General features: G+C 45.5%; 1 protein-coding gene and 1 long non-coding RNA gene across 3 annotated transcripts; one reads left to right on the top strand and one right to left on the bottom strand.

Moving 5' to 3' along the window:
- The first annotated feature begins 55,060 nt into the window (after positions 1–55,060).
- On the top strand, positions 55,061–136,484 carry LOC142467810 (putative carboxypeptidase X1). Of its 2 annotated transcripts, XM_075573680.1 has the most exons (14): positions 55,061–55,436; positions 71,733–71,834; positions 95,142–95,251; positions 95,910–96,049; positions 96,467–96,551; positions 115,848–115,998; positions 117,925–118,013; positions 122,382–122,505; positions 125,366–125,562; positions 126,078–126,257; positions 130,179–130,476; positions 130,771–130,910; positions 132,573–132,675; positions 133,596–136,484. In XM_075573680.1, the coding sequence occupies exons 1-14, from the start codon at positions 55,181–55,183 to the stop codon at positions 133,853–133,855; spliced, it is 2,235 nt and encodes a 744-aa protein (XP_075429795.1). In that variant the 5' UTR covers positions 55,061–55,180; the 3' UTR covers positions 133,856–136,484. The 2 variants fall into 2 exon arrangements, with proteins under 2 accessions (XP_075429795.1, XP_075429805.1); XM_075573690.1 differs by lacking the exon at positions 71,733–71,834.
- Positions 82,049–83,595, bottom strand: LOC142467827 (uncharacterized). The gene is made up of 3 exons (XR_012788506.1): positions 83,413–83,595; positions 83,184–83,255; positions 82,049–82,607 (listed from the first exon to the last, which is right to left on the bottom strand). It is a non-coding gene; the product is annotated as an uncharacterized LOC142467827 (long non-coding RNA).
- Positions 136,485–144,179: the final 7,695 nt, after the last annotated feature.

The raw sequence follows: 144,179 nt of genomic DNA, 5'->3' as shown, positions 1-144,179 counted from the left end.
CATGCTCAGGATGTGTATGTGCGCTGATACTGCCCAGCATGTGTATGTGCAAAACACGCTCAGGATGTGTATGTGCAAAACACCCTCAGGATGTGTATGTGCGCTGATACTGCCCAGCATGTGTATGTGCAAAACACGCTCAGGATGTGTATGTGCAAAACACCCTCAGGATGTGTATGTGCGCTGATACTGCCCAGCATGTGTATGTGCAAAACACGCTCAGGATGTGTATGTGCGCTGATACTACCCAGCATGTGTATGTGCAAAACACCCTCAGGATGTGTATATGCGCTGATACTGCCCAGCATGTGTATGTGCAAAACACGCTCAGGATGTGTATGTGCGCTGATACTACCCAGCATGTGTATGTGCAAAACACCCTCAGGATGTGTATATGCGCTGATACTGCCCAGCATGTGTATGTGCAAAACACGCTCAGGATGTGTATGTGCGCTGATACTGCCCAGCATGTGTATGTGCAAAACACGCTCAGGATGTGTATGTGCGCTGATACTGCCCAGCATGTGTATGTGCAAAACACGCTCAGGATGTGTATGTGCGCTGATACTGCCCAGCATGTGTATGTGCAAAACACCCTCAGGATGTGTATGTGCGCTGATACTGCCCAGCATGTGTATGTGCAAAACACGCTCAGGATATGTATGTGCGCTGTATGTACCCAGCATGTGTATGTGCAAAACACGCTCAGGATGTGTATATGCGCTGATACTACCCAGCATGTGTATGTGCAAAACACCCTCACGATGTGTATGTGCGCTGATACTACCCAGCATGTGTATGTGCAAAACACGCTCAGGATGTGTATATGCGCTGATACTACCCAGCATGTGTATGTGCAAAACACGCTCAGGATGTGTATATGCGCTGATACTACCCAGCATATGTATGTGCAAAACACGCTCAGGATGTGTATATGCGCTGATACTACCCAGCATGTGTATGTGCAAAACACGCTCAGGATGTGTATATGCGCTGATACTACCCAGCATATGTATGTGCAAAACACGCTCAGGATGTGTATGTGCGCTGATACTGCCCAGGATGTGTATGTGCAAAACACCCTCAGGATGTGTATGTGCAAAACACGCTCAGGATGTGTATGTGCGCTGATACTGCCCAGCATGTGTATGTGCAAAACACGCTCAGGATGTGTATGTGCGCTGATACTACCCAGCATGTGTATGTGCAAAACACGCTCAGGATGTGTATGTGCGCTGATACTGCCCAGCATGTGCATGTGCAAAACACCCTCAGGATGTGTATGTGCGCTGATACTACCCAGCATGTGTATGTGCAAAACACGCTCAGGATGTGTATGTGCGCTGATACTGCCCAGCATGTGTATGTGCAAAACACCCTCAGGATGTGTATGTGCGCTGATACTACCCAGCATGTGTGTGTGCAAAACACGCTCAGGATGTGTATGTGCGCTGATACTGCCCAGCATGTGTATGTGCAAAACACGCTCAGGATGTGTATGTGCGCTGATACTACCCAGCATGTGTATGTGCAAAACACGCTCAGGGTGTGTATGTGCGCTGATACTACCCAGCATGTGTATGTGCAAAACACGCTCAGCATGTGTATGTGCGCTGATACTGCCCAGCATGTGTATGTGCAAAACACGCTCAGGATGTGTATGTGCGCTGATACTGCCCAGCATGTGTATGTGCAAAACACGCTCAGGATGTGTATATGCGCTGATACTGCCCAGCATGTGTATGTGCAAAACACGCTCAGGATGTGTATATGCGCTGATACTACCCAGCATGTGTATGTGCAAAACACCCTCACGATGTGTATGTGCGCTGATACTACCCAGCATGTGTATGTGCAAAACACGCTCAGGATGTGTATATGCGCTGATACTACCCAGCATGTGTATGTGCAAAACACGCTCAGGATGTGTATATGCGCTGATACTACCCAGCATATGTATGTGCAAAACACGCTCAGGATGTGTATATGCGCTGATACTACCCAGCATGTGTATGTGCAAAACACGCTCAGGATGTGTATATGCGCTGATACTACCCAGCATATGTATGTGCAAAACACGCTCAGGATGTGTATGTGCGCTGATACTGCCCAGGATGTGTATGTGCAAAACACCCTCAGGATGTGTATGTGCAAAACACGCTCAGGATGTGTATGTGCGCTGATACTGCCCAGCATGTGTATGTGCAAAACACGCTCAGGATGTGTATGTGCGCTGATACTACCCAGCATGTGTATGTGCAAAACACGCTCAGGATGTGTATGTGCGCTGATACTGCCCAGCATGTGCATGTGCAAAACACCCTCAGGATGTGTATGTGCGCTGATACTACCCAGCATGTGTATGTGCAAAACACGCTCAGGATGTGTATGTGCGCTGATACTGCCCAGCATGTGTATGTGCAAAACACCCTCAGGATGTGTATGTGCGCTGATACTACCCAGCATGTGTGTGTGCAAAACACGCTCAGGATGTGTATGTGCGCTGATACTGCCCAGCATGTGTATGTGCAAAACACGCTCAGGATGTGTATGTGCGCTGATACTACCCAGCATGTGTATGTGCAAAACACGCTCAGGGTGTGTATGTGCGCTGATACTACCCAGCATGTGTATGTGCAAAACACGCTCAGGATGTGTATGTGCGCTGATACTGCCCAGCATGTGTATGTGCAAAACACGCTCAGGGTGTGTATGTGCGCTGATACTGCCCAGCATGTGTATGTGCAAAACACGCTCAGGATGTGTATGTGCGCTGATACTGCCCAGCATGTGTATGTGCAAAACACGCTCAGCATGTGTATGTGCGCTGATACTGCCCAGCATGTGTATGTGCAAAACACGCTCAGGATGTGTATGTGCGCTGATACTACCCAGCATGTGTATGTGCAAAACCCGCTCAGGATGTGTATGTGCGCTGATACTGCCCAGCATGTGTATGTGCAAAACACGCTCAGGATGTATATGTGCGCTGATACTGCCCAGCATGTGTATGTGCAAAACACGCTCAGGATGTGTATATGCGCTGATACTACCCAGCATATGTATGTGCAAAACACGCTCAGGATGTGTATGTGCAAAACACGCTCAGGATGTGTATGTGCGCTGATACTGCCCAGCATGTGTATGTGCAAAACACGCGCAGGATGTGTATGTGCGCTGATACTGCCCAGCATGTGTATGTGCAAAACACGCTCAGGATGTGTATATGCGCTGATACTACCCAGCATATGTATGTGCAAAACACGCTCAGGATGTGTATGTGCAAAACACGCTCAGGATGTGTATGTGCGCTGATACTGCCCAGGATGTGTATGTGCAAAACACGCTCAGCATGTGTATGTGCAAAACATGCTCAGGATGTGTATGTGCGCTGATACTGCCCAGCATGTGTATGTGCAAAACACGCTCAGGATGTGTATGTGCGCTGATAGTGCCCAGCATGTGTATGTGCAAAACACGCTCAGGATGTGTATGTGCGCTGATACTACCCAGCATGTGTATGTGCAAAACACGCTCAGGATGTGTATGTGCGCTGATACTGCCCAGCATGTGTATGTGCAAAACACCCTCAGGATGTGTATGTGCGCTGATACTGCCCAGCATGTGTATGTGCAAAACACGCTCAGGATGTGTATGTGCGCTGATACTGCCCAGCATGTGTATGTGCAAAACACCCTCAGGATGTGTATGTGCGCTGAAACTGCCCAGCATGTGTATGTGCAAAACACGCTCAGGATGTGTATGTGCGCTGATACTGCCCAGCATGTGTATGTGCAAAACACGCTCAGGATGTGTATGTGCGCTGATACTGCCCAGCATGTGTATGTGCAAAACCCGCTCAGGATGTGTATGTGCGCTGATACTGCCCAGCATGTGTATGTGCAAAACACGCTCAGGATGTGTATGTGCGCTGATACTGCCCAGCATGTGTATGTGCAAAACACGCTCAGGATGTGTATGTGCGCTGATACTACCCAGCATGTGTATGTGCAAAACACGCTCAGGATGTGTATGTGCGCTGATACTGCCCAGCATGTGTATGTGCAAAACACGCTCAGGATGTGTATGTGCGCTGATACTGCCCAGCATGTGTATGTGCAAAACACGCTCAGGATGTGTATGTGCGCTGATACTACCCAGCATGTGTATGTGCAAAACACGCTCAGGATGTGTATGTGCGCTGATACTACCCAGCATGTGTATGTGCAAAACACGCTCAGCATGTGTATGTGCGCTGATACTGCCCAGCATGTGTATGTGCAAAACACGCTCAGGATGTGTATGTGCACTGATACTACCCAGCATGTGTATGTGCAAAACACGCTCAGGATGTGTATGTGCGCTGATACCGCCCAGCATGTGTATGTGCAAAACCCGCTCAGGATGTGTATGTGCGCTGATACTGCCCAGCATGTGTATGTGCAAAACATGCTCAGGATGTGTATGTGCGCTGATACTGCCCAGCATGTGTATGTGCAAAACACGCTCAGGATGTGTATGTGCGCTGATACTGCCCAGCATGTGTATGTGCAAAACACGCTCAGGATGTGTATGTGCGCTGATACTGCCCAGCATGTGTATGTGCAAAACACGCTCAGGATGTGTATGTGCGCTGATACTACCCAGCATGTGTATGTGCAAAACACGCTCAGGATGTGTATGTGCAAAACACGCTCAGGATGTGTATGTGCAAAACACGCTCAGGATGTGTATGTGCGCTGATACTGCCCAGCATGTGTATGTGCAAAACACGCTCAGGATGTGTATATGCGCTGATACTACCCAGCATATGTATGTGCAAAACACGCTCAGGATGTGTATGTGCGCTGATACTGCCCAGGATGTGTATGTGCAAAACACCCTCAGGATGTGTATGTGCAAAACACGCTCAGGATGTGTATGTGCGCTGATACTGCCCAGCATGTGTATGTGCAAAACACGCTCAGGATGTGTATGTGCGCTGATACTGCCCAGCATGTGTATGTGCAAAACACGCTCAGGATGTGTATGTGCGCTGATACTACCCAGCATGTGTATGTGCAAAACACGCTCAGGATGTGTATGTGCGCTGATACTGCCCAGCATGTGTATGTGCAAAACATGCTCAGGATGTGTATGTGCTCTGATACTGCCCAGCATGTGTATGTGCAAAACACGCTCAGGATGTGTATGTGCGCTGATACTGCCCAGCATGTGTATGTGCAAAACATGCTCAGGATGTGTATGTGCGCTGATACTGCCCAGCATGTGTATGTGCAAAACACGCTCAGGATGTGTATGTGCGCTGATACTACCCAGCATATGTATGTGCAAAACACGCTCAGGATGTGTATGTGCGCTGATACTGCCCAGGATGTGTATGTGCAAAACACCCTCAGGATGTGTATGTGCAAAACACGCTCAGGATGTGTATGTGCGCTGATACTGCCCAGCATGTGTATGTGCAAAACACGCTCAGGATGTGTATGTGCGCTGATACTGCCCAGCATGTGTATGTGCAAAACACGCTCAGGATGTGTATGTGCGCTGATACTGCCCAGCATGTGTATGTGCAAAACACGCTCAGGGTGTGTATGTGCGCTGATACTGCCCAGCATGTGTATGTGCAAAACACGCTCAGGATGTGTATGTGCGCTGATACTGCCCAGCATGTGTATGTGCAAAACACGCTCAGGATGTGTATGTGCGCTGATACTGCCCAGCATGTGTATGTGCAAAACACGCTCAGGATGTGTATGTGCGCTGATACTACCCAGCATGTGTATGTGCAAAACACGCTCAGGATGTGTATGTGCGCTGATACTACCCAGCATGTGTATGTGCAAAACACGCTCAGGATGTGTATGTGCGCTGATACTGCCCAGCATGAGTATGTGCAAAACACGCTCAGGATGTGTATGTGCGCTGATACTGCCCAGCATGTGTATGTGCAAAACACGCTCAGGATGTGTATGTGCGCTGATACTGCCCAGCATGTGTATGTGCAAAACACGCTCAGGATGTGTATGTGCGCTGATACTACCCAGCATGTGTATGTGCAAAACACGCTCAGGATGTGTATGTGCGCTGATACTGCCCAGCATGTGTATGTGCAAAACACGCTCAGGGTGTGTATGTGCGCTGATACTGCCCAGCATGTGTATGTGCAAAACACGCTCAGGATGTGTATGTGCGCTGATACTGCCCAGCATGTGTATGTGCAAAACACGCTCAGGATGTGTATGTGCGCTGATACTGCCCAGCATGTGTATGTGCAAAACACGCTCAGAATGTGTATGTGCGCTGATACTGCCCAGCATGTGTATGTGCAAAACACGCTCAGGATGTGTATGTGCAAAACACGCTCAGGATGTGTATATGCGCTGATACTACCCAGCATGTGTATGTGCAAAACACACTCAGGGTGTGTATGTGCGCTGATACTGCCCAGCATGTGTATGTGCAAAACACGCTCAGGATGTGTATGTGCGCTGATACTACCCAGCATGTGTATGTGCAAAACACGCTCAGGATGTGTATGTGCGCTGATACTGCCCAGCATGTGTATGTGCAAAACACGCGCAGGATGTGTATGTGCGCTGATACTGCCCAGCATGTGTATGTGCAAAACACGCTCAGGATGTGTATGTGCGCTGATACTGCCCAGCATGTGTATGTGCAAAACACGCTCAGGATGTGTATGTGCGCTGATACTGCCCAGCATGTGTATGTGCAAAACACGCCCAGGATGTGTATGTGCGCTGATACTACCCAGCATGTGTATGTGCAAAACACACTCAGGGTGTGTATGTGCGCTGATACTGCCCAGCATGTGTATGTGCAAAACACGCTCAGGATGTGTATGTGCGCTGATACTGCCCAGCATGTGTATGTGCAAAACACGCTCAGGATATGTATGTGCGCTGATACTGCCCAGCATGTGTATGTGCAAAACACGCTCAGGATGTGTATGTGCGCTGATACTGCCCAGCATGTGTATGTGCAAAACACGCTCAGGATGTGTATGTGCGCTGATACTGCCCAGCATGTGTATGTGCAAAACACGCTCAGGATGTGTATATGCGCTGATACTACCCAGCATGTGTATGTGCAAAACACGCTCAGGATGTGTATGTGCGCTGATACTACCCAGCATGTGTATGTGCAAAACACGCTCAGGATGTGTATGTGCGCTGATACTGCCCAGCATGTGTATGTGCAAAACACGCTCAGGATATGTATGTGCGCTGATACTGCCCAGCATGTGTATGTGCAAAACACGCTCAGGATGTGTATGTGCGCTGATACTGCCCAGCATGTGTATGTGCAAAACACGCTCAGGATGTGTATGTGCGCTGATACTGCCCAGCATGTGTATGTGCAAAACACGCTCAGGATGTGTATGTGCGCTGATACTGCCCAGCATGTGTATGTGCAAAACACGCTCAGGATGTGTATATGCGCTGATACTACCCAGCATGTGTATGTGCAAAACACGCTCAGGATGTGTATGTGCGCTGATACTGCCCAGCATGTGTATGTGCAAAACACGCTCAGAATGTGTATGTGCGCTGATACTACCCAGCATGTGTATGTGCAAAACACGCTCAGGATGTGTATGTGCGCTGATACTACCCAGCATGTGTATGTGCAAAACACGCCCAGCATGTGTATGTGCGCTGATACTACCCAGCATGTGTATGTGCAAAACACGCTCAGGATGTGTATATGCGCTGATACTGCCCAGCATGTGTATGTGCAAAACACGCTCAGGATGTGTATGTGCGCTGATACTGCCCAGCATGTGTATGTGCAAAACACGATCAGGATGTGTATGTGCAAAACACCCTCAGGATGTGTATGTGCAAAACACGCTCAGGATGTGTATGTGCGCTGATACTGCCCAGCATGTGTATGTGCAAAACACGCTCAGGATGTGTATGTGCGCTGATACTGCCCAGCATGTGTATGTGCAAAACACCCTCAGGATGTGTATGTGCGCTGATACTGCCCAGCATGTGTATGTGCAAAACACGCTCAGGATGTGTATGTGCACTGATACTACCCAGCATGTGTATGTGCAAAACACGCTCAGGATGTGTATGTGCGCTGATACTGCCCAGCATGTGTATGTGCAAAACACGCTCAGGGTGTGTATGTGCTCTGATACTGGCCAGCATGTGTATGTGCAAAACATGCTCAGGATGTGTATGTGCAAAACACGTCAGGATGTGTATGTGCAAAACACCCTCAGGATGTGTATGTGCAAAACACGCTCAGGATGTGTATGTGCGCTGATACTGCCCAGCATGTGTATGTGCAAAACACGCTCAGGATGTGTATGTGCGCTGATACTGCCCAGCATGTGTATGTGCAAAACACGCTCAGGATGTGTATGTGCGCTGATACTGCCCAGCATGTGTATGTGCAAAACACGCTCAGGGTGTGTATGTGCGCTGATACTGCCCAGCATGTGTATGTGCAAAACACGCTCAGGATGTGTATGTGCGCTGATACTGCCCAGCATGTGTATGTGCAAAACACGCTCAGGGTGTGTATGTGCGCTGATACTGCCCAGCATGTGTATGTGCAAAACATGCTCAGGATGTGTATGTGCGCTGATACTGCCCAGCATGTGTATGTGCAAAACACGCTCAGGGTGTGTATGTGCAAAACACGCTCAGGGTGTGTATGTGCAAAACACGCTCAGGATGTGTATGTGCAAAACACGCTCAGGATGTGTATGTGCGCTGATACTGCCCAGCATGTGTATGTGAAAACACGCTCAGGATGTATATGTGCGCTGATACTGCCCAGCATGTGTATGTGCAAAACACACTCAGGATGTGTATGTGCGCTGATACTGCCCAGCATGTGTATGTGAAAACACGCTCAGGATGTGTATGTGCGCTGATACTACCCAGCATGTGTATGTGCAAAACACACTCAGGATGTGTATGTGCGCTGATACTACCCAGCATGTGTATGTGCAAAACACGCTCAGGATGTGTATGTGCGCTGATACTGCCCAGCATGTGTATGTGCAAAACACGCTCAGGATGTGTATGTGCGCTGATACTGCCCAGCATGTGTATGTGCAAAACACGCTCAGGATGTGTATGTGCGCTGATACTACCCAGCATGTGTATGTGCAAAACACACTCAGGATGTGTATGTGCGCTGATACTACCCAGCATGTGTATGTGCAAAACACGCTCAGGATGTGTATGTGCGCTGATACTACCCAGCATGTGTATGTGCAAAACACACTCAGGATGTGTATGTGCGCTGATACTGCTCAGCATGTGTATGTGCAAAACATGCTCAGAATGTGTATGTGCGCTGATACTGCCCAGCATGTGTATGTGCAAAAGACGCTCAGGATGTGTATATGCGCTGATACTGCCCAGCATGTGTATGTGCAAAACACGCCCAGCATGTGTATGTGCAAAACACGCTCAGGATGTGTATGTGCGCTGATACTGCCCAGCATGTGTATGTGCAAAACATGCTCAGGATGTGTATGTGCAAAACACGCTCAGGATGTGTATGTGCGCTGATACTACCCAGCATGTGTATGTGCAAAACACGCCCAGCATGTGTATGTGCGCTGATACTACCCAGCATGTGTATGTGCAAAACACGCTCAGGATGTGTATGTGCGCTGATACTGCCCAGCATGTGTATGTGCAAAACACGCTCAGGATATGTATGTGCGCTGATACTGCCCAGCATGTGTATGTGCAAAACACGCTCAGGATGTGTATGTGCGCTGATACTGCCCAGCATGTGTATGTGCAAAACACGCTCAGGGTGTGTATGTGCGCTGATACTGCCCAGCATGTGTATGTGCAAAACACGCTCAGGATGTGTATGTGCGCTGATACTGCCCAGCATGTGTATGTGCAAAACACGCTCAGGATGTGTATGTGCGCTGATACTGCCCAGCATGTGTATGTGCAAAACACGCTCAGGATGTGTATGTGCGCTGATACTGCCCAGCATGTGTATGTGCAAAACACGCCCAGCATGTGTATGTGCGCTGATACTACCCAGCATGTGTATGTGCAAAACACGCTCAGGATGTGTATGTGCGCTGATACTGCCCAGGATGTGTATGTGCAAAACACCCTCAGGATGTGTATGTGCAAAACATGCTCAGGATGTGTATGTGCAAAACACGCTCAGGATGTGTATGTGCGCTGATACTACCCAGCATGTGTATGTGCAAAACACGCCCAGCATCTGTATGTGCGCTGATACTACCCAGCATGTGTATGTGCAAAACACGCTCAGGATGTGTATGTGCGCTGATACTGCCCAGGATGTGTATGTGCAAAACACCCTCAGGATGTGTATGTGCAAAACACGCTCAGGATGTGTATGTGCGCTGATACTGCCCAGCATGTGTATGTGCAAAACTCCCTCAAGATGTGTATGTGCGCTGATACTGCCCAGCATGTGTATGTGCAAAACACGCTCAGGGTGTGTATGTGCGCTGATACTGCCCAGCATGTGTATGTGCAAAACACGCTCAGGATGTGTATGTGCGCTGATATTACCCAGCATGTGTATGTTCAAAACACGCTCAGGATGTGTATGTGCGCTGATACTGCCCAGCATGTGTATGTTCAAAACACGCTCAGCATGTGTATGTGCGCTGATACTGCCCAGCATGTGTATGTGCAAAACATGCTCAGGATGTGTATGTGCGCTGATACTACCCAGCATGTGTATGTGCAAAACACGCTCAGGATGTGTAGGTGCGCTGATACTGCCCAGCATGTGTATGTGCAAAACACGCTCAGGATGTGTATGTGCGCTGATACTGCCCAGCATGTGTATGTGCAAAACACGCTCAGGATGTGTATGTGCGCTGATACTGCCCAGCATGTGTATGTGCAAAACACGCTCAGGATGTGTATGTGCGCTGATAGTGCCCAGCATGTGTATGTGCAAAACACGCTCAGGATGTGTATGTGCGCTGATACTGCCCAGCATGTGTATGTGCAAAACACGCTCAGGATGTGTATATGCGCTGATACTGCCCAGCATGTGTGTGTGCAAAACACGCTCAGGATGTGTATGTGCGCTGATACTGCCCAGCATGTGTATGTGCAAAACACGCTCAGGATGTGTATGTGCGCTGATACTGCCCAGCATGTGTATGTGCAAAACACGCTCAGGATGTGAATGTGCGCTGATACTGCCCAGCATATGTATGTGCAAAACACGCGCAGGATGTGTATGTGCGCTGATACTACCCAGCATGTGTATGTGCAAAACACGCTCAGGATGTGTATGTGCGCTGATACTGCCCAGGATGTGTATGTGCAAAACACGCTCAGGATGTGTATGTGCGCTGATACTGCCCAGCATATGTATGTGCAAAACACGCTCAGGATGTGTATGTGCGCTGATACTGCCCAGCATGTGTATGTGCAAAACACCCTCAGGATGTGTATATGCGCTGATACTACCCAGCATATGTATGTGCAAAACACGCTCAGGATGTGTATGTGCAAAACACGCTCAGGATGTGTATGTGCGCTGATACTGCCCAGGATGTGTATGTGCAAAACACGCTCAGGATGTGTATATGCGCTGATACTGCCCAGCATGTGTATGTGCAAAACACGCGCAGGATGTGTATGTGCGCTGATACTACCCAGCATATGTATGTGCAAAACACGCTCAGGATGTGTATGTGCGCTGATACTGCCCAGCATGTGTATGTGCAAAACACACTCAGGATGTGTATATGCGCTGATACTACCCAGCATATGTATGTGCAAAACACGCTCAGGATGTGTATGTGCAAAACACGCTCAGGATGTGTATGTGCGCTGATACTGCCCAGGATGTGTATGTGCAAAACACGCTCAGCATGTGTATGTGCAAAACATGCTCAGGATGTGTATGTGCGCTGATACTGCCCAGCATGTGTATGTGCAAAACACGCTCAGGATGTGTATGTGCGCTGATACTGCCCAGCATGTGTATGTGCAAAACATGCTCAGGATGTGTATGTGCGCTGATAGTGCCCAGCATGTGTATGTGCAAAACACGCTCAGGATGTGTATGTGCGCTGATACTGCCCAGCATGTGTATGTGCAAAACACGCTCAGGATGTGTATGTGCGCTGATACTGCCCAGCATGTGTATGTGCAAAACACGCTCAGGATGTGTATGTGCGCTGATACTGCCCAGCATGTGTATGTGCAAAACACGCTCAGGATGTGTATGTGCGCTGATACTGCCCAGCATGTGTATGTGCAAAACACGCTCAGGGTGTGTATGTGCGCTGATACTGCCCAGCATGTGTATGTGCAAAACACGCTCAGGATGTGTATGTGCGCTGATACTGCCCAGCATGTGTATGTGCAAAACACGCTCAGGATGTGTATGTGCGCTGATACTGCCCAGCATGTGTATGTGCAAAACACACTCAGGATGTGTATGTGCGCTGATACTGCCAAGCATGTGTATGTGCAAAACACGCTCAGGATGTGTATGTGCGCTGATACTACCCAGCATGTGTATGTGCAAAACACGCTCAGGATGTGTATGTGCGCTGATACTACCCAGCATGTGTATGTGCAAAACACGCTCAGGATGTGTATATGCGCTGATACTACCCAGCATGTGTATATGCAAAACACGCTCAGGATGTGTATGTGCGCTGATACTACCCAGCATGTGTATGTGCAATACACGCTCAGGATGTGTATGTGCGCTGATACTGCCCAGCATGTGTATGTGCAAAACACGCTCAGGGTGTGTATGTGCGCTGATACTGCCCAGCATGTGTATGTGCAAAACACGCTCAGGATGTGTATGTGCGCTGATACTGCCCAGCATGTGTATATGCAAAACACGCTCAGGATGTGTATGTGCGCTGATACTACCCAGCATGTGTATGTGCAAAACACGCTCAGGATGTGTATGTGCGCTGATACTACCCAGCATGTGTATGTGCAAAACACGCTCAGGATGTGTATATGCGCTGATACTACCCAGCATGTGTATATGCAAAACACGCTCAGGATGTGTATGTGCGCTGATACTACCCAGCATGTGTATGTGCAATACACGCTCAGGATGTGTATGTGCGCTGATACTGCCCAGCATGTGTATGTGCAAAACACGCTCAGGATGTGTATGTGCGCTGATACTACCCAGCATGTGTATGTGCAAAACACGCTCAGGGTGTGTATGTGCGCTGATACTGCCCAGCATGTGTGCGTGCAAAACACACTCAGGATGTGTATGTGCGCTAATACTACCCAGCATGTGTATGTGCAAAACACGCTCAGGATGTGTATGTGCGCTGATACTGCCCAGCATGTGTATGTGCAAAACACGCTCAGGATGTGTATGTGCGCTGATACTACCCAGCATGTGTATGTGCAAAACATGCTCAGGATGTGTATGTGCGCTGATACTGCCCAGCATGTGTATGTGCAAAACACGCTCAGGATGTATATGTGCGCTGATACTACCCAGCATGTGTATGTGCAAAACACGCCCAGCATGTGTATGTGCGCTGATACTACCCAGCATGTGTATGTGCAAAACACGCCCAGCATGTGTATGTGCGCTGATACTCCCCAGCATGTGTATGTGCAAAACACGCTCAGGATGTGTATGTGCGCTGATACTACCCAGCATGTGTATGTGCAAAACACGCTCAGGATGTGTATGTGCGCTGATACTGCCCAGCATGTGTATGTGCAAAACATGCTCAGGATGTGTATGTGCGCTGATACTGCCCAGTATGTGTATGTGCAAAACACGCTCAGGATGTGTATGTGCGCTGATACTGCCCAGCATGTGTATGTGCAAAACACGCTCAGGATGTGTATGTGCGCTGATACTGCCCAGCATGTGTATATGCAAAACACACTCAGGATGTGTATGTGCGCTGATACTGCCCAGCATGTGTATGTGCAAAACACGCTCAGGATGTGTATGTGCGCTGATACTGCCCAGCATGTGTGCGTGCAAAACACACTCAGGATGTGTATGTGCGCTGATACTACCCAGCATGTGTATATGCAAAACACACTCAGGATGTGTATGTGCGCTGATACTACCCAGCATGTGTATGTGCAAAACACGCTCAGGATGTGTATATGCGCTGATACTACCCAGCATGTGTATGTGCAAAACACGCTCAGGATGTGTATGTGCGCTGATACTACCCAGCATGTGTATGTGCAAAACACGCTCAGGATGTGTATGTGCGCTGATACTGCCCAGCATGTGTATGTGCAAAACACGCTCAGGATGTGTATGTGCGCTGATACTACCCAGCATGTGTATGTGCAAAACACGCTCAGGATGTGTATGTGCGCTGATACTACCCAGCATGTGTATGTGCAAAACACGCTCAGGATGTGTATGTGCGCTGATACTACCCAGCATGTGTATGTGCAAAACACGCTCAGGATGTGTATGTGCGCTGATACTACCCAGCATGTGTATGTGCAAAACACGCTCAGGATGTGTATGTGCGCTGATACTGCCCAGCATGTGTATATGCAAAACACACTCAGGATGTGTATGTGCGCTGATACTACCCAGCATGTGTATATGCAAAACACACTCAGGATGTGTATGTGCGCTGATACTACCCAGCATGTGTATGTGCAAAACACGCTCAGGATGTGTATATGCGCTGATACTACCCAGCATGTGTATATGCAAAACACGCTCAGGATGTGTATGTGCGCTGATACTACCCAGCATGTGTATGTGCAGAACACGCTCAGGGTGTGTATGTGCGCTGATACTGCCCAGCATGTGTGCGTGCAAAACACACTCAGGATGTGTATGTGCGCTGATACTACCCAGCATGTGTATGTGCAAAACACGCTCAGGGTGTGTATGTGCGCTGATACTGCCCAGCATGTGTGCGTGCAAAACACACTCAGGATGTGTATGTGCGCTAATACTACCCAGCATGTGTATGTGCAAAACACGCTCAGGATGTGTATGTGCGCTGATACTACCCAGCATGTGTATGTGCAAAACATGCTCAGGATGTGTATGTGCGCTGATACTGCCCAGCATGTGTATGTGCAAAACACGCTCAGGATGTATATGTGCGCTGATACTACCCAGCATGTGTATGTGCAAAACACGCTCAGGATGTGTATGTGCGCTGATACTACCCAGCATGTGTATGTGCAAAACACGCTCAGGATGTGTATGTGCGCTGATACTACCCAGCATGTGTATGTGCAAAACACGCTCAGGATGTGTATGTGCGCTGATACTGCCCAGCATGTGTATGTGCAAAACATGCTCAGGATGTGTATGTGCGCTGATACTGCCCAGCATGTGTATGTGCAAAACACGCTCAGGATGTATATGTGCGCTGATACTACCCAGCATGTGTATGTGCAAAACACGCTCAGGATGTGTATGTGCGCTGATACTGCCCAGCATGTGTATGTGCAAAACACGCTCAGGGTGTGTATGTGCGCTGATACTACCCAGCATGTGTATGTGCAAAACACGCTCAGGATGTGTATGTGCGCTGATACTGCCCAGCATGTGTATGTGCAAAACATGCTCAGGATGTGTATGTGCGCTGATACTGCCCAGCATGTGTATGTGCAAAACACGCTCAGGATGTGTATGTGCGCTGATACTGCCCAGCATGTGTATGTGCAAAACACGCTCAGGATGTGTATGTGCGCTGATACTGCCCAGCATGTGTATGTGCAAAACACGCTCAGGATGTGTATGTGCGCTGATACTACCCAGCATGTGTATGTGCAAAACACGCTCAGGATGTGTATGTGTGCTGATACTGCCCAGCATGTGTATGTGCAAAACACGCCCAGGATGTGTATGTGCGCTGATACTGCCCAGCATGTGTATGTGCAAAACACGCCCAGCATGTGTATGTGCGCTGTATGTACCCAGCATGTGTATGTGCAAAACACACTCAGGTAAACCAAGAAAACCTCACGCTTTACTGTTCACTTCTTTCTTTGTATAAATATGACGTTATTTCAGTTTACGCCGGGACAAGGAACTCCAGGAGTCTTAGTAGAGTCTTTTTAACCACCAGTTAGCCATTAAAGGTACCACGTCTACCTCACGTTAGTTTGCCTCTTTACCAGCCTAACGTGGCACTATCCTCTTTCTCTAGCTACGTGTTAGTTAGAGTAACACTTCCTGTGTTGCTGTATTGTTGGGAGGGTTTGGGGTGCTGTATTGTTGGGAGGGTTGGGGATTGGGGTGCTGTATTGTTGGGAGGGATGGGGATTGGGGTGCTGTATTGTTGGGAGGGATGGGGATTGGGGTGCTGTATTGTTGGGATGGATGGGGATTGGGGTGCTGTATTGTTGGGAGGGTTGGGGATTGGGGTGCTGTATTGTTGGGAGGGATGGGGATTGGGGTGCTGTATTGTTGGGATGGATGGGGATTGGGGTGCTGTATTGTTGGGAGGGATGGAGATTGGGGTGCTGTATTGTTGGGAGAGTTTGGGATTGGGGTGCTGTATTGTTGGGAGGGATGGGGATTGGGGTGCTGTATTGTTGGGATGGATGGGGATTGGGGTGCTGTATTGTTGGGATGGATGGGGATTGGGGTGCTGTATTGTTGGGAGGGATGGGGATTGGGGTGCTGTTTTGTTGGGAGGGATGGGGATTGGGGTGCTGTATTGTTGGGAGGGATGGTGATTGGGGTGCTGTATTGTTGGGATGGATGGGGATTGGGGTGCTGTATTGTTGGGATGGATGGGGATTGGGGTGCTGTATTGTTGGGAGGGTTGGGGATTGGGGTGCTGTATTGTTGGGAGGGTTGCGGATTGGGGTGCTGTATTGTTGGGATGGGTGGGGATTGGAGTGCTGTATTGTTGGGATGGATGGGGATTGGGGTGTTGTATTGTTGGGATGGATGGGGATTGGGGTGCTGTATTGTTGGGATGGATGGGGATTGGGGTGCTGTATTGTTGGGAGGGATGGGGATTGGGGTGCTGTATTGTTGGGAGGGATGGGGATTGGGGTGCTGTATTGTTGGGAGGGATGGGGATTGGGGTGCTGTATTGTTGGGAAGGATGGGGATTGGGGTGTTGTATTGTTGGGAGGGATGGGGATTGGGGTGCTGTATTGTTGGGATGGATGGGGATTGGGGTGCTGTATTGTTGGGAGTGTTGGGGATTGGGGTGCTGTATTGTTGGGAGGGTTGCAGATTGGCGTGCTGTATTGTTGGGATGGATGGGGATTGGGGTGCTGTATTGTTGGAATGGATGGGGATTGGGGTGCTGTATTGTTGGGATGGATGGGGATTGGGGTGCTGTATTGTTGGGATGGATGGGGATTGGGGTGCTGTATTGTTGGGAGGGTTGGGGATTGTGGTGCTGTATTTTTGGGAGGGTTGCGGATTGGGGTGCTGTATTGTTGGGATGGATGTGGATTGGGGTGCTGTATTGTTGGGATGGATGGGGATTGGGGTGCTGTATTGTTGGGATGGATGGGGATTGGGGTGCTGTATTGTTGGGAGGGTTTGGGATTGGGGTGCTGTATTGTTGGGAGGGATGGGGATTGGGGTGCTGTATTGTTGGGATGGATGGGGATTGGGGTGCTGTATTGTTGGGATGGATGGGGATTGGAGTGCTGTATTGTTGGGATGGATGGGGATTGGGGTGCTGTATTGTTGGGAGGGATGGGGATTGGGGTGCTGTATTGTTGGGAGGGTTGGGGATTGGGGTGCTGTATTGTTGGGAGGTTTAAGGATTGGGGTGCTGTATTGTTGGGAGGGTTGGGGATTGGGGTGCTGTATTGTTGGGAGGGTTGCGGATTGGGGTGCTGTATTGTTGGGATGGATGGGGATTGGGGTGCTGTATTGTTGGGATGGATGGGGATTGGGGTGCTGTATCGGGTGTGTTTGTGTTTGAATGGTCTACCTTGGGTCGCAGCACTGCCCTTCATTCCCTCTAGACCAGGGGTGGGCAATTCCAGTTCTTGAGACCCCCACAACAGGTCAGATATTCAGGATATCCCTGCTTCAGCACAGGTGTGCATTCTTCAACTGAGCCTCTGATTGAGCCACCTGTGCTGAAGCAGGGATCTCCCTAATACCTGGCCTGTTGGTGGCCCTTGAGGACTGGAGTTGCCCACCCCTGCTCTATACTGTAAGCTCTCAGGAGCAGCGCCTCTGTACCTCTCTGTATCTTTTTGTGCGTCTTTGTATTTGTGTCATTGTGCATATGTAATATACATCACCCGGTTCCCCCATTGTACCGCGCTGCAGCGTATGCTGGCGCTTTACAATTGCACGATGATAAGAATAATATGTGGTTAATGTATAATACAGTGATTTGAAGTAATGATAATAAATAAAGCTTTGTAACTTCCTGAATCTGGGATAATTATTTGGTGACTCCCCTGATTGTTCTTATACCGTACGTCAAATGTACATTAACCGCAGGAAGGGGTTAAATAACATCGCGCGGTTAAACTCTGTTAACTATAGCGTTTCCTAGTGAATCTATAATGAATATGATTGAGTCGCTAATTAGCTCATTTGCATACTGTGAGTTAAAAATAAAGCTTGCTGTACCTCGTTAGAGGAGTAAAAATGGGTTAACACTACGTTATGTGTTTGATGAGTGAAGAGTTAACTCGCGCGCATGTTACGATGGGTTAATAAGTGCTTATGGGTATCTTCAAAGTGCTGTTATCATCCAGAAAGGACATTGCATTGATTATGAGAGTTGTTAGTGCTAATGCTATAGAAAAGATAGGCAATGCAGGAATGGGAGGGAGGGAGAGAGAGGGAGATGGAGAGGGAGGGGGAGAGGGGGGGAGGGAGAGGGAGAGAGAGGGAGAGGGAGGGAGAGGGAGGGGGAAAGGGAGAGAGAGGGAGAGGGACAGAGAGGGAGAGAGAGAGGGAGGGAGAGAGGGAGGGAGGGAGAGAGGGAGGGAGAGAGGGAGAGAGGGAGGGAGAGAGGGAGGGAGAGAGGGAGAGGGAGGGAGAGAGGGAGAGGGAGGGAGAGGGAGAGGGAGAGAGAGAGAGAGAGAGAGAGAGACCAAGGCCGCCCCCGTTCTGCGCATGCGCAGTCATGGCGGCCCCCTTCTTTGTGCCGCCGTATTTTATTGGATCGGCGAGATGCGAAACGCGGGGCCCAGCTGTACTGCTTTTGTTAGGGGCTAGTTACATTCTAACTATGGGGAGAATGCAGTCAGTGCTTGTTGCAAGGCTGCAGCGATCTGGATGGGTTATAAATGAGTTTATCACGACTACTATAAGAGATCCTGCAGTAACATTATCTGTAGGGTTTATTTCTTCTTCCAAAATAGAAAACTAGCGGAGCGTTACACCAGGATATATATATATATATATATATATATATATATATATATATATATATATATATATATATATATATACACACAGTGGTTGACAAATCACCAAAAAATCTACTCGCCACACAAAAAAATCTACTCGCCACCTAGTACCAATATTTACTCGCCCGGGGGTTAAATCCACTCGCCCGGGGCGAGCAAATGTATAGGTTTGTCGAACACTGTATATATATATATATATATACACAGGATGGAAATGGGAAAGGAGCGTTACACTGTGAACGCAGGATGGAAATGGGAAAGGAGCGTTACACTGTGTACACAGGATGGGAATGGGAAAGGAGCATTACACTGTGTACACAGGATGAGAATGGGAAAGGATCGTTACACTGTGTACACAGGATGGAAATGGGAAAGTGGAGGGGAATGGGGCAATATACCTCTTTTCTGAGATTCAGAGGAGCTCAAAATATGACATGTTAAACCGTGGTCATTTAGCACCATCTAGTGGAATAACAAATAATTACCACACGACATGATAAATGTCTACACTTTCAAATCTTGGAACAAAGAGTACAACTCATACAGTGTTGCTTATCTCAAACTGAAGTCAGAATTACACTTGCCAAACCATTAGCCATTATTCCATGTTGTGCTGCATCATTTTGCATCAGCAATCCGTTGATCACTTCTGGAATATTTGAATGGCAACAATTGTCATTTGACCCTTACATACCACATGCATGCAGACACTGACGCGTTCTGAGACCTCAGACTGTGATAAAGGGATTGAGGTACGGTCTAATATTGAAGGCATCCGGTTTTCACCCATGGGCCGCTTTGCTGCAAGCTGGAAATGAACCTAAGCAGATCCTCTTGGAATCTCTGTCATAAAAAGGGGCAAAATAATAATTTTGCAAAGTACTGCAAGTCACGCTCACGGGAGAGCAGGCAATTACACCTTTATACCAGGATCCTTTCACCGAGCAAAACGAGTTCAAGAAATACATTGTACATTTATTCACAGGAATAGGCAAACACACAATATTACACCAAATACAGCAAAAAGACACACTTACTTGGGAATTTGGGGGTACAGGCTGGACTCTCCTAAGTGCAGGGAGTCCTCACTGTGATAACAGTTACAAAACCAGGACAGAAAATATTCCAGGCAGCTTTTCGCTGAAGCAGCCCTTTTCTGCTGGAAACTTGAAACTGGACACTTCGCATCTGAGAATCTTAGAGGACTGGACACACGTGGAGAACACTGCAGAACGTTGCAGAATTTGGAGAACAACTAGCAAACTCCTTTAAAAAAAAACTGAAAATCTGAGCTGCGTAAGGGTTTTTTAAACCTCGCAGTTTCATTCACAGGACCCTTATAGCCCAATCAAAAAGCCTGAGAAATTTCTCAGCAGCTAATCAGAGCAGGGCTGGTAGGACGTACAGGGTTACCTGAAAATCGGAATGAACCCAGGGGCATGGGAGATCCCTCCATGCCACCCACTGTGACAGGCCCCGACCAGTCTGGGGAGCCAAATGGACATTGCACATTGCATCCATTGATCTGAGCATGTGGATAATTGAATCCCACCCTCCTGTCCAAATGTCTGTCACACGTTGGACATCCCCTGGGCTTTTATCCCCAGATGTCCTGCCAGACCTCGTGACACTACCTGGTATCCCAGAGGCCTGTCAGCGCATTCGTTCTGAGAGTCCCAGCACATTTCTGTGAACGAGCATATGTTTTAAAACACACAGTTTATAAAATATACTTTAAACTTTTATGCTGCTAAAATGTCTAAGTCTTTTTGGTGATGAGGGATAGAATGAGAACTTGTACTTTTTAGTCCCACTAACCATATGCCTCACACTCTGCAAAACCTGACTTAGGGCCTCATGCAGTAAGCCCCGATACAAAATTTTCGGTGCGAATTGCGAAAATGTTTTTTTTGGGCGATTTGCCCTCGCAGTATTCAGTAAGGGCCGAATCCTTCCGATCCCTGCTGAAGCACTGCGAAAGCAAAGCTGCCGATGACCTGTGGCGATACAGCCTGGCTCCCGATAAAGCTCCCGATAAGCCTTTGGTGCCGATAGATGTTTGCAGCTGAGAGAGACAAGCCACTCTCTCAGCGCAAACTTCGGCACCAAAAAAAGTTTTTAAAAACAACTTTTATTCATAGTGTACATGTGCAGGGGGTCTTCGGAGCTGAACCGCGTTGGTTTGAGGTCCGGGGACCCCCTGTCCCCCGAGATACAGGCCCCTTTATGAGGTGCCGGTATCCCTCGGCGTTTAAAGGTCCCGATCACGTGACCGCGACCTGTAAACAAACCAGAGGGATACCGGCACCCCATAAAGGGGCCTGTATCTCGGGGGGCAGGGGGTCCCCGGACCTCAAACCAACGCGGTTCTGCTCCGGAGACCCTCTGCACATGTACAGTATAAATAAAACACACACACATCAATAAAGACTCGTTCCTTACCTTGGCGGCTATGTGCAACGGTAATGAAGCAGCATGAATGTCTTTTTAATTATACTGTACAGTGAGCAGGGGGTCCCCTGAGCTGAACCGCATTGCTTTGTGGAGCAGGGACCCTCTGCTTCCCGAGTTACAGGCCCCGGTATGTGTCATCGGGTGGCAGCGTCGCCGCCATGTTTATAGCGTCCCCGCAATAAACATGGCGTCCACACTGTAACCGATGGCCCAAACCGGGGCCTGTAACTCGGGAGGCAGGGGGTCTCTGAGCCACAAATAAATGCGCTTCAGCTCAGGGGGCCTCCTGCTTCCGCACAATATTATTAAAATACATTAATGCTGCTTCATTACCATAGCGGATAGCCGCTAAGGCAATGAAGGGGTTAACGCATAGTAGCATGTTTATTGGGGACAAATGCCCCCAATAAACATAGCAGCAATACACAACATACAGTATAGTAATGGGCAGAATGACTATTATCCACAAATGGATAATAGTGCAGTTGTCCATTTACAATACATACACAACAATAAACAGAAAGTGAATCCCTGCGCTTCTCACATAGGGATAGCAATCAATGGGGAATATATATATATATTCCCCATTGATTGCTATCCCTATGAGAGAAGCGCAGGGATTCACTTTCTGTTTTGCACATTTGTATGGCCATTTCCTTCACTAGCTGCATGCTCTTTACATGGAGAAGCGCAGTGATTATATTTGTTATACACAACAATAAAGACTTTAAATACATATAGCACTCACCCATGTCCCACTGCCACGATGAAGGCCATCCTCATCTTCATCCTGCCCATGCCCCATCCGCTTCTGCAAAACAAACACAAGAATTACAACATCCAAATTAATGTCCCCTAACCCCTTAATCACCATAGCGGTTATTAACCGCTACAGTTATTAAGGGGTTAAGCCACCATCACCCACATACCCTCCCCCACAAAGCCCCCCAACCACCCTCACCCAATACCCACAGGGGAGTCCTACCAAATACCCTTGGGCCTAATACCCCCTCCCCCAGCACATACAGTACAATAATGTGCCAAATAACTATTATCCACATAGGGATAATACATTATTTGGCCATTATTAAACACATTCAATACCGTTAAAATGTAAAGAAAATTGTACTAACCTCATCAATAAGAAGTCTCCGTCGCCAGCATCATCCTTGGGGTCCGTTGCCAACATTAGTAATAGCCACAACATTTGAATATCATTAACATAACACTGAACCCCTTAATCACCTTATCGGGTACTAACCTGAAAGGTAATTAAGGGGTGAAGCCATCCTGCAATGCCTACAACAGTTATGCATAACATCTTCAGTGAAATAAAAACCAATTGCCTAACCAAATTCCATTTAATCATTCAATCTGTAGGCTCACATGCCTTATAAAACATTGCATTTACAGTGTATACATGTAGCATAACATGTAAACTGCATGTACACGCTACAAATCAATGTTAACAATACAATAATGCCACTCAAATCGCCATACATCACAAGAAGTATATTATTTAATCCAATAAACTCACCATCAATGAATTACCACACATCAATTACATCCCTAAACAATTAAAATACCATCCATACCAATTACACAATGAACTAAAGCTATCCTAACAGAGAACAACTTCAAAACATAGTCAAAAGTACACCAACAATTACAATATACTAAAGCAAGGCTTTCCATATCCTACTGTACGGCCTGGAAGCCCAAAACTTACATCTGTCTAAAAATAAAATACATTTAGCACACATCAATGCATAGCCACAATGATTAACAATACAGAATTAGAAGCTTTAACAACACTATCATTTCTTACCCTGTATATATATCTGTACACATACATACAGACATACATACAGTGGGAAGAAATGATATGCATTATAAAAAATGAAAACATGAAAAAGCAACACAAAAAACAGTTACATTAAGTACATTTCTTTATTTAACTTACCATTACTTGCCCCCACCGACTCCCGTTGATCAGCTTACTCACGAACCAATCCACGACACCATCCACGACACCATCCAGGAACAAATCCACGAACCAAACCAGGAACCAATCCAAGAACAAGTGCAGGAACCAATCCAAGAACAAGTGCAGGAACCAATCCAGGAAGCAAGCCACGAAGAAATCCACGAAACAATCCACGACACGATCCAGGAACAGGAACCCATAAAAGAAAAAAACATAACAAATTAAACATTAAAATAATAAAACATGACAATCAAGGGTTGTACTAGTTTTATTCTTAGTGAATCTGTATTAAAATACCTTGTTCCGGGGTCTTCTTGACGTCCGGTGCCACGCCCTGGTCTTCAATCTTCAGGAGGAGGTCCGTCCTCCTCGGCATCTGCCTTCAAAATGAGACGACATAGGCTTTTAAAGGCCTATGACGTCACATTTGTCGTCATATGGTTCCCACGGCCCTGATTGGGCCGTGAAAACCATGTGTTTTGGCCGATGTAAAAAAATTGATGCCAATGGTGGGAGTTCCCACGCTCTGATTGGCTGGCTTACCATGTGAGTCCGGCCATGTGTCATTTCATGATGTTTTCTTAAAGGCAATAGCAGCAAAGCCATTCTGATTGGCTGTGCTGGCATTGCCTTTAAGTGACGTCATCAATTTTTTTATATCGGCCAAAACACATGGTTTTCACGGCCCAATCAGGGCCGTGGGAACCATATGACGACAAATGTGACGTCATAGGCCTTTAAAAGCCTATGTCGTCTCATTTTGAAGGCAGATGCCGAGGAGGACGGACCTCCTCCTGAAGATTGAAGACCAGGGCGTGGCACCGGACGTCAAGAAGACCCCGGAACAAGGTATTTTAATACAGATTCACTAAGAATAAAACTAGTACAACCCTTGATTGTCATGTTTTATTATTTTAATGTTTAATTTGTTATGTTTTTTTCTTTTATGGGTTCCTGTTCCTGGATCGTGTCGTGGATTGTTTCGTGGATTTCTTCGTGGCTTGCTTCCTGGATTGGTTCCTGTACTTGTTCTTGGATTGGTTCCTGCACTTGTTCTTGGATTGGTTCCTGGTTTGGTTCGTGGATTTGTTCCTGGATGGTGTCGTGGATGGTGTCGTGGATTGGTTCGTGAGTAAGCTGATCAACGGGAGTCGGTGGGGGCAAGTAATGGTAAGTTAAATAAAGAAATGTACTTAATGTAACTGTTTTTTGTGTTGCTTTTTCATGTTTTCATTTTTTATAATGCATATCATTTCTTCCCACTGTATGTATGTCTGTATGTATGTGTACAGATATATATATACAGGGTAAGAAATGATAGTGTTGTTAAAGCTTCTAATTCTGTATTGTTAATCATTGTGGCTATGCATTGATGTGTGCTAAATGTATTTTATTTTTAGACAGATGTAAGTTTTGGGCTTCCAGGCCGTACAGTAGGATATGGAAAGCCTTGCTTTAGTATATTGTAATTGTTGGTGTACTTTTGACTATGTTTTGAAGTTGTTCTCTGTTAGGATAGCTTTAGTTCATTGTGTAATTGGTATGGATGGTATTTTAATTGTTTAGGGATGTAATTGATGTGTGGTAATTCATTGATGGTGAGTTTATTGGATTAAATAATATACTTCTTGTGATGTATGGCGATTTGAGTGGGATTATTGTATTGTTAACATTGATTTGCAGCGTGTACATGCAGTTTACATGTTATGCTACATGTATACACTGTAAATGCAATGTTTTATGAGGCATGTGAGCCTACAGATTGAATGATTAAATGGAATTTGGTTAGGCAATTGGTTTTTATTTCACTGAGGATGTTATGCATAACTGTTGTAGGCATTGCAGGATGGCTTCACCCCTTAATTACCTTTCAGGTTAGTACCCGATAAGGTGATTAAGGGGTTCAGTGTTATGTTAATGATATTCAAATGTTGTGGCTATTTAAAATGTTGGCAACGGACCCCAAGGATGATGCTGGCGACGGAGACTTCTTATTGATGAGGTTAGTACAATTTTCTTTACATTTTAACGGTATTGAATGTGTTTAATAATGGCCAAATAATGTATTATCCCTATGTGGATAATAGTTATTTGGCACATTATTGTACTGTATGTGCTGGGGGAGGGGGTATTAGGCCCAAGGGTATTTGGTAGGACTCCCCTGTGGGTATTGGGTGAGGGTGGTTGGGGGGCTTTGTGGGGGAGGGTATGTGGGTGATGGTGGCTTAACCCCTTAATAACTGTAGCGGTTAAAAACCGCTATGGTGATTAAGGGGTTAAGGGACATTAATTTGGATGTTGTAATTCTTGTGTTTGTTTTGCAGAAGCGGATGGGGCATGGGCAGGATGAAGATGAGGATGGCCTTCATCGTGGCAGTGGGACATGGGTGAGTGCTATATGTATTTAAAGTCTTTATTGTTGTGTATGTATTTTAAATGGACAACTGCACTATTATCCATTTGTGGATAATAGTCATTCTGCCCATTACTATACTGTATGTTGTGTATTGCTGCTATGTTTATTGGGGGCATTTGTCCCCAATAAACATGCTACTATGCGTTAACCCCTTCATTGCTTTAGCGGCTATCCGCTATGGTAATGAAGCAGCATTAATGTATTTTAATAATATTGTGCGGAAGCAGGAGGCCCCCTGAGCTGAAGCGCATTTATTTGTGGCTCAGAGACCCCCTGCCTCCCGAGTTACAGGCCCTGGTTTGGGCCATCGGTTACAGTGTGGACGCCATGTTTATTGCGGGGACGCTATAAACATGGCGGCGACACTGCCACCCGATGACACATACCGGGGCCTGTAACTCGGGAAGCAGGGGGTCCCTGCTCCACAAAGCAATGCGGTTCAGCTCAGGGGACCCCCTGCTCACTGTACAGTATAATTAAAAAGACATTCATGCTGCTTCATTACCGTTGCACATAGCCGCCAAGGTAAGGAACGAGTCTTTATTGATGTGTGTGTGTTTTATTTATACTGTACATGTGCAGAGGGTCTCCGGAGCAGAACAGCGTTGGTTTGAGGTCCGGGGACCCCCTGCCCCCCGAGATACAGGCCCCTTTATGGGGTGCCGGTATCCCTCTGGTTTGTTTACAGGTCGCGGTCACGTGATCGGGACCTTTAAACGCCGAGGGATACCGGCACCTCATAAAGGGGCCTGTATCTCGGGGGGCAGGGGGTCCCCGGACCTCAAACCAACGCGGTTCAGCTCCGAAGACCCCCTGCACATGTACACTATGAATAAAAGTTGTTTTTAAATACTTTTTTTGGTGCCGAAGTTTGCGCTGAGAGAGCGGCTTGTCTCTCTCAGCTGCAAACATCTATCGGCACCAAAGGCTTATCGGGAGCCTTATCGGGAGCCAGGCTGTATCGCCACAGCTCATCGGCAGCTTTGCTTTCGCAGTGCTTCAGCAGGGATCGGAAGGATTCGGCCCTTACTGAATACTGCGAGGGCAAATCGCCCAAAAAAAACATTTTCGCAATTCGTGCCGAAAATTTTGTATCGGGGCTTACTGCATGAGGCCCTTAGTCTCTGGCGGGCAGACTTTCCTGGCTTGAAATCGAAGCCGGTTGCTCTGCTATTCACGCAAGAGCATCTTTCAAAAGCCCGCACTTCTACCGCTAGAAATCTCAGATCTGATTGGCTTAGACGATTCTTATAGTCTTATGAGTTTCATTCATGAAACTCAGCAACCAATCAGAGCGTGGGAACTTTCCCAGCAGCCCATCAGAGCCAAGCCGGTATGAAAAGCCAGGTCAGCAGGAAATCTGAGTCTGCCACCTCCGTCCCTGGCTATCTCAATGCGACCCGCTGGGTCAGGCTCCGCTAGGTCTGGTAGAACAAATGGCAGCGCGGACGACTGCCAATTTCCTCCGGACCTGGGTACTTGAGCCTTTTGCTGTTACCCAAATGGCTTTCACACCTCCTGCATCCTCTGGTTACTTTGAACTCTGATGTCCAGAAGACTCACTGGCACCAACTTGGTAGCCCTGACAGTCTGTGTGGGCATTGGTTCCGAAAGTGCCACTACCTTACAGTACACAACAGTACATTACAGTATGTTACAATGCATTAATAAAATAGACTTAATAATACATCCCTAAGCCCTGGGTATGGGGCATAGAATAGAAAGATGCACTTTTATTCCTATCAGCCTTTATTCCCCACACACTATCTATAGGACTTAGACTGGACTCTGAGAGTCCCCCCACAACCTTATCTACGGTTGGGCCACCCACCAACCTAATACAGGTTCTGGGCTACCTTGGCATTAACTGGGGTACCCCCCTTAACCTAGGGATACCCACAGTTACAGGGACACATTTCATCTCTGTGCCCCATTTACCTTCCTGGGCTATGCTGAAGCAGGAAACCCTAGCGGTGAGTCGCGCAAGTGTTTCCAAGGGGAGATATTGCCGGGACAATGTGCCTACATGCATCCGAAATTCAGGCCTGATTCCCGGGGACAACTCCGGACCTCAACTTCCTTGGCATATTCTGACAACAATTCCTCTGCAATATCCCCATTGAAACTCATGCCCTTGCAATCCCTGCTCGCTGGCATGCCCGGAAAGATAAAAACATTAAACATATCTTTATTACATGTAGTATGTAAAAGCAATACACTGTTACTGGGGGTTGTTGAGCAGTGGAGTTAAGAAACACTGATCTAAGTGTTATGAAACAGGTCATCTAACCCTGCAGACCAAGCTGAGTCCACCTGCGGAGATGAATAAAGGAATGGGACCTCCTATATTGGGACCATCCATTATTACTTTACTGGCACAACACGTCTGGATTTTTTGTCGAGAGGCGATGGCTCACAGGCCTGACTGCGCAGGCGGAGTTGTCCTACTTCTGATGATCTGGATCCTCCAGGCACTGTTATGTGCCGCCACCTGCGGAATCCGAGGGGCAGATCCGCAGACGTCCGTCAATTTTTGCTCTACTAACGCGCGTTAACGAAATAAGGAATGGACTTTATTTTCCTTCAGTTTAACATAACATAGTGATAGAAGGATCTAATAGCTGCAACTGTAATAGTCAGTCTAGCATATGTTCTACTAATGGTTACTGGCCTCCATATTCTTTGGCGGCAGGGCGGATAAATATCGGTGACTAACTGCTGTCTAATGCCTTACACTGAGATTGTTTACAACATAGTTATGATGTATTTTGTAAGATCGTTGCACTAGATACATCTCCTGGCATGGTGCTGAGATTTTGCTGTTTGTATTGTCTGGCTATTATAGCAGATCTGACAAATAGAGCACCAATTATATTCAGAGGTTACTGCTGTTATATTAACCCTATAGTAGCTACCCACAGTCACATACATCTCTGAGGAGATTTACTGCAACACTAATACGGTTCCGTGGAACTACTGAAGGGTTACATCTAGACCCTATCTGATTTACACCAACACCCGCATTATAGCTTCTCCACGGGGGGTTTTAAATAACCCTGTAAATATTAAATACACGTAGCGACGACTTGATGTGAAATAAAACGTTATTGTTTTTTACAATCAGTGGGACATATGAGAACAATTATATTATAACAGATATTCTCTATGTGGGAATACTCATATTCTCAGAGATTACTATATCTCCTATATATTATTTTTGTACTTAGAGTGCAAGTCATAGGGACTCTGAGGGAGGATCTTCTCTCACTACGGTGTTCATGTGTTTATATGTTTGTCCCTCTGCACCAAAGTTAAAACTAATACTAATCTTCTTTGGCCCGTGGGATAGAGCAGTCAATCCACATTTTAGTTGCGCCCTTTTCAAAGCACTAGTAAAACCACACCTTGAATATGGAGTACAATTTTGGGCGCCAATCCTAAAAAAAGACATTATGGAACCAGAGAGAGTGCAGAGAAGAGCCACCAAATTAATAAAGGGGATGGAAATTCTAACTTATGAGGAGAGGCTAGCTCAATTAGATTTATTTACATTAGAAAAGAGGCGTCTAAGACGGGATATGATAACTATATACAAATATATTCGGGGACAATACAAGGAGCTTTCACAAGAACTATTCATCCCACGGGCAGTACAAAGGACTCGGGGCCATCCCTTAAGTTTGGAGGAAAGGAGATTTCACCAACAACAAAGGAAAGGGTTCTTTACAGTAAGGGCAGTTACAGTGTGGAATTCATTACCCATGGAGACTGTGATGGCAGATACAATAGATTTGTTCCAAAAAAGGTTGGATTTCTTTTTAGAAAGGAAAGCTATACCGGGATATATTAAATAAGTATACATGGGAAGAATGTTGATCCAGGGATTAATCCGATTGCCAATTCTTGGAATCAGGAAGGAATTTATTTTTACCCTTATGAAATATCATTGGATGATATAACACTGGGTTTTTTGTTTGCTTTCCTCTATATCTGTAAGTACAAATATAGGATAAAGTATCTATGGTCTTTTCTCAATCTCATCTACTATGTAACTATGTAACTATGTAACTATGTAACTCAGGAAGCACTTCTTAAATACAGGGAATTCCTGCATACATTATAGGCATGAACCACAGATCTGGGTGTCCGAATTTCACTCAGGACCAGGGGGAAATTCCTTTTAAGTGTAACAGTGTTTCCCCCACCCAATGCGAGATTCTACCATTACAGCGTGTGTGGTGCATGCTACCTGTTGGTAAGCAGGAGGGCTGAGTCATCCGCCGATGTTTGTGGGGACACAGGATAAGCTTCTGGGGTACATACCCAACATAGATTTCTGGTTTCTAGATTTCCGCGCCTCCATCTGCCACAGGCTTCAGATGTATGGAGGCGATCACCTAAGGTAAAAACAATCCCCTCTCCTTCCCCAGTAAGATCACACACCAGACAGGAGGTATAATAACTGGAAAGGTTTATTCTGTCCAGCACAATGCAGTCACAGCAGTCACAGCAGGCCTCTGCCCTATGCAGTCTCTGGTATTGAATCCAGCTGTAGGATGGTACCTGGACCTGCACTACGGGTCAAGGGCCACTGCAGCAGTCCTTGCTCTTCCCTGACCCTCTATCAGGATCAGGGGAAAGGTGCACACTCGCTCTCCCCCAAGGGGAAGAGTAACAGGGAAGGCCAGTATTCAGGGAATCTGTGTGTGACCTGCTCTCTCAAGTGGGGAGAGGCACTGACTCAATTTGGGTGGCACTCCCCTTAAGTACAGCCAGGAGGAGGGCATCAGGTCTGACCCAGGATTGGGTGAACCCAGGCCTTGTTCCACCTCCTCCCCTGTCACTCAAGGGCACTGCTGGGAGTGGGAAAAAGCCATGGGAAATACTGTCAGGCCTGCTCTTACAAGGGTTTACTGCCAGGGAGGGCAGACAGGTAGCCAAAAACCAGTCCTGGCTACATAAGACACACTTTACATACAGTAAAGTCCCCTCTGCCTTACTAGAGATCTAAAAAAAAAAAAAAGGCCTGGAATTGGTCCAAGGACAAGTTATAACTAGACAGCCTGTTTCGTAACAGCTGAAATCTGGTCCCGATGTTGTTTTTCCTCTTTGATTTTTTTACATGACTTGCAGATAAGTTAGAAGAAATGAAGAACTCCTAAAAGCCAAATGCAGCCATAGACACGTTTGGGCTTATTTCTGTGTTTGTATGTAACCCCCATGATGAGATTAAATGAATGATATACCGGCCATCTTCTTGTTATCTTTGAGAAGTCACCTTGAAGTTGAGCCCCAGAAATGTGATTGCAAGCTCTTTGCAGCAGGTAATACGAGGTGCCTTGATGATCCTCTGTATGCTGAATATGCTGCAGAAAAATATATAGAAAAAAGTGTCAAGTTGTTGGTCTAAGTATGATATTAAAGTCTGTAATGTTTTTGTTATCATTATTTAATATGTTTTTTTTACACAATGCCATTAGAAAAAAGATGGATTTAATAGAACAGCTCAACGTCGCATGAAAAAACACCCCAACCTATTTAAACATATTATCAGTGTGTTGCCCACCCGAGCCATGGCGGACACTGGTCTACCCCACAGGGTGGTCAGTATCTAACCGTCTGACTGGCCCAGGACGTGTCTCAGGGAGATGTTAGGTGGTTCCAGGAATTGTTGGAAGGGTGGAGAGCAGGGGAGAATTTATCAAGCAAAAAGGTCTTTATTGGGAAAAGATCTGCAGTCACAAACCGAGGGCTTTATCCGACACTGGTCTTCCGACTCGTTTCCATCCAAAAAAATCCCTATTGACTTCGTTGTGGATTTTTGGCGAAAAACAGGGACGAACGGTGAAACCGCAGCATTGATTTAAGGATAGATTAAATTTTATAAGATCCAAAAAAATGAATTCTCACCCACCAAGGGCCACCTGGTTTTCCTCAGTGAATGTAGTGCCCGGGTGAGGTGCAGGGGCATGCTACCCAAAGTGGAGTCTTATGCAGAATGTATGCCGTTGGAAACAGAGCCTCTGGACTGTCAGCGATCCTCCTGTTATATAGCTAGCCCATAAGGCTACTGGAAGTAAACAGTTCAGTAAGGCTCCACGTAGCAGCTGCAGTGTCCTTGGAATTGCTGCTTGGGTTTAAGTCCTTTCCTTGTTCTCGCGTCCTCCCTTTGCTTGGTGTATGCTGCACTTCAGTTACTTCCTGTATCATACATCGCTCCTTGGCCATAGCTGTAACAAGGCAAGAATTTCTCTCCTAAATTACAGGAGCCCTACACATTTATACTCTCTTTTATGGCCACTCCCCCTAACTGTAACTCCAGCAAAAGCCCTATTTCAGGGTCGGGATTTAAAAGGCTTGGCAAAACGGAGAATTATCGGCAGAAATGTGTGTTTCTGCCAGATATTGCACATGTTTAAACAATACAAAATGTTTTGACTGGTGACATTTATCAAAACTACATTTTAAAAAATGTGTGAATCAGGTTTGGACACATTTGTCCATCACCCATCTAGAGCCAGTTAGTTACTGGACTGCAGAAAAGGAGAGTGGACATTAGGATGATCAGAAAGAGGATAGGGTGAAACTGAGAATTCCGAGAGAAAAGCTTTTTGGGAAAACCAGGTGTAAGAAGTGGCCGTCTCAGTGGGTGCTGGCAGCAGTCCATTGGTGAAGGCCAGAAGATGAGGTTAGTGAGAGAAAGCGGCAATCCCAAGGGAGAGAGAGGTCATCAATATGGCAGTTGAAGTCCCCATGGAGAGGGGTGTTGGAGGAGAGAAGGGAGAGTCAGGATTCAAAGTCAGAGAGAAAGATAGAAGGGGGATGAATAAGTGGCCTGTAGATGGCAGCCACCTGGAGAGGAGAAAAAGAGTGAGCCTCAAAGGAAAGAGAGGAAAGAGAGGGAGGCATAGGCAGAGTTTTGTAGCGGTAGAGGGAGGAGAGGAGTGTCACGATAGCTTATGACAGGTTGTAATTTACACCAAAAATATATATATAAAAAAATATATATATATATAACTGGGTTGAACTGGTACGAGACTTAGATATGATAAAATAGAATTTATTCCTTGATAAAGGTGAACACAACAGATTATACAAATAACAGCAAAATATGGACACTTACTTAAAGTTGGAAATTATGAAACAGTCACATCTGGACTGGCAGTTCATACAGCAATCTTCATCATCCCAAGACATTGCATAGCATTTCTCTCAGCAATCAAGATGGTATAGAAGAACACAGGATAAAGGGTTAACCACCATTTATATACCTTTTGTAACCCTATCCTTAACATTAAGTACAGGTGATTGGTTTGCAATTACCTCCAGCCACTCTCTAACGTGGGAACACATTTTGATACATGCCCCCCTGCTAGTTGGCACAGGCGCAGTAGAACTCTGGGGTCTCATTTCTGTAGGCCAACATTTGCATCAGGAATGCCAGCCAGTCTACCAAACGGAATTCCTGGCAGGATACCCTTTGTTGTAACGTGTGAAATGGGACACTTAAAGCCTGCTCTGGTTTGAGTCGTCTCCACCCTCAGGTAAACAGTGAGGGTGACAAAATCCTTTGAACAATACTTAAGTCCTAGACATTGGGTCGCCTCTCGGACCATATGCTGCCCTGGTATACAAAGGAATTTCCTCTGGTTCCTGTCCATACCTTGGGACACAGTATTAAAGATAAAACACAAACCTATTAAAATATCCGGTTCCGTTGGGTCCAGCGGGTCCAAACTTCCCAGTTCTCAATGCCGGAACTGGGACACCCTATGCTCCAATTTGCAACTTGCTACGACCTTCAGAACCGGATTTACACAAATACACTTTAAACCGTTTCTCATTTTAATACAAAAACTCCGCTGTAAATTAAATCACGGTTTTTCACTAAATTCCCATTGAAAACAACGGGCTTCGCCGCCATAGACTTTCAATGGCAAACCGCCGCCATTGGCGGCTATGGGAATCCACCGCCATAGACTTTCAACGGGGCAACGCCGCTGTTGAAGTCAATGGGGTTTTTCCGCCATAGCCGGTCAATGGAAATTGGCTGCCATTGAAGTCTATGGGAAAAGTCCCGAACTTTCAAGGGGGTCCATACTCCGTCGGGTTGGTCCAAGAGGGTCAAGGATGGTTCTGCAGCGATGCCGGAGCAATGACTACAGGTACCCCAAACCCTGGCCCTCTGAACCCTCCGGAAAAAGAGATATGGATTCATAAATTTCAGCTTTTCAAACTTAGTCGTTTTCATGAGCTGTTTCTGCCGCCGCCATTGGAACCTATGGCGCGACCCGCTCTTCTCAGTTCGACCCTTCTCGGGGGTCCAGGATTCGGGGACCCAGTTGTGGTCGAGTGGGGGGAGGCCTAGGAACTAGGGGCAAAAAGAATTTTATTTCTAGGTGCTCTAGAACTGTAGATTCCCACGCCACTTAACGTTGAACTTGACTAAAGTGATTTAACTCTTTTAAAGGACATTGTATCTGCTTTGCGGTTTTGCAGTTTGGACAGCAGCCAACTCGTTCCTGGAAAGGGCCGTCAAGGAACCTCCATTGAAGTCAATGGGCCCATTGACTTACAATGGGAAACCGCCGCTCCTCCTCTCGGACGCCATCTGCTGGTCTTCACAGGAAACAGGACCAAAACAGCAAGATTAGCCATTAGAATGCATTGAGCTCTAATGGCGGCCTATGGGACCCTGCAAAATGGTGCCTGAAAAGGCGGGAAAATGACACAAAGGGCTATAATCATTAAAGAACTATTAACCCTTGTACTCCCGGATGGATCCTAGTGTGTGTGATGCAGACACTGATGTAACAAAAAAACATGGGAACAGGGGAATATACATTTTCATGTTATAACAAGGGTTAAATCACATTTCTGGACCTCAGCCCAGTTAACCCCTTGCTTCCCAGGTGAGGGTAGAGGGTGGCCAATTGGGGTGTAACCCCTTTAATCCCGGGCCAAAGCCACTCCATCGTCACAAGGAGCAGGCCCACACTTCCCCCTCCCCTCCTGTCATCATGGGTGTGGGAGAAAGCAAAGCCGTGGAAAGAGAGAGCATCTTCCAGTGTAGAGTCAGACTAAGAGTTATAGCCAAAAGGTACAGAGCGCAAGAGAAGAAAAGATCTTGCACAGAAATGAATGTATTAGGAAGTGATCGTCAATTCCAAAGAGCACAAGAAAAAGGGAGAGGAGGGAGGGAGGTGATTGATTAGAATGAGGTTAGAGGGGCTTACACCAAAGTGGGAGACGAGGGCAGAAATGATGTATAGCCCTGGTAGGTTTGGGCTATTATTCTGTCCTCCTTCTGTGCAATAATCCCTGGTAAGGGCAGGTTTGCCAGGAGTTAAGATGGGTTCTCCCCACTCACTGCAGATCAGTGAGGCAGAGAAAGCAGTGCAGTCACGCCTGTGTCCAATAAGGGACAGGGGCGGGCTCTTGTTGTATCTGTCTTAATGATCTGCATTTCCTGTATTGAGTCGGTTGCTCCTACCCTGAGAGGAGCTGAGTCTGACCTAACCGAGCTGTCAGGGACCTGGCAGGCTTGAGGCCCTCCCCCTGGGAGAGGCTGGTAGACTGTTCCCACTACTCTGATAGGGGGTAGTGGAAGAGCTAGGCCTGCTTCCAGGGCCCTGACTGGGAGTGAAAGGCCAGGGTCATCCTGAAGGAGAACTCCTGAGAAGTACTGCTGTGACTGTGTATGTTGTACAGTGTGCTGCAGAGGAAATAAAGTGTTCCTGATTATAAAGAAGCGGTTGTGAGACTGGAATCTCTCATTCCTGAGTGGGACGTTCTATTCCAGGGATTCCACCCCATATCCTGGGGCCTGCAATAGATGGAGGCACTGTCACCGTGAGTACGTACTGGGTATGTCCCCAGAAGCCTGTCCTGACCTTCCCCATAATATCATCAAGCGGGAGACTCAGGAGTCCTGTAAGCCAGCAGGTGCACCACACTATTATGCCTTGTAACCAGAGTAGCATTTCCCCTAGGAGACCCTATTTGCGATTGGGTGGGGGAATACCCGTTACAGATGTAATGTCCAGGATTGGGAAAGATATCCCCTGATACACAAAGGAGAAGCATGAAATGAAAGAAGCCATGAGGAGGATGTGTAAGTGTATGTTTTTGTGCAGTGTATCTGCAGGTGGGAAATGAGTTCATGAGGACAGAGCAGTGGAGAAGAAAGGAGAGATGAAGATATATAGAAGTGGAGTTATAGGGATAGTGATATCATATGAAGTTATGCAACAAAGTAACGGCTCGTCTGATGAACATTTCAACGTCTGAATATGGAATAGTTTGTGTGTTTCAATCTTAATGCTTTGCTTGTAAATCTGATGCTTGTACTTTGTCAGTGTATGTTGTGTGTACGCTTATATTACACAGTACCGCACAGGAATGTATGTACAGGTCCCAGATTCCTTCCCGAAAGTTACCACAACCATTGGAAGTGATTCACGAAGCAAAACAGAAATTGAAACGGTGACCTAACGCGAAGTCACATTCGGTAGCTGCCTAACCTGGTATCTTCAGAGGACATGAATGTAACGTGGTCCTGTTTTCTCACGTAAAAAGCATAGCGTTCACTATAACGGCTGTTAGTTAGCGCTCCCGCACGGCAACAAACCGCCCCTCCTCCTGCCACACCCCGTGCGCACAAAGAATTTGCGCATGATTTTCCCAGCTTTTTAAAAGCCATAGCTGGTGACAGCATGCCGCGGGGAGGCACAAATTCCCCCACGGACAGCCCACAGAGGGTCCCTGGAGGCAGATACCCCCAAAAGGCTGCGTCTGCACGTAGCTTTAAGGACACAGGTTAACCTCGGAGAACGTAATGTCTGTTCTTGATTTAGGTAGCGTCCCCTAACAAGCCCGACATTTACCGGAGCTGAGAGGATCTGGCTGGGAGTGGGACATTCGCTGGCTTTTAATGAGGGTTCTCGTCTTCGCCACTTGTTCAGCAGCCGCGAATGTTCACAATTTGCAGTGAATGTTTGGCGTATTACTAGCGCGTGGTACATTTATTGTTAGTATAAATGATAACATTTTAGCATTCATTCCGTCTTCATTTTTTATTTTATTTCCAATTGGCTAAAAATGGGGACAGTTCTTCCTTCTTTGCCGTTATGGGCTTTTTCAGTAAACAATGTTTAAACATTTTTTAATACAAATCTTTTTATTTTTATATAAGATCTTTTATCAATTTTTAACATACAAAAAATATTTCTTTAATAACGCAGAACGGGGCAAGATACGAATATTATATTGGTTAAAGTCACATAGGCTTCTGGGCTTTAATACTGACAGATGGATCCCATTTCCTGAAGACAATAAAGGCTGCATTCATTCTACCGTCCCCTATCTGGAAATTGCACAGGAAATCCTCAACTTTCTGGCCAAGTATCTCTGCTTATCAAGAGAGCTCTCTAAAAAATGTATCCACTTTATCCCAGTTAGAAGTTCATTCCCACCAATACACATAAAGTGACTTGACAAGGTCTGAAGGAGCTGACAACAGGGCTTGAACATGGCCCCCCTGCTTCAAACTCAGTGTCATTGCACTCAGAGTCAGTGACGTTACTCACTGAGCCACTCCGTCAGTGGTCAAGCTTCCTGCTGTAATCTGTCACTTTGACTCTGCGTCACTTTGACTCTGCGTCACTTTGACTCTGCGTCACTTTGACTCTGCGTCACTTTGACTCTGCGTCACTATGACTCTGCATCACTTTGCTTCAATGTATCCCAGTGCTTTGCTGCAGTTTAGCAGTGAGCGCATTGGTGAGTGGTTGTAGGAGAAGTTAGCAGGGAAAAGACTATATTCTAATGAGATTTATCAAAATTTGCACCTATATCTGGTACAGAATTCCTTTCTCTGTGTATCAGATACATTGGGGCCGATTCACAAAGCAGTGATACTGTAAGTGGTTTTAAGTGAGATAAATGCCCTTACAGCGTGATATATATATGGCCTGCTGTGGGATTCACAAAGCAGTGATAAAAGTGCAGTATCGCGCTATAATGTTTTTTTATCACCAATAAACAGTCAGTAAAAAAAAAAGTCGCAAGATAGGCCAAAAAAAGGCAAACCCGCTGTTTTTTGCCAATAAGCGCTATTCCCAAAGCAGTGGTAACTGATTCGTACTATAAAAGCTCACCATTTCTTTTCACCAGCTAAAGACTGACCAAAAGAGATGGAGACATGCATAAAAGTATAAACAACATTTTATTCTGCACAGTATTGATACCAGAGGCCGGCGGGGGCTTCCAGGTGGCCCTCATGGGTGTCCGGGTGTCCTCAGGTGATCCCAGTGGGTGTCTGTGTGCCCTTGGGTGATCCCCGCGGGTGTCTAGGGGTCCTCAGGTACTCCCGTGGGTGTCTGTGGGCCCTAGGGTAGACCCGCAAGTGTTTGATGGTCCTCAAGTGGTCCCCGGAGCTGTTTGTGGGCCCTTGGGAGGTCCCCGTGGGTCCTCAGGTAGTCCCCGTGGGTGTCTGTGGGCCCGCGGGTAGTCCCCACGGGTGTCTGGGGGCCCTCGGGGGTCCCCGCTGGCCTGCGGTACCAATCCTGGGCACATTTTTTTCCCAATACATTGAAATAAATACACCCCAACCCCCCCCCCCAACACATACAATACTGTAATGGGCAAAATAGCTATTATCCAGATATTGATAATAGCTCATTTGCCCAATATAAAGTCAAACATTAGCCAGCCAACATAAATAAAATAAATAAACCTTTCTACTTACCCCTGCCATCATCAAGGGCATCCTCGTCAGCATACTCCAGGTCCATGTCCTCCAATGCCAGCAAGAATACATGAAAAAATACAATCTAATGGCCCCTAACTCCTTAATCACCTTAGCGGTTAATAACCGCTAAAGTATTTAAGGGGTTAAACCACCCTAGCCACTTCCCACCCTGGAGGCCTAACCATCTACCCCGGGACCACTATACCCACCCTGTACCCATTGATTGGCATAGTGGTACATCATAACCATATAACATGGGCATGATAAGCCATTATAGCAGTCAATGGTCACCCTAATAAAAAAGCACGAGGGCCAAAAATAAACACTAATAAAAGATATACACAAGCACCTAAACATCCTAATTCAATAAATAAAAGTACTGACAAAGTGAAATTGAGTGTCATGAAACGCATAGGGTGGAGCTTACTGTTACGTGAGTCCGTGAGTGTGGAAAGAAGCCGACAGTATAGCAGCATAGCCATTGAGGGGAGGATCAAAATTGGAGTCGCAGCCGCAAGAAAGGAGGGAGGAGTGGAACCAACCCCAGCTGTAAGTGCAGGTGGCTAAGAGTACACAAGCAGCGGACGGCACGTTGTATATTTTACTGCAACAACACTGCAAATGTAACATCTTGAGGGGTGTTGTGTATGTGTTTTTTAAATAAATTGTTCATTGTGATATCTGCACTATGTCCCATTTCTGTATCCTCTGGGTACTGTGACTTGGAGCACTGAAAGTGAGAACTCGGGGGAACACACTATGATCAGTGACCCAGCTCCAGGGGGAAAGATACCAATCAATGCCCTTTTCCTGCTACTTTGATGTAAGTAGCTAGTGGGAGAGAGTCCCATTAACTCAGAGGATACTGTGCAAAAGGTCTGTTTGTATTTTATATTCACAGAACCATGGAGTCATGAGAAACCAGTGAAAGACGGACTTTTACAAGAAAAGGACTAATAGAGTGATCAAGGAATTCTTGACCTTCTCTTTTCAAGGAAGACCTGGTGTGCATCGTGTTTATGCGCCAGGGCTGTATTATCTTACTGTAACTCATACTGTATTTTACTTTAACTCATACTGTATCTTACTGTAACTCATACTGTATCTCACTGTAGCTCATACTGTATCTTACTGTAACTCATACGGTATCTTACTGTAACTCATACTGTATAGTACTGTTACTCATACTGTATCTTACTGTAACTCATACTGTATCTTACTGTAACTCATACTGTATATTACTGTAACTCATACTGTACCTTACTGTAACTCATACTGTATATTACTGTAACTCATACTGTATCTTACTGTAAATCATACTGTAAATAATACTGTATATCATACTGTATATTACTGTCATACTGTAAATCATACTGTATATTACTGTCATACTGTAAATCATACTGTATATTACTGTATCATACTGTAAATCATATTGTATGTTACTGTCATACTGTAAATCATACTGTATATTTCTGTCATACTGTAAATCATACTGTATATTACTGTATCATACTGTAAATCATACTGTATATTACTGTATCATACTGTATATTACTGTCATTCTGTAAATCATACTGTATATTACTGTAACTCATACTGTATATTACTGTAACTCATACTGTAAATCATACTGTATATTACTGTATCGTACAGTATCATACTGTATATTACTGTCATACTGTAAATCATACTGTATATCATACTGTATATTACTGTATCATACTGTAAATCATACTGTATATTACTGTCATTCTGTAAATCATACTGTATATTACTGTATCATACTGTAAATCATACTGTATCTTACTGTATCATGCTGTAAATCATACTGTATATTACTGTATCATATTGTAAATCATACTGTATATTACTATCATACTGTAAATCTTACTGTAAATCATACTGTATCTTACTGTAACTCATACTGTATCTTACTGTAACTCATACTGTATCTTACTGTAACTCATACTGTATCTTACTGTAACTCATACTGTATCTTACTGTAACTCATACTGTATCTTACAGTAACTCATACTGTATCTTACTGTAACTCATACTGTATCTTACTGTAACTCATACTGTATATCATACTGTATATTACTGTCATACTGTAAATCATACTGTATATTACTGTCATACTGTAAATCATACTGTATATTACTGTATCATACTGTAAATCATACTGTATGTTACTGTCATACTGTAAATCATACTGTATATTTCTGTCATACTGTAAATCATACTGTATATTACTGTATCATACTGTAAATCATACTGTATATTACTGTATCATATTGTAAATCATACTGTATATTACTGTCATTCTGTAAATCATACTGTATATTACTGTAACTCATACTGTTAATCATACTGTATCTTACTGCAAATCATACTGTATCATACTGTATATCATACTGTATATTACTGTATCATACTGTATATCATACTGTATATTACTGTCATACTGTAAATCATACTGTATATCATACTGTATATTACTGTATCATAATGTAAATCATACTGTATATTACTGTCATTCTGTAAATCATACTGTATCTTACTGTATCATGCTGTAAATCATACTGTATATTACTGTATCATATTGTAAATCATACTGTATATTACTATCATACTGTAAATCTTACTGTAAATCATACTGTATATTACTGTCATACTATATCTTACTGTAAATCATACTGTATCTTACTGTAAATCATACTGTAAATCATACTGTATATTACTGTATCATACTGTAAATCATACTGTATATTACTGTATCATATTGTAAATCATACTGTATATTACTGTCATACTGTACATCATACTGTATATTACTGTATCATACTGTAAATCATACTGTATCATACTGTAAATCATACTGTAAATCATACTGTAAATCATACTGTATATTACTGTCATTCTGTAAATCATACTGTATATTACTGTATCATACTGTAAATCATACTGTATGTTACTGTCATACTGTAAATCATACTGTATATTACTGTCATTCTGTCAATCATAATGTATATTACTGTAAATCATACTGTATATTACTGTCATTCTGCCAATCATAATGTATTTTACTGTAAATCATACTGTATATTATTGTCATTCTGTAAATCATACTGTATATTACTGTCATACTGTACATCATACTGTATATTACTGTATCGTTCTGTAAATCATACTGTATATTACTGTATCATATTGTAAATCATACTGTATATTACTGTCATACTGTACATCATACTGTATATTACTGTATCATTCTGTAAATCATACGGTATCTTACTGTAACTCATACTGCATTTTACTGTAACTCATACTGTATCTTACTGTAACTCATACTGTATCTTACTGTAACTCATACTGTATCTTACTGTAACTAATACTGTATATTACTGTAAATCATACTGTATCTTACTGTAACTCATACTGTATCTTACTGTAACTCATACTGTATCTTACTGTAAATCATACTGTACACTGGCGGCACACTTTATTAGAGTGCGGCCAGTTCCGCAAGCCGGGAGATTTCCCGGGTAGCTAGTGGCATCCCCTCGGCGTGCCACGCATCACCGATGCGCGGTCACGCGTCATCGGGAGCCTGCGCCCCCTGCACGCGTGTCCAGGGCTCCCCGAAGGAGCCCTGGTGTCCCGCGATGTGGGGGACGGCGGCAGGGGGTTCCGGGGGACCCGGCGGACCCGGAGAGGAGAGGGGGAAGCCCCGAACGGTGGGCCTCTCCTCCGAGGCTTCGGCGCGCGCCCGGGACATCCCGGCGCGCCAGGTTACTGTCGCGGCCGAGACCGGGCAAATGCTCGAATAAACTTGGCCGCGACAGTATATTACTGAAATTCTGTAAATGATACTGTATCTTACTGTAACTCATACTGTATATTACTGTAACTCATACTGTATCTTACTGTAACTCATACTGTATCTTACTGTAACTCATACTGTATCTTACTGTAACTCATACTGTATCTTACTGTAACTCATACTGTATCTTACTGTAACTCATACTGTATCTTACTGTAACTCATACTGTATCTTACTGTAACTCATACTGTATCTTACTGTAACTCATACTGTATCTTACTGTAACTCATACTGTATCTTACTGTAACTCATACTGTATATTACTGTATCTCATACTGTATATTACTGTAACTCATACTGTATCTTACTGTAACTCATACTGTATCTTACTGTAACTCATACTGTATCTTACTGTATCTCATACTGTATCTTACTGTAACTCATACTGTATCTTACTGTAACTCATACTGTATCTTATTGTAACTCAAACTGTATCTTACTGTAACTCATACTGTATGTTACTGTAACTAATACTGTATCTTACTGTAACTCATACTGTATCTTACTGTATCTCATACTGTATATTACTGTAACTCATACTGTATCTTACTGTATCTCATACTGTATATTACTGTAACTCATACTGTATCTTACTGTAACTCATACGGTATCTTACTGTAACTCATACTGTATCTTACTGTAACTCAAACTGTATCTTACTGTAACTCATACTGTATGTTACTGTAACTAATACTGTATCTTACTGTAACTCATACTGTATCTTACTGTATCTCATACTGTATATTACTGTAACTCATACTGTATCTTACTGTAACTCATACGGTATCTTACTGTAACTCATACTGTATCTTATTGTAACTCATACTGTATCTTACTGTAACTCATACTGTATCTTACTGTAACTCATACTGTATCTTACTGTAACTCATACTGTATCTTACTGTATCTCATACTGTATCTTACTATAACTCATACTGTATCTTACTGTAACTCATACTGTATCTTACTGTAACTCATACTGTATCTTACTGTAACTCATACTGTATCTTACTGTATCTCATACTGTATCTTACTGTAACTCATACTGTATCTTATTGTAACTCATACTGTATCTTACTGTAACTCATACTGTATCTTACTGTAACTCATACTGTATCTTACTGTAACTCATACTGTATCTTACTGTAACTCATACTGTATCTTACTGTAACTCATACTGTATCTTATTGTAACTCATACGGTATCTTACTGTCACTCATACTGTATCTTACTGTCACTCATACTGTATATTACTGTAACTCATACTGTATCTTACTGTAACTCATACTGTATCTTACTGTAACTCATACTGTATCTTACTGTAACTCATACTGTATATTACTGTAACTCATACTGTATCTTACTGTAACTCATATTGTATCTTACTGTAACTCATACTGTATATTACTGTAACTCATACTGTATATTACTGTAACTCATACTGTATCCTACTGTAACTCATACTATATCTTACTGTAACTCATACTGTATATTACTGTAACTCATACTGTATCTTACTTTAACTCATACTGTATCTTACTGTCACTCATACTGTATCTTACTGTCACTCATATTGTATCTTACTGTAACTCATACTGTATATTACTGTAACTCATACTGTATCTTACTGTAACTCATACGGTATCTTACTGTAATGCATACTGTATCTTACTGTATCTTACTGTAAATCATACTGTATCTTACAGTAAATCATACTGTATCTTACTGTAACTCTTACTGTATCTTACTGTAACTCATACTGTATCTTACTGTAACTCATACTGTATAATACTGTAACTCATACTGTATCTTACTGTAACTCATACTGTATCTTACTGTAACTCATACTGTATATTACTGCAACTCATACTGTATCTTACTGTAAATCATACTGTATCTTACTGCAACTCATACTGTATCTTACTGTAACTCATACTGTATCTTACTGTAACTCATACTGTATCTTACTGTAACTCATACTGTATCTTACTGTAACTCATACTGTATCTTACTGTAACTCATACTGTATATTACTGTAACTCATACTGTATCTTACTGTAACTCATACTGTATCTTACTGTAACTCATACTGTATCTTACTGTAACTCATACTGTATCTTACTGTAACTCATACTGTATCTTACTGTAAATCATACTGTAAATTATACTGTATATCATACTGTATATTACTGTCATACGGTAAATCATACTGTATATTACTGTCATACTGTAAATCATACTGTATATTACTGTATCATACTGTAAATCATACTGTATATTTCTGTCATACTGTATATTACTGTATCATACTGTAAATCATACTGTATATTACTGTCATTCTGTAAATCATACTGTATATTACTGTAACTCATACTGTAAATCATACTGTATATTACTGTCATACTGTAAATCATACTGTATATTACTGTATCATACTGTAAATCATACTGTATATTACTGTCATTCTGTAAATCATACTGTATCTTACTGTAAATCATACTGTATATCATACTGTATATTACTGTATCATACTGTATATCATACTGTATATTACTGTCATACTGTAAATCATACTGTAAATCATACTGTATATTACTGTATCATATTGTAAATCATACTGTATATTACTGTCATACTGTAAATCATACAGTATATTACTGTAATACTGTAAATCATACTGTATATTACTGTATCATACTGTAAATCATACTGTATATTACTGTCATACTGTATCTTACTGTAAATCATACTGTATCTTACTGTAAATTATACTGTATCATTCTGTCAATCATACTGTATATTACTGTATCATACTGTAAATCATACTGTATGTTACTGTCATACTGTAAATCATACTGTATATTTCTGTCATTCTGTAAATCATACTGTATATTACTATAATTCATACTGTAAATCATACTGTATATTACTGTCATACTGTAAATCATACTTTATATTACTGTATCATACTGTAAATCATACTGTATATTACTGTCATTCTGTAAATCATACTGTATCTTACTGTAAATCATACTGTATATCATACTGTATATTACTGTATCATACTGTATATCATACTGTATATTACTGTCATACTGTAAATCATACTGTATATTACTATATCATACTGTAAATCATACTGTATATTACTGTATCATATTGTAAATCATACTGTATATTACTGTATCATACTGTAAATCATACTGTGTATTACTGTATAATACTGTAAATCATACTGTATATTACTGTCATACTGTAAATCATACTGTATATTACTGTATCATATTGTAAATCATACTGTATATTACTATCATACTGTAAATCTTACTGTAAACCATACTGTATATTACTGTCATGCTGTATCTTACTGTAAATCATACTGTATCTTATTGTAAATCATACTGTATCATTCTGTCAATCATACTGTATATTACTGTATCATACTGTAAATCATACTGTATGTTACTGTCATACTGTAAATTATACTGTATATTTCTGTCATACTGTAAATCATACTGTTTATTACTGTATCATACTGTATATTACTGTCATACTGTATATTACTGTAAATCATACTGTAAATCATACTGTATGTTACTGTCATTCTGTAAATCATACTGTAAATCATACTGTAAATCATACTGTAAATCATACTGTATATTACTGTATCATACTGTAAATCATACTGTATATTACTGTCATTCTGTAAATCATACTGTATATTACTGTATCATTCTGTAAATCATACTGTATATTACTGTATCATACTGTAAATCATACTGTATATCACTGTAACTCATACTGTATATTACTGTATCTTACTGTATCATACTGTAAATCATACTGTATATTACTGTATCATACTGTAAATCATACTGTAAATTATACTGTAAATTATACTGTATATTACTGTCATTCTGTAAATCTTACTGTATCTTACTATATCATTATGTAACTCATACTGTATATTACTGTATCATACTGTATATTACTGTATCATACTGTAAATCATACTTTATATTACTGTATCATATTGTAAATCATACTGTATATTACAGTCATACTGTAAATCATACTGTATCATACTGTATATCATACTGTATATCATACTGTATCATACTGTAAATCATACTGTAAATCATACTGTAAATTATACTGTATATTACTGTCATTCTGTAAATCTTACTGTATCTTACTGTATCATTCTGTAAATCATACTGTATATTACTGTATCATACTGTATATTACTGTATCATACTGTAAATCATACTGTATATTACTGTATCATATTGTAAATTATACTGTATATTACAGTCATACTGTAAATCATACTGTATATTACTGTATCATACTGTAACTCATACTGTATCATACTGTAAATCATACTTTATCTTACTGTAAATCTTACTGTAAATCATACTGTATATTACTGTCATTCTGTAAATCATACTGTATCATACTGTAAATCATACTGTATCTTACTGTAAATCATACTGTAAATGATACTGTATATTACTGTCATTCTGTAAATCATACTGTATCTTACTGTAAATCATACTGTATCTTACTGTAACGCATACTGTATCTTACTGTAAATCATACTGTATCTTACTGTAACTAATACTGTATCTTACTGTAACTCATACTGTATCTTACTGTATCTCATACTGTATCTTGCTGTAACTCATACTGTATCTTGCTGTTACTCATACTGTATCTTACTGTAACTCATACAGTATCTTACTGTCACTCATACTGTATCTTACTGTCACTCATACTGTATCTTACTGTCACTCATACTGTATCTTACTGTCACTCATACTGTATCTTACTGTCACTCATACTGTATATTACTGTAACTCATACTGTATATTACTGTCACTCATACTGTATCTTACTGTAACTCATACTGCATCTAACTGTAACTCATACTGTATCTTATTGTAACTCATACTGTATCTTACTGTAAATCAAACTGTATCTTATTGTAACTCATACTGTATATTACTGTAACTCATACTGTATATTACTGTAACTCATACTGTATATTACTGTAACTCATACTGTATATTACTGTAACTCATACTGTATCTTATTGTAACTCATACTGTATCTTACTGTAACTCATACTGTATCTTACTGTAAATCAAACTGTATCTTACTGTAACTCATACTGTATATTACTGTAACTCATACTGTATCTTACTGTAACTCATACTGTATATTACTGTAACTCATACTGTATATTACTGTAACTCATACTGTATCTTACTGTAACTCATACTGTATCTTTCTGTAACTCATACTGTATCTTACTGTAACTCATACTGTATCTTACTGTAACTCATACTGTATCTTACTGTAACTCATACTGTATATTACTGTAACTCATACTGTATATTACTGTAACTCATACTGTATCCTACTGTAACTCATACTGTATCTTACAGTCACTCATACTGTATCTTACTGTCACTCATACTGTATCTTACTGTCACTCATACTGTATATTACTGTAACTCATACTGTATATTACTGTCACTCATACTGTATCTTACTGTAACTCATACTGCATCGAACTGTAACTCATACTGTATCTTATTGTAACTCATACTGTATCTTACTGTAAATCAAACTGTATCTTATTGTAACTCATACTGTATATTACTGTAACTCATACTGTATATTACTGTAACTCATACTGTATATTACTGTAACTCATACTGTATCTTATTGTAACTCATACTGTATCTTACTGTAACTCATACTGTATCTTACTGTAAATCAAACTGTATCTTACTGTAACTCATACTGTATATTACTGTAACTCATACTGTATCTTACTGTAACTCATACTGTATCTTACTGTAACTCATACTGTATATTACTGTAACTCATACTGTATCTTACTGTAACTCATACTGTATCTTACTGTAACTCATACTGTATCTTTCTGTAACTCATACTGTATCTTACTGTAACTCATACTGTATCTTACTGTAACTCATACTGTATATTACTGTAACTCATACTGTATATTACTGTAACTCATACTGTATCCTACTGTAACTCATACTGTATCTTACTGTAACTCATACTGTATCTTACTGTATGTCATACTGTATCGTACTGTAACTCATACTGTGTCTTACTGTAACTCATACTGTTTCTTACTGTAACTCATACTGTATCTTACTGTCACTCATTCTGTATCTTACTGTCACTCATACTGTATCTTACTGTCATTCATACTGTATCTTACTGTCACTCATACTGTATCTTACTGTCACTCATACTGTATATTACTGTAACTCATACTGTATATTACTGTCACTCATACTGTATCTTACTGTAACTCATACTGCATCTAACTGTAACTCATACTGTATCTTATTGTAACTCATACTGTATCTTACTGTAAATCAAACTGTATCTTATTGTAACTCATACTGTATCTTACTGTAACTCATACTGTATCTTACTGTAACTCATACTGTATATTACTGTAACTCATACTGTATATTACTGTAACTCATACTGTATCTTACTGTAACTCATACTGTATCTTACTGTAACTCATACTGTATCTTACTGTAACTCATACTGTATCTTACTGTAAATCAAACTGTATCTTACTGTAACTCATACTGTATCTTACTGTAACTCATTCTGTATATTACTGTAACTCATACTGTATATTACTGTAACTCATACTGTATCTTACTGTAACTCATACTGTATCTTTCTGTAACTCATACTGTATCTTACTGTAACTCATACTGTATCTTACTGTAACTCATACTGTATCTTACTGTAACTCATACTGTATATTACTGTAACTCATACTGTATATTACTGTAACTCATACTGTATCCTACTGTAACTCATACTGTATCTTACTGTAACTCATACTGTATCTTACTGTATGTCATACTGTATCGTACTGTAACTCATACTGTGTCTTACTGTAACTCATACTGTTTCTTACTGTAACTCATACTGTATCTTACTGTCACTCATTCTGTATCTTACTGTCACTCATACTGTATCTTACTGTCACTCATACTGTATCTTACTGTCACTCATACTGTATCTTACTGTCACTCATACTGTATCTTACTGTAACTCATACTGTATATTACTATAACTCATACTGTATCTTACTGTAACTCATACTGTATCTTACTGTAATGCATACTGTATCTTACTGTATCTTACTGTAAATCATACTGTATATTACTGTAAATCATACTGTATCTTACTGTAAATCATACTTTATCTTACTGTAACTCATACTGTATCTTACTGTAACTCATACTGTATATTACTGTAACTCATACTGTATCTTACTGTAACTCATACTGTATCTTATTGTAACTCATACTGTATATTACTGTAACTCATACTGTATCTTACTGTAACTCATACTGTATCTTACTATAACTCATACTGTATCTTACTGTATCTCATACTGTTTCTTACTGTAACTCATACTGTATACTACTGTAACTCATACTGTATATTACTGTAACTCATACTGTATCTTACTATAACTCATACTGTATCTTACTGTAACTCATACTGTATCTAAGCGTCTCTCATACTGTATCTTACTGTAAATCATACTGTATCTTACTATAACTCATACTGTATCTTACTGTAACTCATACTGTATCTAACTGTCTCTCATACTGTATATTACTGTAAATCATACTGTATCTTACTTTAAATCACAATGTATCTTACTGTAAATCATACTGTATGTTACTCCATATCAAACTGTATCTTAGTGACTATCAAAGTATTCCATTGAAAGCAATTGTTGTTTTACTTTCTATTATCTGCTCTTTTAAAAATCACTCGGGGATTATCAGGCAAATGGTCCTTTAAAATTGGATCATTCTGGAGAAGATGCCAGTGACGTTCAAGTATTCTTTTTATCTATCTGCATCCTGGTTATATTTGGTTAAAAAAGGAGGAGCTACAAACTTTCCACGGGTGTCCTTCTCCTTAGTTCTTAATAGATCTGATCTGTTAATACTGCTAGTTTTGATTAGTGCTCTTTCTAAAACTTCCTTCTCATAATTCCTTCCTATAAAAAGTTGTGTTAAAAGTCCCGCCTGCTCCTTAAAAACTGAATCGTCTGTGCAGTTACAGCGGATTCGTCTGAATTGACCTGGTGGTACAGTATGTTAGCTAGCCATCTACGATGGTGGCAACTAGTTTTAAGAAGATAGTTGTTACAGTCCACACTTTTGAAGAAGGTCTTGGTTTTGATCAAGCCCTCTTCAATATATATAGTGAGGTCAAGAAAATCTATCGTAGTCTGACTCCATTGTGACGTAAAAAAACAAATTTTGATTGGTGTGGTTAATATATTCAATAAATAATTTAAGATTCTCCTCCCTCCCCTGCCAAATAAAAAACACATCATCGATGTATCTCCGTCAGAGGACTACTGTAGGTCTGCATCTTTTGAATTTGCCGCGACCCCACACGCGACCGCGAGGAGCTGGTGATTCTGAGGCTTAATTCCTCTGACGCCGGGCGCTTCTGCGCTTGTCCAAACCACAGAGGGTGGAGGCAGGGCATTCAGACTGCTTCCCCTGCCCCTGTGACAGCGTGGACGGACGCTCACTCCACTGACGGCATACAGCTACACGTGGCAGACGCTGGAGAGACGTGCAGGAGCTGTGCCAGCGGTGTATGAGAGGGGATACTCTCTGATTATCCACTGCCTATTACCATCTAGGCTCCGGTAAGTGGGCATTTCGGCCAGTTACAGGATATCGTTGGGACCTATAATATTGTCAAATTTGTCTCATATGTTTTTATGATATATTAAAGGTTTTTTTATTTAGTCATCTGTGTGGTTCAGCAACATTGTTAGTCATTGTTCGTTTGTCTTGAGTGTTTACAGTATTATACTATGTTTTCCTTTTTTATATTTCATGTTTGATCACCGTCTGCTGAGATCATCATTGAATCCGCCATACGCCATCTGGTTGTATATTTACTTTCTTATATTTATATATTATCTGTTAGCGCCATTGACACCATTACAGTTCCATTGCTATCATCTGACTAGGGGTCAGAGGTGTATCTAGGCTGCTTTTTATATAATTGTATTATATATATTTTTCTTTTTTTGTATTTTATTATATATATATATAATTTTTTTATTAGCGCTACCTATTGTGTTTTACTGTAGGTCTGCGCCAAATCTGTTGGGGGACCAGATGGTAGCGTCCTCCCATACACTCATGAAGAGATTAGCGTAGCTATGTGCAAACCTAGTCCCCATGGCGGTCCCATGACGTTGAAGATAATAAGTGCCGTTGAAGTTAAAAATGTTATGTTCTAAAATAAAGGTGATACTGTCATGCCATTTAATAGGGGTGAGCATGTTGAGGACGCCTGTTGTATCCCTGAGATAGGATCTCCCAGTCACAACGTAACTCTGAAGAAATGTGTCTATGTATTCAGATAAGTTAGACATGAGAGACCCTATCCCAGAGATTATCGGTCTGCCTGGTGGTGCTGTTAGACTTTTGTGAATTTTAGGAAGAAAATAAAAGACTGCCATAATGGGAAATTTGTTATTAAGATAATTGAATTCTTTGTCGTTTAAAATACCTATAGTTTTTCCGCGGTTAAGTAAAAGAAGTAATTCATCCCTAAAAGCTTTGGTGGGGTCAGCATTGAGGCGCTCATATGTGATGTTATCCGATAGTACTGTAGCCTCTCTGCTTCCTTCAAGTAGTAACTCTCGTCCATCACCACTACTATTAAATATATATATATATATCCCAGTATCCCTGTGCTAAACCACACTTTAATGTTTATTGCGGGCCATATCTGCCTTTTTTTCTGTTTACGGGTATATTTCAACGAGTATACCCCAGCAGATGACCATATCCAGTGACTGAAAGAACCTCTGATTCAAGACAACGCTGAAGGATTTTACTCACACATGCCCGTGTGAGTACTTACAGTAGCGACATCTTTTATTGCACTAAATGCCGGCGGCATGCCGGGATCTACCCCAGCTGCCGCCAGTAATAACCGCGCGCCGCCGCCGAACCCGGCTCCTGCTCTGCCCCTCTGCTTCCCCGCACCCCCGCTTACCTTAATTTGATCTCCAGGGGTGTCGGGGAAGCCTGGGGAAGCCGGGGAAGCCGGGCGCGCATGTGACTGTGACGTCACAGTGCGCCGCCACGCGCCGCGGCTACCCGCTTCCCAGACGCATGCTGCCGGCGGCTTTTACTCGAATAAAAGCTGCCGATGCTGTATATCATTATTATTCTAAATATCCCCGACTATCTGCCTCATTGCAAGTTTGATACTTGTTTACATTGTATGTTTCTCTTTTTTTGTATGCGCTCACGGTAATGAAGTTCCTGACGCAACCGCTCTTTCCTCCGGAGATGCCGAAATCCCTTGACTGGGAGATAGTAGCAAATGTTCTGGAACTATTTTCGGCTTGCAATCCCACCCATGACCGCTATGTTCTATTCTCAGAACTTTGCCCCGAAAAGTGGGATTTACAAAATATTTCGCCTTGAAATTTCTGAAGCCGACTCGCCGAGAGCATCTTTTGGTGGTTTCCAATTTACCGCTGCTGTTCTCGCGCTTAGAATCTCTTGTCTGGATTGGCGGAGGAATCCTAATTGTATTTCAGAGTTCATTCATGATGTACGGCAGCCAATCCGAGCGTGGGAAAAATCCTACCAGCCTATCAGAGCACTGTTCGTCTATCTAAGCCAGGCAAGCGTGAATTCAGATTCTGACAAGGGCATGCGCCAACCTGGTATCCCCGCCACTTGTCAGGCAGAAGCCACCCGCAGAGTTAGGCTCCTCACAATCTGGGTTGGGGCAAATGGTGGTCCAATGACTTCCATTCATCCCAGGACGTGAATACTTTAGTATAACTCCGATACTGAAATGGCTTTCACTCCTGGCAACCTCTGAGGCTTTCATGTCCGGGACCCGAGCAGACTGGATGGCACCAAGCTTGGTAGCCACATGGTCTCTCGGAACCGTGGACCTTGAAGTCCCCAGCTCATATACCGTGCATAAGCATATATACACTTTAAACATACCTGTTTAATAAAATATGCTTTACACTTTTATACTGTCTAAGTCTTTTGGTTATGAGGGATAGAATGAGAATCTGTACTTTTAGTCCCACTAGCCATATCCCCCACACACTGCAAACCTGACCTAGCTTTTACAATCCTCACAGCCTTATGTATAGGTGGAGCACCCCCAGAACGCCTATACCAGGTTCTGGGTGATATGGGCATTTACTGGGCATCCCCACTTATACTAGGGACTCCTTTACCATTCTGGGGATACCACACATCCCTATGCCCCATTTACCTTTCTTGGTCTGTGCTGAAGCAGGGAATCCTAGCGGTGAGTCGCACATTCGATTTCAGGGCAGGATTTTGACCGGAGCGTTGTGCCTATACGTATCCGGGATTTCGACCTGATTCCCGGGTACATTTTTGGGGTATCCAGCAACTCTGGAATCCCGCTACCTAGACACATTCTGACAAGACTTTCTCCGCAAATCCCACCCTGAAACCCATAGCCCAGCAATCTTTGTTTGCTGGCACTCCCATCCCCCCCCCCCGACCCCCCCTCCCAACCCCCCCCCCCCCCCCAGCAATCTCTGCGCGCTGGCACTCTCCCCCGCCCCCCCCCCCCCCCCGCCCCCCCGCGATCTCTGCTCGCTGGCACACCTGGAAAGGTAAAACACAGAAAATTCTTTATTGTCGCATCATTTTACACAATGTATTTACAAACACTGGGCTCAAGTGCTGACACTCCCGAACCCCAATACATGGATCGATCAGGGGTAACCAAGTGGGCTTAACCTATATTGTGAGCCTGGTTACCCCCTCCCGTCACATATATATATATAATAACAGTGCTTTGCAGTCAGAGATTTATTTAACCCATTCACGGCTGTGTAATGTGTTGCTTTGCAATGCACTGCAGCAAAAGGGCTAGGAGCAGAATGAATTTTGGGAAGGCTTGTGAAAAGGCTGTCAGCAAGAGTTTGCAACGTGAGATCCTCTGGTATTAGTGAGACTGTGGTATTGCTCCCCACTAGAATTACATGGAATTCAGGAGGGGGGCTGGGAGAGTTTGGTGAGAAATGCAGTTCCAGAGAAGGAGAGGTTAGGTTGGGAGAGAGGCAAAGGAAGGGGGAGGGTGTGTGTGGAGTCAGGCTGTGCTGCTCAGTCTCTGTCCGAGTTTAAAACAGACAGCACAGGGTAGTGTGAGCCATTCTTCCACTGAGTCAGGAAAGATGCAGTGGGTTCCTATGATACTGGCAGTGCTATGCAGTGCTGCTTGGTTTGCAGTGGGGAATGAAGCCTCACATAGCACCACAGTCAGAATGTCCACCACTGAGAACAACCAGGCAAGAATCAACAGCACCACAGGCACTCAAGGAGCCAATGGTACCATGAAACCCACCGTGTATGTGGATGAGGATCTGAAGGAGCCTCTTCCCAAGGACAGGAGACTGAAGCTCTCAGAAGAGAAGACTCCTGACAAAAAAGGTGAGAGGCACAAGGTCACACCCTACTGGTGGCTTCTTGTCTTGGGTGGCATGCTAAGGGTGTGCATACATGCTTGGCTTTGGCTGTTGAGAATCATGCACTACAGGTGATCAGTGACCTCAAGAAAAGAGGAGAGGCGAAGTGCAATGTGTTGTGTCAAACGGGGATCCAGCAAGTTGTCCTTTAAGAAACAAAAAAAAAGGTCCAGGCATAACCACCCCCTCCCCGTCCCCCCCTGTATGAGTCTAATGTCTATCCATGATTTAAAGACCTTCACAGTTAAGTAAAGACCATGGCACAAAAGCATCGCCAGGCAGATCTAAGCTGCCAGGTGCAGCTACATACCTGGGGACTTGAAAGCTTTCGCACTCATGTTTTCCATCAATTTGCAACTATGCAATGGCTTGTGATATGACATCCTTTTGTTCTCTTGCTAAACCATTTTATGGTATTTGGCAGCACTCCTAAAGTTAGCCCCCCACATCACACAAGGTCCCACAATGCACTGCTAAGCAGTGGGGCAGTTGCAGAATTGTAGGTCCAGGAATTAAACAGTGCCCCTTATAATGATGCTGAGATTCACAAAACACTACCTGTCTCCCACACCGTCGTCACCTTGGAGAGATTAGAATGTATAAGCGATCTAACCAAAGAAGGGCATTGTCCTCTATGCTGACCAGTATTGACAGAAGAGCCCTTCACATCAGCAGTGGAATTCCTATAGGTGTTTAGAGTGAATCTCAAATATGTATGTTTTTAAGCCTTTGAAACAAAAATACTGTCCCTTGGAGGATTCTCTCAGTATAGGATAAGTGGGAGATCTTGGCAATGAATGAGTCCATTGCCAGACAAACGCCAATTGAATGCAGGACAGACATTTATCAGGAGTACTGATACAGTACATTTTGCTTCTGTGTTTCCAGCACTGGGGGTAACATTGAGATGTTGCAATGTTTAGAAATGCATTGACTGGCTATGCTGGAAGCAGCATGTGTTATATTATACAGTATGTGGTAAGTATATAATGCACTCATATCGCAGAGCTCTCAGGATACACATACAGTTGTGTGAAAAAGAAAGTACACCCTCTTTGAATTCTATGGTTTTACATATCAGGACATAATAACAATCATCTGTTCCTTAGCAGGTCTTAAAATTAAGTAAATACAACCTCAGATGAACAACAACACATGACATATTATACCGTGTCATGAGTTATTTAACAAAAATAAAGCCAAAATGGAGAAGCCATGTGTAAAAAACTAAGTATACCCTTACTGCTTCCATAGGAATTAGGATGCTAAGTAGCAGACAGGTGCTGCTTATCAAATGCCCTTGATTAATTGATCATCAGCAAGTGTGATCACCTCTATAAAAGTCGAAGTTTTAGCAGTTTGCTGGTCTGGAGCATTCAGGTGTGTTAACATAATGCCAAGGAGGAAAGACATCAGCAATGATCTTAGAGAAGCAATTGTTGCTGCCCATCAATCTGGGAAGGGTTATAAGGCCATTTCCAAACAATTTAAAGTCCATCATTCTACAGTGAGAAAGATTATTCAAAAGTGGAAAATATTCAAGACAGTTGCCAATTTTCCCAGAAGTGGACATCCCAGCAAATTCACCCCAAGGTCAGACCGTGCAAAGCTCAGAGAAATTGCAACAAACCCTAGAGTTACATCTCAGACTCTACAGGCCTCAGTTATCATGTTAAATGTTAAAGTTCATGACAGTACAATTAGAAAAAGACTGAACAAGTATGGTTTGTTTGGAAGGGTTGCCAGAAGAAAGCCTCTTCACTCTAAAAAGAACATGGCAGCATGGCTTAGGTTTGCAAAGTTGCATCTGAACAAACCATAAGACTTCTGGAACAATGTCCTTTGGACAAACCAGACCAAAGTGGAGATGTTTGGCCATAATGCATAGCGCCACGTTTGGCGAAAACCAAACACAGCCTATCAGCACAAACATCTCAAACCAACTGTCAAGCACGGTGGTGGAGGGGTGATGATTTGGGCTTGTTTTGAAGCCACAGAACCTGGGTACCTTGCAGTCATTCAGTCGACCATGAACTCCTCTGTATACAAAAATATTCTAGAGTCAAATGTGAGGCCATCTGTCCGACAGCTAAAGCTTGGCCGAAATTGGGTCATGCAACAGGACAATGATCCCAAGCACACCAGCAAATCTACAACAGAATGGCTGAAAAAGAAAAGAATCAAGGTGTTACAATGGCCCAGTCAAAGTCCAGACCTCAACCCGATTGAAATGCTGTGGCTGGGCCTTAAGAGAGCTGTGCATAAACAAATGCCCACAAACCTCAATGAACTGAAGCAATGTTGTAAAGAAGAGTGGGCCAAAATTCCTCCACAACGATGTGAGAGACTGATAAAGTCATACAGAAAACGATTACTTCAAGTTATTGAGTTATTGCTGCTAAAGATGGTTCTACAAGCTATTAAATGAATTTGTTAAATAAATCATGACACAGTGTAATATGTCATGTGTTGTTGTTCATCTGAGGTTGTATTTACCTAATTTTAAGACCTGCTAAGGAACAGATGATTGTTATTATGTCCTGATATGTAAAACCATAGAATTCAAAGAGGGTGTACTTTCTTTTTCACACCATTGTATACCTCACAGCTCTGCTCACTTCTTTGTATACAACAAAAACAGAAAAGCCCAATGCTACATTCAAATTGACAAAATATATAGTAATTAGTATGAAGTTAAATACTTCAATAATAATATTCTCATAAATAAGGGTCATTTAGTTAAACCCTTTGGCCAGAGCGTTATAAGCCTGCAGCCAACATCAAGGCATAGCCACATTTGTTTTCTTTGTATACCAAGGATTGGGAGGACAGAGGATACATTCATATCTCAGAGCTCAGCGCTGTGTTTGCTGTGTATACAACATACTAATAGGGACCAGATGATAAACCTGCAGGTCCCAGGAGGTACTATACACAGTGTTTATATAACAGAGGGAATGTTCCGGGCCCTTAGTGCAGTGTTTAAATAAAGAAGAAAGGGAGGTAATGGCATAAGCCCAATCCTCACTGCTACAGTGTATATATATGCATTGCCAGGCTATATATATATATATATATATATATATATATATATACACACACACACACACACACACAAAAGTTGCATATACACACACAAAAGTTGCATATACATACACACACAAATTGAATAAGTTGCATACACACACGCACACACACACATGCGAGTTGCATATACACACACGAGTTGCATATACACACACGAGTTGCATATACACACACCCAGGTTGCATATACACACGCGAGTTGCATATACACACACGAGTTGCATATACACACACACGAGTTGCATATACACACACACACAAGTTGAATAAGTTGCATACACACACGCACACACACGCACACACACACACACACACACGAGTTGCATATACACACACAAAAGTTGCATATACATACACACACAAGTTGAATAAGTTGCATACACACACACACACGCACACACACACGAGTTGCATATACACACACACGAGTTGCATATAGACACACACGAGTTGAATATACACACACACACGAGTTGCATATATACACACACACACACGAGTTGCATACACACACACACGAGTTGCATATACACACACACACACGAGTTGCATATACACACACACAAGTTGCATATACACACACGAGTTGCATATACACACACACACGAGTTGCATATACACACACGAGTTGCATATACACACACATACGAGTTGCATATACACACACGAGTTGCATATATACACACACACACACACACACGAGTTGCATACACACACACACACGAGTTGCATACACACACACGAGTTGCATACACACACACGAGTTGCATACACGCACACGAGTTGCATACACACACACACGAGTTGCATATACACACACACAAAAGTTGCATATACATACACACACAAGTTGAATAAATTGCATACACTCACACACACACGAGTTGCATATACACACACACACACAGGTTGCATATACACACGCGAGTTGCATATACACACACGAGTTGCATATACACACACAAAAGTTGCATATACATACACACACAAGTTGAATAAGTTGCATACACACACACACACGCACACACACGAGTTGCATACACACACACAAGTTGCATATACACACGCGAGTTGCATATACACACGAGTTGCATATACACACACACACGAGTTGCATATACACACTCACACACACACGAGTTGCATATGCACACACGAGTTGCATACACACACACAAGTTGCATACACACACACACACTAGTTAGATACACACACGAGTTGCACACACACACACGAGTTGCATATACACACACACGCGTTGCATATATACACGAGTTGCATACACACACGAGTTGCATACACACACACACACACACACGAGTTGCATACACACACACGAGTTGCATATACACACGCACACACGAGTTGCATATACACACACACATGAGTTGCATATGCACACACAAAAGTTGCATATACATACACACACAAATTGAATAAGTTGCATACACACACGCACACACACATGCGAGTTGCATATACACACACGAGTTGCATATACACACACGAGTTGCATATACACACACCCAGGTTGCATATACACACGCGAGTTGCATATACACACACGAGTTGCATATACACACACACACGAGTTGCATATACATACACACACAAGTTGAATAAGTTGCATACACACACACACACACGAGTTGCATATACACACACAAAAGTTGCATATACATACACACACAAGTTGAATAAGTTGCATACACACACACGCACACACACACGCACACACACACGAGTTGCATATACACACACACACACGAGTTGCATATACACACACACGAGTTGCATATACACACACACGAGTTGCATATACACACACACACGAGTTGCATATACACACACACGAGTTGCATATACACACACGAGTTGCATATACACACACGAGTTGCATATATACACACACACACACACGAGTTGCATACACACACACACACACGAGTTGCATATACACACACACAAGTTGCATATACACACACGAGTTGCATATACACACACACGAGTTGCATATACACACACGAGTTGCATATACACACATACGAGTTGCATATACACACACACACACGAGTTGCATACACACACACACACACGTGTTGCATATACACACACACGAGTTGCATACACACACACGAGTTGCATATACACACACACGAGTTGCATATACACACACACAAAAGTTGCATATACATACACACACAAGTTGAATAAGTTGCATACACACACACACACGAGTTGCATATACACACACACACAGGTTGCATATACACACGCGAGTTGCATATACACACACGAGTTGCATATACACACACAAAAGTTGCATATACATACACACACACAAGTTGAATAAGTTGCATACACACACACACACGAGTTGCATACACACACACACACACACGCGAGTTGCATATACACACGAGTTGCATATACACACACACGAGTTGCATACACACACACACACACACACACACACAAGTTGCATATGCACACACGAGTTGCATACATACACACAAGTTGCATACACACACACACACACACGAGTTGCATACACACACACGAGTTGCACACACACACACACACGAGTTGCATATACACACACACGCGTTGCATATACACACACACGAGTTGCATATATACACGAGTTGCATACACACACGAGTTGCATACACACACACACACGAGTTGCATACACACACACGAGTTGCATATACACCTGCACACACACACGAGTTGCATATACACACGTACGAGTTGCATACACACACACACGAGTTGCATAAACTGTACACACACACACATACACGAGTTGTATACTGTACACACACACACGAGTTGCATACACACACACACGAGTTGCATATACTGTACACACATACACAAGTTGCATACTGTACACACACACACGCGTTGCATATACACACACACACGAGTTGCATATATACACGAGTTGCATACACACACGAGTTGCATACACACACACACACGAGTTGCATACACACACACGAGTTGCATATACACATGCACACACACACGAGTTGCATATACACACGTACGAGTTGCATACACACACACACACGAGTTGCATAAACTGTACACACACACACACATACACGAGTTGCATACTGTACACACGAGTTGCATACACATACACACGAGTTGCATATATACACACACACAAGTTGCATATACACACACACACACACAAGTTGCATATACACACACACACACACACACACGAGTTCCATACACACACACACACACAAGTTGCATACACACACACACGAGTTGCAGTGTAAAATGTAAGTCCTCCAGGGCCAATAACAGGTCAGGTTTTAAGGCCATCCCTGCTTGAGCACAGGTGGATCAGTTGAAGACTGAGCCACTGATTGAGCCACCTATGCTGAAGCAGGAACTGATTGAGCCACCTGTGCTGAAGCTGGGATCTCCTACAAACCTTTCCAGTTTGTGGCCCTGGAGGTCTGCAGCTGTCCGCCCCTGTTCTATATATCAATGGATTACTTCTACACTGCACCGCACTGCATATAATGTGCACTGTAACGGGGTAACCAGGCACTGCATATAATGTGCACTGTGACGGGGTAACCAGGCACTGCATATAGGGGCCTATGCAGAGAGCAGCGCTATTTCGAAATTCGCCATTTTTTGGAGAAAATCGCGCAGAAAACAGCAGAAAATGGCGAGTTCCGAAAAACGCGCCAATTTTTCTTTTCTATTTGTAAAACTCGCCTCGCGGCTGGCGAGAACCTCAATCTCGCCAGTTTTAAAAATATCCTAATGCAGAGAGCCGCGAACGGCATCTAGCGGCTGTTCGCGCCAATAAAATGGCGCGGTTGTCTCCTTTTTGCCTCGCCAGAAAAAATTGGCAAGAAGCTGCCGCTCGCGGCCATTGCAAAGGGAAAAAAAAGGCGCGAATTTGTTTTTACACGTTTCTGAAGCGCGCATCTCGCCAATTTAAACTCGCCACACGCATCCATGTTAAACATAGCAGAATTCGCACTTTTCTGCATATGGAGAATAAAACTCTCCAAAAAAGCTACTTTTTACTAAATTCGCCATTTTTAAAATTCGCTGCTCTCTGCATAGGCCCCATAATGTGCACTGTGACGGGGTAACCAGGCACTGCATATAATGTGCACTGTGACGGGGTAACCTGGCACTGCTTATAATGTGCGCTGTGACGGGGTAACCAGGCCCTGCATATAATGCGTACTGTGACAGGGTAACCAGGCACTGCATATAATGTGCACTGTAACGGGGTAACCAGGCACTGCATATAATGCGCACTGTGACAGGGTAACCTGGCACTGCATATAATGTGCACTGTGACGGGGTAACCTGGCACTGCATATAATGCGCACTGTGACGGGGTAACCTGGCACTGCTTATAATGTGCGCTGTGACGGGGTAACCAGGCACTGCATATAATGCACACTGTGACGGGGTAACCTGGCACTGCATATAATGTGCACTGTGACGGGGTAACCAGGCACTGCATATAATGTGCACTGTGACGGGGTAACCAGGCACTGCATATAATGCGCACTGTGACGGGGTAACCTGGCACTGCATATAATGCGCACTGTGACGGGGTAACCTGGCACTGCATATAATGTGCGCTGTGACGGGGTAACCTGGCACTGCATATAATGTGCGCTGTGACGGGGTAACCAGGCACTGCATATAATGTGCACTGTGACGGGGTAACCAGGCACTGCATATAATGTGCACTGTGACAGGGTAACCAGGCACTGCATATAACCTGCACTGTGACGGGGTAACCTGGCACTGCATATAATGCGCACTGTGACGGGGTAACCTGGCACTGCATATAATGCGCACTGTGACGGGGTAACCAGGCACTGCATATAATGTGCACTGTGACAGGGTAACCAGGCACTGCATATAATGTGCACTGTGACGGGGTAACCAGGCACTGCATATAATGTGCACTGTGACGGGGTAACCAGGCACTGCATATAATGTGCACTGTGACAGGGTAACCAGGCACTGCATATAATGTGCACTGTGACGGGGTAACCTGGCACTGCATATAATGTGCGCTGTGACAGGGTAACCAGGCACTGCATATAATGTGCACTGTGACTGGGTAACCAGGCACTGCATATAATGTGAGCTGTGACAGGGTAACCAGGCACTGCATATAATGCGCACTGTGACGGGGTAACCTGGCACTGCATATAATGTGCACTGTGACTGGGTAACCAGGCACTGCATATAATGCGCACTGTGACGGGGTAACCTGGCACTGCATATAATGCGCACTGTGACAGGGTAACCAGGCACTGCATATAATGTGCGCTGTGACAGGGTAACCAGGCACTGCATATAATGTGCACTGTGACAGGGTAACCTGGCACTGCATATAATGTGCACTGTGACGGGTAACCAGGCACTGCATATAATGTGCACTGTGACTGGGTAACCAGGAGCTGCATATAATGTGCATTGTGACGGGGTAACCAGGCACTGCATATAATGTGCACTGTGATGGGGTAACCTGGCACTGCATATAATGCGCACTGTGACGGGGTAACCAGGCACTGCATATAATGTGCACTGTGACAGGGTAACCAGGCACTGCATATAATGTGCACTGTGACGGGGTAACCAGGCACTGCTTATAATGTGCACTGTGACAGGGTAACCAGGCACTGCATATAATGTGCACTGTGACGGGGTAACCAGGCACTGCATATAACCTGCACTGTGACAGGGTAACCTGGCACTGCATATAATGTGCACTGTGACAGGGTAACCAGGCACTGCATATAATGTGCGCTGTGACAGGGTAACCAGGCACTGCATATAATGTGCGCCGTGACGGGGTAACCAGGCACTGCATATAATGTGCGCTGTGACGGGGTAACCAGGCACTGCATATAATGTGCACTGTGACGGGTAACCAGGCACTGCATATAATGCGCTCTGTGACAGGGTAACCTGGCACTGCATATAATGTGCGCTGTGACGGGGTAACCAGGCACTGCATATAATGTGCGCTGTGACGGGGTAACCAGGCACTGCATATACTGTGCGCTGTGACGGGGTAACCAGGCACTGCATATAATGCGCACTGTGACGGGGTAACCTGGCACTGCTTATAATGTGCACTGTGACGGGGTAACCTGGCACTGCATATAATGCGCACTGTGACGGGGTAACCTTTCACTGCTTATAATGTGCACTGTGACGGGGTAACCAGGCACTGCATATAATGCGCACTGTGACGGGGTAACCTGGCACTGCTTATAATGTGCACTGTGACGGGGTAACCAGGCACTGCATATAATGCGCACTGTGACGGGATAACCTGGCACTGCATATAATGTGCACTGTGACGGGGTAACCAGGCACTGCATATATTGTGCACTGTGACGGGGTAACCAGGCACTGCATATAATGTGCACTGTGACGCGGTAACCAGGCACTGCATATAATGCGCACTGTGACGGGGTAACCTGGCACTGCATATAATGTGCACTGTGACGGGGTAACCAGGCACTGCATATAATGTGCACTGTGACGGGGTAACCTGGCACTGCATATAATGTGCACTGTGACGGGGTAACCAGGCACTGCATATAATGTGCACTGTGACGGGGTAACCTGGCACTGCATATAATGCGCACTGTGACGGGCTAACCAGGCACTGCATATAATGTGCGCTGTGACGGGGTAACCAGGCACTGCATATAATGTGCACTGTGACGGGTAACCAGGCACTGCATATAATGCGCACTGTAACGGGGTAACCAGGCACTGCATATAATGTGCAGTGTGACGGGGTAACCTGGCACTGCATATAATGTGCGCTGTGACGGGGTAACCAGGCACTGCTTATAATGTGCACTGTGACGGGGTAACCAGGCACTGCATATAATGTGCACTGTGACGGGGTAACCAGGCACTGCATATAATGTGCGCTGTGACGGGGTAACCAGGCACTGCTTATAATGTGCGCTGTGACGGGGTAACCAGGCACTGCATATAATGTGCACTGTGACGGGGTAACCTGGCACTGCATATAATGTGCGCTGTGACGGGGTAACCTGGCACTGCATATAATGTGCACTGTGACGGGGTAACCTGGCACTGCATATAATGTGCGCTGTGACGGGGTAACCAGGCACTGCATATAATGTTCGCTGTGACAGGGTAACCTGGCACTGCATTAGTAGTTAGGGATGTGCTGTAAGAGAATGAAGATGCAAAGTCTCTCTTGGATCTGACGCACTTTTCCCTTCTGCCTCTTCCGCCAGGTTAGCACATACTGTACCATATGCCGATGTCCCTCAGCTGCCGTTACACATCACGAGACAGGGCTGGGGGTGGGCGCAGGTGTCTGGCCATGGCGGTAGATAGACATCTTCGGGTGCCCTGGTATACTGGGTGAAAGTTAAATGCACTTTGGGCTATGGCTCCTCCTGACTATGTCAGAGTCACTATATACAGTATGTACAGTGTTATTTTAGAGGCACAAAACCACAATGTAAGCTGGGACTTTCAATGCCTAAGATACTGTAGTCTACAATGCAGCGTGGTAACCAATCCCTGTACTGTCAGCAGGCTAATCGTTGCATGTTACAGTATGTCTTATGCATAGTGCTAGTGGCTGCATCATTAGATGGATGTGTAGGGACTCGGTAAGTTGCTGGGTAGAAGGCATGCTGGCACCATGGCACCAAGGCACCAATTCATGCTGAGCTCACACAACTTGCATCCGTGCTGGCTGCCACCTCCTCTCCCGCTCCTGCATGAATGATCCACGGTGTGTGTGGGTATCCAAGCCTGGATATGTATACTGTATGTGTTCTGTGCACATCCAGATGTGCATGTATTTTTAGCGTGTGTGTGTTAGTGTGTGTGTGTGTGTGTGTGTGTGAGCAGGGCCTGTAATATTAAACATATATCTCCCTTGGCGTCTAACATCTGGAAGTCCTGAAGTTCTCACATTTGGGAAAACTTCAGGCCACATCCACTGTCTATCCCCATATGTGAGAAGCCGGAAACCCACCAGGACTGCCATGGAGCCAGTGTTCCCTGTAAGGAATGCAAAGAGCAGCAGGTAATGGTGGGTCCTGCGTGCTTTAAAAGACCTGACAGAGAGAGAACTTGTTTCTAAAGATGGAGGAGGACCCAGCTGCTGCCTGCATTGCTATTGTGGCCCCTGCTCCTAGGATGCCACATGTATGGAATTCACCATTGGATAACATCACAACATTATGTATCAGAGGTCCAGAAGAACTGGAGACAATCCCTTCCCTAAAAGGATTAACAAACTGCGGGACCATATTACACTGTGTCCCTGCACACTCACCATTAACAGGAGAAGAGTGGCCGAGTAAGATGCTGTCCGTGAATGCATTGGTTTGATTCTTACCCCGGCTTCTTATACATTGTATCATCTTGAGGAACTTCCTTTGTTTTCCCACAATAGCAAGATATGTATCTCAGTATACTGTATCTTCTATAGTCAAATACCTTAGTTAAAATATAATCTGCAAATTAATTTAACATACTGTAGTATATTCCCTCATATTTCTCAGTCATGTTTTTATTTATTTTTGTCTGTGAGCTAATTCTTCATCCCCCGGAGAGTCGTTATTTTCTGTGTTCTTTAGGGGCCATGCGTGATAATAGGGAGCAGAGGGAGGACCTCTTCACAGTGCAATCAGAGTCCCTGTGACCAATGCAGACAAAAAAACGGGCGCTTACCTTAGGATATTAGTACAGGGTGGAGAATACAGTAAAATACTTATTCCAAAACCAATGTATGTAGTCTTTCACAATGGTATCCGTAACTTGCGGTGAGTTCCTCTGCTCGACCCCAGAGAGGGGTATCCAAACCCTCAGGGTATAGGAGAACGAAGAGAGAAAAAAAAAAGGGGGAGCAAAGGATTAGAGGAGATTGACTTATATTACCAGTACTGAGATGACTTCATGGCCTATCTAGCTGTTCAATAAAGGTGTGGTGATGAAATGACAGTAGTTTGTAGTCAAATACTCACACGGCCCTATGTGAGCACATATGTGTAAAGGTATCTTGCTTCTGGTAGCTACTTCTTAGCCCAAAAAACTGATAATGTTCGGATGGAAATGAAGGGGGGGGTTAGAATGATAATCATAAATTACTTACACGGCTATGTGTAAGCTCAATCCTGGGAGAGAATAATATGAGGTGCCTCTGGTGGACCCGTCCATGGTACTTCCCGTGGCAACGTGTAATCAGCTGCTAGCGGGCAGAGTATTGGGTGGCGGTTCCCCTTCCCTCACACGTTCCAATCCTCCCCCCCTCCCCGATTCAGGAAACGGGGATGTGTGGGGTGAAATGATAGCAGGGCGTCCGTGACAGTCTTTAGTCAAAATAGAAGTTTTATTAAACATACAAATAGAAAAAAAACTCACAAAGTGATGTTTAAAAAACCCCGTGGCACTCCTATCGGCGGGGCTGCAGGTCGCCTTCCAGCTGCGCTGTCTTCCGCGTCCGGAATCGGAAGTGATTTTTTTTTCTCTCTTCGTCCCTGTGACCAATGTCAGGAGGCCTTGCTGCCACACGTTGTGGAGGACCTGAGGTTGTGAAGTGATTATTCTCTTGCAAAATGTGATAGTGGGAGCCAAGAACAAAACCCGAGAGCCCAGCGTGTCCGATATCATCCAATAACACATTGAAAAGGATTCCGGGCTTGTGACTTCAGAAGTAGTTCTTGCCTGGGTGGGATGTAATTCCAGTCAATTAAAATGCTTCTGAACTCATAATCAAAGAAATATTTGCAGGTGTTTAGCTCAAAAGGAAGAATCTCCAATGTCCAAATGGAAGAAAAAGCAGCACCCCGGGAACTTGAAGAAGAGGTATCAGCTTTATTACATCTCCCCAATGTTTAGGTTCAGCTTGAGAAAGGTTCTCTGTGTTGATCCAAAACATTGGAGATGTAATAAAGCTGATACCTCGTCTTGAAGTGCTGCTTTTCTTGCATTTGGGATGTAATTACTCCAGGTCAGTTACCAAAACATCTTGTGGGGGAACGCACAAATCATTCAACCAACATCTGGCCAATTCTAGAGCAGAGCACATGAAAAGAGAGTCCCAGGAGGGAACGCTGGATAGTATATGTACATACTGTAGGAGTCCCAATATAGAGTCTTCATGGACAGCCACCCACACGTCTGTTGTGTTAAATCGGGAGACCCAGGTGTACATACAGAAGTATAGAGCCTATTTACAATACATGGAGAATAAGAGACAATGAGTTGACAACTAACTAACAATGATATAGAAAATGTGTATCAAACATCAAATATTCTTTAACGGGCATCAAAATAACAGTGTGGCCATTCTTAATAAAATATACTGTTTAATGTTAAAAGCTACTCATATAACGTAAGTGAACCTGTAGCATGTTAATCTCCCTACGCGTTTTGTGCCATGACAACCCTTCATTGGATGAGGAGTCCCCCACTGCTGCCGGCATTGCTACTGTGGCCCCTGCTCTCAGGATGCCAAATATACGGGATACACCATTGGATGACATCACTACTTTACTGTATGTATCAGAGGTTCAGAAGAATTGGAGATAATCCCTTCCTTAAAAAGGATTAAACAAACTGCGGGACCATATTACCCTGTGTCACTGCTCACTCACCCTTAACAGGAGAAGAAGAGTGGCCGAGTAGTGGATAAGAGGCTGTCCCTGAATGCAGGCCAATAAGTCACAGTGAATAATATAAGAAAATCCAACTTTCCCGGCAGCTCAGGCACTGTAAGTCTCTCTCAACCAGAGAGTTTAAATAGTCCAATGGAAAGATATTACCCTATAGCGCATAGGGTAATAACTTTCCATTGGTAGATAAGATGAACTATTTTATAGATACGAGTTAGTGTGCACTTAATAATAATTGCTTTTAGCGTTAAACATAGGGGAGCACATCTCATAGGATTGAAAAATCTAGGAATAAAAAGAAAATGTGGATATGATTTCCCAAATAAACTAACTAGTATACCCAATTATCTTATCTTCAACTACTTTCCCAACAGACGAGAGCCACCCGACTGCTGCATTATAAATGTTGATGTATACAGTCTACAGTATATAACAAGATTTTTACAACATTACACTTAAATAAAAGAATAACTGATTAAAAGTCCCCAATTGCTTTAACATTTGAATGTATATTTTCATTATTAGCTGGAATGCGAGTTTCAGTGTGAGAGTAACTGTACTGAACTTAGCAGTGCGGAGAAGGTATAGGCTGCTTACAGATTTGCCCGGCAGGTTGAAGACTAGCTTAGAAAGTTACTTTTCTTGCTTAGGAACGGTTATTACCTAAACTACACGCCAGTAAAAGATGCCAGCTTGTGTCCCACCGTGAGGAGTTTACAATGGTTGGGCTTAAGTTTCGGGATTTGTGGCTGGACAATGTACTGAACTGGAATATATTACTATGTTATACCTACCAACAAAACACAGGAGAGTGACACCTTCTATACAGTACATCAGTGTTTGTTTTTCACACCTGGACTCTGCGTCTCAACCAAAGCACCAATCACAGGAGCGTGACACCTTCTATACACCAGTGTTTGTGTTTCACACCTGGACTCTGCGTCTCAACCAAAGCACCAATCACAGGAGAGTGACACATTCTATACACCAGTGTTTGTGTTTCACACCTGGACTCTGCGCCTCAACCAAAGCACCAATCACAGGAGCGTGACACATCCTATACATCAGTGTTTGTGTTTCACACCTGGACTCTGCGTCTCAACCAAAGCACCAATCACAGGAGAGTGACACCTCCTATACATCAGTGTTTGTGTTTCACACCTGGACTCTGCGCCTCAACCAAAGCACCAATCACAGGAGAGTGACACATCCTATACATCAGTGTTTGTGTTTCACACCTGGACTCTGCGCCTCAACCAAAGCACCAATCACAGGAGCGTGACACCTTCTATAGACCAGTGTTTGTGTTCCACACCTGGACTCTGCGTCTCAACCAAAGCACCAATTACAGGAGAGTGACACCTTCTATAAATCCGTGTTTGTGTTTCACACTTGGACTCTGCGCCCCAACCAAAGCACCAATCACAGGAGCGTGACACCTTCTATACACCAGTGTTTGTGTTTCACACCTGGACTCTGCGCCTCAACCAAAGCACCAATCACAGGAGAGTGACACCTTCTATACACCAGTGTTTGTGTTTCACACCTGGACTCTGCGCCTCAACCAAAGCACCAATCACAGGAGCGTGACACCTCCTATACATCAGTGTTTGTGTTTCACACCTGGACTCTGCGTCTCAACCAAAGCACCAATCACAGGAGAGTGACACCTCCTATACATCAGTGTTTGTGTTTCACACCTGGACTCTGCGCCTCAACCAAAGCACCAATCACAGGAGAGTGACACATCCTATACATCAGTGTTTGTGTTTCACACCTGGACTCTGCGCCTCAACCAAAGCACCAATCACAGGAGAGTGACACCTTCTATAAATCCGTGTTTGTGTTTCACACCTGGACTCTGCGCCCCAACCAAAGCACCAATCACAGGAGCGTGACACCTTCTATACACCAGTGTTTGTGTTTCACACCTGGACTCTGCGCCTCAACCAAAGCACCAATCACAGGAGAGTGACACCTTCTATACACCAGTGTTTGTGTTTCACACTGGACTCTGCGCCTCAACCAAAGCACCAATCACAGGAGAGTGACACCTTCCATACATCAGTGTTTGTGTTTCACACCTGGACTCTGCGCCTCAACCAATGCACCAAACACATCACATCTGTGTTAGTTTAACCATGTAATCGATGTGTAACCCCAATTGTACACTAACTGCCATCTTATTAACACTGCATATGTAAACAGAAAGGATAACGGGTATATATGTATGTGTACAGTATATACACGTGTGCAGCATGTGCATGTTTGTATATTTGTGTGTATAAGTGTGTTTGAATAAACGTATGTAAGTATATATTTGTGTGTATGAATATGTCCATGCATATGCTTAGGTGTACATGTGTGACTATACTTGTGCATGTTGTATGTTGTATGTATGCATATATATGTATGCGTCTGTATTCCAGCGGCGGGAGCAATCACCCTGTATCCGGTTTTGCATTTTTCTAGCCAAGGTGATCGTGAAAAAAAAGGTAGTAAAGAAGGTGAAAGTCTTGAAGAAGCCGAAACCAGACATACCCAACTCAGAGGCCCGAGGAGACCCAGAGGAACGTATGTACTGACAGAGCATGCCTCGCTGGGGTCTGAGCTGTGCATGAACACCTCCAGGCTGCCGAGAAGCCCCCCAAACATCTCAAACACAATGCAGCCAGGAGAACCATGAGCCAGTGCAATGGCTGGGGGGTAATTGGGAAGATGTGAGAGGGAAAGGGGGGGTATAAAACAGAACCTGCCACATTCCTCAAAGCCACATTCATAGCACGAGGCAGTGTTTGCATTGCCTGTTCCCCCCATGTTTAGTACTGGAGTTAGTTGGTACATAATTGCACCCCCAGTTTTTGAGATAATTAAATGTTATCGTTGGTGGGATCTGATTGTAGCATGCCAATTTAATTACCGGTGAGACAATCTATAGGTTCAATAACACAGAATGCACATTGATTCCAAGTACTCACATTTCAGCCCTGGAAAGAACGTGCTACTGGCCATTTTAACTGATGGGAAACCCTTCAGTCATTAAAACTACTGAAATACGGCTCTTCGTGAAGCCATGAACGGTGCAGTCCTTCATTGGGAGGCCCCAAGTAAAGGATATTGGGGGAGCGAGGTTCCAGACTAAGGATATTGTTGCTGTAGCTGTATTCATAGACTATGGAGTATGATATTAGACATACGTGGGTGGATGAGAAAGGAGCATGATTAAGTATTTCTTTGCTGTAAGGGTGGTGGTGGTGGAAGAAAGTGCAGCAATAGTGTTAATCTGTGTAAATACAGTAACAATGACACAAGGAAAGAGAATACAGTCACAGATTATAAAGAGGCATTGACAGCATGTATGAGCACGTTGGTACCATCTGCCATCAATGTAGATACATCTTTATTGAGCGTTACGCTGTCCGAGGGGCCTGAATCCCATTGGAGAGCCTATTGGCCAATATTGTATTGTATGTCTTTATTTATATAGCGCCATTAATGTACATAGCGCTTCACAGCAGTAATACACGTGGTAATCGAATAAATAACAGATAATATAAATAACAGATCATGGGAATAAGTGCTTTAGACATTAAAGTAACATTAAGGAAGAGGAGTCCCTGCCCCAAGGAGCTTACAATCTAATTGGTAGGTAGGGAGAACGTACAGAGACAGTAGGAGGGAGTTCTGGTAAGTGCGTCTGCAGGGGGCCAAGCTTTATGTATCATGTGTTCAGAATATCCACAGTGCTATTCATATACTTCTTTAAGCAAGTGTGTCTTAAGTTGGGTCTTAAAGGTGGATAGAGAGGGTGCTAGCCGGGTACTGAGGGGAAGGGCATTCCAGAGGTGCGGGGCAGTCAGTGAAAGAGGTTTAACGCGGGAGAGGGCTTTAGATAAATAGGGGGTAGAAAGAAGACATCCTTGAGCAGAACGCAAGAGTCGGGATGGTGCATAGCGAGAAATTAGGGCTGAGATGTAAGGAGGGGCAGAAGAGTGTAAAGCTTTAAAAGTGAGGAGGAGAATGGAGTGTGAGATGCGGGATTTGAGTGGAAGCCAGGAGAGGGATTTCAGGAGGGGAGATGCTGAGACAGATCTAGGAAAGAGTAGAGTGATTCTAGCAGCAGCGTTTAGGATAGATTGTATTGGAGACAGGTGAGAGGCAGAAAGGCCGGACAGCAGGAGGTTACAGTAATCAAGACGGGAGAGAATGAGGGCCTGAGTCAGCGTTTTAGCAGTCGAGCAACAGAGGAAAGGGCGTATCTTAGTTATATTGCGGAGGAAAAAGCGACAAGTTTTAGAAATGTTTTGAATGTGAGGGGCGAATGTGAGAGATGAGTCAAGTGTGACCCCTAGGCAGCGTGCTTGGGCTACTGGGTGGATGATCGTAGTTCCAACAGTAATGTGGAAGGAGGTAGTAGGGCCAGGTTTGGGAGGAAGTATGAGGAAGTATGAGGAGCTCTGTTTTAGCCATGTTGAGTTTAAGGCGACGGAGGGCCATCCAGGATGATATAGCAGAGAGACATTCAGAAACTTTGGTCTGTATAGCAGGTGTAAGGTCAGGTGTTGAAAAGTATATTTGTGTGTCGTCAGCATAGAGGTGATATTTAAACCCAAAAGATGTAATTAGGTCACCTAGAGAGAGTGTGTACAGAGAAAAGAGAAGAGGTCCCAGGACAGAGCCCTGGGGTACCCCCACAGAGAGATCAATAGAGGAGGAAGAGGTGTTAGCAGAAGAGACACTGAAAGTACGATGGGAGAGGTAGGATGAGATTCAGGATAGAGCTTTGTTCTGAATACCAAGAGTATGTAGAATGTGAAGGAGAAGAGGGTGATCCACAGTATCAAATGCTGCAGAGAGGTCGAGTAATATGAGCAGAGTGTAATGACCTCTGTCTTTGGCAGCATGGAGGTCGTCAGTTATTTTAGTGAGGGCTGTTTCCGTGACTCTGAGAAGTGAAAACATTAATATAGAAACTCTTGAACGATCAACCCTACATTTATTCATGCATGTTAATATGTAAACACAGATATACACTCATACAAGACAACATTTACACCCTGAAGGATGCCCTGTTACTTCCGGCATGACTACCAAGAATAAGCAGATGGGCAGCCTCATATAGGTATCACATTGTTAAGTGGCACCCCAGTAATAGGGAAGTAATAGGGAAGCCTGCTGCATGTTTGCATTAAATAGGAAGTTATTTGATAAAAAAAAAAACATAGACTTTCTAGTTCATTCCAAAGTGCTTTAATCCTCACAATCTCAGAAACCCAAACCCTCTGCTGTATTTCTGGGAATAAGGAGACCCTGTGGTTAGAGATGTTAATTCCCGAAAATTGTGATTGTATGATAGGAAACACCAGTTCAAAGCAAAGCAAAGCAATGTCTGTCCACATGCGTGTCATCGGACTTCTGATCCTGATACCACATCAAAGGTGGACTCATTGTTTATTGCCAAACTGAACAGACAGCCGTTCATTCCTGCAGCTATTGTTCAGGATTACAGACCCTAAACATCCTCGAACTAAAGATGTTGTTTTTAGCCTGGTTTTTATTTGTGCAGAATTGTTATGAAATGTCTGTCTGTGTAGTTCTTCTGCGAGAGGATTTCCAGCAGAGAGGTCAATAAGGTACTCGTTCTTACAACATAAACATGTTGCTTTCATCCCAGCCTGGGCTACATACAGTACACTATGTACAGTAAGTAAATTACTGCACATATCAAATTTTTGTCATCTGGGATGTGCTTAAAAACACAGTGTATTATCTCAGTGTGTATTCTCTGCTACAGTATATTCATGGAACAATACAAAAAGGAAACGCTGGACTTTTTCCCTAATCAAGGAGCGGGTTGCTAGCGGACAAGAGCAGTGTCATTTCATGAGACCAGGGCAGCAGTGTCACACAATTAAAATTGTGAGTACATTAAGTCTGTAAAACCAACACAGTTTCTTGACGTGAATCAAAAATATCTGGCATATTTTATAAAGTCAAAAGGCAGCTGACAGCCTATTGCTCACTATATTGCTATGTATATGATTGTCCCGTGTGTTACTGCTGTGAAGCGCTGTGTACATTAGTGGCGCTATATAAATAAAGACATACATATATACACTATACTCCTGCTTGCTTCCTGCGCTCTACACATAAATGGAAACTTTCCACCCTTGCACCTATAACCTCTACTGCCCGCTCACCTAAAACCTCTCTCGCTGCCCCTTACCTGTGGAATTCAATCAAACTCAGTGTATGCAGAGCACCTCCTCCCCCACCTCCCCATCACAGGGGAAACTCAGTGTATGCAGAGCACCTCCTCTCCCCACCTCCCCATCACAGGGGAAACTCAGTGTGTGCAGAGCACCTCCTCTCCCCACAACAGGGGAAACACAGTGTATGCAGAGCACCTCCTCTCCCCACCTCCCCATCACAGGGGAAACTCAGTGTATGCAGAGCACCTCCTCTCCCCACCTCCCCATCACAGGGGAAACTCAGTGTATGCAGAGCACCTCCTCTCCCCACCTCCCCATCACAGGGAAAACTCAGTGTATGCAGAGCACCTCCTCTCCCCACCTCCCCATCACAGGGGAAACTCAGTGTATGCAGAGCACCTCCTCTCCCACCTCCCCATCACAGGGGAAACTCAGTGTATGCAGAGCACCTCCTCTCCCCACCTCCCCATCACAGGGAAAACTCAGTGTGTGCAGAGCACCTCCTCTCCCCACAACAGGGGAAACACAGTGTATGCAGAGCACCTCCTCTCCCCACCTCCCCATCACAGGGGAAACTCAGTGTATGCAGAGCACCTCCTCTCCCCACCTCCCCATCACAGGGGAAAACTCAGTATATGCAGAGCACCTCCTCTCCCCACCTCCCCATCACAGGGGGAAACTCAGTGTATGCAGAGCACCTCCTCTCCTCTCCTCCCCATCACAGGGGAAAACTCAGTGTATGCAGAGCACCTCCTCTCCTCTCCTCCCCATCACAGGGGAAAACGCAGTGTATGCAGAGCACCTCCTCTCCCCACCTCCCCATCACAGGGGAAATCTCAGTGTATGCAGAGCACCTCCTCTCCCCACCTCCCCATCACAGGGGGAAACTCAGTTTATGCAGAGCACCTCCTCTCCTCACCTCCCCATCACAGGGAAACTCAGTGTATGCAGAGCACCTCCTCTCCCCACCTCCCCATCACAGGGGGAAACTCAGTGTATGCAGAGCACCTCCTCTCCCCACCTCCACATCACAGGGGGAAACTCAGTGTATGTAGAGCACCTCCTCTCCTCTCCTCCCCATCACAGGGGGAAACTCAGTGTATGTAGAGCACCTCCTCTCCCCACCTCCCCATCACAGGGGAAAACTCAGTGTATGCAGAGCACCTCCTCTCCCCACCTCCCCATCACAGGGGAAACTCAGTTTATGCAGAGCACCTCCTCTCCCCACCTCCCCATCACAAGGAAAACTCAGTTTATGCAGAGCACCTCCTCTCCCCACCTCCCCCTCACAGGGGAAACTCGGTTTATGCAGAGCACCTCCTCTCCCCACCTCCCCATCACAGGGAAAACTCGGTGTATGCAGAGCACCTCCTCTCCCCACCTCCCCATCACAGGGGAAACTCGGTGTATGCAGAGCACCTCCTCTCCCCACCTCCCCATCACAGGGGAAACTCGGTGTATGCAGAGCACCTCCTCTCCCCACCTCCCCATCACAGGGAAAACCCGGTGTATGCAGAGCACCTCCTCTCCCCACCTCCCCATCACAGGGGAAACTCAGTGTATGCAGAGCACCTCCTCTCCCCACCTCCCCATCACAGGGGAAACTCAGTGTATGCAGAGCACCTCCTCTCCCCACCTCCCCATTACAGGGGAAACTCAGTGTATGCAGAGCACCTCCTCTCCCCACCTCCCCATCACAGGGGAAACTCAGTGTATGCAGAGCACCTCCTCTCCCCACCTACCCATCACAGGGGAAAACTCAGTGTATGCAGAGCACCTCCTCTCCCCACCTCCCCATCACAGGGGGAAACTCAGTGTATGCAGAGCACCTCCTCTCCTCTCCTCCCCATCACAGGGGAAAACTCAGTGTATGCAGAGCACCTCCTCTCCTCTCCTCCCCATCACAGGGGGAAACTCAGTTTATGCAGAGCACCTCCTCTCCCCACCTCCCCATCACAGGGGGAAATTCAGTGTATGCAGAGCACCTCCTCTCCCCACTTCCCCATCACAGGGGGAAACTCAGTGTATGCAGAGCACCTCCTCTCCCCACCTCCCCATCACAGGGGAAAACTCAGTGTATGCAGAGCACCTCCTCTCCTCTCCTCCCCATCACAGGGGGAAACTCAGTGTATGGAGAGCACCTCCTCTCCCCACCTCCCCATCACAGGGGAAAACTCAGTGTATGCAGAGCACCTCCTCTCCCCACCTCCCCATCACAGGGGAAACTCAGTGTATGCAGAGCACCTCCTCTCCCCACCTCCCCATCACAGGGGAAAACTCAGTGTATGCAGAGCACCTCCTCTCCCCACCTCCCCATCACAGGGGAAACTCAGTGTATGCAGAGCACCTCCTCTCCCCACCTCCCCATCACAGGGGAAACTCAGTGTATGCAGAGCACCTCCTCTCCCCACCTCCCCATCACAGGGGAAACTCAGTGTATGCAGAGCACCTCCTCTCCCCACCTCCCCATCACAGGGCAAAACTCAGTGTATGCAGAGCACCTCCTCTCCCCACCTCCCCATCACAGAGGAAAACTCAGTGTATGCAGAGCACCTCCTCTCCCCACCTCCCCATCACAGGGGAAACTCAGTGTATGCAGAGCACCTCCTCTCCCCACCTCCCCATCACAGGGGAAACTCAGTGTATGCAGAGCACCTCCTCTCCCCACCTCCCCATCACAGGGGAAACTCAGTGTATGCAGAGCACCTCCTCTCCCCACCTCCCCATCACAGGGGAAAACTCAGTGTATGCAGAGCACCTCCTCTCCCCACCTCTCCATCACAGGGGAAAACTCAGTGTATGCAGAGCACCTCCTCTCCCCACCTCCCCATCACAGGGAAAACTCAGTGTATGCAGAGCACCTCCTCACCCCACCTCCCCATCACAGGGGAAACTCAGTGTATGCAGAGCACCTCCTCTCCCTACCTCTCCATCACAGGGGAAACTCACATGCTGACTGAGGTATTCCAACCGCCTAGACACAAGACTACAGAAGTAATTAAGGTTTGTGTTACATATTGTTCCATATTGTCAAGTCTTGTGTGCAACAAGTCAGAAGCCTGATTTGACAGTATGTAACACAAACCCCAATTACTTGTTTTTCAACTACTTTTACTTGTTTTGCAACAAATTTGGAGTGACTGGGAACTTCCTTCTTTTTTTGCCTTATAAATAAAGAAATCCATACATTAATGCATACTGCACATTCACATACATTTACCATACAGTGTGTTTGGCTTAGCACTGCTTAGTGAATATGGCCCACATGTCTAAAACCTGCATAACTGGCCAGGGCAGTTCCATATACCCCGAAGTTCAAGTTCACTGAGGGTGGGGGGGGAAGAAAGAACAGCACAGAGGGCAGAGGGCAGAGGGCAGAGGGCAGAGGGCAGAGGGCAGAGGGCAGAGGGTTTCAGTTGATGTCAGCAGCTTGTGTGCACATTAGTTAGAGAGAGGACCTCAGGGCTCCTGCTGACCCTCAGAGGGACGGAGACGCAGTGTATAATGCACGGGGACATTCATACATTCCTACATCTGTAAGTGCACTCGTGTATCACACAGTAATGAGGGATGCAGAGTACATACATGAAACCGGAGGTATTTCTAAGTACCAGTCCGCAGTACCACGCCTTATACTGCTGCTCACTTACTTTTCCACTTTATATTGAATGGAAAATTGATTTTTTTTTTAGTAGCTATTTCTGCTAAGTAAGAATAAATATTGTATATATCTTTTAAAATCCTGGCACAAAACTACCCCCCCCCCCCCCCCCCCACCGCACAATGTTTAATACATGCAGAATTTTTGGAAGCTAACCTGACCACTGACTGTGGTTCTCTGTATCTGAACCGCTTTCACGCATGTAGGCAGTATAATCTTTTGTCATACAATCCTATTGTCCATTTTCTCACATTGTACTGTGCTGCAGCATATGTTGGCAGCATACACATAAAAGATAATACATGTCACAGTCTGCCAGAGCCGAGTTAATGATCTTTCCCATTAACTAGATCCCACAAGTATCAAAAGTACACGCCGGTGAATGCACTAAAGCAATTTTGGTGCAAAACTGGGACATTTTCACCAAAGTGTTTTGCTCTAATTTAGCCCCATCCGCCCAATCTTACATCTAGGGAAGCACCAGCAGGAGGAGTTACATGGTGCACAGATTATAATGTAATGTATCACATTCTGTGTCTCTGTCCCAGCTTGCACCTTGGGGAGAGTCAGTAGGAGGAGTTGGGGAGGAGTTACATGGTGCACAGATTATAATGAGATGTATCACATTCTGCGTCTCTGCCCCAGCTTGCACCTTGGGGAGAGTCAGTAGGAGGAGTTGAGGAGTTACATGGTGCACAGATTATAATGTAATGTATCACATTCTGCGTCTCTGCCCCAGCTTGCACCTTGGGGAGAGTCAGTAGGAGGAGTTGGGGGGAGTTACATGATGCACAGATTATAATGAGATGTATCACATTCTGTGTCTCCGCCCCAGCTTGCACCTTGGGGAGAGTCAGTAGGAGGAGTTGGGGGGAGTTACATGGTGCACAGATTATAATGTAATGTATCACATTCTGCGTCTCTGCCCCAGCTTGCACCTTGGGGAGAGTCAGTAGGAGGAGTTGAGGAGTTACATGGTGCACAGATTATAATGTAATGTATCACATTCTGCGTCTCTGCCCCAGCTTGCACCTTGGGGAGAGTCAGTAGGAGGAGTTGGGGGGAGTTACATGATGCACAGATTATAATGAGATGTATCACATTCTGCGTCTCTGCCCCAGCTTGCACCTTGGGGAGAGTCAGTAGGAGGAGTTGGGGAGGAGTTACATGATGCACAGATTATAATGAGATGTATCACATTCTGCGTCTCTGCCCCAGCTTGCACCTTGGGGAGAGTCAGTAGGAGGAGTTGAGGAGTTACATGGTGCACAGATTATAATGTAATGTATCACATTCTGCGTCTCTGCCCCAGCTTGCACCTTGGGGAGAGTCAGTAGGAGGAGTTGGGGGGAGTTACATGGTGCACAGATTATAATGAGATGTATCACATTCTGCATCTCTGTCCCAGCTTGTACCTTGGGGAGAGTCAGTAGGAGGATTTGGGGAGGAGTTACATGGCGCACAGATTATAATGAGATGTATCACATTCTGCGTCTCTGCCCCAGCTTGCACCTTGGGGAGAGTCAGTAGGAGGAGTTGGGGGGAGTTACATGGTGCACAGATTATAATGAGATGTATCACATTCTGCGTCTCTGCCCCAGCTTGCACATTGGGGAGAGTCAGTAGGAGGAGTTAGGGAGGAGTTACACGGTGCACAGATTATAATTAAGTAATAATCCCCGAAGAACAGGGCATTACTGGCCAATAATGCCCTGGCTGGAAGAGTTGAAGGCCTGAGGCGAAGTTATTACTATTATAGGCTAAATGTAGACTTTTTTCATAAATAATAGACACTTTTGTATAGTTAAATAGATTTTTTTAATTAAAATAAAATGGTAAATACATGAAACCACCTCTATATACGCTTACACTGCAGATATCTATATCACACACTGCCGCACGCTACACACCACACAGCAGCTACACACACACACACACAATATAGCACCTCCTCTACATTCACAACACAGCAGCTCTACACACACAAACTCTGCTGCTACACACACACACACACACACACATGCTACACCCATAAACACTGGTGCTGACACTGACACACACACAAACAACTGCTACACATACAACAGCACAACACACACACTGCAGCCACAATAAAAGAAATGCAGTCACTTACTAAACTTTGCACTCCCCCCCCCCACCTCTACACACAACACAGCACAACACAGCACCTCTACACATACCCCACACACACCATTGCACCTCTATACACAACAGAGCACCTCCACACACACACACACACACTACAGCCACAAAGAAACTGCAGGCAGCCACTTACTTATTTGCTTTGCAGACACCATCTCTCCCTCCCCCCCCCCCCCCCCCCCCCAATTAAACTGAATCTGCTCAGAAAAAAATCTGTCAGCTCGGGAGGGGGAGGAGTCAACCTGTGGCTGATACGTCCTGACCAATCCCCTGCCCTGTCTCAGAGTTGTTACTTAAATCAGGCGAATCCCCTGCCCTGCCTCAGCTGTTCTGAAAGCTGATTGGCTGGAAATAAACACATTGAAAACTACACATTCTGCTGCTTAAATTCCGGGCATTACCGATTGGATAATGACCGGAATTTTAACCAATCAGAGAGCAGGGTTTTCAATAATGCCCGGAATTTTACGGCTTTAGCCTATAATGAGATGTATCACATCCTGGGTATCAGTGCAACATTCTGCCTTTTCCCTTTATTTGCCCAAAAACAAATCTGCCAGATCTGAAGTAAAGCCTCACATTCTGCATCAGATATAATGGTGAGAAAATGTTTGTGAGACCCTTAGGATTTTCACATATTTCGAACCTAAAATGTGATTCGATGTTAATCTAAGTCCTAATAAAAGATACAGATAACCTGATCAAACAAGTGACACAAAAACATGATACTTTTTCATCATTTATTTAACAATAAATGATTTAATATTCAATATCCGTGTGTGAGAAAGTAAGTGACCCTTTAGACTCAGTACCTGGTGGCGCCCCCTTGAGCAGCAATGACTTCAGCTGCGCGTGTCCTTTAACTGCCGGTCAGTCTCTCACGTCGGGTTTGGGGAATTTTGGCCCATTCCTCCGTACAGAACTGCTTCAGCTCAGTGACATTTGCGGGCTTCCTTGCATGGGCAGCTCGCTCCAGGTCCAGACACAACATTTCGATGGGTTTAGGTCCAGACTTTGACTAGGCCATTCTAAAAGGCGAAATATCTTCTGCAGCCATTCTTGTGTATCTCTGCCTGCATGTTTAGAATAATTGTCTTGCTGCATGGCTCACGGATGGCCTGACATTCTCCTCTGTGACTGTGGTCTGGAACTCTCTCCATTTGTAGACTATCTGTGTGACAGTGGATTGATGGAGCCGCACATCCTTAGAAATAGTTTTATAATCCTTTCTAGACTGATGAGCATCAGTAACTGCTTTTCTCAGGTCCTCAGAGATTTCTTTTGCTCATGGCATGACGTGTTTCCACACACCTGTATGGTGAAGACCAAACTCACAGCATTTCTGATGTTTATATAGGGTGAGGTCTCCCAAACGCACAACGTTTCTGATGTTTATATAGGGTGGGGGTCTCCCAAAATCACCCCTGAAGATCTACCTAATTTTTTAAACACTTAATTCTAATTATCCCCTATAATTTAGCTGATAAAACCAGGGTTTCACTTACTTTTGCACATACCCTGACTCTTAATTATTCATTGTTTGTCTAATTTATACATCATTATGTTTCAAAAGACATGGAATTAGTTAATAACAACCCTAATGGCTATTTAAGAAAAGTCAGGTTTTGATCAAGAAGGTTATCATGGAAAAACTATGATTTTGCGGTTCACAAACTTTTTCTCGCTGCTGTATATGAGACTGTCCTGACATGCATCGTGACTCTGCTCAGTGCTTGAACACACACTTACTCTGGGTTGATACACATAGCCCACAGTAGGTAAGAGCGGGGAACGGCCTGCATGTGATTTCCTGAGTATTGTAGCAGCCGGGCTTTGGGAATAGGCCCTGCATTGTTACTGTGCAGAGGAAATGATTATTATACTAACCTCAGCACAGTCAGCACATCTGTATGAATAAGAAGCAGCTGTGAGTTCAAAGGTACAGGGTGCGAGGCTCATCTGTTGGAGGAAAATGCAGCTTTTAGTCTAGCAAACAATATAATAAACAACCCCAGTGTATTGAAGCAGCACTGAGAACTGGAAGTGCAGCGGGATGTGGGGATATATGTACTTATATATTTACAGTATAATAGGTTTTCTGGTTAGAAACACTTACCTCTTATGCAATTAGAAGGTGATGTATGTATGCGAACGGGTAGCCACTCGTTCCACCCTCACACCCTGCAGTGCCTAAATCACCTTTTCTACTTATGAATGTACAAGCGAGTGGACATTGCACCTGCTACACCTCGATGACCAGTAGTTCATTAATACATTGGCAACTGACCAGCCAAAGCAACGCAAACAAGGACAAGGGGTCAGCTGAGGAGACAACTACCCCGGCACAGCAGCTTAGCTGAGCGGAGAAGATCGGCGCCCCACCCCCCCTTGACGGAGAAGATCCAGTGACTGAGGGCGACGAGGAAGATCCATCAAAACCCCCAATATCCGGCACATCTGCAGCAGCCCCAATACTCAGGCAAAGTCCTTGTTTTTATTTTCGTATATACTGTACATTTTTTTCATCGCATTGCTTATTTGCGTATCACCCATGCAATGTTTCCTATATAAAGGCATTTTCCTTTATTGCTTTTTTGCTTTTGCTTTTTTGCGCCTCTCTCTTTTTCCTCTTTGATACTCAGCCATCCCTCCCCCTGAAGGATCCTCATCACAGCCAGCCCGCCCCCTCCAGTCCTGGAAAGATCTAATTACACCTTTTGAGTCCCGTCCATTGTCTATGGCAGGGGCGCGCAAACCTTTTTTTTGCTGCACCCACTCTGCCTCTTCACCTCCGATGGTGCGCCCCCCCTTACCTCACGCGGCTTCAAATGACGCCGCGGGGTCATGTCACGTGACCCGCGACATCATTTTACACGTGTGATGTCACATGACCACGTGGTATAATTTGGCGCCACGTTGACATGAACACGAGTTCTGACGCCCACAGAGACCAACGCGATCCCCCGGAATTAAATTTAATGCCTTGGGGGAAGAGCGCGGGCCGTTGATGGCCCGCCCAGAAAAATCTTGCGCCCCCCACTTTCCACACCGCTGGTCTATGGAGGCCTTAGACTCTGCCATGTCCCTGGGTATATCAGCCACGTTACACCTACCACGGCCCTTTACTGCAAGCACTTTATGAGTGTCAGGGTCCAAAGGGGCCTTACGTCCTCGGCCCTTGGCTCGCCTGCGGTGCCGTTGCAAAAATAGATCAGTCGGGGGCCTTACTCACCGGAGCAGGTGTCCCAATGTTCTCCCCCGCCCCGGCGGTCACCTCCTTGCTGACGATATACAGGTTGCACCGGAAGGGTGGTGACACCTGCGGAAGTGCAGGAAGTATGTGCTGGGATCGTTCTCCTTGGTGTTGCAGCACCCCCATTCCCAGGGGGCTGATCACAGATAGTTGCAGTCTCCTGTGGAAAACACTCTCACCAGGGGAGGGGCTCCAGGTCTCAGCCCCATATGGGCAGTACCCAGGCCATACGCCACCCCCCGTCACTCAAGGGAGCTGCTTACTACAGCAAAGGCAGATTTAACTCTAACCCAGCGGTGCACAAACTGTGGGGCGCGACCCCCAGGGGGGGCGCGACACTGCCGACGGGGGGCGCGGGGTTTACAGAGGCCCCGCGCGCTTCCCGAAGGCACTTAAATTAAGTGCCGGGGGAGCTGCAGGGCCTCTGTAAACCTAACTTACCGTGGCTCCGGCGGCTTCCTCCCTGCGGCGCCATGGCAACGCGGCGTCAAAATGACGCCGGAGCGCGGATAAGTTGGGGTTGGGGGGGGGCGCGGGAGCGAGGGGACAGCCGTCAGGGGGGCGCAGGGAAAAAAGTTTGCGCCCCCCTGCTCTAACCCAACTTAAGACACACTTGCTTAAAGAAGCATACGAATAGCACTGTGAACATTCTGAACACATGATACATAAAGCTTGGCCCCCTGCAGACGCACTTACCAGAACTCTGTCCTACTGGCTCTGTGCGTTCTCCCTACCTACCAATTAGATTGTAAGCTCCTCGGGGCAGGGACTCCTCTTCCTTAATGTTACTTTTATGTCTGAAGCACTTATTCCCATGACCTGTTATTTATATTATCTGTTATTTATTTGATTACCACGTGTATTACTACTGTGAAGCGCTATGTACATTAATGGCGCTATATAAATAAAGACATAAAATACAACACTGCCTGCGCTGGTACCAGAACTTACGTGTTAGGCTAAGGCCCCGCTGCACACGCCTGCACGCCCGCTTTGCGTCCTGGTGGCGCATGCAAGGCGCTTCACCGTGATCTGCAGGCAGAGTTCTCAGGTTCGGGGGGCGTGGCCAAAACAGGATGGGTGGGTACGGCTATGATGAGGGGGCGGGGCCACGACACCGGCAGAGACAGACAGACAAGAATGACGCAAAGTGAGAGACAAACAGACATGGGGGGCAATAAGGGAGAGACAGATATGGGGGCAGGGTTGGGGAGACAGGGTGACCGGGAGGGACAGAGAAAGGCAAAAAACAGCACCAGTTTTATCACAGAGAATAACTACACTGTATATTAATTTGTATGGTATTGTGTTTGTGGGTATGCTTACATACAGTTGTATTTCTATAGGGGAAAAGGTGTCTGAACATGAAGCAAATAAAAGTGTAGTTACATCTAATCTACAATAAATAATTCAGTTCAGTCACAGGCAGCAGATGTGAGACCTTGAGGAAGGATCCACCCCCGCTGGCGTTCTCCCCTCCTCATTGGCTCCCTGCCGCAGCATGTGACGCATCGCTGCTTGGAAAGACAATCCTCTTGTATCCCCTGCTGGCTGACGCGTCACAGTTTGCAGGGAGCAGAGAAAGGAGGAGGGACTGGGGTCAGCCAGGAAGGCAAGGGGCTGGTGAGAGGCGGGCGCTCCGCCGGCTGCACTGGGGACCTAGACTTAGGCAGAGAAATTAGTAGCCAGGAGCTGCATGGCTACATATACTGTACATGGCTGTGCTCAGTCTCTCATACCGTGTCAGGGTGCTGGGTGGGTGCAGGCTGTGCTCAGTCTCTCACACTGTGTCAGGGTGCTGGGTGGGTGCAGGCTGGGCTCAGTCTCTCACACCGTGTCAGGGTGCTGCGTCTGTGCAGGCTGGGCTCAGTCTCTCACACTGTGTCAGGGTGCTGGGTGGGTGCAGGCTGGGCTCAGTCTCTCACACCGTGTCAGGGTGCTGGGTCCGTGCAGGCTGGGCTCAGTCTCTCACACCGTGTCAGGGTGCTGGGTCCGTGCAGGCTGGGCGTGGAGATGTAGAATAGTGATGGGCGCCAGTTTAACGATCGTGCTCGCCACAAACCGCGACTGGGCCGCATGGCTGAGGTGGGGAGGTTAATACACCGACCTTAGGCCATGAAGCCGGTTCAGGATTGTTCGTAGCCGGATCGGGATAGGAGAAGGCAGGGTTATCCATGGACAAGACGGGGTCAGAGTAGGAGACGTCAGAGTAATCGATATCCAGGCTGGAGTTCGGCAAAAAGAAGTCAGGAGCACCCCGCTTCAGCGTAGCAGCAGAAGCACAGGGAGAGCCTCTGCGCGAGGAGCGGCTCATAATAAGGTCTCTGCATGGAGAGAAGGCAGCAGACCTCGGGGGACAGGCAAAGCTGGCGCTGGAAATCCACTGCTTCAGCACAGGTACCAGGAAGCAGACCTCTGCTTGGGGTAAACGCAGGAGGTCTCAGGAACAGGGCAAGGCAAACAGCGAGAATCTAGAGCTTCAGCACAGGTACCAGGAGGCAGACCTCTGCTAGAGGAGAATGCAGGAGGTCTAGGGAAGAGGGTAGCTAATTTCTGGGGAACCAGTGCTTCAGCACAGGAAGCAGACCTCTGCAGCAGGTCTCAGGAACACGGCAAGAGTAGCACTGGGGAACCAGTGCTTCAGCACAGGAAACAGACCTCTGCAGCAGGTCTCTGGAACAGGGCCAAGGCAAGAGTGTTTGTGGCAAACCCAGCTACATCCAAGTGTAATTCAGGTTATGCTCGGCACTGGAGGTACTTAGGTAAGTAGAGATTGTGCAAGGAAAAATCAAGCGCAAATAATATCACAACAGATCAAAGGTAACACAGATGATATACTATCCTTAATGAGTGCAGCTCCTGACGTAGAATTCAAACCAAATTCAATCAGCAAACGAAGGAGAAACAGGTGCTCAAATCACATCAGGACATGTAAGAGAGAGTAAAAACACCAAATAGTGCAATATTGTCTACGTCAGCAAATTAGCTTCAATGCTGGAAGTTCTATAAAATTTGCACTAACGTGTTTAACGTGAAATCAGAGCGTTGTGGTTATTCAAAGTTACCAACTTATGTCTCCAGACAGGTACTCCAGATCCACATAGAGAGGGGGAAATTCCATATACAAAAGAGGGGAAAAGCAAAATTGTATAGTACTGTTTTTAATGTTAAAAACACAAAGTATTCCACTTACATAAGTGCCTTTGTTTGAGAGCATTCAGACCACACTGGGTCACAGGGTCAGACAAAATATTCACAGCAACAGAATCTGCTCCACGGCTGTCACAGCAAGTACTGGGCTGATTAAAGTTGTCCTCCACTCTAGATGGTATCTCTCACTCCTACGCTAGGGAGGCACTTACGATTGTTTCTCTTAGTAATAGTTAGACTGGCAATCTCCTGCAGAGTGTCAGTGGTTCCCCAACTCTAGTGGGCCTATGGTGGGAATACACTCTGTCCTTAGGGATCAGTATCCCGACACTCTGAGTACTGCCTACCTCGTCCAAGCATATCGGATTGGGAGTTTACCTACTGTATAACCTTCCGGTGGAGCCGATTCGATTATGCACCCGAGTTACTACTCCGAAAACTCCCTGCTGAGCACATGCTCACCCCTCCTCCCGAAGGAGAACAATCTTGGGCCATTACTATAGGCTCTAACTGAAAACAATAAATGGTGACAGGACATCCGTAATACACAAACACTAACACCTATACACATGACACCTATACACGAGACAAGAGACATGAGACACGAGACATGAGACATGACGGTGAGGCTCTCTACAACTGCCACTCTCAGGGAAGCTGGTTCTAGAGCATTGGGGGCAGCTATTTATACCCTCCCACCTCCCTATAGTGACGTCACTCGTCACAAGACATACAAAGGAGGGGCTATCCCTTTCTGCATAGTCCTCCTGCATCACATGGTGGGGATGGGAGTAACCAGATGGATCCCACACAGTTACATAGATAAGGAAAGCAGTCCAGGCACACGGTCTTGTCAAGGTGAGAGCTCTCACCGTGTGCCTGTGCGCAGTCGAAACGTTGGATTTATGCTGGATTAAAGTTTCTACGGTTGGATAAGACCGTGTGCCTGGACAGCTTTCCTTATCTATGTTATCACTTGGGGACCTGACAGGACAACCCCCTTGGTCTGTGGGCACCGGCAGGTGACATCTACTTTGGTTGATTGATTGTGTGCCGGATTACCTCTCTCTATCCCACACTGTTACCCCATTCAGGCTGTTAACCCCTTATACTAACTAGTAGTCCCCAAATGGGGTGCTACATATATAATAGTAATAGTTTGTGCTGTAGAAAGTAAGAGGACGCTCACACGGAGGTGTAACGTGGACTAACACCTTAACAAGTACCCTGACCTCCAGGAATCCCCCAAGTGAAGCCCGCAAGACAAACAGTGTGGGGGACTCCGTGGCCACAGACACTTACCATGAATCAGGATTAAGTCAACTAAACAAAACCACAAAGAAATCCTTACCCAGCAAACATTAACCTGCTCTCTGCACCCTCCCTGTCTCTCCCTCCCTCTCATTCTGTGGGACAGATTTATACATATGTGCTAAGCTTCAGCACTTTACGTGTAGAGTCTTGTACAGTGATTTTCTTCTTACATGGAATGCCTCAGAGAAGGGAAAGAGAAATGAACAAAAACACCACAATAGTGTATTATCTTTGAGACAACAATTGCCGTGTGGGACAAGATACAAAGAGCATTTATTGGTTAAAACAATGGTAACCTCAATTGATATAAAACATGTATATAGTTAATAAACAGTGGACTTTTCTCCTGCTAAACAAGAAGATAGTTCTCCTGTTGAATAAGAAATGAGCTCCCAAGCGCTTGTGCTTGAAGGAAGCTACTGTACGTTGCTCCGCCGTGTGGTAAAACTGAAATCCTACTCACCGTCCATGAGTAGGACATGTACAGTGGTTCGGGGTCTTTTGCCAGGGATTGCCGCTCGCCGTGGGGTGCAGAGCGTCCTTTAGTGCGGGGAGATTTCCTGCGGTCCTCGTGGTCTCGCTGCCAACAGAGTAGTTTTTAACCGTCTCCTCCCGCTGACGTCACCGTCTGGTGTGCACAGCTACGGAGTCCCTGGATGGCCAAAAACCTACCTACGCGTTTCGAAACTCCCTGACGAAGAAACCCAGCATTAGGAGTTTCGAAACGCGTAGGCAAAAGACCCCGAACCACTGTACATGTCCTACTCATGGACGGTGAGTAGGATTTCAGTTTTATCACACGGCGGAGCAACGTAGCTTCCTTCAAGCACAAGCACAACATTTCTTATTCAACAGGAGAACTATCTTCTTGTTTAGCAGGAGAAAAGTCCACTGTTTATTAACTATATACATGTTTTATATCAATTGAGGTTACCATTGTTTTAACCAATAAATGCTCTTTGTATCTTGTCCCACACGGCAATTGTTGTCTCAAAGATAATACACTATTGTGGTGTTTTTGTTCATTTCTCTTTCCCTTCTCTGAGGCATTCCATGTAAGAAGAAAATCACTGCACAAGACTCTATTCCACTCTTCATCCTCAGCGCCATAGGAGGCTACTCCACACGAATCTTCTCATCTGGTTGGAAGATACCAGATCTACCTCTCAGGCAGCTCACGGACTACCTCCATCATAAACTGTATCACAGGTTTTGTTCCACTATATATATCACTGTTTACATTACTGTATTAATTTGTTTACACTAGCGCTTTATTTGCACTTATTATTTTACCACTTTACGTGTATAAGTGAATGAGCATTAAGGAGCCCTCCGTCTGTCCTCTGTATATTTAGAATCCACAGTCCGGCATCAGTACACCCAGCACATAGCCCTGTGCTACATTATAGTTTCCTATGTATAAAACGTGTTACCAGGGAGTAATACAGTGAGAGTTACGTCTCGTTTTCATGTATGTCCTGGGCACAGAGTTATGATGACAGATACATGGTTACAAATACATGGTTATACTAAGTGAGCAGGGTTATACTTTATATATAAACACATTGCATGCACAGGAAGAGATAATATATGTTATAGGCGTATGGAACAGTTACAGACCAGATTAAAATGAGAGATATACCGTGGGAGAGAGGGGGAGGGGAAGGGAGAGTAGGTGAACCTCTGCTCAGCTAATTAATCAATAGAGGATTATAGATAAGGTGCTGAACTGAGAAGCGCGCGAACGGCTGGCCAATAAGGTATAGGCTCATCCAATAACTACAACTCCCAGGAGCCTTAGCAGAGTCACCTGACGCCAGGGAGCGAATGGGGGGGCTGGATTATCGGGAAGCAGGAAAGGGAAGCGTGGGGGAGAGACCACGCTAGCCAGAGGGCACCGGAGGAGCAAGGGAAGAGGTAGTGTGGGTGCAGGGGGTCCGTGACCCACCTGCATAGGTTAGATCTTCCCTGAGGGCCCTTAGAGATTCCCTGAGTCACCGTAGGTTGTGTGCTGCTTATAGTGATAGGCACATCATCCCCTTACTGAATAACAGCTAGGGACAAAGTGTGCTGAGTTGCGGTTGTTGCAGTCATCTGGGACCAGGTTCCTGTGCATCGTGACATCAGACCAACGGTGCTGGATCGGCGGATCCTTTTTGACGTTGTCACCGGTCACCGCAGTGACCGGAAGGTATTTACAAGTGCACCAACACCGGTCAACAGGCGCTGATCCCGCCTTAGGGAACACTCTTTGGGGACACTAAGTGGAGTGGCCAAAGGACTGAGCCTATATACATTATAGTACATGGACATGGTGTGGGGCACGCGGTGACGGGACCCTTGGCCAGGGAGAGGAATAAGATGGTGTAGGGCTGTGAATGGTAAGTCTCATCCGATATTGAGGTGAGGTTCTTGCTCTTTATAGGAGTAGTCAGGCTTCACTATATATGAGAAATTAACAGATTGCAGCAGCTATGAAATAAATCAGTTCTGAACCTCTATAGTGGGGATTCAGATCGCATTATATTGTTTGGCTGACGGAGGTACTACGTGCATGCGAGCTGCTGTTGTAGCGATGCTGCTAACTTGTGAAAGTTCCTCTGAATAGCCCAAAGTCCTGAGAAAGCAGAACATCGCGAAACGATCGTCGACGGGGCTATTTTAACTTTGGCAGTGTCAGTAATATTTCATCCTGATAGATACTTACTGTCATTATGGCTGCGACTTTGAGGTGAATGGCTCGTAACGCCATCGACATAGCTTGATAGCTTACATTGCGCTCTCCTTCCAATACCCAACGGAGGCTATTCAGAGGAACTTTCACAAGTTAGCAGCATCGCTACAACAGCAGCTCGCATGCACGTAGTACCTCCGTCAGCCAAACAATATAATGCGATCTGAATCCCCACTATAGAGGTTCAGAACTGATTTATTTCATAGCTGCAGCAGTCTGTTATTTCCTCATATATAGTGAAGCCTGACTACTCCTATAAAGAGCAAGAACCTCACCTCAATATCGGATGAGACTTACCATTCACAGCCCTACACCATCTTATTCCTCTCCCTGGCCAAGGGGGGAATTCAAGTATTGATCTACACTACTATAGCAATTTGATACTGCCACTTTGAGACCTTAAATAAAGGGTCTAATCTATGATAGCGACTTGCTATTTCAGGCACTGTGCCAGCTACTAGACACATACTGTAGTGTCATGATGTATTTTAATACTTACCCTCTTTTCATGCACCATTTATTTTAAAATCAATTAAATAAAAGATATTTTAAAGATTGCCATATAACATTAGTGATATTGAGTGCTACCATTTACTGAGTTCTTTTTCTTTTTGGTGTATTAAAATGAGAGATAGCTTAAGTCCATGAGTCCATGGTGTGGGAGACCACGCGGAGGCGTGCGCACGGCGGGCGATCAGATTGCTTTAAGGCAGTGATCACGCCCATAGACCGCGCACGCGGGTGGAGCCAGGAGGGGGCGCGCGTTGCGCAAGAAATCAGTTTAAACTGATTTCTTGGCGCGACACGCAGGTCACGTGAGCGGTTTGCCCAATGAGGGCGAACCACCTCCGTGACACCCCTAGGAACGCCCCCCACGGCCCGTCGACCATGGCCAGGGAAAGCCCCCGCTTTCCCACAGCCTCCGCGCGCCTCAGCGCGGGAGAAGGCACCGTGGCACCGGACTTAGAGAGCTGTTAGAGTTTGACCTTATCTAGAAAAAGGGAAATAAAAAATACTAACGAACAACACAGTAAATCCCCAACGTTCTTACACTTAATCAGGCTTAAAATCCTTTAATTACAATATAACGAAACATTTCTTACCTCCGAATTCTCTTCCACCAGCTGCAGGAAACCTGCAATACCGTATCATACTCTTCTTGCTTAAATGTCTAACTAAAGATTCCCTCTTCTGAAATATGAAAGGGTTAATACAATTGTATCACAAGCTTTACACCATATGATAAAAGGGACCAATTCATAAGAAAATAGTTAATTCTGTTTGTATTGGAAACTTGAATTCCTCAGCATTGCGTGTGAGAAAGTTGGGGGGCCCGGGGGAGGTGTATTCTGCAGCCACAGGGTTATATGCTACGGCAGATATAAGGATGACCAGATATCTGAACTCATCCCCCTTTGAAAGCACAACAAGTCCTTTGTCTTTTCTTTATTATATTGAGGGCGTTACAGAAATGAGAAGGTTTCTTGTGGGTGTTGTTGTGTGAGTAGAGAAGGCTTCTCTATGTGAAGTGCAGTGCTTCTGTATCAAGGGACGGTCACACGCATTGCTTTGCAAGGGAGTAGGTAAGAATGGGAGTACTCACTCAGCCTGCTTGGGTAAGAAAGGAAGTGTGTAATGTGTGTCACACAGGAATAGGGACAGGGCTAAGCTACCTGTCAATACAGACAGGGGAGGATGGAAAAGTCCATTTAGCCAGGGGATTAAAGGCGTTGTCACGGCAACCAACTTTCTAGCAGGCTGGAGAACTGGGAAGTAACTAAATGTATCCGTTCCCCCCTGCACTAGGAGTGATAGCTGTAGGGAAAGCTACATCCAAATAAACTGGATACTGGATAAAGGATACTGGAAAGTTCTGGAAGGGCCTCCCGGCTGTCTCTTATCCAGTTGCACTTTAACAGCCCGGCGTGTATCTGGATCTCTCTTGCTGCGGGCTCTTCTCCTCTCTCTTTCTCTGTGTGTAGGGGAAATGTTTCTGCTGCTGTCTCTCTCTTCCTCTCCATGGCTAGCAGTCTCCTACAAACCTCCTCTTTCGCCACTGTTAGTGACAGGCTGTCTCTCTTAAGCCCCTCTCACTGTCACTTGGACTGTCTCTCTGTGTGCCTCTCACACTGTCACTACCTGTCTCTCTCTCTCTAACTCAGACTGATAGTAAGGCCAGGTCCCCGCTGGCTACTGCAGCGCCCAGGGTGGCGGATGTTGCAGGGACAAGATAAGCCCCACAATGGGGCCGGGCCTGCTGCGAGGGGGGACCGGGCCCGCTGCGAGGGGGGACCGGGCCCGCTGCGAGGGGGGACCAGGCCCGCTGTGAGGGGGGGCCGGGCCCGCTGCGAGGGCAGGCGCTGCTCTGCACTGAGAGAAACTCCTGCTCTCAAGAAAATTGAGAGCAGGAGTCGCGATGGAGCGCTAGGCCACGCTCCCCGGCGGTTCAGCCAATGATGGCGAACCTGCCAGGTGACGCCACGTCCGCGCCCCCAGCATTGCCCCATCACACACCCCCTGTCTTTCTCCCTGCAGTTCTCTGCACACCGGGGGACTTGGCTGCACGCGCCGCCCGCCTCGCAGACGCGCGTGCAGCGCAGGCAGTGGGGCCGAAGCCTTAGTCTCCAGATTATATCCGTTTTTATTTTATCCAATCCCATATCTCAGACATGTGTTGCCAGGCAGATCAGAGACAGTGTCTTATTCCTTATAGCACCATGTGATAGGTGGAGCAGATTAGTTCCGTATTGTATACAGTATACATATATTTGTAGCAGGGGCGAGGAGAAGATAATAAGCACAAATAAACTAATTACCCCTCGTGCAAAGAATTAGTGAAAACATACGAGGTAGGGGTGCAGCTCCCAAAAAAAGACAAAGTCCCTTTGTATAAATGGCAAGCACAAAAACAGAAATCTGGGGTGCAAACACAAACCAACCGAGTAATATATAGGGAATAGGTGAATGAGATTGGCGTACGGTATGGAAAGGTAGTATACAGAGTAAAACTCATGCCTGGAATATGAATTCCCTTAGAAAATGAGGGGAAAAGGAAAACACAATAGTATAATAATGTAAAGAACATGTATATTGGTAAAGAACAGCTGTGCACTCACAAACAATAGTTCTTGAACAGCAGTATAATATATATGTCCGGGATCTGGTTTGAGGACTCTCCTGGTCCCAGGTACAGTCCTCGATAACGTGCCCGCAAGAAACAGTCTTATTTGGCTTGTAGATATTTATATATATTCCAGTATACAGTATGTAAAATGCCATTTCATGCATACTGTACTCATTACCACGGAATCTTATCATTGGCTACAGGTGACAGTTGTACTTGAGACTTGCCTATGCGTTTCGCCTCCTAATTCCTTTGTCCTCCTTCTCATAGAGTGTCCACCACTGGGGTTGGAGTCTCTCAGAGTATCTGACAATCAGTTGAGAGCCTCCAGCACGATACGCTATGGCCTTGGATCTCACCGAGGACGCCTCAACATACAGGTGCGACACAGACAGTTATACTGATGTGCCCAACGCAGAAATAAGTAATGAAAACAATCCAGATATAACAAAGAGGAATGACAAGCTAAGCTAGAACAACAGGGGGGGGGGGGGGGGAATCAGAGAGAAATGGGACAGGTGGATGAAAGAGCAGGATGAGGGTAGGACTGCGGGAGAGATGGATAGATAGATATATAGATAGATGATAGATAGATAGATAGATAGATAGATAGATAGATAGATAGATAGATAGATAGATAGATAGATAAGAGAGAGATACAAGGTGACAGATGACGACAAGAGATATGGGACAGAGAAACTAGAGAGAGTAGAGTAACCAAAGGACTATTAGATAGGAGATGGATAGATTTGATTCTGTAAACTCCAGAATCAAGTTACTCGAAATGTAATTCCTTGTTACCATTTTTAACTTATTATTGACCAGTCTGACTTTATCATTTGTAGTATTCTATGACAGCACTAACACCTTCCAACTCCCCCTCCCTCCGGCTTTGTTCTCTATACACAACCATAGCCACACTTCCCCCATGCAAGAATGTAGAGTGGTGGTACAGCAAAAAGGTGGAGGTAGACTTAGGGTGAGCAGTGCAAGGGCTAAGTTGCCCTCAAAGTTTACACCTAGTTTCCGTTCCCTCAGTCGGGGATCTACGACGATGATTTTTTTGATGGTGGTTGGTGTGCTGAAGAGAAGAACAAAAAACAGTGGTTTGAGGTCGATGCAAGGAGACTCACTCGCTTCACAGGAGTCATCACTCAGGGCAAGAACTCCATATGGACGTAAGTATGGCCTATATAGCAAATCAGAGTTCTTGTGGTGTCTCTGCTACAGTTCAGAACAGTATCACTTCTTAGCAATAAATATGTCGGACAATCTCTCATGTCCAACACATGAGTAGGTATCACAGAGCGTGGAGTCCCGACTCCAGTTTTGACACTTCTTGGAAACCATTTGAACACAAAGGAGAGAATTCTGTGTTCTCAAGATGCCGTGAATGGTGGGTTTTCTGCCCCAAATCTTCTGATAAAATAGAATTACCCCCAAAATATGTTACCACCATCAAGTGTGCCTTAATGCAGTCCCACATACCTGCCAACACAGTGGGTTAGTCCTGTAAGTGGCACTATGGGAGAAAGGGAACATTTGGCTGTTTACCACACACGGCACAGACTCTACATCTGCCTTTTCTCCCCTAGAGATGATTGGGTGACGTCTTACAAGGTGCAGGTCAGCAATGACAGCCACACATGGAAAACGTGCAAAAACGGGACCGAGGAAGTCGTAAGTCGCCTTGTTTACATATGGTCTGGAAGCCACATTGTTGCTAGACGATTGCCCGAGTATTGGAAGTTGTGATACCTTTCATTGGACACATATGAAAGTACATATATGGGGCAAGATCCACAGATTTCAATCATCTAGGGCTTATAACGTAACATTATCTCAAACAAGGACTTACGTTTAACTTTTGGGGGCACCAAGTTTCTTCTTGTAAGTATCAAAAAAAGCAGCAATACAGAAAAATCAGCACACGGGGAGACGAAATGTTAGCAGACACACACTGCTACTGTATACAGGTATGTGCACAATAGAGCAGCGTTACACGGCCCGCTGGCCCCTTCATCAGGCTTTATCATAATGTCCATCCATGGCGGGTTAAATAGTCCCTGTGGATATACGTGCCCCTGAACTGTGCAGCCATTACAGTGGCGTCACACAGCTGCTGCCCCAGCGAGGTTGTTGTATAGTTGTATGCAGGATCATAGCACCTCCAGCGGAATTGTGTAAGACAGGGCGAGTGCTAGTTCCTTCTATTTTTTTTATTACCTGAAACAAGAAGAGACATTAATTTACCTGAGGTTAACACAAATCCACAAGGCTAATTTCCCCTTTCCCTCCGCCTCACCCACCCACTCCCCTGCCTCTCTTTTTCTCCCACCCGCCCTCTCTTACTAATAAGCCTATGAGAGATGCAATGGCCGTTGATTTTGCATATTCCTTGTCCCTTGAAGATACACGGTGAGGCGTAATGTGACGCTAAGTTAGGTTAATGTCACATAACGAAGCTTCGTGGATCTGGCTTTAGATGTTAAAGCAGCGGTCCCAGCTGCCGGCTTTATTTGATTTTTTCTCACTTTAATATGTGCATCACTACAATCCACACTATAAGTAATTAGCTAAGAATTAGCAAAGATTTGGCTTGGGGGTTCACTAAATGGCTGTCAATGCAGCAGAAGAGGACTAAAGATGCAAAGTTCCGTGGGGAAGATCATGTGACCAGGCAGTCACTAGATACAATTAGTGCACTGCTAGAGAGAGAGCAGGGCTCAAAAGGGGTGTGCCAGTGCCTGTTTCAGAAGGGGAAGGGGATGTGACTTTGTAAATGGTTGCTATAGAAACAAAACATGCTTGTTACATTATAATACATTAAAAGTGTAATTTAGAGCTGGTTTTTTTTAAATGCTACAAGTATTTTCTCATAGTACAGAACTGATTTTTTTTTTTTTTTAAATCACGCACATCGGATATTGCTCGGCCTGCAACTTTAACAACGCAAAAACTATCTGAGAAAAGTAAAGGATAGAGTGTCTTTTTAACGAGATTCTGTACCGCATGTAACCAGCTCTCTGTGGCCAGGGACAAGAACCGCCAGTCATCGCCTAAAAGGAAAGGCAGATGTGCAAAGCGTGTCCCACGCAGCTGCGAAACAGTTACTGCGTTATTCAGATACCCAGGTGGAATGTATTTGGCAGCATCAATAGGAATGAATATTAATACTACTACACAATGAGAGTCAGGGTAATATGGCTTAAGCACCACAATCCAATAGTTATATAAGGGAAGTATCCATATGTGACTATATTCCTGAAATATGTGGAACATATGTGCAGTACAACAAACATAACAATGCAAAGTTCGTGTCCACATAGCGATGTGACACTGGCCGGTATCACTGGTTTCAAAGTCCCTTGGCCAAGGTTCTTTGACAAAGGATGCCAAGCGGATGCACCGGTCCAGGTTAGCTGGGTGCACCACAATGTCTTTTGCAAAAGTCTCTGGTCCACCGGGTATCCATATGGTTATAGGGCAGATCCAGTGATAACACACGAGTTGGGTTATATTTCCCACATTTCTTTTTTATTATTATTTCATCTACTTGATAGCATTATCTACCCAAGTTGAACTTTTTTTTTTTATTCGATTAAGACTCATAAGTGCCGTGTGTTCCTTAATGGATGAGTGGCAACAGAGGTTCTCAACTCCCAAGCCCCCCAACAGATCAGGTTTTAAGGATATCCCAGCTTCAGCACAGGTGGCTCAAGCAGTGGCTCACTCTTTGACTCAACCACTGATTCAGCCACCTGTGCTGAAGCAGGGAGCCACCTGTGCTGAAGCAGGGACATCCTGAAAGCCTGACCTGTTAGGGGGTCTTGAGGACTGGAGTTGAGCCCCCTGGGTTACAACAATGTGCTTGAGTCCCCTCTTTGTGGTGTATGTTCTCAGTATCAGATTATTCCCGTGGGTTTTCTGAGCTCCTTACAGAAGAGAAAGTACAGTCTTTTGCTCCATTTTTTAGTAAGGTCTGTTCCTCATCTGCTGCATGACATGAGGCACCCTAAGGGCACATCTGCTGCATGACATGAGGCACCCTAAGGGCACATCTGCTGCATGACACGAGGCACCCTAAGGGCACATCTGATATGAGAGGACTTGGCTCCCTGGTACATTGGGCCGGTTCCCTGGCAGTGTTACTTGGACATGCTCCTCTTGTTTGTGTGAGTTTCTGGTTAACGTGACTCTGCGTTCTGAAGCTGCGTATAACCCTCAGTTTGCAGAAGGGGCCCCCGATATCACAGGCTCGCATTCCTCTGTGCATCACAGCTACACAGGGATGTGCTTGTTGCAGTGTCAATGCTCAAACGTGTATTTAGTTTAAGGCTGTGTCCACAGGACAGTCAGCGCTGAGCCGTGCGGACGCTCCGCGATGAGCCCCGTCATCGTCAATGAGGATGTCTTGAGCGGGGGCTCCCGCGAGCGTGCGCAGGCGTGCTGAGGCGAAAGGATTTTCAGCCGACAGCAGAACCTGTTTCTGAGCGCGCTGGAGGCTGAAAACCTCCAATCAGAGCGAAGCAGCGTCAAAGTCACGGCGCCTTGACGTTAACGTCGGTGCTTTGTGGGCTATTGGCCCAGTGACTTCAGTGCCCCGACTCACCCGCTTCCCGATCACGCACGCCGGCTCGTCTGCTAGTTCATGCAATCGCTCCTGATTGCGCAGACGAGCCTCAGCGCGGCTCCCCCTCTATGGACGCAGAATAAGAATTAAAGTAACATACTTACGAAGCAGTGCTACTCCTTTCCGGCACCTTCCAGAACGGCTTAGAAAATATGGCCTCCTGCACCCCAGTCAGTGAGTTGTAAGGTGACTTCCAGCACCGAAAGATGTCATGGAATAGCACTGCTTAGTAAAAATGGGCTTCCGTCTCTTCTGCCCCAGTCCAGGTCACCTTCAACCCAGCTCAGATTGTCAAGTCCGTGCTTTAGAACTAGGTCCCTCAGTTCTCTTTATCACCCGGGTTAATTCCTTGGCAATGGTGCTGCCAGTGCGACTGATCCCGCGGTGCGACTGATCCCGCGGTGCGACTGATCCCGCGGTGCGACTGATCCCGCGGTGCGACTGATCCCGCGGTGCGACTGATCCCGCAGTGCATTACTGGGGAGGCTGCTGCGTCCTCTTCTCTATTAGGGGAACGTAGCTGGGAAACTCTGCGCTGATCCCCAGTATTTGTCGGCGTGTAACCCCCACACCGCGCTAACCATCTCACAGCAGACTGCCAGTCATTACTGAGCTTTATAAGACCACCTATCTCACAGCAGACTGCCAGTCATTACTGAGATTTATAAGACCCCCTATCTCACAGCAGACTGCCAGTCATTACTGAGATTTATAAGACCCCCTATCTCACAGCAGACTGCCAGTCATTACTGAGCTTTATAAGACCCCCTATCTCACAGCAGACTGCCAGTCATTACTGAGCTTTATAAGACCCCCTATCTCACAGCAGACTGCCAGTCATTACTGAGCTTTATAAGACCCCCTATCTCACAGCAGACTGCCAGTCATTACTGAGCTTTATAAGACCCCCTATCTCACAGCAGACTGCCAGTCATTACTGAGCTTTATAAGACCCCCTATCTCACAGCAGACTGCCAGTCATTACTGAGCTTTATAAGACCACCTATCTCACAGCAGACTGCCAGTCATTACTGAGCTTTATAAGACCACCTATCTCACAGCAGACTGCCAGTCATTACTGAGATTTATAAGACCCCCTATCTCACAGCAGACTGCCAGTCATTACTGAGCTTTATAAGACCCCCTATCTCACAGCAGACTGCCAGTCATTACTGAGATTTATAAGACCCCATATCTCACAGCAGACTGCCAGTCATTACTGAGCTTTATAAGACCCCCTATCTCACAGCAGACTGCCAGTCATTACTGAGCTTTATAAGACCCCCTATCTCACAGCAGACTGCCAGTCATTACTGAGCTTTATAAGACCCCCTATCTCACAGCAGACTGCCAGTCATTACTGAGCTTTATAAGACCCCCTATCTCACAGCAGACTGCCAGTCATTACTGAGCTTTATAAGACCACCTATCTCACAGCAGACTGCCAGTCATTACTGAGCTTTATAAGACCACCTATCTCACAGCAGACTGCCAGTCATTACTGAGATTTATAAGACCCCCTATCTCACAGCAGACTGCCAGTCATTACTGAGATTTATAAGACCCCCTATCTCACAGCAGACTGCCAGTCATTACTGAGCTTTATAAGACCCCCTATCTCACAGCAGACTGCCAGTCATTACTGAGATTTATAAGACCCCCTATCTCACAGCAGACTGCCAGTCATTACTGAGCTTTATAAGACCCCCTATCTCACAGCAGACTGCCAGTCATTACTGAGCTTTATAAGACCCCCTATCTCACAGCAGACTGCCAGTCATTACTGAGATTCATAAGACCCCCTATCTCACAGCAGACTGCCAGTCATTACTGAGCTTAATAAGACCCCCTATCTCACAGCAGACTGCCAGTCATTACTGAGCTTAATAAGACCCCCTATCTCACAGCAGACTGCCAGTCATTACTGAGCTTTATAAGACCCCCTATCTCACAGCAGACTGCCAGTCATTACTGAGCTTTATAAGACCCCCTATCTCACAGCAGACTGCCAGTCATTACTGAGCTTTATAAGACCACCTATCTCACAGCAGACTGCCAGTCATTACTGAGCTTTATAAGACCACCTATCTCACAGCAGACTGCCAGTCATTACTGAGCTTTATAAGACCACCTATCTCACAGCAGACTGCCAGTCATTACTGAGCTTTTTAAGACCCCCTATCTCACAGCAGACTGCCAGTCATTACTGAGCTTTATAAGACCCCCTATCTCACAGCAGACTGCCAGTCATTACTGAGCTTTATAAGACCCCCTATCTCACAGCAGACTGCCAGTCATTACTGAGCTTTATAAGACCCCCTATCTCACAGCAGACTGCCAGTCATTACTGAGCTTTATAAGACCCCCTATCTCACAGCAGACTGCCAGTCATTACTGAGCTTTATAAGACCCCCTATCTCACAGCAGACTGCCAGTCATTACTGAGCTTTATAAGACCCCCTATCTCACAGCAGACTGCCAGTCATTACTGAGCTTTATAAGACCCCCTATCTCACAGCAGACTGCCAGTCATTACTGAGCTTTATAAGACCCCCTATCTCACAGCAGACTGCCAGTCATTACTGAGATTTATAAGACCCCCTATCTCACAGCAGACTGCCAGTCATTACTGAGCTTTATAAGACCCCCTATCTCACAGCAGACTGCCAGTCATTACTGAGCTTTATAAGACCCCCTATCTCACAGCAGACTGCCAGTCATTACTGAGCTTTATAAGACCCCCTATCTCACAGCAGACTGCCAGTCATTACTGAGCTTTATAAGACACCCTATCTCACAGCAGACTGCCAGTCATTACTGAGCTTTATAAGACCCCCTATCTCACAGCAGACTGCCAGTCATTACTGAGCTTTATAAGACCCCCTATCTCACAGCAGACTGCCAGTCATTACTGAGCTTTATAAGACCCCCTATCTCACAGCAGACTGCCAGTCATTACTGAGCTTTATAAGACCCCCTATCTCACAGCAGACTGCCAGTCATTACTGAGCTTTATAAGACCCCCTATCTCACAGCAGACTGCCAGTCATTACTGAGCTTTATAAGACCCCCTATCTCACAGCAGACTGCCAGTCATTACTGAGATTTATAAGACCCCCTATCTCACAGCAGACTGCCAGTCATTACTGAGCTTTATAAGACCCCCTATCTCACAGCAGACTGCCAGTCATTACTGAGCTTTATAAGACCCCCTATCTCACAGCAGACTGCCAGTCATTACTGAGCTTTATAAGACCCCCTATCTCACAGCAGACTGCCAGTCATTACTGAGCTTTATAAGACCCCCATCTCACAGCAGACTGCCAGTCATTACTGAGCTTTATAAGACCCCCTATCTCACAGCAGACTGCCAGTCATTACTGAGCTTTATAAGACCCCCTATCTCACAGCAGACTGCCAGTCATTACTGAGCTTTATAAGACCCCCTATCTCACAGCAGACTGCCAGTCATTACTGAGCTTTATAAGACCCCCTATCTCACAGCAGACTGCCAGTCATTACTGAGCTTTATAAGACCCCCTATCTCACAGCAGACTGCCAGTCATTACTGAGCTTTATAAGACCCCCTATCTCACAGCAGACTGCCAGTCATTACTGAGCTTTATAAGACCCACTATCTCACAGCAGACTGCCAGTCATTACTGAGCTTTATAAGACCACCTATCTCACAGCAGACTGCCAGTCATTACTGAGCTTAATAAGACCCCCTATCTCACAGCAGACTGCCAGTCATTACTGAGCTTTATAAGAGCCCCTATCTCACAGCAGACTGCCAGTCATTACTGAGCTTTATAAGACCCCCTATCTCACAGCAGACTGCCAGTCATTACTGAGCTTTATAAGACCCCCTATCTCACAGCAGACTGCCAGTCATTACTGAGCTTTATAAGACCCCCTATCTCACAGCAGACTGCCAGTCATTACTGAGCTTTATAAGACCCCCTATCTCACAGCAGACTGCCAGTCATTACTGAGATTTATAAGACCCCCTATCTCACAGAAGACTGCCAGTCATTACTGAGATTTATAAGACCCCCTATCTCACAGCAGACTGCCAGTCATTACTGAGCTTTATAAGACCCCCTATCTCACAGCAGACTGCCAGTCATTATTGAGATTTATAAGACCCTCTTTCGCACGGGAAACATCTCGTGGTTCTGATTTTTGCTGTTCTTTTGCAGCCGGGAGATTTTAGATAATAAACCCCCGGAGGGGTCGTGAGAATGTTACTAAGGGTGGGGTGTTTCACTAGTGTTTTGGTTTGGAATATAATTTGCGTTTTGATTTTGCTGGATCTCGGTTGGTTTCGGTTTGGGAATAGTGTTCTTTTCAATAAATGGAAATAAACTCAAAACAAGCAGGGACTTTTTATTTTTAATTGTGGCAAAGTCTAAAAATGTTTTTAACTTTTCCGCAAAGGTTCACAGGTTCTCTGGTACGGGAACTCAAACGTTTACCCAGTTAATCAAAAATGTAAAAAGATTACAATATGAATCCAAGGACGCGCCTCGGATAAAACCTCTGAATTAGCCTGTGAACCTGCCCATCCTTAACCTAACCTCTGTACAGCTTCCTCCCTATATCTTCTGTACCCTTCACTCTCTACACAGGGCTGTACTTATATTTATTTATTTGCATAGGTCGCCGTGTACCTATATTTATTTATTTGCATAGGTCCCCTCCCTGTAGAGCTGTAAGAGAGCAATGTCTGTGACTATAGGAAGAGAGGAGCTTGGATTGTGTGATGGGGCCATGTTTTGGTGCATGAGAACTTCTGGTCAGAGAAGCATTTGAAAACTGCAGGTATAACACAGTTTCCCTCCCCCCCCCCCTCCTCTCATATTACTAATGTAGCCCCGAGGTAAAATCACGATTTCTGGCCCCTTTCCGCGAGTGCCGTGGGGTCGCGGGTGCCGCCGGAGGCAGCGGTGGACCCGCCGGCACTTCGCGAGGGTGGGGGCCAGAGCAGGGAGCAGATCGGGACTGTGCGGCGCAGGCCGGTTGCCGGGGACGCGATCGGGCCGTCGCTAGGGCCGCGATCGCGTTGCCACCGGCTCGGCGGCTGGAGGAGAGTGCGCCGCCATTGCGCATAGGTTCGCGCATGCGCAGGGACCGGAAAGCGCAAGGTAGGATCCCCAGTGCAGGGAGAGATCGCGCGAGAGTAGGGAAGAGTAGAGGGAGGTTGAGGCGGCCATTAGGGGTTCGCGCATGCGCAGGGCAAGTGCGCACGCGGCCCCAGTGTTTAGGCAGCCCCCTGGGAACTACAATTCCCAGGAGGCTTAGGGAGACAGGCATCAGGTGCCTGAGTGTGGCCAATAGGGCTGGAGGAAGCTCAGCCCGGGAATATAGATACATTTCCCGGGCTTTGCACAGGCAGTGAGGAAGAGGCAGAGGAAGGAGAAGGAAGGGTGCAGGGAGCGCGTGGCTCCTGCACCAGGTAAGGGTTCTCCTTAGGTCCCCAGGCAGGCCCCAATTCCCGGTAAGGGCAGGGGGTAACTGAAGAGGGACGGCCCTAGATAAGGAGGTGACCCTTAGGTGCGGAAGGTGCAGTTTGGCAGTGCCACAGCGGATAGGGCTGTGCGCACTGGCAAATAGGCACAGCGTGCGAGCAGTGGATTTGCTGCGGGTTCCAGTGAATGGTGTGTATCATTCTGTGTGTGTTGCTGCATGTGCTGGGCGCAGTGTGTGCAGCGTGTGTGAATACCTGCAGGCTGACAGTGTGAGCTGTGTGTCTGCTGCAGGTGTTAGGAGTAGCGAGTAGCTAGAGAGTTAGCAGTTTCAGATAGGACTGGGTAGCTAGGGGAGGGGGGCAGGTTATTGTTCCACAGGCCCTAGGAGTTTTCCCCAAGCCACCCCAGGTTGCAGTTCATCAGGGACAGGCCCTAGGTTAGGGTTCCTGTCCTGATAGGGTTAGTTAGGGATAGCGGCGGTTGCTGTTCCCGTGATGCGGTTGGTGTTGCCGTGATTCGGTTGCTGTTCCCGGGAAGCGGTGGGACCCTCGTTGGGGTCCACAGAGAGAAGTACCTGGATAGGATCAGACGGACGTCTGACCCTTTTAGAAGTGTGTTGTGGTCCCGAGTATCGGAGTGCTCGGAAGGTATTTCAGTATTATAAGTGCACCAACAGGCCTATTCACATAGTGACTGCGCAGTCACCCACGACCTCCGTAGGAGTACGGGACATTGGGTGTGGGGGATCACAGGACACTGGGTGGGAACACCAGACATTGGGCTGAGGTGATGCGGATAGAGCATCAGGTTATGTTATGTTATGTGATGTGTGACATGTCGTGTTAGTAAAGTGTTAGTATTATATCTATGAGTGTTGTATTTCTTACCCAGGGCTATCTTTCATAACGGGGATCCTGGGTAAGTGGAGGCGCTGCACCAGGTAATGGTAAGGGTTTCCCCAGGCTCCCAGCTAGCGGAGGCTCAGATCTCCTGGAGCCACAGGTGTTATGCAGTTACCAGTAGTCCCTTAGAGCAGGTGTGTTGCGGGGAAAGGAACCGGTTAGACCACGAGGGGCCAATGTGAGATTGGGTGGGTCGGCCGGTTCACAAAAAGGGCTACATTTGGAGGCGCTGCTGAGAGATCAGACCTGGGGTGCCCTGTATGTTTTTTTTCTAAATTGTGTCCTATTTTTGTTCCACTATGTGGGTGCTCTCAAAGCAGGAGGTCTACGCATGGGCCTTGAAAATGAACGTGCCCCCCAACTGCGCGGTTGCCGTCGGGGCAGTCCCCGCTGACGTGTCCCTGCTAGATGTCCAGACGCAGGTTAGGGAACTCCCTGGGCTAGCTTGTACGTGTGTCAGAGGGCGAAGGTATGATGACACCGTGCAATGGTCTACCGTATTGATGCATGTGGGCCAGGCTATAAGCGAGGAAGACGGCCCCCAATTATTGAATCTACCCGGGGGTCCAACTGATGGATGCCCCTTTATTTACCCGGACTTGACAGTTTCCCCCTGTAATGACAGCCCTAGTGTGAAGGACAGGGCTGTATTCAAAATGGAGGCTCCTGCAGCAAGGGATTCTGCGAGGGGGAGGGAGTGCCTTGAACAGCGATCAGCCACGTCTGTTCACCATGAGAGAAGTGACGGATGCAGAGCAGAACACCCCTGGCTGTATAGAGTCCTACGGTCCCCAGATTTAGCATTGCCAATAGCATTATGCCCGTGTGCATTCAGAGACTGGGAGGTGACTGGTGGCTGGGTAGATGGGTCAACTAGGTCACCAGTAGCACTCACGAGGACAGTGGTAGATGGGGAAGAGTGGACGCACTGTTGCCTGAGGGAATGCGATTGCCCCATCGGCGAATTTGACTCGAGGGCCCGAGTGTCCTGACTGTGCGGTACAGTTCCTGCAACCCAAACTGCCGCAGCCTACCGAACTGCCAGTGGGAGGGGACACTGTTGTAGAAATGGAGTGTTCTTCCCCTGAGAAGGAAATAGACTGCCAGGGGTTACACCCCAATGTGTATATGCCCTGGCGAGCGCCAGGAATAGATGAAGTTGTGCTAGCGTGTCCCTGCCTGCAAAAAGCCTGTGCCCCGGGAGCAGTCCTGTCGCAGTTACCGCTCGACTTCAAGGACATCGAGGTGGATGGAGAACTGGGTACCCAGTGTTTTATGCCCAATTGTGACTGTCCTAGAGGTGCACTGGCGTGGGAGCCCCAATGTGAGTGTTGCGGGGCCTGGTTCCTAAAGCCTATCCTGCCCCAGGCGGCGGAACCAGCCAAGGAAGAAGAGGAGGAGCCGGACCTCCCTCCTACAGTAAATGATACTTGTCCTCAGTTTGTCTTAATTCCAGAGGCCTCCGGGGACCCGTGTGTCCAGACTACTGTTGCAGACCCTCTCAAAGGGGACATGCAAATGGAAGAGCAGGAACCTCTGATGGCGGAACCTGCGGAGAAAGATGCGCCTGATGGTGCTACCCAGGTGGGTGAAGCCGCTACTAATGCTTCTACTTCAGCAATGGAGGTGGTGGAGGGGCCGTGTGCCCAAATGGACTTTCTAGACGCTGAGCCAGAGCCGCTGAAGGCGGAGCTCCAGATGTCGGTTCCAGACCCGGTTCCCGAGCAGGAACCACCGAGACCAGAACCACAGATCCCGGAAGGCCAGGGTAAGGTGTTTGTACCCCCGCCCTTGTGTGAAGAGTCCAGCGACCAACCGAGCGTGGTGATGCGCCTGCCGGCGGACCACTCCAGTGAGGTCACTGAGGCAACCACCTCAACTGATGCAGACCATGATGTGGGCCCGTGTGCCCTGCAACTGCCAGTCCGGCCTACCACCGAGGTACCAGCGGTCCCAGGCTTGGGATCAGTACCTGCCGACAACGATAGGGGTAAGTTGACTGCCCCAGGGGTGTCGGGTGTGAGCTCCCCGGTGATCGTGGAGCCTGGTGACTCCAAAGGTAGGGTCACCCGGGCGATGGGCTCACCTCGTCATCGCGTCCTGGTGGAGGTGTCTCCCCCAGAAGATCTCTGCGGATTATGGAACGAATCCGACCTCATGAAGGTATCCGGTGTAGCGGACCGGAGCGACACATACTCCTGCGCGAGGAGTCTCCAAGCTGGGCCTTCTCAAGACCCGGGCCTACCCGAAGAAGTGGTGCCGTCCGCGGAAGAAGTCACCGTTAAAGGGATGGTTGGAGCGGACAAAGACTCTGTTGAGACCGCTCTGGTAGTTGTGGCCTCTCCCAGGTGCGCGATGGAGCGCTATGTTCGCCATGTGGTGGACCGAGGCAAGAGACTGAGCCTCCCTGTCTCCCGTGAGACGAGACCGGAGGATCCGGCAAGGGTCAACACCCAGGACCCCGTACATTTTTTTTTGCGAGAGGGAGAAGGTGGGTTGGTGCAAGGGACAGGTCTTGAGCTCCAAAAGACTCACAGGAGTCAAGGTGGGATACCCTCACCAAGTCTGTTAGGGGCACTCCACTCTGAGACTCAGCTGGCCTCGGGTATCCATGCGGGGATGTTGGGTACAAATGGGGAATTGCTTGTGTGTGATGTATCGGTTACAATGCATTTTCCATTATATAACCCACTGTATGGTTGCTACCCAAGCGAGGGCGTTGGGATTCTGCGAAGGGGAGAATGTAGCCCCGAGGTAAAATCACGAGTTCTGGCCCCTTTCCGCGAGTGCCGTGGGGTCGCGGGTGCCGCCGGAGGCAGCGGTGGACCCGCCGGCACTTCGCGAGGGTGGGGCCAGAACAGGGAGCAGATCGGGACTGTGCGGCGCAGGCCGGTTGCCGGGGACGCGATCGGGCCGTCGCTAGGGCCGCGATCGCGTTGCCACCGGCTCGGCGGCTGGAGGAGAGTGCGCCGCCATTGCGCGTAGGTTCGCGCATGCGCAGGGACCGGAAAGCGCAAGGTAGGATCCCCAGTGCAGGGAGAGATCGCGCGAGAGTAGGGAAGAGTAGAGGGAGGTTGAGGCGGCCATTAGGGGTTCGCGCATGCGCAGGGCAAGTGCGCACGCGGCCCCAGTGTTTAGGCAGCCCCTTGGGAACTACAATTCCCAGGAGGCTTAGGGAGACAGGCATCAGGTGCCTGAGTGTGGCCAATAGGGCTGGAGGAAGCTCAGCCCGGGAATATAGATACATTTCCCGGGCTTTGCAGAGACAGTCAGGAAGAGGCAGAGGAAGGAGTAGGAAGGGTGCAGGGAGCGAGTGGCTCCTGCACCAGGTAAGGGTTCTCCTTAGATCCCCAGGCAGGCCCCAATTCCCGGTAAGGGCAGGGGGTAACTGAAGAGGGACGGCCTTAGATAAGGAGGTGACCCTTAAGTGCGGAAGGTGCAGTTTGGCAGTGCCACAGCGGATAGGGCTGTGCGCACTGGCAAATAGGCACAGCGTGCAAGCAGTGGATTTGCTGCGGGTTCCAGTGAATGGTGTGTATCGTTCTGTGTGTGTTGCTGCATGTGCTGGGCGCAGTGTGTGCAGCGTGTGTGAATACCTGCAGGCTGACAGTGTGAGCTGTGTGTCTGCTGCAGGTGTTAGGAGTAGCGAGTAGCTAGAGAGTTAGCAGTTTCAGATAGGACTGGGTAGCTAGGGGGGGGGGGCAGGTTATTGTTCCACAAGCCCTAGGAGTTTTCCCCAAGCCACCCCAGGTTGCAGTTCATCAGGGACAGGCCCTAGGTTAGGGTTCCTGTCCTGATAGGGTTAGTTAGGGATAGCGGCGGTTGCTGTTCCCGTGATGCGGTTGGTGTTGCCGTGATTCGGTTGCTGTTCCCGGGAAGCGGTGGGACCCTCGTTGGGGTCCACAGAGAGAAGTACCTGGATAGGATCAGACGGACGTCTGACCCTTTTAGAAGTGTGTTGCGGTCCCGAGCATCGGAGTGCTCGGAAGGTACTTCAGTATTATAAGTGCACCAACAGGCCTATTCACATAGTGACTGCGCAGTCACCCACGACCTCCGTAGGAGTACGGGACATTGGGTGTGGGGGATCACAGGACACTGGGTGGGAACACCAGACATTGGGCCTGAGGTGATGCGGATAGAGCATCAGGTTATGTTATGTTATGTTATGTTATGTGATGTGTGACATGTCGTGTTAGTAAAGTGTTAGTATTATATATGTGTGTTATTGTATTTCTTACCCAGGGCTATCTTTCATAACGGGGGATCCTGGGTAAGTGGAGGCGCTGCACCAGGTAAATGGTAAGGGTTTCCCCAGGCTCCCAGCTAGCGGAGGCTCAGATCTCCTGGAGCCACAGGTGTTATGCAGTTACCAGTAGTCCCTTAGAGCAAGTGTGTTGCGGGGAAAGGAACCGGTTATACCACGAGGGGCCAATGTGAGATTGGGTGGGTCGGCCGGTTCACAAAAAGGGCTACACTAAGGTAACATTATCTATTGTTACAGTTCGCAGCTCAAACTGCTGGGAATATTGGAAACAAATGATCACAAACAGGAAAGTGTTACAAAGATCTTGCACTGCTGGGGAGGTGGCTAAACCTGCTATAGAAATCAAAGGATGCTCCGTATATTAAACCTCATTACAAACGGTATTAAGAGTTGAATGAGAATAAATAATGTAGTAGGTGATTATCTAACACTACAGAGCGGATTTATTTAATAAGCACACCTGTATTATACTGCACGGCTTGCTTCTTTACATCTAAACATCGCAGGTGGGAGGTGGGTGCAAAACTACTCCTAGCTTGTAAATAAGAAGCAAATAAGCTTCCAGGGGCCATTGACCTGACTGCCCTGGGTGACAGATTGTTAGTATATGGATAGTTAGCACTACATACATACTGTACATACAGTATCACTACACTGAGAATCACCCTCTGTGTTTCACATTGTCTTTGTGCTTTTACTGTACAGTGCTGTGTTCACTGTCCTGGCGATAGGTAAGACGCATTGCCAGCTGTATGCCACATCTCACTTTTACTGTACAGTGCTGTGTTCACTGTCCTGGCGATAGGTAAGACGCATTGCCAGCTGTATGCCACATCTCACTTTTACTGTACAGTGCTGTGTTCACTGTCCTGGCGATAGGTAAGACGCAGTGCCAGCTGTATGCCACATCTCACTTTTACTGTACAGTGCTGTGTTCACTTTCCTGGCGTCAGGTAAGAAGCAGTGCCAGCTGTATGCCACATCTCACTTTTACTGTACAGTGCTGTGTTCACTGTCCTGGTGATAGGTAAGGCGCAGTGCCAGCTGTATGCCACATCTCCCTTTTACTGTACAGTGCTGTGTTCACTGTCCTGGTGATAGGTAAGAAGCAGTGCCAGCTGTATGCCACATCTCACTTTTACTGTACAGTGCTGTGTTCACTGTCCTGGAGATAGGTAAGAAGCAGTGCCAGCTGTATGCCACATCTCACTTTTACTGTACAGTGCTGTGTTCACTGTCCTGGTGATAGGTAAGAAGCAGTGCCAGCTGTATGCCACATCTCCCTTTTACTGTACAGTGCTGTGTTCACTGTCCTGGTGATAGGTAAGAAGCAGTGCCAGCTGTATGCCACATCTCACTTTTACTGTACAGTGCTGTGTTCACTGTCCTGGCGATAGGTAAGAAGCAGTGCCAGCTGTATGCCACATCTCACTTTTACTGTACAGTGCTGTGTTCACTGTCCTGGCGATGGGTAAGAAGCAGTGCCAGCTGTATGCCACATCTCGCTTTTACAGTACAGTGCTGTGTTCACTGTCCTGGCGATAGGTAAGAAGCAGTGCCAGCTGTATGCCACATCTCACTTTTACTGTACAGTGCTGTGTTCATTGTCCTGGCGATAGGTAAGAAGCAGTGCCAGCTGTATGCCACATCTCGCTTTTACAGTACAGTGCTGTGTTCACTGTCCTGGCTATGGGTAAGAAGCAGTGCCAGCTGTATGCCACATCTCGCTTTTACAGTACAGTGCGGTGTTCACTGTCCTGGCGATGGGTAAGAAGCAGTGCCAGCTGTATGCCACATCTCACTTTTACTGTACAGTGCTGTGTTCACTGTCCTGGAGATAGGTAAGAAGCAGTGCCAGCTGTATGCCACATCTCGCTTTTACTGTACAGTGCTGTGTTCACTGTCCTGGCGATAGGTAAGGCGCAGTGCCAGCTGTATGCCACATCTCACTTTTACTGTACAGTGCTGTGTTCACTGTCCTGGCGATGGGTAAGAAGCAGTGCCAGCTGTATGCCACATCTCGCTTCTACGTTTCAATGGTTTCTTTTAATTCTGCACTTTTAATAGTAATTCCTCGCCAGCCTTGGCCCCTGCTGAGTGTATGCTGGAGCAGTGCCAGAGAAAGGTCTTTTCATTGGCAACGCTGCCCAGATAGCTGCCATCCCTTCTTCTTTTTGCTGGGTTTTGTGCGCTTGGAAGGGCACCAGATCCCACTCAGTACTTTTGGATTTTCTTAAGGATGCTGCGTTCTGTTTTGTCCCAGATTCTGCGATCGCTTTCTGATTCCCTCTTACTTTTAACTGGCTCAGGAACTGTTACTCGTAATTGTGCTTTTCCATCTGAAGCTGCTTGGGTTGTATAATTACCATGGGGTAGAGCAGCTGTAAGTAAGTACTGTACCATTGTGTTATCCAAAAGGGACAGGTCATTTTTTAAGGGTCAAATAGTTTATTGAAACACTTGGCACCTCTAGGTTCACATAAGAAAGATAACAAATATATATAACGCAAAATGATGCATACAGTATGACTCACATGCTCCCAAAGAGAACACAAGCAGATTGACCACTCTGGGTCCAGTGGATGTCCAGATCGTACTCAGCTGAAGCGCCGGTGACTGGAAGCAGTATCCCTGTGGGTTTCTCCTCTGGATCACCCGGCGGATGATGTCACGGATCAGCTTAGCCAATGAGAGCCTCCGATTGCAGCTTCCTCAGTCTTCATGGCAGCGGCAGTAAGGGACCACCCTATGCGTTTAAGGGACCACCCTACGCGTTTCATTCGGTACTCCGAACTTCCTCAGGGGTGCAATGATCATTCATGCTTCAGGTGAGCACAATCGGGACATCCACTGGACGAAGAGTGGTCAATCTGCTTGTGTTCTTGTGGGAGCACGTGAGTTTGATGGGCTCACTGCTCATATATATATTTTTAAATTAAATTGTGTTACCCATATTCCTCTTCTTTCTGTTTATGGTCCGGGAGAGTTCCCGCCTAATATCTGCTCCAGATCAGAAATCTGGAAACGCCTGAATTACATTTTTACTACGTGAGTGGGCACTCACTTTTTATTAATGGTATTTTTGCCTAAATACAGTATACATTTGCACTACGTTTTCTTTTTTCTACATACCTGGGGGGAGTTTTGTGCTTGGGAGTGTTCTTGTTGCGTCTATCTTAGGGTGCTGAGAAACGCCCTCATCCCATCTGCATCTGCCCAGACGGTGATATAAATGTTGAATTATTTAATTGTATTTCGGTGGTTTGGGTTTGTGCTTATTCTGTGTTGCACTCAGATGTCCTGTAGCAGGACTTACTTTTCTTGGTGACACAAAACACCAACTGTAAATTGCCGGCATTTATTGGCAATCTAGAGTCCCCCCACCTGCCGGCCACACGTACTGAACGGCACTAACATCATTATAATTATTCCGGCTGACCGTGGCCGAGCCTCAGACGAGCCTCAGCTTGTTCGCCGATGAGGTGCGGACAACAAAGTGTTCACACTGTTGTCATCTAACACCTTCTCGCGGTCACGGGAAATGTAAGTCTGACTACATACGTACATGTATCATACATAGGAAGAACCAGCTGGTCCATCACATGGATAAATGTAGGTTTCAGTTTGATGACTGCTCAATGCTGCGCTCACCCTGATGTAAATTAAAAAAAACGTCGTGTCTGTGCCAAATTGGGTTTGGTTTTTGACCACAAAACCATCTAAATTGGCGGTGCAACTCCAGCCACTTCTCAATCTTGTGGTGACACGTCTCGGGCGCTGAATATAGCCAACGTGAGAATAAAGAATCTCTCAAGCCTGGAGAGAAGAGACAGGTTCGCTCTCAGCACCAGGAGATCCCAGCTCCTTCTCTCTCTCCCACTACAGCGGCTTCAGGATCAATGTATTAACTCTTCCAGCGGGGCTTTACCACAAGGGGGTGAGAGCTGATGTACAACAATGTGCGGAATAGATGTTAATGGTAAAGTGCACTCAGATGTGGAAGTTCTCCAGCGCTGAGCCGCTGCAGTCTTCCCACATTCTATTTCTCACCATGCTCAGGTCATTTTCATTCGGCAAATATATTGTGGGCAACTAGACACGTTTTCATACTCTGAGCCCCGTCACCCCTGAGTGCAGCATTTATGCAAAGGTATGAATCCCTGTGCACTGGGACCAAGTGGTACTCACACACAGCGGGAATGGAGACACCGCTTCATCAGCATCTTATTCTGAGCATCGTGAAGCAATAACAGGATTGTGCCCTTGGAAAATGATTAAGCCATAGGACAAGCCAAAGTAACCTCAAAGTTGTCTACTCTTCACTGTAGCTGCTAGTAGTTAGTCATTGCATCCTCCTGTATCCCTTCCAGCGAACTGTGGTCACCTCTGCACAGTCCCCCTGATCTACTCAAGAGCCAAGAGATTCTGTGCACCCATTTAGTTCCAGAGATGCTAGCCATGTATTGTCACTCCACTCAGCACCGAAAGGGTCATGGTTTCAAAGTGGGTCCGCACAGCACCTACAAGTGGTTAGGAACCCCTTAAAATGATTATCCGTGCTTACAGAATAATTGTTTCTTTTTCTTCATGTTGTGAAATCATTATTAATTAAGATCCCTCGCCTGTGTCAGCAGACCGTGGAGTTTGTTCTGGGTGAGATGACGCCTTCATGCCCTGCGGTACTTTCGTTGGCTTCAGCCTGATTCCTGGAATGAGTTTTGAGCCTCGGCCAAACGTGTTTGGTCTCCAGCTGGCCTCGGCTCAGTCGTAATTTAGAAACTCCTTAACTCCTGCGTACCCTGAGAGGCCGGACACACTGTAGCAGGAAGGTCCTTTTGTCTATAGTTCAAGGAACAAACTTGTGCTTTATAACACCCAGTAAACAAAATTCCAGCAGTATGAATCTTTTAAACCACATCTGGGAGATCAGAAAATTACGAAGAAAGGCAGATAAAGAGATTTCCTTTTCTTTCATTGAAACCATTTTTATAATATTAATAATCCAGATTCTGCTCAGTGAAAGGATTCCTTAAATGTTGCACATTTTATACTATATTGTTAGGGCTTTTTTGGCTGATTTATTTACTCTACCCATATTTTTTTCCAGACAGTAGTTGTGGTATAGTGGTTAAGGTGTGGGACATGAGGTTCTGAAAACTATACACAGAACTCTTACACTGCTCCATTAAAAGGTATCACAACCTGTAAAGAATACGTCAGACAATTATAACTATTTTTTAATGAATGTTGACAGTTTATCTGACATTGTTTGCAGACGACGTAACCTAAATGAATAGGTTTGACTGAGCCCGATCTGTGGTCTCTCTGAACCCAACCTGTGTACTTCTAGCTGGTCATTTGATATGCTGGGGGTGTGGATAAATCTTATCACTGTACATTACATGTGATGTGGAGAAATTAAGATTGACCGTCGTTCCTCCAGTGGGATTGTCTCCTGCAAGTGAAAACAATGGAACATTTCCCGACTCTCGAATTTCAAGATACTTCTAGTAGTCTGATTATTATTTTTTTAAGTGACATATACATTAATGTAATTAGTTCAACTTTGTACTGTGTGGGACTGATCCTGTAAAAGTAAAATTGGAGTTTACGAGGTAAGAGGTGGATGAACATAGAAGAAAGTCCACACTCAACTGCAGAGAACGGTTTAAAAGTCCATGTGTTTCCTCCGCTCTCCTTCAGATCTTTCCAGCCAACAAGGAAACCGAGATCCCCGTGCTAAACCTCCTGCCCACCCCGATGGTCGGACGCTACCTCAGAATTAACCCACAGACCTGGTTCGAGAACGGCACCATCTGCTTGAGGGCAGAGATTTTAGGATGTCCCCTCCCAGGTACTTCATTGCTGGGAAAGGGTGAAACTGGATGAACCCCATTGGCTCTTTCCCTTGACAGTTCTGGCCCGGCACAGCTTTCCATTCAGCTTTGTCTAAAGCCTTTATATTCATGAAACATGCCACGGATCAGTGCTGACTTGTGACCTTACCTTTCCCTTCTTCTCCAGCACTCTTCTCACAGGCGATGGCCCTTTCACCCATTTATTGATTTGGTCCTGCTCATGCCGACATGGTTAATAAGGGCCGGGGAGAGTAGAATGGGTGGTAGAGGCGGGATTGTTTGCAGGAAGTGACCCCCTCTCTAATCTGATGCTTTCACAAGTTTAACTTTAAGCGGATGAGTAAAACATTTGATATATGGAGTGAAACCAAAGAGTTTAACCTATAAAAGGAACGGGAGATACAGGACAATTCATCCCAGGAGACAGGTTTAATTTTGGAAGTTGGGAACTAAATCATGAGTGGGATACTGTTACATAGAGGGCAGGGTTGATGATATTTGGGCGAATTAGGAATCCCAAAGTGCCGTGAATAAAATGATTAGCTTAAGGAAATAAGAATATTTGGAGAAACATACACACGCAGTCTTTCCTTCTGGTCCTGGACCCGCTGGAAACTCAATAACATACGCTGAAAGCTTTGTGAGAGTGTGGCTCACCCCGCGGACGGCTGTAGTGGCCCATCGGGTTAACACAGCGGGGGGTCCCTGAGTTTGAATGGGACTCGCGCTGTGTGAATCCTACCGGCCTGCTCCTGTCTGTAAGGGACACGCAGTAAGAGAGAGACTGAAGCAGTCACTCGCCCTGCGTGCCTCTAACAGGCGATCGCGGGGCTTTTATTTTAATAACATAATATTGTAGCAGGGGGTCTCCGGAGCTGAACCACATTGATTTCAGGTCTGGGGACCCCCTACTTCCAGAGTTACAAGCCCCGGTATGGGGTGCCGGTATCCCCGCCATGTTTAAATCTCCCGATCACGTGGGCCGTGGCTAAGATACAAAATAAAATAAAAGCCGCGCGTTCCCCTGTTAGAGGCGCGCAGGTACAGTGACTGGTTCAGTCTCAGTGCGCGTCTCTTACAGACAGGCGCAGCCCGGTAGGATTCACACAGCGCGAGTCCCACTCAGACGCAGGGACCCCCGCTGTGTTAATCCGCTGGGCCATTACAGCCGGCTATGACTGAGCCGCGGAGGGTCTCCGAACGCTCAGGGTATGTTTTAGAAGCTCCCGCAGTCGCTGGGGCCAGAAGGACTGGCTGCATCTGTACATTGACTTTCTTTAGAGGACTGATCCAATGTCTATCAACATTTGCTATTCGTCACATGAAGAAGAGATCTTAGAGGTTTCTATACGCTCCACGCACACTGTTACATCTATGAAGAATTATTTTGTTGGTCCATTAAAAGTATCACATCCTGTAAGAAATCTACACTTCTTCAGAACCAATGCAGCTACTCGGGCTTTACACTACAACACAAACCATGAAATAAAAAGCCACCAAGAGAAAGGAACAATCCCAGATACAGGTCGCAAAACAAGTGCACATTGCATCTTTTTGTAACCGTCGGGCCCTGTGCCAAAGTATTAAGGAGCTTCTCTCGACTTTTTTGCTGCACTTTTGGTGAGCGGTTATCGGAGGAGTTAGATGTTTTGGAGCAACCTGCACCGTTTGGTAAACTGTCCCCTCTGACTTGTGAAAGGGACGTCATTGAAGTTGGAGTGAGTGAGGCTGCCTTGAAATGAGCGAGACTCGCTTCCAATCAGCAACACCTGACAGCCTGAGAAAAGGATAGGTCCAAAGATCAACCTGAGGGTGTACCTGTTATGTGCAAGGTGGTCTTTGGTTTAACCCTCTCAGTGCCAGTGCAGGATAGTTGGTACATGTGTGCGTTAATAAAGGGCACCTCTACTTTTCTCCCACAGATCCTAACACTGTATTTATGTGGGAACATGAGCCAGAACCAACAGACAAATTGGACTTTAAACATCACAACTACAAGGAGATGAGAAAGGTAATTATCTAATGTGTTACGAGAAGCATGACAAGATATAATCTGCGCAAAACTCCGTAAAATTAACGTGGAGGTTTTATCCACGCGCCTGCTGGTCTTTTAAGTCCTGTTCTGTCTCAAGGGGATAGGCCTCAACCCCTCTCAAACCATATCCCTGTTAACGTCGCTGTATATGAATGGAGATAGCTTTGAGTATGTGTTATCCAATTGCTCTCCCTAATACAGACTGTAAGATCCTGGCAAAGATCTTGTGTAGAAGGTTAGGAGCGGCAGGAAACCAGCAGGTGATCTGCCTGGCACAGTCTCCATGGGTCAGAGTTACATATAGTTACATATAGTTACATAGTTACATAGTTATAGTTACATAGTAGATGAGGTTGAAAAAAGACGTACTGTAGGTCCATCAAGTTCAACCTATGCTAAATTTAGACAACAGATACTTTATCCTATATCTATACTTCCTTATTGACCCAGAGGAAGGCAAACAAAAAAACCCATTAGGGGGAAAAATAAATTCCTTCCTGACTCCAAAAATTGGCAATCGGATTAATCCCTGGATCAACATCCTTCCATGTATACTTTTTTGAACAAATCTATTGTATCTGCCATCACAGTCTCCATGGGTAATGAATTCCACATTTTAACTGCCCTTACTGTAAAGAACCGTTTCCTTTGTTGCTGGTGAAATCTCCTTTCCTCCAACCTTAAGGGATGCCCCCGTGTCCTTTGTACTGCCCGTGGGATAAATAGTTGTTTCTTTAAAAAAACATCTACAAGTATTTTCTCATAGCACAGGACTGATTTATTTTAAAAAAAAAAACACACCTGTAGGATACTGCTTGGTCTGCAGCTTTAAAACAATATAAAGGAAAGTGACTTACATGCCTAAGGCAAAATGAGATCTTGGAAAGGTCCATCCAGAATTGTTTTTCAATCTTCTTTTCTTGTGCTTTAATTTCTCTAATTTATTTCATAACACGGTTAGTATTTAGCAGGCGTCCATGAGGAAGTGGGTATTCCCTATAATAATCAAATGGATAGAGAGAAAGGAACTAAAAACCATTCCTAAGCAGAACACTTTCTCAGAGGATGTAATAAGATCTCGGAGACTCATGAGGAAATGGAAAAAAAATCTTTTAAAAGAGTTGAAGGATATTTCCAGGAGAAAACTGTTATTTTATTGGCTTTTTAAAATGAGACACACAAAGTGCTTGGCTTTCTATGTGCATAAAAATGTGCATCACATGAATTTAAGAGATAGAAGCTGCTCTAGACAGGGTGCAGGGGGCTCATTGAGACCATGCAACGTCTCTTAGGGGAATTCCCCTGTGGTAATAACATCTGGGAAAAGGTGGCTCCTTTATTAAGAATATCAGGAGAAGAAAAGCAAACTTATCATGAGATTACATATGGCCTTTTCATGGGAAAAACTAGGAAGTATACTATAGACATGCTTACGTTACATAGTTACATAGTCACGTAGTTACATAGTTACATAGTAGGTGAGGTTGAAAAAAGACGTCCGTCCATCAAGTTCAACCTATGCTAAATTTAGACGACAGATACTTGATACTAGATCTGTACTTACAGTGTATTGATCCAGAGGAAGGCAAACAAAAAAACCCAGCGTCTCATCATCCAATATCTCAGAAGGGGAAAATATATTCCTTCCTGACTCCAAGAATTGGCAATCGAATTACTCCCTGGATCAACATCCTTCCCATGTATACTTATTTGGTATATCCCTGTATACCTTTCCTTTGTAAAAAGATGCCCAACCTTTTTTTCAACAAATCTATTGTATCTGCCATCACAGTCTCCATGGGTAATGAATTCCACATTTTAACTGCCCTTACTGTAAAGAACCCTTTCCTTTGTTGCTGGTGAAATCTCCTTTCCTCCAACCTTAAGGGATGCCCCGAGTCCTTTGTACTGCCTGTGGGATGAATAGTTCTTTTGAAAGCTCCTTGTATTGTCCCTGAATATATTTGAATATAGTTATCATATCCCCTCTTAGATGCCTCTTTTCTAATGTAAATAAATCTAATTTAGAAAGACTCTCCCATAAATTAGATTGCCCATCCCTTTATTAATTTGGTGGCTCTTCTCTGTACTCTCTCTAGTTCCATAATGTATTTTCTAAGGACTGGTGCCCAAAATTGTACTCCATATTCAAGGTGTGGTCTTAATAATGCTTTATAAAGTGGCATAATTATGTTTACTTCCCTTCCATCCATTGCCCGTTTAATGCAAGATAAGATCTTGTTTTCCTTTGCAGTTACTGCATGACTTTGGGCACTATTGCTAAGCCTGCTGTCTATAAGCACTCCTAAATCCTTCTCAATCAAGGATTCCCCAAATATATCCCCATTTAATGTGTAAGTCGCCACTTTAATCTTGCATCCCAAATGCATAACATAACATACATTTATCTGTATTAAACCTCATATGCCATTTACCTGCCCACGTTTCCAGTCTCTCCAAGTCCTTCTTGAGAGAAATTACATCCTGCTCTGATTCTACTGCCTTACACAATTTAGTATAATCAGCAAAGATGGAGACTTTGCTCTCGATGCCAACCTCAAGGTCATTAATAAACAAGTTAAAAAGCAGGGGTCCCAGTACCGATCCCTGAGTTACTCCACTCACAACCTTTTCCCAACCTGAAAAAGTTCCATTTATGACAACCCTCTGTTGTCTGTCCTTCAACCAGTTTTCAAGCCAGGTGCATATATTTTTACTGAGTCCAATTTGATTAATTTTGTACACCAACCTGTTGTGTGGAACCGTATCAAAAGCCTTTGCAAAATCTAAGTAGACCACATCAACTGCATTACCCTGGTCTAAATTCCTACTTATCTTCTCAAAGAAACAAATAAGATAGTTTGGCAAGATCTATCCTTCATAAATCCATGCTGACTATTAGTAATAATTTTGTTTCCCATTAGGTATTCCTGAATATTATCCTGTATTAAACCTTCAAGTAGTTTCCCTACTATTGAAGTCAATCTTATAAGTCTGTAATTCCCCAGTTGTGATCTAGTTCCCTTTTTAAATATAGGCACCACATCTGCTTTACGCCAATCTTGTGGTACTGAGCCTGTGGAGATGGAGTCATTGAATATTAAATATAATGGTTTTGCTATTACTGAGCTTAACTCCTTGAGAACTCTTGGATGTATGCCATCGGGGCCAGGTGCCTTATTTACTTTAATTTTATCAAGCCACCTATGAACTTCTTCCTCAGTTATACAATTGTTCATTAATATGGAGGTTGTGGCTTCCTCCTGCGGCACTACTATTGAACTTGATTCTTACCTGGAAAACACAGAGGCAAAGAATTTGTTTAATACCTCTGCTTTTTCATTATCTCCAATAATCTGCCTGCCCATCTCACACTGAAAGGGTCTTATATTTTCTTTTCTCATTTTTTTGTTATTAAGGTACTTAAAAAACATTTTAGGGTTGGTCTTACTTTTTATTGCAATCCTTTTTTCATTATCCATTTTTGCTCATTTGATTTCCTTTTTGCAATTTTTGTTACATTCCTTATAATTCTGATACGATGTCTCCGTCCCTTCTGACTTAAAGAATCTAAACGCCTTCCTCTTCTTGTCCATTTCCTCCCCTACCTGTTTATTTAGCCACATTGGTTTTGACTTGTTTCTTAAATTGGTTAACTCACTTCTTATATACAGTACCACCTATGGACTGCACGCTCGGTGATGTCCACTAGAAAAACTGAGATCCCTGCAGATAAAGTAGCCATGCTACAAAGATCCCTGCAGATAAAGTAGCTACGGGCAGTCTGTAAGACAGAGTGGGGTCAAGAAATAAGAGACATCTTTGGAAAGGTTTTTATTTATGATTAAAGAGAGTTTGAAACCTTTTGAACTTAAAAAAAGGTTTATGGCTAATTTATTCAATTTTATTTAGTTATGTATTTTTCTCTAATACTGCTACCTAAATATGTATAAATGTAAATGTGTATGTAATTGATAAGACTAAAGTAATACAAAAATACCCTACATTAGATGTAAACCCAGGACTGCCTGATCCTGTCCCTGATACTCTGCAGTCAGGAGGTCACTTTACATATAAACCAGGACTGGGTGATCCTGTCCCTGATACTCTGCAGTCAGGAGGTCACTTTACATTACATATAAACCAGGACTGATTTAGCCTGTCTCTAATAATCTGCATTCAGGAGGTCACATTTCCTTAGACATAAAACTTGTCCTGTCTGTGCCAGTTAGTGTATATTTACACACACACACACACACACACACACACACACACACACACACACACACACACACACACACACTGTGTTGAGCATGTTGCCACATGTCTGTTTTGCCATTGCAGCTGATGAAGATGGTTAATGACGAATGTCCGGACATCACCCGTGTGTACAGCATCGGCAAGAGCTACCTGGGCCTGAAAATGTACGTCATGGAGATATCTGACAATCCGGGGCAGCACGAGCTTGGTGAGGAGACCCGCACACCGTGTCTGCTCAGATTCCAGTGTCATTCCCCTTCTGGGACCCGTGCACTAATGGCAGTAACATATTTACCCGGTCACACCTGGCCGATTGTTGCCATTACTGCCGAAATCTAACACTAACAGGGATGTTTTGTATCATGTTTACACGTATTGGGTAATAATGACGAGCTGAGATTTTGGGGGGGGAAAGTTGATTTTCTCTGGCTGCTCCCTTTTGTGTGATGTCACTAGTGCTTATTCTACATAAGTGGCTTCTCAGGGAGTTGTCCGGACAAATTCCTCATTGACTTCAATGGGGAGTGTTATCAGAAAAAGGCCGATCGTCAGTTATAGTATAATCCCCTATATGTTCAGCAAGAGCGCCCAACGCCCCCTGCACTACCTGTATTCCCTCTCTGATAATGGCCGGGTGGACAAAACTACTGGAAGCACTTGCTTGACAAACACTCCCCCTGGCAGAGACCCAAAAGAGAAATACATTGAGCTACATTTCCAAATAAACAAAAGCAGCACAATATTTGCTTTAAGCATGGTTAGATATGTTACATTCTTTGCAAATTGTTGTTTTTCGATTGGCTACCAGAGATTGCACCTTTTATATAGGGAGTATGACTACCCAATCTTCTGCATGGGGGCCATATAGACATCCTGGGAACATACACAAAATACATTTTGCAGCGTAATGTGCAGAAGTGATAAACCACAACAAAAGCCCATCGAATGTGGCTCCAGTTATAGTTATCCAGCTGCAGTTGGGCTAATGATAACAGCACTATTTCTTAGTCCCTTCAAGGCTACAATATGACCAAAAGCATCAAATAAGTGTCTCCGTGATGAGTGAGTGGGTGTTAATTTAACTCTGATATTGTCATGGCAGGTTTCCCGAATCTAGGGGATGTGCCAACCGGGCGCCGGGTACTTTATGGGGTCATTACCAACCCAAACCCTGCCAGTTAGCAAGAGGTTATATGTACACCCCACCTGACCTGCTTCACTCTATATCAGACTTTTTAAAATGAGCTTTAGATAGTGACCGCTGGATTTCCCACAGGTGCATGGAGTTAATGCATAGCTCATCTCCATTCCCACAGGTGCATGGAGTTAATGCATAGCTCACCTCCCACAGTCTCCGTTCCCACAGGTGCATGGAGTTAATGCATAGCTCACCACCCACAGTCTCCGTTCCCACAGGTGCATGGAGTTAATGCATAGCTCACCTCCCACAGTCTCCGTTCCCACAGGTGCATGGAGTTAATGCATAGCTCACCACCCACAGTCTCCGTTCCCACAGGCGCATGGAGTTAATGCATAGCTCACCTCCCACAGTCTCCATTCCCACAGGCGCATGGAGTTAATGCACAGCTCACCACCCACAGTCTCCATTCCCACAGGCGCATGGAGTTAATGCACAGCTCACCACCCACAGTCTCCATTCCCACAGGTGCATGGAGTTAATGCATAGCTCACCTCCCACAGGTGCATGGCACCCACAGTCTCCATTCCCACAGGTGCATGGAGTTAATGCATAGCTCACCACCCACAGCCTCCATTCCCACAGGTGCATGGAGTTAATGCATAGCTCACCACCCACAGCCTCCATTCCCACAGGTGCATGGAGTTAATGCATAGCTCACCTCCCACAGCCTCCATTCCCACAGGTGCATGGCACCCACAGTCTCCATTCCCACAGGTGCATGGAGTTAATGCACAGCTCACCACCCACAGTCTCCATTCCCACAGGTGCATGGAGTTAATGCACAACTCACCTCCCACAGTCTCCATTCCCACAGGTGCATGGAGTTAATGCACAGCTCACCTCCCACAGTCTCCATTCCCACAGGTGCATGGAGTTAATGCATAGCTCACCTCCCACAGTCTCCATTCCCACAGGTGCATGGAGTTAATGCATAGCTCACCACCCACAGCCTCCATTCCCACAGGTGCATGGAGTTAATGCATAGCTCACCACCCACAGCCTCCATTCCCACAGGTGCATGGAGTTAATGCATAGCTCACCTCCCACAGGTGCATGGCACCCACAGTCTCCATTCCCACAGGTGCATGGAGTTAATGCACAGCTCACCACCCACAGTCTCCATTCCCACAGGTGCATGGAGTTAATGCACAGCTCACCTCCCACAGTCTCCATTCCCACAGGTGCATGGAGTTAATGCACAGCTCACCACCCAGTCTCCATTCCCACAGGTGCATGGAGTTAATGCACAGCTCACCTCCCACAGTCTCCATTCCCACAGGTGCATGGAGTTAATGCACAGCTCACCTCCCACAGTCTCCATTCCCACAGGTGCATGGAGTTAATGCACATCTCACCTCCCACAGTCTCCATTCCCAGAGGTGCATGGAGTTAATGCACAGCTCACCACCCACAGTCTCCATTCCCACAGGTGCATGGAGTTAATGCACAGCTCACCTCCCACAGTCTCCATTCCCACAGGTGCATGGAGTTAATGCACAGCTCACCTCCCACAGTCTCCATTCCCACAGGTGCATGGAGTTAATGCACAGCTCATCTCCCACAGTCTCCATTCACAAATATTAGCGGTTTATTGAACAGTAAGACAGAGCGTTGGATTGGTGCATTCCTTATAGGAACACCTGACTCTAGCGGACGTTTGTAAGCTCTGCAGTCCAGGTGCTGGTGCCTGACAAATGATATGTACAGTACTGGGTTTGAAATAAGTTATTGTTATAATTATAAAAAATAAATGTTTAACCCCGTCAGTGCCTAAGGGGACTGCAGCGCATTATACAGCAATGTGTTGCAGCCCTCTCTGACACTGAAGGGATGGAGGAAAACATTAGGTGTACGTTCCACGTTACAGGGGAACCGGAGTTCCGCTACGTGGCTGGGATGCATGGGAATGAGGTGGTGGGTCGAGAGCTAATGCTGAACCTCATGCAGTATCTGTGCCAGGAGTACAAGAAGGGCAACCCCCGCGTCATGCGACTGGTGACAGAGACACGCATTCACCTCCTACCCTCCATGAACCCAGATGGATATGAGACGGCCTACAAACTGGTAAGATGCTTCCGCCAGCCCTGAAATACCTCGATCTCACAAGTGGTGGATCTAGGGAGGCTAAGGTGGTATCCACTACTTCATCATGAGCGTCCCCAGCCAATGGACCCCAGAATGGAGATTAGATATAATGCAGAAGGACCATCTTCGTCTTCATAGGGGATTATTCATCTATTAATCTATCAATTTATATTGTAACAGGAAACCCCACTGCTCCCAAATCACAATACGGAGTATTGCCACGTCCACCCAAGGGATAATATACCAAAAGCTTATATTTACTCATCAGTAGGATCTTCCTTTTCTGACAGAACTCCCTACTCTACAATAGGGCTGTCTACTCTTCAGTACGGCTTCCTAAACAACCAGGTAGCAATGCATGGCCATATTCTTGACTCCTTTAGAGAAGCTTGTAACCTGCACTGTTTAGCTTCAGCCCTACTAGCGAAACCTGTATTTAAGCTGAGCCAGTCATCTAAACATAACAAACATGCTGTATATTGACGCCTCCCCAGGGCTCTGAGCTGTCTGGATGGGCTGTCGGCCGATGGACCTACCAAGGGATTGACCTGAACCATAACTTTGCGGATCTTAACACTCCTCTATGGGAAGCTGAAGATAATGAGCTGGTTCCCGACAAATACCCCAATCATTATCTCCCCATTCCTGAGTACTACACAATGGCCAATGCAACGGTGAGTCTACGGAAGCACAGCCAGTATGTGCTGTAAGGCTGTTATATACAGCGTGCGGCCGCGCGTGCCTATGCGAACGCGCGTGCACGTGCCGCATGCTTTCCTGTCTATAGAGCCGGGAGCTGGAGGTATGTATATGTGTGTGTATGTGAGTATATGTGTGTGTATGTGTGAGTATGTGTGTGCATGGGTTGTGTGAGTGAAAGGAAGTCCTAGTTTATATTTTTTAAAGAAAAGTTTAATAAATATTTATTTTTTTCGTTCTGCAATCATACACACACACACACACACACACACACACACACACACACACACACACACACACACACACACACACACACACGCATCCATACAAACACACATCCACGCATACATACATACACACATAAACACACACACATCCACGCACACACATCCACGCACACATACACACACACACACACACACACACACACACACACACACACACACGCATCCATACAAACACACATCCACGCATACATACACACATAAACACACACACATCCACGCACACACATCCACGCACACATACACACATACACACACATCCATACACACACACGCATCCATACAAACACACATCCACGCATACATACATACACACATAAACACACACACACATACACACACACATACACACCAATACATACATTTGAGCGCAGGCAGCCCCGCGAAAAGATGAATTTCCTCATTTCGCTACGGTCTGTCGGCTCCCCTCTCCCTGCCGTGCGCGCGCGGCCCTTGTATAGAAAGGCTGACTGACGCCAGCCAACTAAAATTCCGCGCGCACGCACGGCGTAGCACGCGCCCGGGACTATAGAACGTGCCTAAGGAATGCCTCTCTGCCTGTTACTGCTGCCAGGCAGAATATGCCAATACTGCATGTAGAATATATTATAATGCTCATTATATTGCATTATTGACTGCAGCAGAGTACTTTGTATGTAATCCACGGCATTTGCTGATTTTGACCACCGTTTTGTAATCCATGGCACGTGATTTTGACCACCGTTTTGATGGTTAACCTTCACTGTCAGCACCGGCAGTGAAGGAGTTAATGGGTCGTGGGCACCTTTGGTAACAGAATAATTAACAATTCATCACAGGTACCGTGGCAGCACAGGGGTTGAGCCTGTTCCAACAAGATTATTATGTTTTCCATGAAATGAAAGGTGAAAATTAGCCAATTGGCTGTAGCTTCGTTTCCACTGTGCCATTTCACCAATGCAGACGCAGACTAGTCCGTGAAACAGCTGGAGCAGGAAAACAGCTTCTTCTCCGCTTCTAACGGAGCTGCATCCTTTATTTAATCCCAGCGCAGCTTGCTTTAAAATAGCTGACAGATGTTGCACTTCTGGAACCTAAAACAAAAGGTTCGTATAGCTGACATATTCTGCGTGGACCTCCCAGTCCTATTTTTTTACCCCAGTTTTCTAGGCTTTTATACTTTTTATCTGCATTTGGGATCAGGCTGAAATGTGGCAGTTTCATGCAGATTTGGGTGCTGAATATATTATACAACTAAAATAGGAGAAACACAGAGGAAGATGCATCAATGTAAAGAAAGTTTGCTTTGCCACATACACTGTATATCTGCGTGCAGAAGAAAGCGGCACTCACATGGACTTTTTATATAGTAGCAAACATATGTATTTAATTAGGTCTGATTAAATACATATTTTTGCTGCTATTTAAAAATTCAATGTGAGTGCCGCTTTCTTCTGCGCGCAGATATACGCAGAGCTGTTCCAGCTGTGCATCTGGGGCATTTTGTGTATCTTCGGTTATCGTGAGAGCCCTATTTTACTCAAATTATTTTGACATATTTCTCCATTTTCTGTTTCTTACAATATTGATTTTAAATTAACAACAGCTGTGGAGTGAAGGCATATTTATTGCCAACGCTTAGCAGGTAGAAGCTCATTTGGGAGTGCACTCCATGGCAATTAAAACTTAACATTTAATTGATAAATATAATAAAATAAGTTCGTAACATAAAGTGAATTAAATTAACTACATATAATGTACTGAGGCGAGAGGGAATGGAGAGAAGATAGATGGCCAAGGTATATAGTAAAGTGTGCTTGTGCCACATTATTGATTTAGTGAGCATTATATTCCTTTTTTGTTTTCAGTTCTTACAATATTGGCCAGAAAAGTTTACACCAACTTAGATGTGGTGGATTTTTTTAGGCAATTACGCAGAGTTTGATACAGATGTGGCACGACTCGATGAGTCCGGAGCTGCGGCTAGAAAAGTAAAAAGTAGCGGGTCTGGAGACAGTGCTGCCACGACATCGCTCGGGGGTCCATGCTTCCGGATCGGACCTCACACAGTGATAATTCTCCAGCGCCAGAAGCACTAAGTCCTGATACATCTCATTATAATCTGTGCCCCATGTAACTCCCCCCAACTCCTCCTACTGACTCTCCCCAAGGAGCAAGCTGGGACAGAGACGCAGAATGTGAAACATCTCATTATAATCTGTGCCCCATGTAACTCCCCCCAACTCCTCCTACTGACTCTCCCCAAGGTGCAAGCTGGGACAGAGACGCAGAATGTGATACAGCTCATTATAATCTGTGCACCATGTAACTCCACCCCCCCCCCCCCCCCAACTCCTCCTACTGACTTTCCCCAAGGTGCAAGCTGGGGCAGACGCAGAATGTGATATATCCCATTATAATCTGTGCACCATGTAACTCCTCCCCAACTCCTCCTACTGACTCTCCCCAAGGTGCAAGCTGGGGCAGAGACGCAGAATGTGATACATCTTATTATAATCTGTGCACCATGTAACTCCTCCCCCAACTCCTCCTACTGACTCTCCCCATGGTGCAAGCTGGGGCAGAGACGCAGAATGTGATACATCTCATTATAATCTGTGCACCATGTAACTCCTCCCCAACTCCTCCTACTGACTCTCCCCAAGGTGCAAGTTGGGGTAGATTTGCAGAATGTAATACAGCTCATTATAATCTGTGCACCATGTAACTCCCCCCAACTCCTCCTACTGACTCTCCCCAAGGTGCAAGCTGGGGCAGAGATGCAGAATGTGATACATCTCATTATAATCTGTGCACCATGTAACTCCTCCCCCAACTCCTCCTACTGACTCTCCCCAAGGTGCAAGCTGGGACAGAGACGCAGAATGTGATACATCTCATTATAATCTGTGCACCATGTAACTCCTCCTACTGACTTTCCCCAAGGTGCAAGCTGGGGCAGAGACGCAGAATGTGATACATCTCATTTTAATCTCTGCTCCATGTAACTCATCCCAACTCCTCCTACTGACTCTCCCCAAGGTGCAAGCTGGGGCAGAGATGCAGAATGTGATACATCTCATTATAATCTGTGCACCATGTAACTCCTCCCCAACTCCTCCTACTGACTCACCCCAAGGTGCAAGCTGGGGCAGAGACGCAGAATGTGATACATCTCATTATAATCTGTGCACCATGTAACTCCCCCCAACTCCTCCTACTGACTCACCCCAAGGTGCAAGCTGGGACAGAGACGCAGAATGTGATACATCTCATTATAATCTGCACACCATATAACTCCCCCAACTCGTCCTACTGACTCTCCCCAAGGTGCAAGCTAACACGTGGTACAAAACTATATACCTTGATTAACTGACACACACATACAAAATGAAAATGACGCATGTTGCTTACATTTTTATCCAAATTATCCTTGATACCGTCCCCCCCTCAGCACGGCAGTGCCAGTCTTTTTAGTGTTTACGTTTAGTGAGAAAGTACATTGTGGCAGAAGTCCTAGTTGAATCTATAGGGCTCCATTATGGCTTTACCAGTCCCAAATAAATGGTTTGGAACCAGCATTTGCGTAAAAGAATATTTTCTGGGGTGACTATCCCATTTCCTGTCTTCCAGGTGGCCCCAGAGACTCGTGCCGTTATTGACTGGATGCAGAAGATTCCCTTTGTCCTCAGTGCCAACATGCACGGGGGTGAGCTGGTGATCAGCTACCCCTTTGACATGGCCCGTTCCTACTGGATGGCCAAGGAGATGACACCGACAGCCGATGATGCCATGTTTCGCTGGCTGTCCACAGCCTACGCCACCACCCACCGCATCCTGGCGGACGACAACCGCAGGATCTGCCACACAGAAGACTTCATGATAGCTGGAAACATAATCAACGGAGCAGACTGGCACACTGTGTCTGGCAGTGAGTACAATGCTCAACATAAAACACGACATGGGGGAAACCTGTACACACCCGCACTCACTTATCAACATTTATATGAGGATATTCATTGATTTGTGACACTGCAAATTGAGCACAACCAATTTCACTTGAACGGGCGTTTACGTACTGTGGTGTCCGCTCAGCACTATTAAAGAATAGCCTCCTGCATACTCTGTCGTGGTTCTTCTGCTGTTCTTCACATTCGTATATCACACTTTTCAGCGCTGCATTCATACTGGGCCACTAAACCCTGGGTTTCTCCCTCTCCTCCAGGTATGAATGACTTCAGTTACCTTCACACCAACTGCTTTGAGATCACGGTGGAGCTATCCTGTGATAAATACCCGCACGAGGTGGAGCTTCCCGCGGAGTGGGAGAATAACAAGGAGTCCCTTCTGGTCTTCATGGAGCAGGTCTATTGTCACCAATAAAATGTGATCCATTAAAACAAAGGCATTTTGTGAGCTGAAACAGGGCATTATCTCGTGCAGACGTATAACGCCTTACATTATCATGTTCTACATCAGGGCTTTGCCACTAGTTGTCCAAAGGGGTCAGATCTGGAAACAAAATTAGGCGTAGAGCAGTTGAATGTAATTTTGGAAACATGTAAAGACGTACACTACATGCTTGCAAGTTATTGAAGTATAGTAATACATGTATAACACCTGCACCTTCGCTCACAAGTGAATTGTAGTGTGGAAAACTGAACTTCGCTGCCTGAGCAACTACAATGAAATTAGCATGAGCAGCGAGTCCAAAGGCCACTCCAAAGCCCTTCGTGGGCCACATTTGGCCCCCTGCCCACCAGTTGAAGAGCCCTGTTCTACACAACCCTGATGAAGGCCACATGATGGCTGAAATGTTGGCTTATTGAGGATTTATTAATTATCTCAGTCTGCTTATCTATGTCCTGAGGTCATTGTGTTGATATTCGTTATTAACGGGCTGTATTGCCTCGTTATTAGCCCTCTGGGGCTCTCACTCTGTCTTTCCAGTCTTTGTTTTTTTGCTGGTCACTATCATTATTGTACGATTCTTCACCTAAAGGGGCATTTTAGATGGGGGTACATTAACTGCTTCAATAAAATGAACACAGTGATGCTGAGTATCTTCCAACCACACACAACTCCTCTTTCCTTTGGTAAAATGGGAAGTCCCCGTAGTCTGCTGAACACTCTCATACTGTACCTGGGATGGTTTTTTTTAGATGTGTCCTCCCCCTACTCCCAATATTACCCAAAGAAGTGTCCTTCTCCACATGATGGCATTCTGTGTTGGTGTCTGGAGAGAGATAGAAAACATTAGCTGGGGACTATGGGGCAGTTAAAACTATTTTCTGGGACGCCCATCTCTAAGGAGAAATAGCAAAAGAATACGCAGCCATACTCAATGCTACCTCACCTAGCAGCATGCTCCAAGGCACCTGCAGGTCCCAAAATACTGATGTGCCTTTTATCTTTCTTTTAAATATGTTTACCTTAAAATATTTATAAAGCAAACTTACACCTCCTTCAGACACTGTCCTGACACTTAATGCCAGTGTGTTGATCATGGAGCCCTTAGAACCAATACACATACATTATAAAAAGTGCAACACGAGTTGCAATTTATTTATATCAGTCTACGGGGACTTTATTTCAAGCTCTTGTATGGCATGTATGGACAACCATAAACTCCTATTTTATTTTTCTACTTTCCATAGAAATGTGCTAGTTTCTTACACGTTATCAAGCCTGGTAGCCAACAAGGACCTTGTAGAACTTTTGAGGCAGGGCTGGGGGGGTAGTAATAACAGCCCAAGAGCAGATCCCGATACATCCATAAGAGACACCTCTGCCTGATGTTCCTCACTCTCTGTAAGGTTCTGCTTCACCCCTTTATTACGTGCCTTAGAGTGAATAAGCTGCAGACATGGATTCTGGGTAACGACATGCAAATGAACACACTGTCATTTTACCTTCCTGTGCATTTTCGGTACTTTGCGTGCCATTTTTTCAAACCAACAATAACCTTATTGTGTCTAATTCATGTGCATGAAATGTATAACCCTCCCAAATCCTTCCGTGCTGCAGGTACATCGTGGGATTAAAGGCGTGGTGCGGGACAAAGACACGGAAAAGGGCGTTCCTGAGGCCATCATAGCTGTGGATGGGCTCAACCACGACATCCGCACAGGTACGGAAAGCCAAAGAATCAATGCATAACCTAGTCTTAATCACTACATACAAATGTCCAGATTTACTTTACCAATGCCTAGTTTTATGTCATCCACCCCCAAGGGCACTCAACTCCTGTCCTCAAGCCCCCCAACAGGTCAGCTTTTCAGGATATCCCAGCTTCAGCACATTTTCAGCGGCGGTAGCAGCGCAAATTCTTTTTTTTCATCTTCCCCGTCGGCCAGTTCCACTCTCCATGCCGCGCGTGCGCACGGCGCAGCAAGCACTATAGAACGTGCCTTAGGGAAGGAGTGAGACTGAGGCAGCCTTAGGGAACGGTGAGACTGGGATAGGCTTGGGGATCGGGTGAGACTGGGATAGGCTTGGGGAACGGGTGAGACTGGGATAGGCTTGGGGATCGGGTGAGACTGGGATAGGCTTGGGGAACGGGTGAGACTGGGATAGGCTTGGGGATCGGGTGAGACTGGGATAGTCTTGGGGAACGGGTGAGACTGGGATAGGCTTGGGGAACGGGTGAGACTGGGTTAGGCTTGGGGAACGGGCGAGACTGTGATAGGCTTGGGGAACGGGCGAGACTGTGATAGGCTTGGGGAACGGGCAAGACTGGGATAGGCTTGGGGAATGGGTGAGACTGGTATAGGCTTGGGAACGGGTGAGTCAGGGATAGGCTTGGAGAATGGGATAGACTTAGAGAACGGGTGGGAATGGGATAGACTTGGGGAACGGGTGAGACTGGCATTTATTTTGGGAAGGAGTGAGACTGGAATGTGCTTTGGGAAGGATTCAGGCTAGGATAGGATTGGGGTTGGAGTGAGATATGTGGATGGACTTGAGTGTTTTAGGTCTCCTTCCAATGTCAAAGGTTAATGCAATGGTAAATGGGTCATCTGCTATAACCAATGTCCTGGCATTTTACAGCGTTTGATGGGGATTACTGGCGCCTCCTCAACCCAGGAGAATATGAAGTTACTGCTAAGGCTGAGGGCTACCACCCATCCATCAAGTCGTGCCACGTCTCCTACGAAGACCATGCCACCATCTGCGACTTCTACATTTCGAAGACCCCAAAACAGCGCCTGAGGGAACTTCTGGCCAAGGGAGGGAAGCTCCCTAAGGAGCTCATGTTACGACTGCGTCAGCTGAGGAACCGCAAGCTGAAGTCCAGGAGCACTAAGTGAAGGGGGAGAAAGGATCAATGTTTAACCGACTCGAGAAAGAGGGATGGAACACCGCATCCTGGTTGAATTCATCTAGCTTTAAAATGCCTCAGCAGACTACTTTTAATGTTTTATTTTACTTTCCAACTGAATTACGACTGTTGAAAGAATAGGGTCGGTATTTACAACTGGAATAACTTAGCTCTTTTCCTTATGCGCATACTTTTATACTAGGATGCAGCTGGTATAATATCTGTAAGTACAATCACGTCAGTTGGCATAAAAAATGTGTTCTACAGTAGCTGCAAACATGGCAGAAAAAGTCAGAGGGACTTGTAGGACTCAGGCAGCCCTAAATTCTGATTCCCTTTCTCTTACTGAACTTAAACTTTTGGTAGACATGAACATCCACCTGGATTTAGCCTACGCTGTATTGCTTTACAGTACTGTGCACTCTACTATATATGGGATTTATAAATTCCGGGATTGCGATGTGGGCCTCACGCGACTGATAACTCTTGCTGATAAATCTCTTGTTATGGGGTTTTTTCAAAAATTCTATTTAGCGGAGTTTTACCGTCTATTATGTCACCGGTGTTGGTCATTTTAACTTCCCTGTGGCCCAAACGTTCAGCAGTTGGTGTCTCCCAAACGTAACTACAGAATATAAAAAGGGCGGCATTGCTAAAGATTGCAGAAAATGGGCCTAAAAGTGGTAAAAAGGAAAGGTATTTCTTACGGCGAGTCGCTGCTTTAAGTGTTATATATTTTAATAACGCGTCAGCACTGGTGTAATGTTATATAAGTAATTGTCCTTCAGAATACATTGCAGCAGGGATGCACACACTGGGGGGGCGCGCATTAAATTAAATGCCGGGGAGCACACAAGGCCTCTGTAACTTACCTTGACTTTCGGGAGATGCATCGCCATGGCAACGCGGCATCAAATGACGCTGTGGGGTCACATAACCCTGCGGTGTCATGTGATGCAGTTTCCTAGGTAAAGGGGGGAATGGGCACTGGGGCTGAGCAGGCAGGGGGGGCGCAGCGCAGAAAGTGTGCATTACATTATTGTCCCGGCTTGAAGCACTTTAGTTCCATCGTATAACTGATGACCTTTAAACCAGCTGCGACAACAATGACCGGGTAATGCCCTGTTCTGATGGCTGTATGACAATTATAGACTACATTTATTTGGATTCATTTTTATTTTAATGTTAAAATGTATTTTAATGTCGGCAGATGTTACTGGTTCAAATGCACTCACAATTTTTCCTTCATGATACCAAGAGAATTGTATTTACTTTTTGCCAGTTTTAATTGCTCTGAATCGTAGATAGTATAAATGCTTCATTCATTTAATCCTTTAGGCACTGTTACCTGTCGCCTTAGTCAGTCACAGACCCCTACCTTCTCTTGGAGTAATGCTGAACTTTAGTCCACCGGACAATAAGTAATAATATGCAGTTAGTGTGGGTACCTGCTTAAATAAGATTTACCTTGATGGGGTTAGCACACTTCAATCATTTGCTGATTCAACTAAATGACTCAGTTCTTAAAAGACTTAGGATCAAAACGTAAAATTTCCCTACGAAGTTGCAAGCCTATGTGGATGGAGTGCAGGATTTGTGTATTGGTTTTCTATGCCATTAATGTCCACAATTTGGACCAGTGAGAGCTTTTTTTTGGATGATCCAAAGTGTTAGCCTATTCTTTTATACTACTATATTCTGGTATCGCGCTGCTCATAAAGGCAGCCTACCAATAGATACTATCCTGTTTATCATTTGGTGTCTGAGACTGCGGGAAAAAAAAGGATTCCCCCCCAAAATCACACCGATAAAGCGTGATTAGGATCTTAAGTCTGGGCTTTAACCAATGAAAATGCAAAGAAATATCCCGGGGGAATTAACATGCATTAGTGAAATGTTCAAATCAATAAATAGTATTGTAGACACTAGATTAATATGACCACATTTACTTCACATTAAAGCCATATTTACTAAGCGGTCTTATTCTACTAGACACCTTTAAGCTGGAAAAGAATTAGCTATAAAGTAGCAGCAGGTGTCTTGTGGAATATCACCCCTTCTGCGCAACCCATGAGCGCTATCCTTCCACCAATGAAGGTGTTCCATATTGCACAGGCACGGTACGTGACATTCTTACATGGAGGCATCTGATTGGCTCAGCCTGTTGTAATAGTCCCTCACCTGTCAAGCTGCCAATCAGAAACATTCATTCAATAAGTGGCACCACCATTTTTTTAGGTGATGAAAGTCCTTGAAGCACAAAATTGCTGGAAGGCGTTTGGCCAAGCGGAGCACTTCTGGTAATGAGGAGGGGTCCAGTGGATAAGGTGACTTCTTACTGTATAGGAAGATGCCACTGACCATGTTGGCGTGGGATAGATTTCTTACTGTGATACGAGTTGTTGTGGGTGTTATTGTATTCTTACAGGCTGGAACTGTGTTCGAACTGCTCATGTACATAGCTCTTAACACTACACTAAGACATAACACATATGAGGAGTGTCGCTTTTTAAATATGTAGGGAGAGTCCATAAAGATAAAAATGCTGGCATTGTCGTGTCCTTGCTAGTCCAGGGATAACTATATGACCGTGTACCAATAAAAGTATTACAGCTTTATGAATGTCTGTGTCTTTTCTCACTGTCACTTATTTCTGCTGCTTGTAGGATAAAAAAAAAAATGTTTTGACACTACATACTGTAAATACAGATACAAATTTGAATAATACATGTACTATTTAAAAGGTTATTGTTGTACGGTTATTAATTAAAAAAAACTAATAATTGTATATTAATACATATATAATATATATAATATTTTGTTTGCAATTTAAAAAGCATTATGAGCTACATTTCTGTTACAAGTCACAATTGTTTTCCATGTGTACTGATTTAATAGTACACAAGTTAACTGGGTTTGCACATGTTCTGCGTATAGAAGTTAACTCACATCGCTTATTCTAACCTCATGGCACTGTGTGGCTTCTTCTATTGCCATAATTTCAACTCTGTGTGCAGAAATACTCACAAAACATTACCTACAGTAGGATACTGTTTTTCAACAGGGGTACCTAGGAAAGTACTGAAAGGCAGTGGCATATATTAGAAGGTACTGAAAGGCAGTGACATGTATTAGAAGGTACTGGAAGGCAGTGACATCCTTGAGAAGGTACTGAAAGGCAGTGACATGTATTAGAAGGTACTGGAAGGCAGTGACATTCTTGGGAAGGTACTGGAAGGCAGTGACATTCATGGGAAGATACTGGAAGGCAGTGACATTCATGGGAAGATACTGGAAGGCAGTAACATTCATGGAAAGATACTGGAAGGCAGTGACATTCTTGGGAAGGTACTGGAAGGCAGTGACATTCTTGGGAAGGCGCGGTAAGGCAGTGACATTCATGGGAAGGTACTGGAAGGCAGTGACATGCATGGGAAGGTACTGGAAGGCAGTGACATGCATGGGAAGGTACTGGAAGGCAATGACACGCATGGGAAGATACTGGAAGGCAGTGACATTCATGGGAAGGCGCGGGAAAGCAGTGACATTCTTGGGAAGGTACTGAAAGGCAGTGACATTCTTGGGAAGGCGCGGTAAGGCAGTGACATTCATGGGAAGGTACTGGAAGGCAGTGACATGCATGGGAAGGTATTGGAAGGCAGTGACATGCATGGGAAGGTACTGGAAGGCAATGACACGCATGGGAAGATACTGGAAGGCAGTGACATTCATGGGAAGGCGCGGGAAAGCAGTGACATTCTTGGGAAGGAACTGGAAGGCAGTGACATTCTTGGGAAGGAACTGGAAGGCAGTGACATTCATGGGAAGGTGCGGGAAGGCAGTAACATTCTTTGGAAGGAACTGTAAGGCAGTGACATTCATGGGAAGGTGCGGGAAGGCAGTTACATTCTTTGGAAGGAAATGTAAGGCAGTGACATTCATGGGAAGGTGCGGGAAGGCAGTGACAATCTTGGGAAGGTACTGGAAGGCAGGGACATGCTTGGGAAGGTACTGGAAGGCAGTGACATTCATGGGAAGGTGTGGGAAGGCAGTGACATTCATGGGAAGGTGCGGGAAGGCCGTGACATGCTTGGGAAGGTACTGGAAGGCAGTGACATGCATGGGAATGTACTGGAAGACAGTAACATTCATGGGAACATACTGGAAGGCAGTGACATTCTTGGGAAGGTACTGGAAGGCAGTGACATTCATGGGAAGGTGCGGGAAGGCAGTGACATTCTTGGGAAGGAACTGGAAGGCAGTGGCATTCATGGGAAGGTACTGGAAGGCAGTGGCATGCATGGGAAGGTACTGGAAGGCAGTGACATGCATGGGAAGGTACTGGAAGGCAGTGACATTCATGGGAAGGTACTGGAAGGCCGTGAAATTCATGGGAAGGTACTGGAAGGTAGTGTCATTCATGGGAAGTTACTGGAAGGCAGTGGCATTCATAGGACGGTACTGGAAGGCACTGGCATTCATGGGAAGGTACTGGAACGCAGTGGCATTCTTGGGAAGGAACTGGAAGGCAGTGGCATTCTTGGGAAGGAACTGGAAGGCAGTGGCATTCGTGGGAAGGTACTGAAAGGCAGTGGCATTCATGGGAAGGTACTGAAAGGCAGTGGCATGCATGGGAACGTACTGGAAGGCAGTGACATGCATGGGAAGGTACTGGAAGGCAGTGACATTCATGGGAAGGTACTGGAAGGCAGTGAAATTCATGGGAAGGTACTGGAAGGTAGTGTCATTCATGGGAAGTTACTGGAAGGCAGTGGCATTCATAGGAAGGTACTGGAAGGCAGTGGCATTCATGGGAAGGTACTGGAACGCAGTGGCATTCATGGGAAGGTACTGGAAGGCAGTGGCATTCATGGGAAGGTACTGGAAGGCAGTGACATTCATGGGAAGGTACTCGAAGGCAGTGACATTCATGGGAAGGTACTGTGAGGCAGTGACATTCATGGAAAGGTACTGGAAGGCAGTGACATTCATGGGAAGTTACTGGAAGGCAGTGGCATTCATGGGAAGGTACTGGAAGGCAGTGACATTCATGGGAAGTTACTAGAAGGCAGTGACATTCATGGGAAGGAACGGGAAGGCAGTGACATTCATGGGAAGGCAGTGGCATTCATAGGAAGGTACTGGAAGGTAGTGTCATGCATGGGAAGGTACTGGAAGGCAGTGGCATTCATAGGAAGGTAGTGTCATGCATGGGAAGGTACTGGAAGGTCGTGACATGCATGGGAAGGTACTGGAAGGCAGTGACATTCATGGGAAGGTACTGGAAGGCAGTGTTATGCTTTAGAAGGCATTGACAGTCATTGGAAGGCAGTGACATTCATGGGAAGGTACTGGAAGGCAGTGACATTCATGGGAAGGTATTGGAAGGTAGTGTCATACGTTAGAAGGCATTGACAGTCATTGGAAGGCAGTGGCATGCATGGGCAGGTACTGTAGTGTTACTCAGTGAAAGGCCATTGCTCATTGGAAGGTGGTCTCGCTTATTAGAATAGAAAGCCATCTCAGTCATCAGACAGCAGTCACACTCAGCTGAAGGCCTTCACTCTCACTGGTAGCCCGTCTCACGTATAAGGCAATGCAACACATTAAAAGGCATTCTCACCCAATGGACGGCCAGGATTCTCACTGGTAGGCAGTGACAGTCATTAGAAGGCAGTCTCACTTACTGGACAGAGGAAACTAAGCAGAGGGATTCTGCTGCCAGTGCTCAAGGGCCAACAAGCGAAGAATGTCTTATTCTTAAGTCATAATGGCACACGTCTGAGGCATATAAATAAACATTTGTATCAAGCGTATTAAGCGGACAAGTGGAGCAGGCTGGGGGGAGGGGTGATATGGGGTGACACTAAGAATCGCCAACTATCCTCAATAAGACCAGCCTGGCCAACACTAAGTCACCCTCAGCCCACTCTGCCAATGAAGATACCTGCTGTCACGCTGCTTGATCCGGTGTAACCACGGAGAGATGAAGGTGAATCACCGGAGTAAATGCCTGCAATGTAGTGTGTTCTGGGATCCACGTGCTACCAGCAGGAGTAACCGGAACGACCAAACGGAGAAGCGGTGCACTTGGGTAAGTAGGGGACCAAACGCAGCTCTAACAAAAACGACTATTGATTGAAAAAAAGGACAAACATCATGAAGCTAGGAACCTCTGACGCGTTTCATCCCACAAGGGGCTTTGTCAAAGAGTCACTCATTGTGGTAGGCAGTCTTACTCATTAGAGTATTATATTAAGGCAGCCTATTGCAGTAGAAGATATTCTATTAATTAAACAGTCATATTAATTGGAAGGCAGTCCCATTGCATTAGGCATTAGACAGCGAGGCATTTAAAGTGAGCTTTTTAAGTGATAAATATAGTTAGACTATAGTTAATATACTCACTTTCTTCATGCAAGACCAATAACCTCAGCTGATATGACATGGATCTAATTGCATTCTCTTCACAGGTATGTTCCTGATGTGCAAATCCTGTGTAAAAGACTGACTCTGGCCTTGTAGCATTGATATAAGTTAGTATGTTTGAATTTAAAAAGTTTTTTGTTTTTTTCCCCCTCTTAACTCTGTGCTGTTAATTGACCAAATGGAACAAGCTGATTTATTGGGGAGGGGGAGGGTCATGTGACTGCTTTATCTGTATAATACCAACACCTTTCCTGCATTTTGCAGGAACTGCATTAGGCATTAGACAGTTAGGCATTTAAAGTGAGCTTTTTAAGTGATAAATATAGTTAGACTATAGTGAGACTAGAGGTGACTGGGGACTGGATCTACTGCAAACTCTTTTACTCAAGACAACAAACGGTAAGCTATTCAGATCACACTATGATCCCATGCTTGCTAACCTGCCTATTTCAACCCCCCACCCCTTTACAACTTATTCACTGCAGTCTCTCCCAAAACTGACTGCACAATACACTGAAACCCTGAATTGACTCTAGCATTGCAATACAGCTAAACATTTGACAAGGAACAGGCACACACCTGCTGTTTAGTCTGCACACACTCACTCTGCTCACAACAGCTCCTTGGAGCACTGCCTACCTCTGGCATCATGAATCTGCTATGTATTTTAACTTTTTTCTTTCTCCTGGCCTCATGGAGATGTTACTCCCTCTATCCACTACAAACTACTCCATCCTGGCCCACACCCTACATCACCATACACCCTGGATTACTCAAAAGCCTTTCACTATCTACTGAATGTTGGTGGAGAACTCTAAAAACCAGCACACCAACCACTGCACACTCAAATGGCAAACACCACAAATTTACAACTTGCAAACAACTACCCAAATTTCTACTCATACTATTACTCTCTTTAGCAGGTGATATTGAACCTAACCCAGGTCCTCCCATTTCAGCTCTGTCCCATGCCCCTGAGAATTCCACCTTTAAATTCCAAAAAGGGCTTTCTGTCGCCCATATAAACATCCGGAGCCTGCTGCCCAAACTGGACGAACTAAGGGCATGGTGCCTTATGCATAAACCCAAAGCCATCGTACTTACAGAAACATGGCTATCCCCTAAAATCCCTGATGCAAATATCGCCATTCAGGGATACTCCATTTTTAGGAGAGATAGGTCAAAGAGAGGAGGAGGGGTGTTGTTTTATATTGCAGACACATTACAATTTATACTGTTAAATTGCCCACCAAGCCCACCCTCTTTTGAAATCCTAGTTGGCAAAATCTGCCTTCCCTTTTCTAAGCCCATCTTGCTTGCTGGCATCTACCGCCCCCCTAAAGCCCCTCTACAATCCCTGACTGATATCACCCAATTTCTTGGCTCCATTTCCTCTCTGAATGAGAAGAGTGAGCTGCTAGTTCTTGGGGATTTCAACTTCAATTGACTAGACCCTAAAAAACACAAAATCCAGATACAACTCAAGTCACTTAACCTATCGCAACTCATTTCCCAACCCACACGGATAAACCTGAAATCGCATAACCATTCCTTGCTAGACTGGATTCTCTCCTCAAACCCCAGCAGAATCCAATCCTCTGGCATCCTTCCTGACATTTTCAGTGACCATGCAATAGTGTACTGTGTAAGGAAAATTAAACCACCCCATTCAAGCCCTAAAGTTCTCCTCACTAGAACATTAAAAAACTTTAACCCACAACAGTTTCTGGATGACCTTACCAACTGCCCATGGCACAGAATCGATTTAATTCCCGACCCTGATTCTGCACTCGACTATTTCCAATCTGAGTTCTTAAAACTCTGCGATACCCATGCTCCACTACGCAAAATAAGGGTACGGGGGAGCCACCTTCCATGGGTTACACCTGACCTTATAGCCCTCTACCAGTTCAGGGATGCCTTGAGGAAAAGCTACAAAGTAACTGGCACTAGCAAGGATCTCAATCACTAAGGCATGCAAAAGCACAATATTACTCTGACACTCTCCACCAAAATACATCAAACCCAGCTAACTTCTGGAAGGTTATCAACAATATATTCCAGCCTCCTAACCATCAACAACCAAGTAATATCACTAAGGGGGATATTACTCTGACAAACCCCACTGACATTGCAAATGCATTCAATGATTACTTTGTGGGGTGTGCCACTAACATATTAGCGAAACGCAGCCCAAACCACAAACCTGAATCTCATCCTGGGAGTACCCCTATAGTCCCACCCCCTCCCAACACTGCCCACAATTTTCAATTTGGCCCATTATCTGAAGAGGAGATTATACAAGCGCTCCTCAAACTAAAACTAAGCAGCCAATGTGGACCCGACTTACTACAATCTAGGTTCCTACGACTTGGTGCCCCAGCCATTGCCAAACCAATTGCGTCCATAGTCAATTCTATCCTGTCTGCAGGCCATATCCCTAAGACCTGGAAAACTGCCAGAGTTGTCCCAATCTTCAAAAGTGAGGACAAAAACACTGTCTCAAACTACAGGCCAATCTCACTTCTCCCAATTCTATCCAAAGTCATGGAAAAATGTGTCCACTCCCAATTAAGCGATTTCTATACCAAGACAAATTTCCCTAGCCAATTCCAATCTGGGTTTCGTCCCAAACACTCCACCGTAACTACCCTGCTAAAAGTTTGCAATGAAATCCAGTGTGGAATGGAACGGGGACAACTCACTGGTGCAGTATTCCTAGATTTTGCAAAGGCTTTTGACACAGTTGATCATGCTATCCTGCTTAACAAACTCCAGAGCTCTGGAATAGGGAAGCATGCTTTAAACTGGTTTCAGTCCTACCTATCAGGAAGATCCCAACATGTGTCCATCTCAGGCTCTAACTCTAACCCCCTGGATATCACCTGTGGTGTCCCGCAAGGCTCTGTTCTGGGGCCCCTACTCTTCTCAGTGTTCATTAATGATCTTCCCACAGCTTGTAAGGAAGCCTCAATACACATGTATGCAGATGACACAATCCTATATGTACACAGCCATAGCCTCTCTGACCTTCAACACATACTTCAGTCTGACTTTTTGAGACTCGAAAACTGGTTTTCCCAAAACAAACTGTTTTTAAACACTGACAAGACTGTAAAAATGGTATTTGGGACCAAGACTAAATTTGTAAAGCTTCCAGTGACTGAGCTCCTGATTAGAACCAACGCTAACACCACCCTAACACCTGTCACTAGTTTTAAATACCTGGGCTTATGGTTTGACTCCCACTTAACATTCGGGATGCACATTGATACCCTGACAACCAAGACCTATGCCAAACTAGGGGTACTTTACAGGAACAAATCCTCCCTAAGTCTCCGGGTCAGAAAGCGTATCGCACAGCAGATGCTAATGCCAATTATTGACTATGGAGACATAGTATATGGCTCGGCACCTCAAACCCACCTTAGCAAACTTGACACCCTCTACAATTCAATTTGTCGTTTTGTTCTCCAATGCAACTACAACACACATCACTGCGAAATGCTCAAAGAACTAGATTGGTCAACACTAGAGTCTAGGCGCAAAGTTCACCTTTCCTGTCTTGCCTTTAAATTCTTCATGGGCAAGCTACCCAGCTACCTGAACAAGCTCCTCACCCCTACCACTTGCAGCACTTATCACCTGAGATCAGACTCCAAAAGACTGTTCATGGTCCCAAGGCTCAACAAAGTATCCGGACGTTCCTCCTTTTCCTACCGTGCACCCCAAAACTGGAACAACCTACCAGAGACTCTCACATCCACCACCAGTTTAAGTTCTTTCAAATCTAAGGCTGTCTCACACTTTAATCTGGTCTGTAACTGTTTCATACGCCCATAATATATATTATCTTTAACTGTGCACGCAATGTCTTGTATATA

Source organism: Ascaphus truei, chromosome 1, assembly GCF_040206685.1.
Source record: "Ascaphus truei isolate aAscTru1 chromosome 1, aAscTru1.hap1, whole genome shotgun sequence".
In the NCBI taxonomy this organism is placed as follows: Eukaryota; Metazoa; Chordata; class Amphibia; order Anura; family Ascaphidae; genus Ascaphus; species Ascaphus truei.
Note: the sequence above shows the minus strand (reverse complement) of the source record. Positions and strands in the feature narration are given on the sequence as shown.

What these genes read in the sequence shown, in the direction of transcription:
- LOC142467810 (XM_075573680.1), top strand. Translation starts at nt 55,181, where the DNA reads ATGCAGTGGGTTCCTATGATACTGGCAGTGCTATGCAGTGCTGCTTGG. An exon ending in ATGAGACGGCCTACAAACTG is followed by an intron (nt 125,563 to 126,077) that starts GTAAGATGCTTC and finishes ACGCCTCCCCAG; the next exon opens with GGCTCTGAGCTGTCTGGATG. An exon ending in CTGGCACACTGTGTCTGGCA is followed by an intron (nt 130,477 to 130,770) that starts GTGAGTACAATG and finishes CCTCTCCTCCAG; the next exon opens with GTATGAATGACTTCAGTTAC.